This window comes from Artemia sp. Qi Xiang Cuo, chromosome 7 (genome assembly GCF_049724085.1).
Source record: "Artemia sp. Qi Xiang Cuo chromosome 7, ASM4972408v1, whole genome shotgun sequence".
Taxonomy (NCBI): Eukaryota; Metazoa; Arthropoda; class Branchiopoda; order Anostraca; family Artemiidae; genus Artemia; species Artemia sp. Qi Xiang Cuo.
In genome coordinates this window covers 78,016,098-78,160,276 of record NC_142800.1, presented here as the reverse complement: position 1 = coordinate 78,160,276, position 144,179 = coordinate 78,016,098, and the positions used below count along the sequence as shown (strand labels likewise).

Here is a 144,179-nt window from a genome sequence, read left to right as displayed (position 1 = left end):
TCATTAGTAACAGTAACTGTAGTGGTAGTATCAAAAGCATACACATAGTGCCTTCTTACTAGTTCAAAATCCCCACAACTTACTCTTAAAAGTCTAACTTAATAATATACGTTGTTCTTAAGATATTGATTTGTCACCTTTTTGAAAGTCCACATGCTTATAGTTTGTTTTTATTTAGATCAAACACTTGGAATTATTAGTTTGTGAGCTTACCTAGAAGGACCTCTTTCATGGGCGCCCATAAGCTGAATTCCAGGGGGGGGGGGCAAACTGCATCTAATTGGCATTTTTAATGCTATATAGTAGAAATCTCAGAACAAAAATATAAAAATAAGGCAGTATCATTCAGCCAGGGGGGGCGAGAGCCCCTCTCTGCCCCCCCCCCCCATATGGGCACCCATGACCTCTTTTTGGAAATACTAATTATACTATTTGGATGTATATATCCTTTCAGTATTTCAGTTTTATTCACATACTAATAGAAAGCTGATTTTCATTTGATTCTAAAAATGAAGTTTTTATTGTTTGATATTTATTCTATAAATCATAAATATTATATTTTTTTCCAATTGTTTGTCAAAACAGATACCCCTTTTTTTATTTATGCTGACAAATTATTGGCAAAACTTCACCAAGAAGACTACTCTCACATTTCATCAGGCTATAGTAAAATAAGATTGGTCCAAAAAAATCATCTCTATTTTTTTGGGATTGTCAAAGAAAAGAGGTCCTTCCCAAAAAAAGATATTTTACCCTAGTGAGAAGTTATCCTGATAAGAGAGCATATACCAGAATCTATAACCAATACTTCTCCAATAGAGTGGTAGCCTAGTGGAACTCAATGATGTCCCATTCTGTTCTCCATGGATTGGTGGACCAACTCTTGTTGATGGCAATCTTAAATGCATAAACAAAGGTGATGACTTCCAAATCACTGAGCTATTAACCCTTCATAATCACTGATGAGCAGCTCTACAAGATTAGGCTATTATTTATCTCACTAGATAACATAATTTAAGGTAATGGCTAAGACACATTTTGTAGATGAAGGATTACAGATTTCCAAGGAGTGTCCTTTCAGACCATCTATCTAGGGCTAAACTAAAGCAGTTCCTCCCCAAGTGTGGTGAAAGAAAAAAATTAAAAGAAATTAGGACTTCTAGGGAGATTGTAAAGAGGGATAATTTTGACTGGCCTAAGATGGTTTGGTGCTATAGTGCTTTGTCAGAAGTAGTAGCCTAGTAAATCAGGGGGTTAGGTGTATTGTCAGCATCTAAATCAACCATGATTTGGAAAAAGCTCAAAATATGGAAACTAAAAGTAGGCCTACTTTTATTTTATTAGTTAACTGTATTTCCCTGCAATGTGTTCAACCACAACAAATTAACCAAGATGTTTTCTTACCTTTATAAACGAAATTTTAATGTAGAATTTCACACTTACCTCACAATCCAGGGAAACAGCTTTAATAGCTAAACTTCCATTATATAGGTCAACTTCAAGCTGTTCAAGGCTAATTTTGCTCTGTAAGTAATGTCCAAGGAATTTCTGCAGTAAATATCGACATACTCTTTTCTTAAAAGTATCAGATATAAAATTGTTAACATTAAAAATATCCACAATCCCCATATTTTGAACTTTCTGCGTTGAAAACGTTTTCGTAATAAAATACAAAGTAAAGCAGTAAAGGGTGTGCACAATGCATAGGTTGGAAGTGCTCTGACATCGCTTTCGGGATTTTCAAAGGACCAAGGGGTAAATCGTTTAAAGATAAAATGCTAAATTTGAAGATTATATGTTCGATGTCTTTATTGAAATTTTATGAAGTGAGAAGAAAGTGTCGGAACAATACCGAGTAATTTTACTATAATTGCGGTAAATTAATTTTCGGTAAAGACGAAATTTTACTAAACTTTCGTGTAACAACCTCATAAGATATCTTGACAAAAATTCATGTTGAAAACAGAGACAAAATCCTTAAAGGGAAAACCTTCTCCTCTTTCTAGGTTCACGCTTATGGGCTGACTTATCATACTACATATTTGTTTTCAAAAAACTTTGTTTACAAAAAACTTTTAAAATGCATTACAAATTTGTTTACTTGCATTTTGTTTCTCTTTTATGAGTTGAAAAAAAATGTCGGGGGGGGGGAGTCAAACCCAGTAACTTCCCTCCCCAGGATGGTGTTGAAAATAACTAATCGCGAAAACTAAAAGACGCAAATGAACTTCTGACACATTTTGTTTTGAATTAGGTTTAAATCCTCACTTGTCGTCTTTTATTGAAACTATACCTTCTTTTCTTCTTTATCCAATAAACTAAATTGTCACTAAATAAAAAAAAAGATACTAGGAAAACCATTGAAATGGCAAAGAAATCTCTAAAAATGTCTCTACATGAGTCTAACTAGCAAGCTTGTGATTCTTTTTTAATTTTAGTAGGATTCAGCTACTGCTCTAGCCATGATCTTTCCCCGAGATTTATCAGGTGAGCAGATGCCTGTCTCTCTTAGTCCAACAGCGATCCTTGAAAGTTTCAATCTAATCGGGAGCGAAAATTTGGCCCTTCTTTGGGCTAAAATTTTGAAGGAAGCTCGTACCCTTAAACTAAGACCTTTATTGTGCACTAGGCTCCCTTCAGCAAGGGATTTATAATTTTAAGTTTCCAACCGTTGAGAAAAAAAAGTTTGTTAGCCGTATTGGTCCACCGTTTTCGGGAAAAACAATATTTTTTTTCAAGTTAATATTTTCTAACTGCACAGCAAGTTCCCTTTAGCCCAGAGACTTTTGGTCTTAAGTCTTAAGCCGATCAAAAATGACCCTTTTTTAGGCTTATTTTCAGGGGAGTCATTAGTTGTTTAGTATTATTCCTTCTGTGTTTGGTCCCCTTAGCCCAAACATTTGTCGATATAAATTGAGGTTCTCTTGACCCAAGAACTTTCAGTTGTAACTTTCAAGCCAACTGAAAAGAAAAAAATTCCTTCGCCCCAGTTTTCGTATTCCTGCCCCCAGCCCGGTTTTCTTTTTTACATAAGAGTTTCCTTGACTTTAGAGAGCAAACAAATTTCCACCCTTTTTCGGGGGAGCCATTAGTCTTGTATTTCCTTTTTTTGTGCATTGGGATCCTCTTGACAAAAGGACTCGATAATGTAAGCTTTGAGTTGATAAAAAAAATGCATTTAAATCGTGTTTTGGGGGTCCACTTTAAGGAGGTCAGTACCACCAATAATGTTTTGTAAATTGTTTTCACGTTGATCCGAGTGCTTTTAAGGCTGTAAGTTTCAACCTGATCAGGGACAAAAGTGTTTTGACCGATTTCTGGGCCCTCCTCTCCAACAACCCCCAAAAAAATCCGTTGACCTTTCTACCCCGAAGAACATTCCCTAAAAATTTTAATCCAATCAGACCCCCAGTTTTTCCCTTTCCGCTTTCTTTGTTAAAAAACCTATTAGTAAAAAATTAGTAACTTGCATAATTTATGGCCTTTGTCCCAGCGACTTGGGGGGTCAGGCCATCACAAGTGGTATATTTATTAGAATTTTCGACTATTATGAACAAAACTGTCGCCTCAAAATTTCGATCTAATAATCAATGAGGGGTTACAAGCAGAGGGTAAAATTTGCATCGGAAGGGGGCCAGCTGCCCTCCAATTAATTCCAAACCTTAGAAAGGGAAATACAACCTTTAATTTTCTATCGAAAGAACCCCCTTCCAAGTTTCAAAGAGTTTCTATTCTATATGATGTGGCCGGAGGAAAAAGGAAAAAGATGAATAAATAATACATTTAGGGCGTATAGCTCTTTATCTTATATTTGGCTATTTAGTTTCCATCTTTCAACAGAAGGATTCTATTATGAAAATTAGAAGCAAAGTCTTCTTTTTACTTGTCCTCGTACGAGTACTAGCAGTAAACGCTTTCCGTTTTGAGGATTATCTCTTTGCCCAATATAAACGGTCAAAACTAAGCTTCGCAGCGGCCAAGCAAAGCTTCTCATGAAGGCAATTGGCTCCAGCCCGTTTTATCTCAATGGCTCAACCCAAAAGGCATTTAGTATCATCTCTGCGTTCTACGGGCAAATCATTTTCAAGTGTGCAAACACACGGTTCCAAGACTTCTGCTTCTTCTGGTTACAAAGTCGGAAATTTTACTGAAATAAACTTCTGTTACATCCCTGAGATAAACTTTAAATCATCGCCACATTTAGTGTTGGGTGATATTTTGATTAATCGATATATCAATATTTTTACTTTCGATGTTAGATATATCGATGTCGATATTTCGGACCATTTCTTTGCTATCTCATGGATTTGCCGAAGTTCAGTAACACAAATGGTAAATAAAGGGTATTTTTTATAACCTTTTTTTTTTTCAAAATTCAAATAATATAAAATCAAACAATAAAAATAAACTTCGATTACATAAATGAATATAATAAAAACCCAGATTTGGAATTATTCGGGCTCACAAAAATTCATGTTGAAAACAGAGACAAAATCCTTAAAGGGAAAACATTCTCCTCTTTCTAGGTTCACGCTTATGGGCTGACTTATCATACTACATATTTGTTTTCAAAAAACTTTTACAAAAAACTTTTAAAATGCATTACAAATTTGTTTACTTGCATTTTGTTACTCTTTTATGAGTTGGAAAAAAATGTCGGGGGGGGGGAGTCAAACCCAGTAACTTTCCTCCCCAGGATGGTGTTGAAAATAACTAATCGCGAAAACTAAAAGACGCAAATGAACTTCTGACAAATTTTGTTTTGAATTAGGTTTAAATCCTCACTTGTCGTCTTTTATTGAAACTATACCTTCTTTTCTTCTTTATCCAATAAACTAAATTGTCACTAAATAAAAAAAAAGATACTAGGAAAACCATTGAAATGGCAAAGAAATCTCTAAAAATGTCTCTACATGAGTCTAACTAGCAAGCTCGAGATTCTTTTTTAATTTTAGTAGGAAACAGCTACTGCTCTAGCCATGATCTTTCCTCGAGATTTATCAGGTGAGCAGATGCCTGCCTCTCTTAGCCCAACAGCGATCCTTGAAAGTTTCAAGCTAATCGGGAGCGAAAATTTGGCCCTTCTTTGGGCTAAAATTTTGAAGGAAGCTCGTACCCTTAAACTAAGACCTTTATTGTGCACTAGGCTCCCTTCAGCAAGGGATTTATAATTTTAAGTTTCCAACCGTTGAGAAAAAAAATTTGTTAGCCGTATTGGTCCACCATTTTCGGGAAAAACAATATTTTTTTTTCAAGTTAATATTTTCTAACTGTACTAATATATTGTATAACTGTCCCTTTAGCCCACAGACTTTTGGTCTTAAGTCTTAAGCCGATCAAAAATGACCCTTTTTTAGGCTTATTTTCAGGGGAGTCATTAGTTGTTTAGTATTATTCCTTCTGTGTTTGGTCCCCTTAGCCCAAACATTTGTCGATATAAATTGAGGTTCTCTTGACCCAAGAACTTTCAGTTGTAACTTTCAAACCAATTGAAAAGAAAAAAATTCCTTCGCCCCAGTTTTCGTATTCCTGCCCCCAGCCCGGTTTTCTTTTTTACATAAGAGTTTCCTTGACTTTAGAGAACAAACAAATTTCCACCCTTTTTCGGGGGAGCCATTAGTCTTGTATTTCCTTTTTTTGTGCATTGGGATCCTCTTGACAAAAGGAATCGATAATGTAAGTTTTGAGTTGATCAAAAAAATGCATTTAAATCGTGTTTTGGGGGTCCACTTTAAGGAGGTCAGTACCACCAATAATGTTTTGTAAATTGTTTTCACGTTGATCCGAGTGCTTTTAAGGCTGTAAGTTTCAACCTGATCAGGGACAAAAGTGTTTTGACCGATTTCTGGGCCCTCCTCTCCAACAACCCCCAAAAAAATCCGTTGACCTTTCTATCCCAAAGAACATTCCCTAAAAATTTTAATCCAATCAGACCTCCAGTTTTTCCCTTTCCGCTTTCTTTGTTAAAAAACCTATTAGTAAAAAATTAGTAACTTGCATAATTTATGGCCTTTGTCCCAGCGACTTGGGGGGTCAGGCCATCACAAGTGGTATATTTATTGGAATTTTCGACTATTATGAACAAAACCGTCGCCTCAAAATTTCGATCTAATAATCGATGAGGGGTTACAAGGAGAGGGTAAAATTTGCATCGGAAGGGGGCCAGCTGCCCTCCAATTAATTCCAAACCTTAAAAAGGGAAATACAACCTTTAATTTTCTATCGAAAGAACCCCCTTCCAAGTTTCAAAGAGTTTCTATTCTATATGATGTGCCGGAGGAAAAAGGAAAAAGATGAATAAATAATACATTTAAGGCGTATAGCTCTTTATCTTATATTTGGCTATTTAGTTTCCATCTTTCAACACAAGGATTCTATTATGAAAATTAGAAGCAAAGTCTTCTTTTTACTTGTCCTCGTACGAGTACTAGCAGTAAACGCTTTCCGTTTTGAGGATTATCTCTTTGCCCAATATAAACGGTCAAAACTAAGCTTCGCAGCGGCCAAGCAAAGCTTCTCATGAAGGCAATTGGCTCCAGCCCGTTTTATCTCAATGGCTCAACCCAAAAGGCATTTAGTATCATCTCTGCGTTCTACGGGCAAATCATTTTCAAGTGTGCAAACACACGGTTCCAAGACTTCTGCTTCTTCTGGTTACAAAGTCGGAAATTTTACTGAAATAAACTTCTGTTACATCCCTGAGATAAACTTTAAATCATCGCCACATTTATTGTTGGGTGATATTTTGATTAATCGATATATCAATATTTTTACTTTCGATGTTAGATATATCGATGTCGATATTTCGGACCATTTTTTTGCTATCTCATGGATTTGTCGAAGCTCAGTAACGCAAATGGTAAATAAAGGGTATTTTGTATAACCTTTTTTTTCAAAATTCAAATAATATAAAATCAAACAATAAAAATAAACTTCGATTACATAAATGAATATAATAAAAACCCAGATTTGGAATTATTCGGGCAAAATATTTATTATATAAATATTTATTTATAAAATATTTATAAACTAGCCGATCAGACAGGGTGAATTTTCTCAGTCTGAAAAATTCTGTCAAGGAAAAGGAGCTATCTGTCACAGATATATATATATATATATATATATATATATATATATATATATATATATATATATATATATATATATATATATATATATATATATATATAAAAAAAAAAATATATATATATATATATATATATATATATATATATATATATATATATATATATATATATATATATATATATATATATATATATATATATATATATATATATATATATATATATATATATATATATATATATATATATATATATATATATCTGTGACAGATACCTCCTTTTCCTTGACAGAATTTTTCAGACTGAGAAAATTCACCCTGTCTGATCGGCTAGTTTAGCTTTGATCAGAGGCAACGCTATAGCGTTGCTTATAGTAAATGCCATACGGATCGAATGTTTTATTATTAATTAAAAAAAACTTTCCGAAAAATAAGTTTTTCAAAGAAAAGTAAAGGCCATTTTAAACTTAAGCTCAGTATATACAAATACCTGTTAAAACTCAAACTAAAAACTACCAGAAATTACTATTAAAGAATAAATGAAACCCAAACCGAACAGAAACTAAATAAAAAATCATAGCAAAAAACCTACAACAAGTAATAATATAAATGAATAAATAGATCTTAAAGAGAGTAATGCTTAGATTGAATATGAAAATCAAGCTTAAAACGGAAATAAATATTTTACTATTAAAGTATAAATGAAACTTAAAACGAACAGAAATTAAGTAAACAATCAATGCGAACAAACATACAATATATATTACTGTAAATGAATAAATAAATCTTAAACGAGTGAAACTTGAATTAAATATGCAAATCAAGTTTGAATCGAATAAAAATAACTACAAACAAGGGTTTGGGTATTGTCTCACTGCAGAAGCCTAAAACCTACTGCGTCATTGGCGCTTTACTGAAAACAATTTTTTGAAATATTTTCACCTTTATAACTTTAATAAATCGAAAATTAATTAAGATTTTAGGGAATAAATACAAGTATATGTATCTTAAATTGGCAATGTACATTTTTTTCAGTAAACTGATTTGAATTTTTTTTCAGTAAAATACAAATTAAATTCTGGCTTTTAGAAAGCAAAGGGGTTTTGAACCCTACTCACTTTAATTTATGCTCGCTTTGAGTTTGACTCTAATATTTATTTTAATTTTTGTTCGTCTTGGGTTTCATTTATTTATTGATACTGATTTGGGATAGTTGTATGCTTGGTAGATTATTTGAAAAAAAACTACGTTTTCTAAAGAGTTAAAGAGGCTGAGTTACAAGGTCGAACCTTAAAACGTACAGGGATTAGGGGAAACAGTTGGGGGGCTGCCACCCCCCAAACCCCCCGCTTTCACAGCCTTTAAATAAAAAAAAAAAGTTTTTTAAACTGAAAATAAAGAGGCGACATTAAATCTTAAAACGAACAGAAATTATTCCGTATATGAAAGGGGCTGTGCCCTCCTCAACGCCTCGCTCTTTACGCTAAAGTTTTTATTGTTTAAAAAAAGAGTTGTGAGAAAGTCAAACTTTAGCGTAAAGAGCGAGGCGTTGAGGAGGGCACAGCCCCTTTCATATACGGAATAATTTCTGTTCGTTTTAAGATTTAATGTCGCTCCTTACTTTCAGTTTAAAGAACTTTTTTTTATTTAAAGGCTGCGAAAGCGGGGGTTTGGGGGCGGCAGCCCCCAACTGTGCCTCCTAATCCCTGTACGTTTTAAGGTTCGACCTTGTAACTCAGCCTCTTTAACTCTTTAGAAAACGTAGTTTTTTTCAAATAATTTCTGCACGTTTTGTACAGTTTATTACTTATTATTGCTTGACTAACTGTTAGCTGATGGTGTCAGAAGTTAATGTTGGGGGGCTGCCGCCCCCCAAACCCCTCGCTCTTAAACATTCTTGTGTTAAGACTTTTAATTCCTGATTACTCAAATCACGTCGTACAGGGTGCCTCCCAATCCCTGTACGTTTTAAGGTTCGAACTTGTGACTCAGCCTCTTTAACAGCCCCCCAACTGTGCCTCCTAATCCCTATACGTTTTAAGGTTCGACCTTGTAACTCAGCCTCTTTAACTCTTTAGAAAACGTAGTTTTTTTCAAATAATTTAAAAAAGAAACTGAGTTTCTTTTTTAAAGTTTAAATTCTGTATATAAAAAATTTGCTCTGATGGGGAATCGAACCCGGGTTTTCCGCATGACAGTCTGGAGTATCAACCGCTGGACTAAAGAGACACAATTGTAGTTGTTTTTTAGTAAATGGAATCTATTTTTGACGCAAGCAAATTCCCACAAAACTTGATATTTGGTTTTTGGAAAACAGGGAAGGAGTGATCAGATTGAGCTGAAATTTCGAAAATAAGCTCCCAGGCCCCAGTAAAGCTTATCCTCTAAATTTCAGCCCGATCAGACAACGTTAAAGGGGGGTTGTGGTGGGAAAAATTAACATGGGCTATTATAGGAAAACGAGGTTTTTCGTAAATGTAAATTCGGGGGATAGTTCTTTCGGTCTGAAAATATCAAAAGGCCCTAACAGGTTAAATTCTGCTTCTAATGAGTCCTCATTCACCAGCATCAGTTGCCAACTGTGGCCTGTAGGAGTGGTTAATAAAAAAAAGAAATGAACTTTAAGTGGCTATATTTGGTTTTTGAAAACAGGGAAGGAGTGATTGGATTGAGCTGAAATTTCGAGGATAAGCTCCCGGGCCCTAGAAAAGCTTAACCTATAAATTTCAGCCCAATCGGACAACGTTAAAGGGGGGGCTGTGGTGGGAGGGTCGAAACTTCCGGCCCAGTTTACCCCATGAAGATAAAGTCGGAGGAGGATGAAATTTTGCAAGTTTCTTAGTTTGAGCTTGGGCTACAAAATGCGATTACCGCCGTCTCTCTGCGACCTCTAGGAACTGAAATCGCTTAACATTGTGGTGGGTCGCCTCTTTATAGAGGCACAAGTATGCCTGCTTGATTATATGATAGTCCGGACGCCAGGTGTTGAAAATGTGAACCATACCACGACGGAATGGGGCTGCTACGAGAATTAGCCTACCCTCCGCCCCCTAAATTGACCATGCAGATTCAAAAATACCAATGGCACTTGCTTTGGAAGTGGTGGAACACTCCGAAACTTGACATTTTATTATATTTTGGTGTTTCATGCAAGAAAAGACATGTTCCACAAAGTTTGAGGTGCAGTTTTCTGCTCAAATAGAAATGCCTAGAAGCCATAAAATGTTTTCATACCAAACTAACACGATTAGTTAAAAAAATGGCACAGTTAAAAAAAATGGCAAAACTTTATGAGTCTTGAACAGTCTTGGAAAGTATAAACAAAATCAAATTGAATATTAGATATATAATGATATTAATTGTTGAAAGATCAATCAGTTCAAGTTTTTTTTTCACTGTAATTTTTATTTTCATTTTCAATGCTGTAAGAACTGGAAAATGATAAATTTGTAATATACAAATAATTCGTTTACAGTGAAGCACCAATGACGCAGACGGCTTTAGGTTTTTACAGTTAAAAAAGGGGGCAGTATCCAAATTTAGCTTGTAGTGAAACTATATTTGTCTTGACCAATCTTGAAAAGAACTTAAAAATTAAACTGAATATTTGATGCATAATGATATTAATTGTTAAAAGCTCATCAGTTCAAAATTTTACTGTAATTTTAATATTTATTTTCAATATTAAGTACAAAAGAAAACATTTGTAATATAATTTGTTTTCAGTAAAGCGCCAATGACGCAGTAGGTTTTAGGCTTCTGCAGTGAGACGATACACAAACTCTTGTTTGTATTTATTTTTACTCGATTCTAACTTGATTTGAATATTCAATTTAAGTTTCACTCGTTTTAAGATTTATTTATTCATTTACATTAATATATATTGTATGTTTTGTTCGCATTGATTGTTTATTTAATTTCTGTTCGTTTTAAGTTTCATTTATGCTTTAATAGCAAAATATTTGTTTTCGTTTTAAGCTTGATTTTCATATTCAATCTAAGCATTATTCGCTTTAAGATCTGTTTATTCATTTATATTATTACTTATTGTATGTTTTTGCAGTAATTGTTTATTTCAGTTCCGTTCGTTTTGGGTTTCATTTATTCTTTATTAGCAATTTCTGGTTGTTTTGAGTTTGAATTTTAAAGGGTATTTGTATCTCCTGAGGTTAAGTTTAAAATGACCTTTACTTTTCTTTGAAAAACTTATTTTTCGGAAAGTTTTTTTTAATTAATAATAAATAATAAAACATTGGAGCCGTATGGCCTTTACTACAGGCAACGCTACAGCGTTGCCTCTGATTATTGTTTATTTATTTTTTTCCCAGAGGCACTTCATACGGAAGGGGTCGTCTTAGAAACTTCAAAGGGGGCTCATTCGATTGGAAATCGAGAGTTGTACTGCCCTTTTTAATAGTCGAAAATTATTGGAGGGCAACTAGCCCCCCCCCGCCCATCATTCCCCCAAACACATCCAATCAAAATTTTGTGATAGCCATTTTGTTTAGCGTAGTTGATTTCCTTTTTAATAGTCGAAAGTGATTGGAGGGCAACTAGCCCCCCCCCACGCCCATTATTCCCCCAAAAACACATCCAATCAAAATTTTGAGATAGCCATTTTGTTCAGCGTAGTTAAATTCCAGATAGAAATTATATTTTTGAGGAGGAAACTCCCCAACAAACCTCAGGGCAGGGGTTTAAAGTTATAACCTGGGGGAATATAATGATTTCATAGAAGGCGTTCTCGTAAAAACTTCAAAAAAGTCTCATTCTATTGGAAATTCAAGGCCTACTGCCCTTTTTAATAGTCAAAAGTGATTGGAGTGCAACTATCCCCCCCCCACGCCCATCCTTTCCCCAAACACATCCAATCAAAATTTTCAGATAGCAATTTTGTTCAGCGTAGTTGATTTCCAGATAGAAAATATATTTTTGAGGAGCATACTCCCCAACAACCCTCAGGGCAAGGGTTTTAAGTTATGCCCTGGGGGCATATAAAGGTTTTTATAGAAGGCGTTGTCGTAGAAACTTCAAAACAGGCTCATTCGATTGGAAATTAAAGAGCTAGAGCCCTTTTTAATAGTCGAAAGTCATTGGAGTGTAACTAGCCCCCCTCCCCCCCCCACGCCCATCATTTCCCCAAACACATCCAATCAAAATTTTCAGATAGCCATTTTTTTCAGCGTAGTTGATTTCCAGATAGAAAATATGTTTTTGAGGAGGACACTCCCCCACAACCCTCAGGGCAAGGGTTTTAAGTTATGCCCTGGGAGCATATAAGGTTTTTATAGAAGGTGTTGTCGTAGAAACTTCAAAACAGACTCATTCGATTGGAAATTAAAGGGCTAGTGCCCTCTTTGATAGTCGAAAGTGATTCGAGTGTAACTAGCCCCCCTCCCCCCCCCCACGCCCATCATTTCACCAAACACATCCAATCAAAATTTTGAGATATCCATTTTTTTCAGCTTAGTTTATTTCCATATATAAAATATATTTTTGAGGTTGAAACTCCCCCAAAACCCTCAGGGCAAGGGTTTTAAGTTATGCCCTGGGGGGATATAAGGTTTTTATAGAAGGCGTTGTCGTAGAAACTTCAAAATAGGCTCATCCAATTTGCAATTAAAGGGATATTGCCCTTTTAAATAGTCGAAAGAGATTGGAGTGCAACTAGCCCCCCCCCCCCACGCCCATCATTTCTCCAAACACATCCAATCAAAATTTTCAGATAGCAATTTTGTTCAGCATAGTTGATTTCCAGATAGAAAATGTATTTTGAGGAGAATACTCCCCAACAACCCTCAGGGCAAGGGTTTTAAGTTATGCCCTGGGGGTATATAAAGGTTTTTATAGAAGCCGTTGTCGTAGAAACTTCAAAACAGGCTCATTCGATTGGAAATTAAAGAGCTAGAACCCTTTTTAATAGTCGAAAGTGATTGGAGTGTAACTAGCCCCCCTCCCCCTCACGCCCATCATTTCCCCAAACACATCCAATCAAAATTTTCAGATAGCCATTTTTTTCAGCGTAGTTGATTTCCAAATAGAAAAAATATTTTTGAGGAGGATACTCCCCCACAACCCTCAGGGTAAGGGTTTTAAGTTATGCTCTGGGGGCATATAAGGTTTTTATAGGCGTTGTCGTAGAAACTTCAAAACAGACTCATTCGATTGGAAATTAAAGGGCTAGTGCCCTCTTTAATAGTCGAAAGTGATTGGAGTGTAACTAGCCATAATCCTTCCCCCCACGCCCATCATTTCACCAAACACATCCAATCAAAATTTTGAGATAGCCATTTTGTTCAGCGTAGTTTATTTCCATATATAAAATATATTTTTGAGGTAGACACTCCCCCACAACCCTCAGGGCAAGGGTTTTAAGTTATGCCCTGGGGCATATAAGGTTTTTATAGAAGGCGTTGTCGTAGAAACTTCAAAACTGGATCATTCGATTGGAAAATAAAGAGATAGTGCCTTTTTAATAGTCGAAAGTGATTGGAGTGTAACTAGCCCCCCTCCCCCACGCCGATAAATTCCCCAAAAAAATCCACTATAAATTTTGAGATATCCATTTTGTTCAGTGTAGTTGATTTCCAGGTAGAAAATATATTTTTGAGGAGGACACTCCCCCACAACCCTCAGGGCAAGGGTTTTAAGTTATGTCCTGGGGGCATATAAGGTTTTTATAGAAGGCGTTGTCGTAGAAACTTCAAAACAGGCTCATTCGATCGGAAATTAAAGGGCTAGTGCCTTTTTTAATAGTTGAAAATGATTGGAGGGCACCTAGTCCCCCCCTACGCCCATCATTCCCCCAAACACATCCAATCAAAATTTTGAGATAGCCATTTTGTTCAGCGTAGTTGATTTGCAGATAGAAAATAAATATTTGAGGAGGATACTCCACCACAACCCTCAGGGCAAGTGTTTTAAGTTATGCCCTGGGGGCATATAAGGTTTTAATAGAAGGCGTTTTCGTTGAAACTTCAAAACATGCTCATTCGATTGGAAATTAAAAGGGCTAGTGCCCTTTTAAATAGTCTAAAGTGAGTGAAGTAGAACTAGCCCCCTTCCCCCCCATTTCCATCCGTTCCCCCCAAGCAGCCCAACAAAATTTTCGGATAGTCATTTTGTTAAGCGTAGTTGATTTGCTCATAGAAAATATATTTTTGAGGAGGACACTCCCCCACAACCCTCGGGGCAAGGGTTTTAAGTTATGCCCTGGGGACATATAAGGTTTTTATAGAAGGGGTTGTCGCAGAAACTTCAAAACAGGCTCATTCGATTGCAAATTAAAGGGCTAGTGCCCTTTTTAAAAGTCGAAAGTGACTGGAGGGCAACTAGCCCCCCCACGCCCATCATTTCCCCAAGCACATTCAAACAAAATTTTGAGATTCCCATTTTGTTCAGCGTAGTTGATTTCCAGATAGAAAATATGTTTTTGAGGAGGACACTCCCCCAGAACCTTCAGGGCAACAGTTTTAAGATATGCCCTGGGGCATATAAGGTTTTTATAGAAGGCGTTGTCGTAGAAACTTCAAAAAAGGCTCATTCGATTGGAAATTCAAAGGGATAGTGCCCTTTTTAATAGTCGAAAGTGATTAGAAGGCAACTAGCCCCCCCTCCACGGCCATCATTCCCCCAAACACATCCAATCAAAATTTGGAGATAGCCATTTTGTTCAGCGTAGTTGATTTTCAGGTAGAAAACATGTTTTTGAGGAGGACAATCCACCACAACCCTCAGGGCAAGGTTTTTAAGTTATGCCCTGGGGGCATATAAGGTTTTTATTGAAGGCGTTGTCATAGAAACTTCAAAAAAAGGTTCATTTCATGGGAAATTCAAAGGGATAGTGCCCATTTTAATAGTCAAAAATGATTGGAGGGTAACTAGTCCCCCCTACGCACATCATTCCCCCATACACATCCAATCAAAACTTTGAGATAGCCATTTTTTTTAGCGTAGTTGATTTCCAGATTGAAAATATATTTTGAGGAGGACACTCCCCCACAACCCTCAGGGCAAGTGTTTTAAGTTATGCCCTGGGGGCATATAAGGTTTTTATAGAAGGTGTTGTGGTAGAAACTTCAAAAAAGGCTCATTCGATTGGAAATTCAAAGGAAGTTTGCCCTTTTTAATAGTTAAAATTGAATGGTTGGCAACTAGCCCCCCCCCCACACTCATCATGTCACAAAAACCCTTGCCTCCCGATTTTAAGATAGTTAGATTGTTCAGCATAGGTGAGTTCGAGGTATAAATTTTGTTTATGAAGGCGACAATGCCCCGAGATCCACAGGTCGAGAGTTGAAAGTTAGGCACTGGGGTCATATAAGGTTTTTATAGAAGGTGTTGTCGTAGAAACTCCAAAACAGGCAAATTCAATTGGAAACTCAAAGGGCTAGTGCCCTTTTTAATAGTAGAAAGTGATTGGATTGCAACTAGCCCCCTCACGCCCATCATTCCCCCAAACACATCCAATCAAAATTTTGAGATAGCCATTTTGTTCAGCGTAGTTGATTTCCAGATAGAAAATATGTTTTTGATGAGGACACTCCCCTTCAGCTCTCAGGGTAAGGGTTTTAAGTTATGCCCTGGGGGCATATAAGGTTTTTATAGAAGGCGGTGTCGTAGAAACTTCAAAAAGGCTCATTCGATTGGAAATTCCGAGGGCTAGTGCCCCCTGTAATAGTCTAAAGTGATTTGAGGGCAACTAACCCCCCTCTCACACCCACCTTTTCCCCAAACACATCATATCAAAATTTTAAGACAGCCATTTTATTAAACGTAGTTTTAAGTTCTGGAAATTAGGTCTTTGAGGATAACAACTCCCCCAAAGCCCTCAGAGCAAGGGTTGTAATTTAAGGTTTCTCTGAATCCTTCATATTATTTCTTATGGAAGGGATCCTCGTATAAACTTTAGAGAGGGCTCATTTGATTGAAAATAGAAAGTTCTTGTTCACTTTTTAAGAGTCAAAAGAGATTGAAGGGCAACTAGCCCCTCTCCCTCTTCCACGCCCTAAATGCATCAGATAAAAATTTTGAGATAGACATTTTGTTAAAATAGTTCAAAGTTATGATAACAAAAAACTCCGGTGTCGACACAGCCCACCAGGGTCCAGGGGTAGGCGTTGTAAGTAATGCCCTGAGGCATAACTTATTAAGGGGGGTTTATAACTTATGGGAAGAGGTTTCGTATGGGAAGAACACATAGGAAGTCTATTATAATTATCCAATTATAAGGTTAAAATACATACTCTGTGATAGATGCAAATTTGCTTTGGCACACAAATTCCTATTAGGGTCAATTCCAAACCGTCATGATCCCTTTGTGTCAGCAAGTGAAATGGTCTAAACCCCCTTATGGGAGCTATTTTTTCAATCCATTCATTGTTGTCAATCGCTGTCCACAAGTTATGCAAGCTGCCTATTGTTCATATATAAGGTTTTTATCAAAGAGGTAATCGTATATAATTTGAAAAAAGCCTCATTCGAATTAAACTGAAAGTTATAGATCCTTTTTTTAAATTAAAGAATAATCGCACATTAAGCACCCCCCCCCCACGCCATAAAAACTTGAGACTTTTTGCAATCAAAAACAAACAATAATTAATTAAAAAAAAACTTTCAGAAAAATAATTTTTTCAAATAAAAGTAAAGGCCATTTTAAGCTTAAGCTCAGGAGATATAAACATCTGTTAAAATTCAAACTCAAAACGACCGGAAATTACTATTAAAGAAAAAATGAAAGCCAAAACAAACAGAAACTAAATAAACAATCATACCAAAAAACATACAACAAGTAATAATATAAATGAATAAATAGATATTAAAGTGAGTAATGCTTAGATTAAATATGAAAATCAAGGTTAAAACGAAAACAAATATTTTGCTATTAAAGTATAAATGAAAGTTAAAACGAACAGAAAATAAATAACAATCAATGCGAGAAAAACATACAATATATATTAATGTAAATGAATAAATAAATCTTAAAACGAGTGAAACTTAAATTGAATATGCAAATCAAGTTTGAATCGAATAAAAATAGAGTTTGGGTATCGTCTCACTGCAGAAGCCTAATACCTACTGCGTCATTGGCGCTTTACTGAAAACGAATTATATTAGAATTTTTTTCTTTTGTACTTAATATTGAAAATAAATATTAAAATAACAGAAAAATTTTGAACTGATGATTTTTTAGCAATTAATATCATTATGCATCAAATATTCAGTTTAATTTATTAGTTCTTTTCAAGATTGGTCAAGACAAATATAGTTTCACTACAAGCACAATTGGGATACTGCCCCCTTCTTTAACTGTAAAAACCTAAAGCCTTCTGCGTCATTGGTGCTTTACTGAAAACGAATTCTCGTATATTACAAATTTATTATTTTCCAGTTATTACAGCATTGAAAATGAAAATAAAAATTACAGTGAAAAAAAATCTTGAACTGATGGATCTGTCATTTAATATCACTTAATATCTAATATTCAATTTGATTTTGTTTATACTTTCCAGGACTGTTCAAGACTCATATAGTTTTGCCATTTTTTTTTAACTCTGCCATTTTTTGTAACTAATCGTGTTAGTTAGTTATGAAAACATTCTATGGCTTCTAGGCATTTCTATTTGAGCGGAAAACTGCACCTCAAACTTTGTGGAACATGCATTTTCTTGCATGAAACATCAAAATATAATAAAATTTCAAGTTTCGGAGTGTTTCACGACTCGCAAGCAAGTGCCATTGGTATTTTTGAATCCGCATGGTCAATTTAGGGGGTGGAGGGTAGGCTAATTCTCGTAGCAGCCCCAATCCGTCGTAGTATGGTTCATATTTTCAACACCTGGCGTCCGGACTATCATATAATCTACCAAGCATACAACTACCCCAAATCAGTATCAATAAATAAATAAAACCCAAAACGAACAAAAATTAAAATAAATATTAGAGTAAAACTCAAAACGAGCATAAATTAATGTGAGTAGGGTTCAAAACCCCTATGCTTTCTAAAATCCAGAATATAATTTGTACTTTACTGAAAAAAATTCAAATTATTTTACTGAAAAAAAATGTGCATTGTCAATTTAATATACATATGCTGATATTTATTCCCTAAAATCTTAATTAATTTTTGATTTCTTAATGTTACAAAAGTGAAAATATTTCAAAGAATTGTTTTCAGTAAAGCGCCAATGACGCAGTAGGTTTTAGGCTTCTGCAGTGAGACGATACCCAAACTCTTGTTTGTAGTTATTTTTATTCGCTTCAAACTTGATTTGCATATTCAATTTAAGTTTCACTCGTTTTAAGATTTATTTATTCATTTACATTAATATATATATTGTATGTTTGTTCGCGTTGATTGTTTTTTAATTTCTGTTCGTTTTAAGTTTCATTTATGCTTTAATAGCAAAATATTTTTTTTCGTTTTAAGCTTGATCTTCCTATTCAATTTAAGAATTACTCGCTTTAAGATCTATTTATTCATTTATATTATTACTTGTTGTATGTTTTTTGCTATTACCTTTTATTTAATTTCGATTCGTTTTGGGTTTCATTTATTCTTTAATAGTAATTTCTGGTCGTTTTGAGTTTAAATTTTAACATGTATTTGTATATGCTGATCTTAAGTTTAAAATGGCCTTTACTTTGTTTGAAAAACTTATTTTTCGGAAAGTTTTTTTTAATTAATAACATTCAAAATCCAAACTTTTCATTATACATTTTTTATTGTAAACTTTTCATTCTCAGTTGGTAATACTTCACACATATTTGACTCGGGAACCGAAGTGAATTCTTGCGAAAAAGATATCAGGGTAAGATGTAAGATATGGATAAATTATATATGAAAGAATTCAAACCTACAAAGAATCTCGAAGATGTATGCTAAAAATTTGCAGAATTTTCATATGGTGGATTTTCCACGGGGAATATATGGGGTTAGAGACCCCTAAGAAATATCGGTTTCGATAATACGTTTCGATATTTGATATCGATATTTGGTCCGATATATTGATGTATAAATATCGATATCAAATATCGCCCGACACTAGTCACATTCACAAAATGTAACACATCCTCAACTCCTCAGATCTAAAAGAGCTTGTGCACGAGAAGCGATTAATAAAATCATATGACATAGCTCCTCCGTGTAATTAATTGTTGGTCGCTTGCTTGACGAATGAATTGTTCATTTGCCAAGTTTCGTCAGGGTTGCCACTGAGGTTATGTTCGTAACATTTTTGGCACGTTTTTTAACATTTAACAAATTGCACATTCTCTGAGCAATCTATTTTTCTCCGTGAAAAATTCCTTTGTTTCCGCTTTAGTTACACTGTCATAAGTATCAACATTCTTTCACATCGGGATTAGGTAATATTATCACACAATCATTCAACTATTAGAATGAAAATACTGCCGTTTTGCTCGCTCGCATAGTAAATTAAGAAAACACTCTATTTACGTGGGATTATCACTTGCAATGATGTGACAAAGCAAACAGATTTTGGACTCAATCTTGTTGACTTGAATTACGTCTTTGCACTTGACTCAATACAGGGTTCGGACTCGCCTATAAATTCCAATAAATTCCTATATTTTAATGCACTCCTATAAAATGTCTATATTTTGGCTAAAATCCTATTATTCCTATATTTTTGGCTGAAGATCACCAAGAACATTGCTCATGATTTGCAATTTTCACTACTCGTTAAGTAAGCCAAGATGTGATTTTCTTTGCTTTTGACTCTGCTTGTAGACTGTGCTCTCTTTTGGTGTAGATCGATAATTAATAACAACTGTTGAGCTGTTGGAACTTAACTAATCTTTTGTGCTGGGATTAGTAAGCTGCTTCTGCTTGGCTGTGCTGTTGTGTTGACATAGTAGCCTATGTCTTGTTTTTTGTCATGTTGGGCCTGTCTGAAATGAGCGAAGATCAGTATATAGGCTAGCAGTCTCCGCTTAATGAGACTGTGAGTTCTTGCGACTTATGCGTTTCCTGGCTGAACGCTATAAAAGACTGATGCGAATACAGCCCAGTTTCGGACATATCCACATTTTTTCTTTTTATGGCCTTTTAATCGCGGGATGCTATTTTGCAGGTGATGCTTGGTAATTAAGTATGGGGCCTACCAAGTTCAATAGTTCATGGTAGAAAGATTGGCGAATGGTGTAAGACTGGGAACGACCAGTACTCGTTCTTTTGCAAACTCTGCTTGAAAAATCTTGGTTACACAGCTGGGGTTGCTCAGCGAAACCAAGATGTGCGATCTGCAGAACACGAAGCCGCAGTTACTGCTCAACTACATCCACTACAGCTTCACCTGACCGGACAATCTCGAGTTGATGAAACAACCAAGGATAAACCATTAGTTGGTACAAGCATGTTTTGTGAGCGTGATGTCGCTTATAAAGCTGAGTTAATATGGGCATTTCAGACGGTACAGAGTTCCATGTCTGCTAACTCTTCAGACCATATTGTCGCAACCTTCCTTGCGATGCTCTCCGGTAAGATTCCCGACGGAATGTCCCTATGTGCGAAGAAACTCACGTATCTGATCATCGATGCGCTGCATACTTAGTGTAGGCAAATGCTTGTGAAGGACATTCAGTAATTTTTTGTACTAGAATATGACGAGACAACCAACAACGCTGGTATGAAGGAGTTACAGATACATGTTCGATATTGGTCCTCATACGGAAACGAAATCCAGAGCAGACATTTATGTACAAGTTTTATGGGCCACGCGACAAGTGATGACCTGTATAGGAAGATTATGTTAGCCATTGAGCAGAATCAGTTGCCACTTGAAAAACTGATCACGCTAGAAGTGACGGACCAAACGTCAACAAAAGCGTTTGGAACAAGTTCAATGCCGAAAAAAAGAAAGTGACGGGAAAGGGAATGTTGAACATTGGCACTTGCAACATCCATATAATTCCTAACGCTTTCTTGAAAGGTCTTCAGGTGTTCGGAGAACTTTGTTATTCTTGTGCATTCATTTTTGACGGCTGGCCTGCAGGTTGTGAAGACTATCGGAAGTACCAAAAGAAAGTGGGGGTGCCAGAGAATGCTTTTAAAAGTCATGTCCCAAGCCGCTGGCTGACGATCTGACGTGCCCTCGCTAGAATCATGCAGCAGTGGCCGGCAATCTTAGAGCACTTCCTGAACTTCTTGCCGAGAGAGAAAAAACTGAATAATCTTCTGTCCACTCCCAATTTTCTGAAGATTGTGGCTTATATCAAAAGTGCGACGATAAAGGCCCAACTCGAGTTTTTTCTAGCCTCAGCAGAACTGTTCATGAGTTTCACACAACTGTTCCAGAAAGAAGAGCCTCTCATTCATGTTCAGCACTCAGAGATCAAAAGACTAGTTGTGACGATTTTCGGACGGGTCTTTACTCCAGATTTCGTGACCGAGACTGAAAATTTCTCATCAGAAATGTTGAACCTTGCTGAAAAATTTGAAGAAAAGCCCATAGTTTCTAAAAATGTGGAACGAGCTTTCGGTGAGAAAGCACCACTGAGAGACAAGGCCATTTTCTATGTCAATGTGCAAAAACATTTTATCGAGGGTATTCGCCATATTTTGAACAAATGTCCTCTGGAAAAGGATGGTTTTCTAGAGGCTATACGGTGTTTGAGTCCGATCAACACGAAGGATTCAAGAAGCATTGCAGACATAGCGGTTGTGGCACGCAAGATTGGGATTGGAGTAAGCTCAGACGTCGCCCAGGCCGAGTGGCTGCTTTTGCGAACGGAAACTGGACCCCGTGAGGACATTACTCGGATCGATCATTTTTGGAGCCATTATTTTGGACTTGTGAATGAGCACGGGGACAGCAGGTACCCGGAACTTACCAAGCTTATCAAAGCGGTGCTGACGTTGTCGCATGGCAGCGCAGATGTTGAGCTTGGGTTCACGCGTTCTGGTAGGATTCTCGGCGAAGACCAGGGCTTGATGTCTGAACGCGTTCTGGATGCGAGACTGATGGTATATGACACGTTGAGGCTTTATGGAGGAAACCCAGAACGGTTTGTTATTACAAAAGAGCTGTTGAATCTTGCATGTTCCACATGGTCTTGGTATCAACAATATCTGGATGAAAAGAAAAAAAGAAGAGCTATCCGAGAAGGAAAAAGCAGCTTTCAAAGAGGACAGCAAGCGGAAGTTGCAGGAGGTCCACGAAAAAAAGAAAGTAATCGAAGACCTGTAAAGAAAAAGTAAAAAACTTAGAGAATCAGAGAAATAAAAGAGAGCGGTAGCAGATACTTTACTTCAGTAAGCAAACGACAGAATGAAGAAGGCTGACGACTCCAAGAGTTTAATATACACTGCCCTAGCTGTTTCTTTGCTCGAAGGAGCTATGAAGTCCAGAACAAGTGAAAGAGAGCAGATGGTGGGATCTGCGAGAATGGAGCAGTCTATTGCAAAGAGAAAAACTGACCTCATATCGAAATTGATGCCCAAGAAGCAGCAAGAGTGATTCCAAATATTTTACTTGTATCAGTCAATCGTGGGCACAGTATGTGTATCTGATTTTTTACTGTTTTTTAATCTTTGTACAGTTTGTATTTGATATAAAAAAAAAATAATTGAATGCAAAAACTCAGGAAATGACGAATTTATGTGACCAGGCATCCCACGTCATCTACCAAAGATCTGATCCCAAGGACTTCCGAATTCTATATTTGGCCTATATTTGGGCCCGGGAAATCCTATAAAAATAGGACAGAGCCTATAATTTGAAACGAACCGACCTGTCCGAACCCTGTCAATATGTTAGATCAGTTGAGTATTTTTCAGTTACTAGTCATACATACATTATACAGAGAAGGAATTTGAAGTCAGGAATTCACATTTATAATAAAAACACAGGTATGTAATAATATAATATATTTTAGTTATAATTTATTTTTAAGTAAAAAGATGATAAAGCAAGAAATGCATTATTCTCTGGGTAACACCCCCACCCCTTCCGAATGGTTTGGCATAATATCAGGTTATAAACAGAAACTTGCTCCTTTTATAATTTCGGAGACCACACTGCCTTTCCATGACGATAAATAAAAGTTCAAATAGGGATAAAATCCTTTTAATAGACAGTGTTTCACAGAGAATAACAGAAGTTCACAAACAATACCAGATGATTTGGTCATAATTGTTGTGATCGTCATAAGCAGTAAAACTGCATATGTGACCAAAATATCTGGTATTTTTTGTGAATTTCTATCACTATTTGTGAAACACTGTTTATTAAAAGGATTTTATCCCTATTTAGACTTTTACTTGCTCTTTTTACACGGGATTATGAATAGCTGATACGGACGAAATAGTTGAAACTATCAAAATGAGCCAAATTTCGTTTATAACCAAGGCTATTCCCAAGCATTGAGAGGGGGGCACCATTCTTAGAAGGAAAGGACCTGAGTGGTGTCAATCCTTATTTGGGTCGGGTCAATTCAACAGTAAACACTTTTTACTTGTTTCTTAAAAAAGTTTTACCTATTTTTAACAGACTAAACGTCGAATTTCAGAGTGCAGACTTAAAAATCCAGAAATTAAAGTCTAATGTTTCATCCCTTCTTCAAGAAATAGGAGTCAGTTTCATTAGCGAAAGTCAACTGAGAGCCTGAAAAACCTGCTCATTTCTCTTGGATTTTTCAGATCCTCGAAGCTTCATGAGTATAAAAGATATGCATTTCGGTGCAGAATTTCAACTATACAAGGATGACAGCATCGAAAAGGGTGTTGTCGAGGAGCGCCAAGTGCAAAAGAAACTGTTTAGTATTTTATATCAAGCTCCTAACCGAGATAAAACCTTGAACCAACTCAAAGGGCCTTTTATTGGATCTAGTTCAGTCTTTCTCCAAGCGTCGCAAATTCCAGGCAAGTAAAGTCAATTATACCTTCATTAAGATGTTTAAAGAATGCTTTCCTTATGTCAATATTAACGTGTTAAACACAGAGTGGAGACGTTTTCCTTTTATTATAAGTGAGACAGATTTAAGTTTTAATCCGTCTGTAGTTAATTTTTTGGAACTTTTTTGCCAATTTGAACAATGGAGCTGACAATCCTTCCTTACAGTTTATGCTAAATTTTATGCTGACATTGACGTGTCTACCTCATCCCAGTACTGAGCAGGGTTTCAGAATTCTAGGTCAAGAATAATAAAGACCCCAATACACAGTAGACTCAATCCAAAAACCGTTTCTGATCTAATGCATATCAGATGAGCCATTTCTGACCAAAATTCTTCGGAAATCCCGGATACTCCGTATGTCCCCATGTTTCCAAATTGATTATTTTACTTACCTGCATAAGGATCTAATATGGCGTGTCTTATAATTGTTTAAAAAATTAGTAATAAATTAATTCCAGATGGGTTATCTCTTGGAGACGTTTATCTAGAATTTACTAAATAAAAATGCAATCTTTACTTGCCTTTTCTTCAAAGTGTCCTAAATTACATCCAAATCAATGTCACTTTGAGAATAAAGTTAGGCAAACATTGGCAAAGCTAGATCAAACGCGCCCTATGTATAGGCAATTATTTGTTTCATTCCTCCACATTCTCGGGGATTTTCTTTTACAAAAGGTGACAAAAGATCAACTTCAAGGTATGCCTGTTTCTACTATTTTTATTGCGCTGAAAAAAAGTGTCATTCAAAATTACTCAAGAAAAAAGGCCAGATTACGCTTGAATCAACTCGGATTTTGTTATTGCATGACTGTTTCTACTGCAAAAGCGAAAACGGATTGCAATTGATAAAAATTTGGAAGGGAGGAAAGGGTGATTTCAAATTTTTTAGTTAAAACAAAAAAGGTATTTCTTAAAATTTAGAGCGGAGATTTTTCAATGGGATTACATAAAAATGATTTTTCTGAAATATAGAGGCAACGATTGCCCCCCTCCACGTGCCGCTCTTGATAGTGAAATAAACGCACCCTGCCTTAAAAGAGATTTTCCTTTGAAAAGTTACGAAAAAGTTAGGTCTTTATGCCTTGGAAGTTACAAAATTTTTTGGTCCCATGGCGACTTGCTCACCAAACAGCAGGGTTGCCACCGTTGGTGATTTTTTTTCCGTTTGGTGATTTTTTGGTGATCTGGTGATTTTTTGGTGATTTAACTTTAAATCTAGTGATTTCATCATAAGATTTGGTGATTTTACTATGGCTGCGCTCCAGCGTTTGTACATAGTGAGGCAAATTCTGATGAAAATGCTATTCAACAGACTTGATTGTCGGTGCATAACGAATTTATTGCATATCAAAATAGCCGATCACAGTAGATGACCATAAACCTAGCCATCTTTATTAACAAAGAAGAAAATTTAGAGAAAATATAATATAGAACAGTCACAGGATCTACGACACACGGCTCATTTTTGTGTTTGTTGTCGGTGCAGATAATATGTTATATTACTTCCTTTTTAGCCTATAGTCACATCCTAACGTCTGAGTAGGTAGGCTATAAACACATTTCTAGTCTTCAACTACTATAATAAGCAGAGATCGACTATACTTTGGATGAGGTATAATTTCAGCTGAGGGGCTTTTCACTATCTTGGAAAATAGTTGCACTAGGAGAGTCAAACTTAAAGGAATTAGCTCAGATCCTAAATTATGCCCCGGAGAGGTTTTTTCTAACTCCCATTTCAAGGTCGTTACTGTAATATTTGTCTGGAGTTCAGATGAGTGTGGTTTAAAAGAAGTTGGTTTCACAATCCTCGATGCATTCAGAAGGTCCAGACTTTCGACTGAAAATAGGAATACTTATTCCAAACCCTAACTCTAAAATTCTTGTATAACATAGAGTGGATGGGAAGTTCATTGAAGATCAGGAAATTATAAAATTACCTTGCTGCTAAATAAAGAATTAGTAAGGTTAAAAGAAAATTTTTCAAAAATCTAGTAAAGCATCCTATCCCAGTCCCGTTTATTGTTCCTACTAAAAGCGCAAAATTTCCGTGAACAGCTTGGTGAGAATTCTGCAAGTGAGGCTTTTGAAGAAATGACAGAGGTAGCTTATTCTGTGGAAAAAAAAAATCTGTAAATGAGACATTTGTTCAGACGTTTGTGACACAGGATGCTTCTGTTGTAAATAGTTCTGGTACAAACATTATATCTCTATCTATTTTGATATCAGAGGACAGTCAAGAAACCCAGGTTGTGATGTAGTTAAATCAGATACTCATGAAAATTTGGACCAGAAAGTGATTTCGACATTAATAATGTTAATTATACTAACTCTTTTGAAGAGCCAGATGGATCGTTTAAGGCTCCTCCCTGGAAGGAACTTCCACTGACTTGCAAAGCAAAATACATGGATGAGGATACCAGTTGCAGTCAAAGCTAAGAAGTAAATTAAGCCCTCTGAAAAAAAAAAGACAAACCTAGTGTTCATCTTATGGCCTTGGCAAGGACAATACAACCACAATAATAAAAATGTTATTTGAAAAGCACGTGAATAGAAGATAGTTGCAGCATTGAAAGTGATTAAGATCTCAATCATCATCGATGAATCGACAGACAGAACAATAACGATATTTCTTGTAATAATTTTTCGCTATTATTCTCCGGAAGAACAGAAACCAGTCGAACAGTTTTTTTCACTATCATATGCGACAGCTAAAGGGTCGAAAAAATTAATTGCAGATTAATTCAGTAAGAAAAGAAAAAAATTATTTTCAAATTTATCTTTCAGATAATATACCACTAGCTAATGCCCTTTACAGTGCACTTATAAGCGATGATTTAAAATTACATCAAATGAAAAAAAAAGTTTTTTTTAAGTGAAAGTAAGGAGCGATATTAAAACTTAAAAAGAACAGAAATTATTCCATACATGAAAAATGCTGTCCCCTCCTCAACGCCTCGTTTTTTACGCAAAAGATTCTTTTTTAAGTAGAATTGTGACGAAGAGTCAAACTTGAGCGTGAAGAGCAGAGTGTTCAGGATTGTGGCTTGACTCTTTGTCACAACTCTACTTAAAAAAAAAATCTTTAGCGTAAAGAGCGTGGCGTTGAGGAGGGGACAACCCCTTTCATATATGGAATAATATCTGTTCGTTTTAATTTTTAATGTCGCTACTTACTTTCAGTTAAAAAAAACTGTTTTTTTTTATTTCTGAACGTTTTTCAAGTAATGCTGGTTCGAATTTGGCTTACCGTGCATGAAACATTAAAATAAAATTTGCATATTAATTTGGCGCATTTATTCCGTATATGAATCTTTGCCCCCTCCATAATACCTTGCTCTTTACGCTAAAGTTGTTAGCACTTTTAAAAAAGCTTCCTATCCTAATTAAACGTCCCCGTGTTTCAGTAGTCGCTCTAAATAAATTGGAACAATCAGTCAAACTTTAGTGTAAAGAGCAAGATATTGAGGAGGGGGCGACCCCTCTTTTATGGAATAACTTCTGTTCGTTTTATGTTTTAAAGTACATTTTTTAGTTTTATCATGTTTAGCCCAAAATGGAAAATGAAATTTAGACAGTGCCAAATATTTCCTGAATATAGTTGAGCGCTGTCTGATTTACCCTGGCAAAACGAGATGGCTGTCAATGCAGAGTGTGGCTTAACGTCTTTTAGAGCAATATGGGACGCTTAACCTTTGTTGTCAATCTTATCTTGCAAGTAATATACCATCCAGTTACAACCAACTAATAAGCGATGATTTTAAATTACATTATGTGTTCCTTGCTTAAATTCTAACAACAGTGAACCAACTTAATGTAGAGTTTCAGAGTAAAGAGTTACAAGTTCTTTTACTTCTTTTAAGGTGAAAAGCTACTTGAAGGAAATAATGTCAAATTTAATCAAAGCAGATGTTTTGGCTCGCACTAGCCTATTTGCTATAGACGTTACAAAGTCAAATAATCCGCAAAACTTTAAAGACATGTATTTTGGAGCAAATTTCTAAACGCATACCAGTAAGATGGGAAAAAATCTTGAAAACCAAATATTTAACAATGTGCTGTTCAAATTTTTCACTTTCTATTAGAAGCTATGTTTGCAAATTAAATCACGAATCTATGCCTGTGATCCTCTTTTGAATCAGTTGAAATGTTTTAATCCGACAATTGTCATTTCTGGTACGATTCCTTCTATAGCTTTAATGTACAGTAGGTTTTCCGCAAATTTAGATATTGAAAGAGATTTACTCAACACCGAGGGGAAAATGCTTCCGCATGTTGATGATAAAATCAGAAAAAACACCAAGCTAGAATCTGCGTGGTTTTTTTGAGGGTTTGTAAGGACAGCGGGGAAAATTGTTTGTTCTTGATCCTCCCCAGGTTCATGGGAGTACTGATGTCCTTGTCTCACTCCAGTGCCTCAGCAGAGAAACATTTTTCTCTGGTGAAGCTCATTAAGAGCCCACTGTCAAACAGGCTGGACCCCAGTGCCATTTAGTCTCTCATGCATGTGCATAGGCTTGTCCCGGATGTATTCTGGGACATACCTGATGCATCTGTGTCAAAGACGAAAAAATGGAGGAAAATGGAAATTCAAGAAGATTAATAATCAAAACTGATTGAACCCAAACATTTATTTTTATATTTAAACGAAGTCATTATCTTTTGTTTACAGCTAGCTGAAAAATTGTATTTTGCTATTTTTCCTTAAAGTTCAAAAGTTAGTATAAGTTTTTTCTTTAAATTCAAGAAGAAGTTGAAAAATCTTGCTTTACTGTCAAGTTTTTAAATTCATGAAGAAGTAGGAAAGATAGAAACATAAGTCACACCCGATTTTGGGTCCACATTGAATCTTTCTTGTGCTCTTCCGTGAAAAAGAAATTACATCTAGGTTATGATTAAAGAATGTTTCCTTTAGCTCCTCATTCGTTAATTTTATTTTTTAATACAAAAATGACAAGAAAGATTTAAAGAGATTTTGTGTAGAAAGTCATAATTGTATAATTTTATTTTTGTTTTGATGTCCTTCTGTTTGCCGAAAAAGATTTTCTGGCCAAAACAAAAAATAATAAAATGTAGGAATAATTACTCTAAAAAGGTTTCATCTGAATGTTTACCAAATCTTTTTTATTTGGGAATTTTGTTCCATTTCACTTTTAAGAAGTAATACAGCTAGTTGATAGTTATTGGTAAGAAAATTAAAAGCTTACAATTGCCACCTAATACTCAATAGTAAGTGGAAAAACATGGTAAAAATTTGGACTGTAATTGATGCCAAAGGCAAAAATGTTATGAATCCCATCCATTTTTGGAGCTTTGGCACAAAATAGTCTTAAATCCACTATAGGCAGATACATTCTTTAACTACTAATTTCCTATTTGTCTTTAAAGTCTAAGAATCTGGAAAATGTGGAAATGAACACAAAAAATGGAAACTGTTATTAGTTCTGTGAACAAAATCCGTATGAAAGTAACATTACAAATCTTCTGGTACGGAAAATGTTTTTCTTTGTCCTGAAGACTACTAGAGACTGGTAGCACGTATAAATACACCTAAATATGTAAATACCAGTATTAAGCATAAATTCATCTAAAAATAGGTATAAATATGCATCGGGTATAATACAAAAAATGCTTAGGTATGAAAATTACTTAAAAGATATGGACCTATTTGGCATACGAAAATGTTTCACAGCCAATTTGCCTTTTGGTGATTTTTGGTGATTTATTCTAAGAGAAAATGGTGATTTTTTATTGCGTTCAGTGGCAACCCTGCCAGGCAGTCATTCACTAGTATCCAACGAGAGCAGTCAAAGATTTTTAGATGTTTTTCAATTGTCGTGGGTATTAGTAAGTAACTCGCCGTTGGTGTTAGGTCCTTGGTTGTTATAAATAAAAAAAAAAACAAGTTTTTTTTTAACTGAAAGTAAGAGTAGACCCCCTTATTGAATACTGATTACACTGCGTGCTGCCATCTACAATTTAGTGTAACGATCTACGAACATAATTTATGGTATCTGTCACTGAGAATGAAAAAACAGGATTTTTCTCACTTTGATATATTTTCATGGTTTATTAAAGTCTAATGGGGTCAATGACACCTCTAAAATTGTTTCGAAATCGTAAATGTTCCCTTTTCTTTCTGTCAAGTTAGAATGCTAGGGCTAACGATTCATGGTCAGTCTAGAGTCAGCAGTCAGAGTGAAAGGATTGAAAAATGAATAAATTTGAGAAAATAAATTTTTATTGTTTTAAAAAATAACGTTGTGAAAAAGAGTCTAACTTTAGCGTAAAGAGCCAGGCGCTGAGGAGGGGATAGCTCCTTTCATATATGGAATAATTTCTGTTCGTTTTAAGTATTAATGTTGCTCCTTACTTTCAGTTAAAAAAAACTTGTTTTTTTAATTTAATTTTTGAACGTTTTTGAATTAATGCAGCTTTTGATTTTGGCTCACCGTACGTGAATAATTAAAACAAAATTTGCACATTAATTTTACTTTTATTTGGTTGAATGGCTTTCACGAAAGTTGTTCAATTTTATTTACGAACGTTTTTATTAGTAATAAATATACGTAACTTACGAATTAACTTACGTAACGAACTTCTATATTAATATATTTTTAATGTGTATATTAGGGGGTTCACCCCCTAGTCAATACCTCGCTCTTTACGCTAAAGTTCGAATTTTATTCCAATTCTTTAAAAATGACCCTTTAATCACAAAGGCCGATAATTAGAATAAAAAGCTCTTATGAAAGTACTAAAAAAATTGTGGCTTAAAGAGCGAGGTACTGACTAACGGGCGAACCCAATCATATACGCAATAATTTCTGTTCGTTTTAAGTTTTGATGTCACTCCTTACTTTCAGTTGAAAAACTTTTTTTTTATTTAATTTCTGATCCTTTTTTAAATAATGCTGGGAAATCCGGCGCCCCTTCGTAGCAATGTACCTTCCCTCATAAAAACTTCCTCCATGGAAAGATCCTCCCACACAACCCCCGACCCCCCCCCCACTACCAGAAAAAATCCCCCCTGAAAACGTCTGTTTAGGCTACTTCCCAATAACCAATACTATATGTAAACATTGGGTAAAGTTCATAACTTTCAGCCCTTCCCCTGGGGCTTTGGGGGATTAATTCATCCTAAAAGACATATTTATTATATTTTCGACAAGGCTGAACAAAATGGTTATCTCAAAATTTTGATTTTTGAATTTTTGGAAAAAAGTAAGCGAGGGAGGGGGCCTAGTTTCCCTCCATTTTTTTGGTCACTTAAAAAGGGCACTAAAACTTTCACTTTCCGTTCAAATGAGCCTTCCCACTGTATTCTAGGGCCATTGGGTCGATAAGATCACCCCTGGGGAAAAAAAACAACAAAAAAACAAATAAACACGCATATGTGATCTTTCTTCTGGCAAAAAATACAAAATTCCACATTTTTGCAGATAGGAGTTTGAAACCTCTATAGTAGGGTTCTCTGATATGCTGAATCTGATGATGTGATTTTTATTAAGACTATCATTAAGACTCTATAGCTTTCAGGGGGTTTTCCCCCCTTTTTTCGAAAATCAGTCAAATTTTCTCAGGCGCCTAACTTTGATGGGTAAGACTAAACTTGATGAAACTTGTTGAAATCAGCATTAAAATCTGATTCTTTTGATGTAGCTATTGGTATCAAAATTCCGTTTTCTAGAGTTTCGGTTTCTATTGAGCCGGGTCGCTCCTTACTTACAGTTCGTTACCACGAACTGTTTGATTGAATTTTATTTATCTTATAGTTTTGGCTTTTATTGTTTATTTTTACTGGTTCGTTTTTCATGTTGACTCTCAGCGTTGTTAGATTTTCTTTGTCTTTCCATATTTGTCGTTATTTTCTCTGAAATTTTCATTTCGCATTAAAGAAGGCAGGCGGTTATCCTCCCGAAAGATTCACTTTGTTTTTCAGTATTTTCGTTGGCCTTAAAAAATCCTATTTTTAATCGTTTTTCATTTAGGATCTTTTTTTTTATTTTAGTATTTTTACCAAACACATATCTAAAAACGCATTTATGTAACGAAATTGACTCGACCAGTCAGTTTGATTAATTTTCCTGTATCTTATTTGATTTCAGAGACTACACGTCGTTTACATTTATCCAAATCCTAAATGTCTCCGTTTTTCAAATACAGAAATAGTAGCGGCTTCAAGTTTTTCATTTCAAAGTCGGTTTCGTCTTAGTTTGAAGGCCAAAACAAAAGGCTTTACTTGTAAACACGAGTGTGCGTCAGTAAAAATCGAAAAGCTGAAACTTATTTTTTAGTTTTAATCCCCCACTCTCTGTATATTGTACAAAGTTTAGTTTTTTGAATTGTCATAGCGGAAATATTAGGCTTCGTTCTACCGTCCCAAAAAATATTTGTCACCAACGATTTTACTAGCAAATGTGTTTTCGCGAGGTAACAAGAAACTATTTCAAAAAATTCTTAACTAATTTATCTAAGAAATCAAAACGCTGTTCAAGAATTGTTTGGTGGGTTTTGAACACAAAACTGAAAAATTTGAAGAGTAAATGCGTTTCCCATCGTTTCAATAGCTATTAACAACTTAATTTTATCTCAAGTAGTCGAATTGTGACCAAAATAGTTTCTACTAACAGTTCGTGCTAAAAAATAAAGATATACAACAGAATTGATAGCTTGAAAAGCAACATAAAAAGAAGGAAAAAAAACGTAAAATACAAATTTGTTCATTGTTGTTTCCGAAATTAAGAAACTTGCGTGTCTCTTCCCTTTTATTTTTCAAATTTTTCAGTTCCAAGCTAAAATTCCTTAAACAGTTTTTTTTCGGCAACGTTGCAATTTGTTGAAGGAATTCACTAAAAAAATTTACTAGCAATTATGCTAGCTCATGGAAACAAACTTGCTGGTGAAATCTTTGAAGACGATTTTTTTGAACAGCAGCAATACGCCTTAAACGTAAACATTTCTAATTTATTAACCGTTTTATATTTTACCGTTTTGTAATGCACTATCATACTTGATTTCAAAAATACTGTTTTATATCTTTGTTTAAATTTGAAGGTCTAAATTTCAATTTTGTGATTTCTTGTAATTCGTTTAATATTCCTGCGAATTGTTGACAGTAAACATTTGTCGCTTGGTATTTAAGGCTGTGCAAGTTAACTGTACATCACTAGCTACAATTTGAAAGGTAAAAATCTTGTATAATCTAAACGGAAGAGGAGCTGACATTCGCGGGCGTTGTTCACAAGATGGTTGTCAAGTAAGCTTAAGCCTACTTGACATTTTCATTTACAAGTTTCTAGAAGTCATATTCTTCTATTCCAACAACAGCAGCTAAAACAATTCGGTTATCTGTACAGCCACGGCCAACATCAGGGACATGTATTCATTCAATGTCACCAATTTCAGCACGAAAAAATTGTTTTATGAGGTTCATAACAATTTTATAAACAACAAGTAGAACAATAGGGAAATTTTTTATCTAAGACAGCGGAAGGCAACTTTAAATTAATATTTCGACCCTATATCCAAGGGCCGTCCTCAGCAAAACAAATGAATGTAAAACGAATATAAAAGAACTCACATTAAAAATTAATCTTTAAAACTAAAATATTTTCAAAACAGCCCTAGCATCATTACTTCAAGGAAGTTCAAACAGGACTGGTAAACAATTCCACCCAACCTGTTATGGATAGACCTTCTAGGATGGCTGCCAAAAGGTAAGATTAGCCTTAAGATCTTGTTTTTAAATATTTTTAGTCCATTTGAACGAATTGTCTTTTTTCACTTTCGCTTGATGTACCAGTCCCGGCTGAACTTCCTTGAAGTAATTATGCTAGGGCTGTTTTGAAAATATTTTAGTTTTAAAGATTGAATGTGAATACGAGTTCTTTTGTATTTGTTTTTCCTTCATTTGTTTTGCTAAGGATGACCCTTGGTTAAAGGGTCGAAATATTCATTTAAAGATGTGTTCCACTGTCTTGGATGAAAAAATTTCCTATTTTTCTACTTGTTGTTTATGATGGAAAGGCAGTATTGTCTTCGTCGCTATTTACGTAAAAATTTTGTTAATTGGAGCAGAAGATTTCCTTTCGCGGCCTCTCTTGTTATAAAAATTAACTTGAGTTTTTCAGCCAGAACTTGATGTGGAAACGTGGTAATTTGCAAGTCCTCTTTGAAAAGTTTTCTTTGGAATATGGTTTTCGGTAAGAACACCACTTAATTTTTAACAGAAGTATTGCCTATTTCTTCAAGCTGATCTTTGGTCTCAAAAGCAAATGGCAATTTCTGTAAGCTGTTCTTCGGTTTCAATCATTTGTTCGCTAGGCAAAAAGAAGATGCTGTGTCTGTGACGAGGCTTTCCATGAACTATTTTAACGTCTTTCCACATAGCGTAAATTTTGGGTATGGCTGGATTGCAGAATTATTTACCATTATCTGATTGCAATATTGCTGGGGCACCAACTGTTGCAAATATTGAAAGAAAGTGATGCGCTACTTCTTCCACCATCTTTGTTTCATTCATCAGAGATAAGGATTAGGTTTTAGGACATGTACTTTTCCCCTCTTTTGGACATTCGTAAGATTGGGTTTTAAGGATTGCAGTTTTTTCTCCTTTTTGGACATTCACAATTTTCGAACATTCACTGTAACAAGGATAATAGAAACGTGCACAATGTTCAAATAACTTGCTTCTTTAGTCGATATACGCGATAATTTTATCTTGTTGACATTATAAACCAGCACTGATTTCATTCATAACTCAATTTTATCGTTAAAACATAGACTGTTGCGAATACTCCCCATAGTTATTATAAATTTTTACCAGTGAAACAAAGACGAGCTTTAGTTTAATAGCAGTACCACAACGTAACACTCGTTGTATACGCGGAGACGTGGTAATCGCGTCTCCGCATGGTTTTATGCGGAGACGATATTGCTGATGTAACACACAGAACTAGTTGTTATGTTCAGTGGCTTTAACCTACAACTACAGAGAATTAAGGAAAGCAGGCCGTCCAGAATGCTTTATATTAAATACCTAACCTAACTAACTCTATTTATTAAACATCTACTTAAGATATACCTGCACAGTAATTTAACTCACTCAGGCTAAGATAATTGTCTCCGAGTGCCCACAGAGAAATTGGTTTTACAACTGATCAAGAAAAACAGTGTGGTTGCTATAATACGTAAATACCTCTGGCAAAAAAAACATCAGGATTCTTTAGAATAAATGACTGTAATGGTTGCGTTCAACTCTAACCCCACTTGAGGAGTGGCACCCCTCGAGGAAATTATAGCCTAGTAAACGATACAGCATTCGCACGGGATTCTGATCAATGGGCAATTCTTCTGGGCTTGGTATGTTTTGAAGGGCGTCTTCGGGCTGAAAAACCTCTTCCTAGCTAATTTTTCTACTATGGGCTTCCTCCCCGTAGTACCATAATGTTTGTAGGCATGAATATAAAATGAGTCGGAGATTGTTTGTGCAGGATTTCGAAGAGCATCGCCAAGTGCTGAAAACCATGTTGTGACCAAGATGGGCCCATGATTGCACAAAGCCTCCATTGATGGAGGTCCCAGGGACTTCTTGCTGTCCGGTTCTAAGCCGGCTTAACCACTTCGGTGTAGACTTGAGAAGATATGTAATCCCCGTCCTCACTGGTATCCGGGATCATTGCTTTTCCTGAGGCCAAAATAATTTCATGATTTAAAGAACATGAAAATTGGAACTTGGAATGTTACGACTTTAAAAAATGACCATCGCATAGACATTTTGACTGACAAATTCAGTCAACTAGAACTGGACTTATTAGGATTTTCTGAAACTCATATCCCAGGGGTAGGAAGCCTGAAATTAGGTGATATAGAATTTGTTTACTCAGGCAGGAAGGATGGGGTACATAGACAGGGAGTAGAGCTCATGATGAATAAGGAAGCTGCTAAGTCTTGTTTAGGCTAGGAAGGTACTAATAATAGAATGCTAATTGCTCAGTTTATGACTAAAAAGTTAATGGTATCAGTTATAGTAGTATATGCCCCTGTAGAACCGACTGATGGAGATACTAGTGACTCGGATGAATTTTACTTACAGTTACAGGAGTAAATTGACAGGGTCCCAGGTACAAATATGATGTTTTTACTAGAATATTAACGCCCAGATCGGTAGAAGTGGGGATAGATGGTATCCTAGCCTAGGTAAATTAGGTGTAGGAAAAGAAAACAGTAATTGATACAGACCTTTGCAATTCTGTAGGTATAACAATCTAGTCATAACCAATACGGTGTTTGGTGATAAAATGGATTATAAGCTAACATGGTATTCACGTGATGGTAAGACAGCAAACCTTATTGATTATGCTATAATAAACCAAAGACTGGTAGGATCAATACAGGAGACTAAGGTATATAGGAGTGCTGTTATTGATGTTAAAAGTAAAGATCACCATTTGGTGGTGTCAAGGGTTAATTTAAAGCTCAAATTTTGGAAGGGTAACTACCTCCCGAGAAGTTATGATGTTGGTAGACTTCAGGATGAGAACTTGAGAGAAACTGTCCCGGAACAGTTGAATACTAAACTTCAGAGTTTAAAATTTGATAATGTGGCAGATAGTTGGAATAGTTTTCGTAAAATAATTTGTGAAGTTGCTAAAGGTGTCTTAGGGAAGAAATATAGCTAAGACTGCAGCTAAGAATATTAGTGAAAAAGCTTTATCAGAGGCAACGCTATAGTGTTGCCTATAGTAAAGGCCATACGGGTCCAATGTTTTATTATTATTGTTTTCCAGAGGCACTTCATAAGGAAGGGGTCCTCGTATAAACTTCAAAGGGGGCTCATTCGATTGGAAATCGAGAGTTCTAGTGCCCTTTTTAAGGGTCAAAAGTGATTGGAAGGCAAGTAATACCCCTTCCACACCCAGCATTTCCCTAACACATCCGATCAAAATTTTGAGATAGCCATTTTGATCTACGTAGTTGATTTCCAAAATGAAAACCGTATTTTTGAGGAGGACAATCCCCCATAGCCCTCAGGGTAAGGGTTGTAAGTTATGCCCTGGGGACATATAAGCTTTTTATAGAAAGCTTTGTCCTAGAAACTTCAAAAAAAGCTCACTCGATTGGAAATTAAAAAGGGCTAGTGCCCTTTTTAAAAGTCAAAAGTGATTGGAGGGCAACTAACCCCCCTCTCCTTTTCCCCAAACACATCCAATCAAAATTTTGAGATATCTATTTCGTTCAACGTAGTTGAAAGTTCTGGAAACTAGGTCTTTGAGGATGACAATCCCCCCTTCCCGCCCCAACCCTCAGGGCAAGGGTTGTAAGTTATGCCCTGGGGGCATATAAAGTTTTTTTTATAGAAAGTGTTGTCGTAGAAACTTCAAAAAGGGCTCATTTGATTGGAAATCTAAATGGATTGTGCCCTTTTTCACAGTCAAAAGTGATTGGACACCCTTTCCATGCCCACCGTTTCCTCAAACATATGTCATCAAATTGCTGTGACAGTAGTTGAGTTCAACACAACAGAAAATTCTGCAACTAATACGTTAGAGCTGAACACTCCCCCAACCGGTTTTCTACTACGGGGTTTAGATTTCGCCCTGGGGGCACGTAAGGTTTCTATGAAAGGAATGTACGTGTAGACTTCAGAGTGGGATCGTTTGATTGGAAATTGAAAATTCTAGTTCACTTTTTAACGTTAAAAGATATCGGAAGGTAGCCCCCACCCACGCCTTTTTTTTCCCAAATGCATCCGATAAAAAATTTTAGAAGCTATTTTGTTAAAAATCGTTCCAAGATTATATAACAAAAACTCCGATGTCGACATAACCCCCAGGGCCCGGGAACAGGCGTTGTAAGTTATGCCCTGGGGACATTTAAGGTTCTTATGGAATGGATGCTCGTATAAACTTCAAAGAGGGCTCATTTGATTGGAAATTGAAAGTTCTAGTTAACCTATTAAGAGTCAAAAGAGACTGGAGGCCACCTAGCACCCCCCCCCCACTCTCTTTTTTCTCAAACCCATCTGATAAGAACTTGGAGATAGCCATCATAGGCAGAGCGCTAGCGCTGCCTAAGTAAATAACGATGTGGGCACAATGTATTTTTTTTTCTCCATACCTGGACACTTCGTATCGAAGGAGATGTCGTAGAAACTTCGAAAAGGGTTCATTCGATTGGAAATTGGAGTGGCTGGTGCCCTTTTTAATAGTCGAAAGTGATTGGAGGGCAACTAACCCCCCATGCCTATCACTCCCCCAAACACATCCAATTAAAATTGTGAGATAGCCATTTTGTTCAGCGTAGTTGATTTCCATTGAAGGTTTTTATTGAAGGCGTTGTCGTAGAAACTTCAAAACAGGCTCATTCGATTGGAAATTCAAAGGGCTAGTGCCCTTTTTAATAGTCGAAACAGATTGGAGGGCAACTAGCCCCCCTCCCTCACGCCCATCGTTCCCCCAAACACATCCAATCAAAATTTTGAGATAGCCATTTTTTTCAGCGTAGTTGATTTCAAGATAGAAAATTTGTTTTTGAGGTGGAGACTCCCCCACAACCCTCAGAGCAAGGGTTTTAAGTTATGCCCTGGGGGCATATAGGGTTTTTATAGAAGGCGTTGTCGCAAAAACTTCAAAACAGCCTCATTCGATTGGAAATTCAAAGGGCTAGTGCCCTTTTTAATAGTCGAAAGTGATTGGAGGGTCCCTAGCTCCCCCCCCCCCACGCCCATCTTTCCCCCAAACACATCCAATCAAAATTGTGAGATAGCCATTTTGTTTAACATAGTTGATTTCCAGATAGAAATTAGGTTTCTGAGGAGGAAACTCCCCCACAACCCTCAAAGCAAGTGTTTTGTGTTACGCCCAGGGGGAATATAAGGTTTTTATAGAAGGCGTTGTCATAGAAACTTCAAAAAAGGCTTAATCGATTGGAAATTCAAAAGGCTAGCGACCTTTTTAAAAGTCGAAATTGATCGGAGGGCAACTAGCCCCCCCCCCATACCCCTCACTCCCCCAATCACATCCAATCCAAATTTAGAGATAGCCATTTTGTCAGCGTAGCTGATTTCCAGATAGAAAATATCTTTTTGAGGAGGACACTCCCCGATAACCCTCAGGGCAAGGGTTTTAAGTTATGCCCTGGGGCCATATAAGGTTTTTATAGAAGGTGTTGTCGTAGAAACTTCAAAACAAGCTCATTTGATTGGAAATTCAAAGGGATAGTGCCCTTTTTAATAGTCGAAAGTGATTGGAGGGCAACTAGACCCCCCACCCACGCCCATCATTAACCCAAACACATCCAATCAAAATTGTGAGATAGAAGGCGATGTCATAGAAACTTCAAAACAGGCTCATTCGATTGGAAATTCGAAGGGCTAGTGCTCTTTTTAATAGTCGAAAGTTATTGGAGGGCAACTAGCCCCCCCCACGCCCGTCATTCCCCCAAACATATCCAATAAAAATTTTGAGATAGCCATTTTGTTCAGCGTAGTTGATTTCCAGATAGAAAATGTGGTTTGAGAAGGATACTCCTCGACAACCCTCAGGGCAAGGGTTTTAAGTTATGCCATGGGGGCATATAAGGTTTTTATAGAAGGCGTTGTCGTAGAAACTTCAAAACAGGCTCATGCGATAGGATATTAAAAGGGCTAGTACCTTTTTTAATAGTCGAAAGTGTTTGGAGGGCAACAAGCCCCCCCCCCCCGTCCATTATTCCCCCAAACACATCCAATGAGAATTTTGAGTTAGCCATTTTGTTCAGCGTAGTTGATTCTCCGATAGAAAATATTTTTTGAGAAGGCAACTAGCCTCCCACGCCCATTATTCCCCCAAACACATCCAATCAAAATTTTGAGATAGCCATTGTGTTCAGCGTAGTTGATTTCCAGATAGAAATTATGTTTTTGAGAAGGACACTCCCCGACAACCCTTAGGGCAAGGGTTTTAACTTAAGCCCTGGGGGCATATAAGGTTTTATAGAACGCGTTGTCGTAGAAACTTCAAAGCAGACTCATTCAATTTGGAATTCAAAGGGCTAGTGCCCTTTTTAATAGTTGAAAGTGATTGGAGGGCAACTAGCCCCCCAAGCCCATTATTCCCCCAAACAAATCCAATCAAAATTTTGAGATAGCCATTTTGTTCAGCGTAGTTGATTTTCCGATAGAAAATATGTTTTTGAGGAGGACACTCCCCCATAACCCTCAGGGCAATCCAAACAGAATTTTGAGATAGCCATTCTGTTCAGCGTAGGCTAGTTGATTTCCAGATAGAAAATATGTTTTTTAGGAGGACACTCCCCACAACCCTCAGAGCATGGGTTTTAAGTTATGCCCTGGGGGCATATAAGGTTATTATAAGAAGGCATTGTTGTAGAAACTTCAAAACATGCTAATTCGATTGGAAATTCAAAGGGCTAGTTCCCTTCTTAATAATCGAAAGTTATTGGAGGGGAACTAGCCCCTCCCCCACGCCCATCATCCCCCAAACACATCCAATCAAAATTTTGAGATATCCATTTTTTTCAGCGTAGTTGATTTTCAAATAGAAAATATTTTTTTGAGGAGGACACTCCCAAACAACCCTCAGGGCAAGGGTTTTAAGTTATGTCCTGGGGTATATAAAGTTGTTATAGAAGGCGATGTCATAGAAACTTCAAAACGGGCGTATTTGATTTGAAATTCAAAGGGCTAGTGTCCTTTATAATAGTCGAAAGTGATTGGAGGGCAACTAGCCCCCCCCCCAGGTCCATCATTCACCCAAACACATCCAATCAAAATTTTGAGATAGCCATATTGATTTCCAGATAGAAAAAACAAAATTTGCACTTTACTGAAAAAATACAAATGAATTTGCATTGTCAGTTTAATATACATATACTGATATTTATTAATCAAAATGTTAAAATTATTTGATTTATTAAAGTTATAAAAATAAAAACATTAATATTTTTTTCAGTAAAGTGCAAATTTTGTTCTGGCCTTGGGAAGGTATAGGGGTTTTGCGCCCAACTTATGTTAATTTCTGCTCGTTTTGAGTTTGACTCGGTTTTTTGTTGTAATTTCTGATCGTTTTGGGTTTCATTTATTTATCGATGCCGATTTGTGATAGTTTCGAGCTTGGTAGATTATTTGATTTTATTTTTGCTCATTTTTTGTTTAATGGAGTTCTTTACATTTCTTTGAAAAACTTATTTTGTGGAAAAAGTATTTTTAATTAATTTCTTAAAAAATAGTTCAAAGACCATATAACGAAAACTCCGGGGTTAGGCGTTGTAAGTTATGCCCTGGGGGAATATGTGGTTCTTGTTGAAGGGATGCTCATTTTAAACTTCAGAGAGGACTCATTTAATTCGAAATTGAAAGTTCTAGTTCAGTTTTGAGGGTCAAAAGAGATTGGAGGGTAACTAGCCGCCCCCTAACCCCCATGCCCCTTTTTCCCGAATGCATCTAATAAAAATACTAAGATAACTATTAAGTTAAAAATTGTTCAAAAGTCAGATAACAAAAACTCAGATAACTAAAAAAAAAATTCAAAGGTCAGATAAGGAAAACTCTGGTGTCAATACAATCCCCAGGGCCCAGAGGAAGGCGTTCTAAGTTATGCCCTAAAGGCGTGTATGGTCCATTTCTTCAAAATGAAAGGGATGCTCGTAGAAACTTCATAGAGGGCTCATTTGATTGGAAATTGAAAGTTCTAGTTCTGACACAAACCCATTTTTACAATTTGACAATGTTACTTTGATACCAGTTTTGATACTTTGATGAACATTTGAATTTTTTTTAAAGTTTGATTCTGAAATAAGAAATTTTTAAAAACTTAAAACTTTTTGCAATCAAAAACGAACCAAAATTAATTTTAAAAAAAATTTCCGAAAAATAAGTTTTTCAAAGAAAAGTAAAGGTCATTTTAAACTTAAGCTCAGCAGATACAAATACCTGTTAAAATTTAAATTCAAAACGACCAGAAATTACTGTTAAAGAATAAATGAAACCAAAAGCGAACAGAAATTAAATAAACAATCATAGTAAAAAACATACAACAAGTAATAATATAAATGAATAAATAGATCTTAAAGTGAGTAATGTTTGATTGAATATGAAAATCAAGCTAAAAACGAAAAAAAGTATTTTGCTATTGAAGTATAAATGAAACTTAAAACGAACAGAAATTAAATAAACAATCAATGCAAACAAACATACAATATATATTAATGTAAATCAATAAATAAATCTTAAAAAGAGTGAAACTTAAATTGAATATGCAAAGCAAGCTTGAAACGAACAAAAATCACTACAGACAAGAGTTTGGGTATCGCCTCCTTCTCTCACTGTAAAAGTCTAAAACCTACTGCGTCATTGGCGCTTTACTGAAAACTATATGCGTCTTGAACAGTCTTGGAAAGTTTAAACAACATCAAATTGATTTCCAGATAGAAAACATGTTTTTGAGGAGGACACTCCCCCACAACCCTAAGGGCAAGGGTTTTAAGTTATGCCCTGGGGGCATATAAGGTTTTTATAAAAGGTGTTGTCGCAGAAACTTCAAAAAAGGCTCATTCGATTGGAAATTCAAAGGGCTAGTGCCCTTTTTAATAGTCGAAAGTGATTGGAGGGCAACTAGCCCCCCCCCCTACGCCCATCATTTCCCAAATCATATCCAATCAAAATTTTGAGATAGCTATTTTGTTCAGTGTAGTTGAATTCCAGATAGAAAATATGTTTTTGAGGAGGACACTCTCCCACAGCCTTCAGGGCAAGGGTTTTAAGTTATGCCCGGGGGCATATAAGGTTTTTAAAGAAGGTGTAGTCGTAGAAACTTCAAATAAATCTCATTCGATTGGAAATTCAAAGGGCTAGTGCCTTTTTTAATAGTCGAAAGTGATTGGAGGGCAACTAGACCCCCCCCCCACGCCCCTCATTCCCCCAAACACATCCAATAAAAATTTTGAGATAACCATTTTGTTCAGCGTAGTTGATTTCCAGATAGAAAATATGTTTTTGAGGAGGACACCCCCCCACAACCCTGAGGGCAAGGATTATAAGTTATGGCCTGGGGCCATTTAAGGTTTTTACTGAAATCTTTGTCGTAGAAACTTGAAAAAGGGCTCATTCGATTTGAATTTCAAAGGAATAGTGCCCTTTTTAATAGTCCAAAGTGATTTGAGGGCAATTAACCCCCCTCTCACGCCCACCTTTTCCCCAAACACATCCAATCAAAATTTTCAGATAGCCATTTTATTCAACGTAGTTGAAAGTTTTGGAAGTTAGGTCTTTAAGCATGACAATCCCTCCCCCCACAGCCCTCGGGGCAAGGGTTGTAAGTTATGCACTGGGGCATATAAAGTTTTTATTGAAAGCGTTGTCTTAGAAACTTCAAAAGGGCTCATTCAATTGGAAATTGAAAGGGCTAGTGCCTTTTTTAATAGTTGAAAGTGATTGGATAGCGACTAACGCCCCTCCCACACCCACCATTTTCCAAAACGCATCCAATCAAAATGTTGAGATATCCATTTTGTTCAACGTAATTGAACGTTCTGGAAATCAGGTCTTTTAGGATGATAACCGCCTCAGAGCCCTCAGTGCAAGGGTTGTAAGTTATGCCCTGGGGGCATATAAGGTTTATATAGAAAGTTGTTGTATAGATCATAGGCAGCGGGATTGTGCTGCCTAAGTAAAAAACGGGGACAATCGAGAACGAGACAAGAAACGGTAACTAAGTAAAGAGGAGGACAGTCCCCCACAACCCTCAGGGCAAGGGTTTTAAGTTATGCCCTGGGGGCATATAAGAACGATGTTGGCACAATGTATTATTTATTAATTTTAACCTTTAGAGCACGGCACTTCGTATCGAAGAAGTTGTCGTAAAAGCTTCGAAAAGCGCTCATTCAATTGGAAATTGGAGTGGCTTGTTCCCTTTTTAATAGTCGAAAGTGATTGGAAGGTGACTAACACCCCTTCCACGCCCACTATTTCCCTAAACACATCCAATCAAAATTTTGAGATAGCCATTTTGTGAGATAGCAAATTTTGAGATAGCACATTGATTTCCAGACAGAAAATATGTTTTTGAGGACAGTCCCCCAGTCCCCTTAGGGCAAGGATTGTAAGTTATGCCCTGGGGGCATATAAGGTTTTTTATAGAAGGTGTTGTCGTAGAAACTTTAAAAAAGGCTCATTCGATTGGAAATTCTAAGGGCTAGTGCCCTTTTTAATAGTCGAAAGTGATTAGAGGGCAACTAACCCGCCTCTCACGCCCACCTTTTCCCCAAACACATCTAATCAAAACTTTGAGATAGCTATTTTATTCAACGTAGTTTTATGTTCTGGAAATTAAGTCTTTGAGGATAACAACCCCCCCAAAGGGTTGTAAATTATGCCCAGGGGGCATATAAGGTTTTTATATAATACCTTGTCGTAGAAACTTCAAAAAGGGCTCATTCGATTGGAAATTGAAATGGCTAGTGCCCTTTTAAATAGTCGAAAGTAATTGCAAAGTAACTAACACCCCTTCCACGCCCATCATTTCCCCAAACACATCCAATAAAGATCTTGAGATAGCCATTTTATCCCACGCAGTTCAAAGTTCAGGAAATTGTACCTTTGAGCAGGACACTCCCCAACAGTCTTCAGGGCAAGGGTTATAAGTTATGCCCTGGGGGCATATAAGGTTTAAGGTGTGAGGTTATTGAAATCTTTGCCGTAGAAACTAGAAAAAGGGCTCATTTGATTGGAAATTCAAAGGGATGGTGCTCTTTTTAATAGTCAAAAGTGATTTGAAGGCAACCAACCCCCTCTCAGGCCCATCTTTTCTCCAAACACATCCAATCAATATTTTAGATAGTCATTTTATTCAACGTAGTTGAACGTTTTGGAAATTGGGTCTTTAAGGATGACAACCCCTCCCCTCCACAGCCCCAGGGCATAACTTACAACCCTTGCCAAGCCTTTCGTATAAGGTTCTTATTGAAAGCGTAGAAACTTCAAAAGGGCTCATTCAATTGGAAATTGAAAGGGCTAGTGCCTTTTTTAATAGTTGAAAGGGATTGGAGAGCGACCAACGCCCCTCTTACGCCCACCATTTTCCCAAACACATCCTATCAAAATTTTGAGATATTCATTTGTTCAACGTAGTTGAAAGTTTTTGAAATTAGGTTTTTTAGGATGATAACCCCCTCAGAGCTCTCCGTGCAAGGGTTGTAAGTTGTGCCCTTGGGGCATATAAAGTTTATATAGAAAGTTTTTGTAGAAATTTCAAAAAGAGCTGATTTGATTGGAAATTGAAATTGCCCCTTTTAATGGTCAAAAGTGAATGGAGAGTAATCAAACCCCCTCTTACGCCCACCATTTCCCCAAATATATTCAATCAAAGTTTAGAGATAGCCATTTTGTTTAACGTAGTAGAAAGTTCTGGAAATTTGGTCTTTGAGAATGACATCCCCCCCCCCAGCACTCCGGGCACGGGTTGTATGTTATTCCCTGGGGGGCATCTAAGATTTTTATTGAACGTATTTTCTTTAACACTTCAAAAGGGTCCATTTGACAACAAAATGAACGGGCTAGAGCCATTTTTGATAGCTGAAAATGGTTGAAGAGCGAATAACGCCCATGTCCCGCCTACCATTTCCCCAAACACATCAAATCAGAATTTTGAGATTGCCATGCTGTTTAACATAGTTTAAAGTTCTGGAAATTCGGTCTTAGATGATGACAACCACCCTAACAGACCTTAGGGTAAGGGTTGTAATGTATGCCCCGGGGGCATATAAGATGCTTATAGAAAGCGCTGTCGTTTCCAAAATGACTTATTCGATTGGAAATCGAAAGGCCTAGTGCCCTTTTTAATAGTCGAAAGTGATTGGAAGGCTTGACATTTTTATAGTAAAGATCGAAGTTGGTATAATGTATTATTTTTGTTGCTGTTGTTTAGACCAGGGCACTTCGTATCGAAGGAGTTGTCGTGGGAACTTCGAAAAGGGCTCATTCGATTGAAAATAGAAAGGGCTGATGCCCTTTTTAATAGTCGAAAGTGATTTGAGGGCAAGGCAACTAATCCCACTTCCACTCCCACCCTCCCCCGCCCACCCTCCCACGCCAACCCTCCCATTTCTGCTCTTAAAATTTAACCAAATCAAAATAACATAAGTGTATCCAAGCTTTCAAAGAAAGTAAACAGATTTTTTTGCGAATGATATCAAGTTTTCCATTTCAGGTCAACTAGAGGAGGTATGAAACTAAATTAAACAGTACTATTTGTGTCCAGATTTTTAAAAGGGTGTATATTGTTAAAAGATGCCGAAAAATTTTTTCAGGCGTACAATTAGCAGGCCAAGCTACAAAGTCTTAAAAAACGAAAAGATTTAAAGTATTATTTTCTTTTTCCCATAAAAAACTATGTCAATATAAAGCGAACTGAAATTAATTTAAAAAAACTTTCCACAAAATAAGTTTTTCAAAGAAAAGTAAAGAACTCCATTAAGCAAAAAAGGAGCATAAATAAAATCAAATAATCTACCAAGCGTGAAACTACCACAAATCCGCATCGATAAATAAATGAAACCCAAAACGAACAGAAATTAAAATAATTAGCCAAGTATAACTCAAAACGAGCAGAAATTAACATAAGTTGGGCGCAAAACCCCTATGCCTTCCCAAGGCCAGAACAAAATTTGCACTTTACTGAAAAATAACAAATGAATGTGCATTGTCAGTTTAATATACATATACTGATATTTAGTAGTCAAAATGTTAATATTATTTGATTTTTTAAAGTTATAAAAGTAAAAACATTTATATTATCCTTTTTCGCCAAATTCAGCACCACTTAAAAAAAAAAAAAAAAAAAAAAAAAAAAAAAAAAAATACCCTCTTGTGAACATCCAAAAGCCAATTGACCAATCTGATCTCCGCTGTTTGAAGAAGCAGTTAGTCTGTTACAGTGTCAATAGCCCCAAAACGCAGTTTTGAGACAAGCTTCTGGCCGTTTGGTATTCATCGACACTCAATTATATAAAGCAGGTGAACTATTCTTGAATTAAACTACAAAGGTTCAAACCAGTTATCATAACCCCCCAACAAATTTAATTTTCCTTAGTTAATTTTCCCCCCTTCGACCTAAAATCCCTCACTCTTTTCAACAAAAATCTCTTCTGCCGTATATCTTTTTCCTGTAAATAGTCGATATGTTAAACAAATAAATCTCCTCTTCCTCTTAGTTTTTATCACTTATTGTGTAATCTTTTTCTCTTTCAAATTTGCAGTTTCTATTTTATATTATTTTATAGTGTTGACTTTTTTTTGTCTGACCAACCTCATTAATTTTTTTTTTTTTTTTTTTTTTTGTATGTTTGTCTGTGTGTGTTTTTTTTATGTGCGTCTGTGTGTGTGCCATGGATAAAATTGCCGAGGATCTGGAAGATTCATCTAGACGGCATAATAGTAAAACATTGCACTGGAATGTTAATAAATTGAGAGGGAGGTGTCAATCTGGACTTGGCCCAATTAAAGATAGGGATGGGGCCACAATTAGCGATAAGGAAAGAATTAAAGAGAGATGGGCAGAACATTTTGAGAATTTACTAAACCAAGATAGAGTTGCAGGAAAAGATATAGAGGAAAATGAAAAAGTTTTTGATAACTTGGATGTGAATGAAGATTTGTTTTGTGAGGAAGGATTAGCGACAGGTCTAAATCAGGGTTGTTAAATGAGGAGTTAATCAGGGTTGTGTTCTATCCCCCTTTATATGGATTATTTTGATGGACTTTGTCTTAAGGAGCACAGGAAAGGCAATGGGAGACCACGGAATCAACTGGGGAGGAAAAAGTCTCCTGGACTTAGATTATGCTGATGATTTAAGCATTCTAGAGGAAAGTGTGAGCAAAATGAATGAACTTTAAGAGGTTTTGCGAGTTCAGGGTTCTAGAATAGGTTTGAAAATTAATGTTTAGAAGACTAAGTCACTAAGGCTAGGAATAAGTGAAGATGAAAAGGTAGCGTTGGGTAATGAAAATATTGATCAGGTGGACAGCTTCACTTACCTTGGTAGTATTATTAGTAAAGATGGTGGGAGCAGTGAAGATGTTAAAAGTAGAATAGCCAAGGCTCATGGTGTTTTTTCACAGTTAAAAAAAGTTTGGATGAATAGGAAGATAAGTCTGCAAACCAAGAATAGAATATTAGAAGCTACAGTGATGACAGTAGTCAAATATGGCTCTGAAGCATGGGCACTTCGAAAAGCGGATGAAGATTTGTTAGATGTTTTCCAGAGAAATTGCTTAAGGATTATCCTGGGTACCCGGCTTATTGACCGTATTTGAAACAATAGGCTGTACGAAAAATGTGGTTCAATACCGCTCTCTAGGGCTATAATGAAAGAAAGGTTGAGATGGCTAGGGCACGTTGTGTGGATGAAGGATGACATATTACCGAAGATTGTTCTTTTCGGCCAACCGTCTAGGGCTAAACGGAAAGCAGGTTGTTCTCGTTTGGGCTGGGAGGATGTCATAAAGAAAGATTTAAAAGGAAATGGAACTTCCTGGGAGGGTATAAAGAGGGAGGCTTGAATAGATTGGGATGGAGGTGGAGTGTGCATAGCTGTGCTGGTCTCAGGCGGATTGGTGCTGCGGTGAGTTGTTAGTAGTAGTATTAGTATGCTTCCTTGGTGGGCGGGGATAAACAGTTGGTTAGGATGCAAATTTATCAATATTGGTCAGGACTTATCCTTATTCGTTTTTTACAGATTTTTTTTTTCACAGGAAAAAGAATTTACTAGGGGGCCTACCCATCATTGTCTTTCTACGTAAGTACATAGGCAAAACACAGCTTTCTGCGATTCAATACCAACGAAAACACAGACCCAAGCTCGTCAGCCAACAATGCATCCCATGCAAAATTCGGCCTACACAAATTGACCCCTACACAACCATATACTCTTCTGTCGGCTCTGGGACAAATATTAGCTCTACCGCGTCAAAGCCGTTGCACATGACCGTGCCTCAAGGAAGATCTCTGTTAGCAAAATGATGGATGCCAGGTGGGGAGGAGCGGCTTCCAGTTCCCGTCAAAAGAACAGTAATATAATCTTTTCTACTCTATTGAGTAGAAATGCGTTCAACAGGAAAAGCTAAAATATGTCATGCTGTTTTGCTTTTTAATCTTGCTAAAATAAGGTACTATAAAAGTGAAACTCTGCAAAAAATAAATAAATAAAGAATTAGAAACGATCTTGCGTTCGCAAGTTTTACTTTAAATCGTGATTCTGCATGGTTCCAAACGATTTACTTTTATAATGCTGAATTGCGCTTAAACTGCTTAGATAAGAAATCAGTAAATTTTTAGTTTTATTTAAAGGGGTAGAAATAATTTCAGATTAGTCTAGTAGCCAGTGGGGCAACCAATATAATAGAATATGATTAGTTACTTATCTATGGCAGTTATTTTCACATCTAGCGTCTTGGGTTTGCCATTCGAAGACGAAAGCATGTCGAAGAATCGGAATAACGGGGGGAACTTAGTAGGGAAGCCCCAGAAAAGACCATCATACTTATATGTAGACAGTGAAAGCTCCAATCAAGAATCTGAGCAAATAGAGGAACGAGGATATAACACATATATATCTGACGCAAAAGCCCCCACTGTTGAAAAAGAGGCTGAAGGAAAAGAGCTATTATCCTTATTGAAGGAAAACACTGATCTTGAGCCCTCCCCATTGGATCCTAGGGAATCATTTAGACCGGAGATTGTCAATATAAAAAATATTGAAGTTGAACCTCGATTGGAACCACGCCTTGATACAAAGATGGATGTTGTCAGCGAAGAGCCGGAGTTGACTGGGGACGATCATCTACAGTCTAGCGATTGGAAACAAATTATTCCAGGAGCTCCTAAGGCCACAGTAGGAATATCTGAGAGCGAAGATACACCCCTTAGCTCCAAAGATTCACCTTGGAAAGACTTTATCAACATCGATCTTGCAGGAGAGTCAGCTAAAATCGAGCAGCCTGGAGAGCAAAAGGTATGGTTAATGACCCTTTTTAATATAACACCACATCTGAAACTCCATAAATGATTTTTTAGGTGATAATTCCTAAAGTTTTCAGGAAAGAGGGAGGAGGGGCTCATTGAAAAATATTTATCCTTGAGGGCTTCCTCTATCCCCTTCATCTTTGTGAAGATATACAGATGATAGTAACGAAGCGAGTGAAAATCTCTTTCCATGTTGATCTGAAGAAAGTTTCCAGAATAATTGAAAATTTGCCCTTTTTGAAGCTTCTGACCCCCCCCCCCTTCAAAAACATACATTAGCTTTTATAGTCACCCGAAATGAGGAGCATATATTTAGTTCTTGTCAAAATACTTCCCCATTATGATTTACCTTTATAACTCTTAGCTAAAAATTGTTGAAAGGTTCTCGATGTTTCATTCTTCTAGGTCGTGAGTAAAGTAGGAAAACTAGCAAATTCTTCCTTCTCTATTTTTTCTATTCTTACTAAACTAATTGTTTCATCGTGAAAACTGTAAATAGTTATTTCTTTAATAGTTGTATTATTTATTGCAAAAAGCTGTTTTGTTTATTTTGTTAATGCTCGACATATGCCGTAGTAATCACGCCCACCGCTCTTTACTCTTCCTCATAACCTCATTTGTAAAATTCAACACATACGTAACGGGTTAAATTTCTAATTAAGACAGTATAAAAACGACCTTGGAAAAAAGGTATGACAGTCTTGGGAATTTTTTATTTTATTTTTCACCGTCTTGATTAACAATTTTAACCGCTGTTTATATATTTTACTTAATTGGTAAGGCTTTTCGAAAGCTTTATCAAGTTCGTGGTATGTTATAGTGCTCCGTACTCAAACGGCATTTTATAGTTCAAGATTTTTACAAAGTTCTCAGTATTCGGTATTTTACAGTATTTTGTATCAAAAACTTCTCTAGGAAGTTCATTGTACCGAATTGCAAGTAAAGAGCGATCTCTGACAATAGCAGCCGAAACTGTAAAAACTAGCAGTTCGGAAATAATCCATAAGCTACATCAAAACAATAGCATATAGTGCTGATTTTGAATATTTAAAACTTATGAAGTTTAAGTGATCGGATGTTTATCAAAGTTGCAACAAAAAGTTTGGAACGCCCAATATACCCATGATTGAATTTTCAAGTCCCTTGACAACAAACATACGAAATTTCATGTCAAGGTTGCATGCCTTGTGTACTTATTCTTTTTTTTATCTTTTTACGAGGGAAGATCATTCGGAACCAGAGCCACAAAAATTCAGGAGGCAAAAAAACAAAATTTACGCTTTACTGAAAACAAAATCCGTTTTAAATGTTTTCATTTTTTTACTACCATAGATAAAAAAAAATTTCAGTAAAGCACAAATTATGTTCTGGTCTTGAGAAGGCATTGGGATTATCGGCCCTACGCATGTTGATTCTTGCTCGTTTTGAGTTTGACTCGACTATTTATTGTAATTTCTGTTCGTTTTGAGTTTCATTTATTTATTGATAGTGATTTGTGGTAATTTTGCGCTTGGAAGATTATTTGACTTTATTTCTAATTATTTTTGGCTTAATGGAGCTCTTTTCTTTCTTTTGAAAAACTTGTTTTGTGGAAAAAGTTTTTTTTAATTAATTTCTGTTCGTTTTTATTGACATAGTCTTATCATGGAAAAAATAATAATTTTTATATCTTTTCAGTTTTTTTCTATAAGAATCCATACTTTGGGCTGCTATTTGTATATTCGAAAAACTTTTTCAACATTTTTAAATCCTGACACAAACAGTATTTTTTAATTTAATTTTATAACTGACCTGAAGTTGACCTGAAAAACAAAACTTTATATCATTCGCAAAAGATTCTATCTATGCTCTTTGACAACCTGGATACACTTACACTCTTTTTATTTATTTAAACTGCAAGAGCAGAAGTAGTAATAATAGTAGCCCTAAAAGTTTCAAATACCCCCAGTTGTTTTCGATATATTGCTGAGGTGTCTTATTAGCAACCAAAAATACAATGCCTTTTGATTTAGTTTAAAGCAACATTTAGTTTTAAAGCATAATGGGGTAATTGCATAATTTTGGGGTGTTGTCAGGACCAATATCCCTAAAGACATAGTTGCTGGACCGTTCCATTATGCTGAACAAAAGTACTGTCTCAAAATTTTGACTGGATGCATTTGGAAAATGAATGTACTTGAGAGAAGGGCAGCTTACAATGCAATTTATTTTTACTCTTAAAAAGGGCACCTGAACTTTTAATTTTGAATCTAATTAGCTGCTTTAAAAGTTTCAATGATATTTCTAAATATTATAGAGTGGTGCTGTCTATGATATTATTTACATGCCCTTTTGAAAACCTGTATGCATACAGTTTTATCGTTTAATTGAAACTCCTCCTAAATCTTACCTAAAAGTTTCACCTTGATACCCTTAGCGTCATTAGTTAGAGTAACTGTAGTGGTAGTATTAAAACTATACAAATAACGTCTTTTGGCTAGTTCAAAATCACTCCACAACTTACCCTTAAAGGTCTAACTTAATAACGTAAGTTGTTCTTCAGATATTGCTTTGTCACTTTTTTGAAAATCCACATGCTCACAGTTTGTTTTAATTTTGTTCACCATACTTCTAAATATCATAGGCAGCGCAATCGCGCTGCCTAAGTAAAAAAGGATGATGGCACAATGTATTATTATTGGGTTTTTTTTTCAATACCTGGGCACTTCGTATCGAAGGAGTTGTCGTAGAAATTTCAAAAAAGGCTCATTCGATTAGTGTGGCTAGTGCCCTTTTAATAGTAAAAAGTGATTGGAGGGCAACTAGCCCCCCCACGCCCACCATTCCCCCAAATATATCCAATCAACATTTTGAGATAGCCATTTTGTTCAGCGTAGTTGATTTCCAGATAGAAAATATATTTTTGAAGAGGACACTCCCCCAAAACCCTCAGGGCAAGGGTTTTAAGTTATGCCCTGGGGGCATATAAGAACGGTGTTGGCACAATGTATTATTTATTATTCTTTTTCCTTTAGAGTCAAGCGATATATTTCATGAAAGTAGACTTTCACTTCACAAGAAGACCGCTTTGCCAACTGAAAGATATCCTAATTCCTTCATGTGGTAGAAATGAAAAAAAAAAGTTTTTTTTAACTGAAGATAAGCAGAACGTTAAAACTTAAAACGAACAGAAATTATTACGTATATGAGGGGTGTTGCCCCCTCCTCAACACTTCGCTCTTTACGCTACAGTTTTTTAGTACTTTTAAAAAAGCTTCGTATTGTACTAATTAAACGACTCTCGTGTTTCAGGAGCCGTTCTTAAAAAATTGGGGAAAACTTCAAACTGTCACGTCACGCTAAAGTTTTTTAGTACTTTTAAAAAAGCATCTTATTGTTCTAATTAAATGACCCTTGTGTTTCAAGAGTCTTTCATAAATAATTGGGGAAAACTTCTAACTTTAGCGTAAAGAGTGATGTATTGAAAAGGGACAACCCCTTGTTAACGTAATAGTTTCTGTTCGTTTTAAGTTTTAATGTTGCTCCTTACTTTCAGTTAAAAAAACTTGTTTTTTTAAACTTAATTTATGATCGTCTTTTAAATAATGCCGGGAAACCAGTTTCCCTCTCCACGGAAAGATCCTCTAGACAATTCAATCCAGGTGAAAATTTACCCCGGACAGTTACCCTTAACGTCTTCACATGTAAAATTGAGTCGGCAAGGAGAAAGTGAGACAAATAAAAAGAATTTCATATAAGAGTACTAGAAAATTCTCCCAGTGTAAAATTTTCCCTGAAAAGTTCACTCCTGGAAGCTTCCCCTCCGTGGAAAATTCCCACACAAGAAAGATTCATCCCTCTCCCAACCGAAAAATTTATGCATACTTATCAATAACAAACATTATACGTAAACAATAGAAAAATTCCATAGCTTAAAGACCTGTCCCCAAGGGTTGTCAGGGGTCATTTTTTTTCCAAAGGCATAGTTATTTGACCTTTCAACTATGCTGAACAAAATGGCTATCTCAAAATTTTGATCAAATAACTTTGAGGGAAAAGGGGGCGTATGAAGGGGCTAGCTACCCTCCAATCTTTTTGTTCACTTACAAAGTGCACTAGAACTGTTAATTTCCGTTCGAATGAGCTCTCTCTTGATATTCTACGATCACTGTTCCGATACGATCACCCCTGGGGAAAAAACAAACAAATAAATAAACGCGAAACATGATCTTTCTTTTAGAAAAAAAAAATACAAAATTCCACATTTTTGCAGAAGGGAGCTTAAACCCCCTACAGTAGGGTTCTCCGTTGCGTTGAATATATTGGTGTGGTTTTCATTAAGATTCCTTGACTTTTAGGGGGTCTTTCCCCCATTTTTGGAAATCATTGAAATCTTCTCAGGCTCGTAGCTTTTGATTGTATTACTAAACTCAATGAATCTTATATATTTGGAATCAGCATAAAATGTCAATTCTTCTGATATAATTATTGATATCAAAATTTTATTTTTAATATTATTGCTTACTATTGAGCTGCGTCGCTCCTTACTTACAGAAGGCAATGCACTGTTGACAAACCAAGCGGACGATGCACAAGCCATGCCGCGTAACGTAGCAGTCACGCCGGATTTGATCGGGCTGAAAATCAACAAATATAAAATCAAATTCTGACGAACTCCAGAGACACTGGTAAATGACATTCCTCCAAATCAGACTCGTTTAGAAGTCGTCGGTCAATTCAAATATTTAGGATCGCTAATACATATAGCGGGTAGTTTCAGCAGAAAAGTTTAGAAGAGAACGCATTCCGCACGTGTAGTCTTTGTGCAATCGAGGAGGAACCTTCGAGGGCAAAGATATCTCCTCTTAAGGACAGAAATTCAAATTAATGAGGCAATCGACCGCTTAGTACTTTAGTACAATTGCATCATATGGCCCCTAAAAGCGAGTTGACATCAAAGCTTAGAATGTGTTCAATCACTCCTGCCTCATGCAAATTCTCGACTTCTTACCCTTGGATAAACTCAGTAACGCCGAAATTCAAATACACTGCCTCCAAAAATATGGCATTTGTGCAATGATAAAAAAAAAGAGACCACCTAACCTGGCCGCGTATTTCATAACCTGGCCTCAACACAGCACAAACTGATGACTGAACAGTACGGAATTCAACCGTCTGCTATACAATAGTGCTAGAATAAACTGAAAATCTTGTGTCCTAAGACAAGTACAAGTAAAGTCTGTTTTACCACGGCTCTTTGAGGCAAACTCAGCCAAGTAAAAATAGGTTTTCGTTCACTTCAAAAAAGTTTGAATGCACCTGATTTGCTTTTTGAGTCTTTAAAAGCACTGGCAGAAATTGAAGCTGCCAGAAAAAAGTAACAAAGCATGGACGAAATCACTTGAAAAACCATAATGAACACTTGACCTAAGCAAGCAAGAATTATGTCTTTTTAAATGCTATCTGTATATTTTGAAGCTCAGAGAAATACTAGAGATCTTTAAAGAAGTCTCTTTAAAATACCAAATTGGTTTCTGCTCTAATAATAAAAGCTCAATGATGGGTTGTAACAACTCCATAGAAAATGATAAGCAGCAATTATCCATGGTTAGTAATTGCCAAATTGAGTCGTCACTCCATTCCCCTTTGTACCTTGCATGCTGGTAAAAATATGACAAAAATTGAGAGGCCTTGTGCCGCTTCTTCAAAATTAGCTAGATAGCTGCATTTTACATTTCCAAGTTTAAAACCAAAATTTCGTCTCGTTTACAGGGTTGCCACCTGTGGCACGAATGTGCCATTTTAGCACTATTACAGTCATTTTTCTGACTGTAGCACCGAAAATCGCTCTGTAGCAGGCAAACTTTGGCAATTGTAGCACTTTAGGAACTGACTGTGGTGTCAACACTGCTCGTTTACCAAAATCCCGACGTATTCACTGAACACATAACATAATTTTGACTGTTTAAGACAAGAGCTAAATTTTCATGGAAACTTCTCCTTCCTCCATGCATTCAGCCCTGTCCCAAACAATATCTTATGATTATTCCAGGATTTTGGCAAAACTTGTCAGAAAGCTAATGAAATGTTAGGTCTACCTTATTCCTTCTAATTAAAAAGTTTTCGACACTGCTCCCTAAAAATATCTATATTTTCTTAGTCTCAATTTTTCACCAAAGCTCCATTTGATCTCCCTGAAAATCCAGTCCTTTTCCCCTAATTTTTTAAACGTCAAACGTTTACGTGACCAAACCCTAACCCTCCCCGCTCCAAAAAAGTCAATGTTGCTACATACTTACATGTTTAGATATAAGAATTTAAGCGTGAAATAAATCAACTCGAATAACCGAAGTCCGATAATGGATTTGAAAACAAAACTTCAGCACAAATAGCGGGGGCCTCAAAAAGGGAGAGGGAAAGGGAGAAAAGAGAGGCCTCCTCCTTTTCCATTGAAAAGGAGGAGGGCCACGGGTTTGAATATCTAGTATGTTAATAACAAAAAGAAACTAAATTTAAAAATACTTCTTTTTCAAAAGAAAATAAAGAGCAGAGTTAGAACTTACAACAAAAAGAAATAATCCAACATATGACAGGGTCAGCGTAGTCTCAACGCCCTGCTTTTCCCAATAAAATTCAACTTGTGCTTCCCAAAAATATTTTAGAATACAACTAATATAGCTAGTGGGTAGTTGCAATGCTTTACTTGCCGATTCAAACGTTAAGATTTGTCGGGAAAATTGGAGGGGAGCGGAAATCCCTCCAATTTCTCACAAGTGATTATTTTCACTTGAAAAACTTGTTGTTGATATTGTTATTCTTTTTGTTTGACTTTTCGATTGTTATTGCTTTTCAGGCTAGATCAGAAAAATTTACTTCTTCTCTTACGCGATGAAAAGACAGGATCAAATTTCTGACAATGTACCTATTTTTCCCCATTTCTAAACATAAAAAGTAAACATGTTTTTGTTTTTTTAGGCCAGATCAGACAATGCGGAAACTATATTAAATTCTAGAGGAGATGAAACAAATTTTGAGGACTTAATCAAGGAGATTGGAGAGGAGCGATTATCTGAAAGTGACGACGAGGAAGAGGCTCCATTTAGCTCGTATGCTTCTTCTGATGAGCTGAGGTCTATTATGACCCAGCTTTTGGCAATTACGAAAAAATCTTAAATATTCCATTTTATTAAGTTAATACAATATTTTATTTCACGTGTGGATTTTACTTTAAGTGAGAAATAAATTTTGGAAAAGATTCAAATATTTTAAGCCTAAAAGTATGTAGCATATTCAGTTATGAATGTGGCAAAATCCAGAAAGCAAGAGGCAGAGAAGACAAACTAAAGAAACAAGATGAATTAGCTTAACCTATGATTTCATCTGTACAGTCACAATAGGATTGCACAGCTATTCCTAAGCCAAGGTCTATAGTCCCAGGTCTTGGCAATTACAAAACAATGTGTATAGTTCCATTTTCTTGGTTTCTTACACAAGTATGGAGCTCTTGTTTCAAGAAACAATTCAAATCTTCAATGGTTGATGTTCTTCTTAGAACATGCAATTTTGCAGCAAGCCTACGCCTATAACTGGCACTGGAAGGAAAATACACTTATACCTTTAGACTTACTAGGTTCAGATAAATACACACAATGAGCCAGAATTACGATTTTACTTCGACTTATTCTTAGAGAATGATCTAAGTTGAAAAAGAAAATGAGAATTTTTCTTTCTATTTTCAAATGTTTTGCAATCTTTTTAAGGTATTGTTCAATCTAAAAGAAAAGAAAAAACAAATGTTAAATACTCAATTCGGTAGACGGACAAAGCTGAATTCTAGCTATCAAATGCTGGCAAAAATATTATCTCATGTTAAAAAATCAAAAAGGTAGGACGGCAGAAAAATAACATTCGAACTTGCACATAAAACATAAACCTAGAAATACCAAGAACAGCAAAATGAAAAAATTGTTCCCCCTCCCCCTCTTGGAACCATTTTATATCTATTCACGCCTAAAAAACGCGAGTTTCTAAAATTTATCTATAATTGTTTCAAAATAATATTTGTTGGAAGAAGGAGGACAATAGGAGGCCCTGAAAAAGGCCATAAAACTTTGTTCCAAAGGACTTGAAACTACTGCTTCAAGTCTCCCGGCCAAGGAGAACCTGAGTGCACGACAAAAAGTTGAAAAGAAGCATATTTGTTTGGCTGAAAATTGGCACGAAAAGGATAAAAAAAAGATTTTTTTTACAGTTTGAAAATTAAACTAATTGTTCCTGAACCCTGGAACAGACAAACATTAGTTTAGTTTGGGGGTATATGCACCCTAACAATGGCGAAATAAGTTCCATTTGGCTTGAAATTTGTGTCCTTAAGTCCTTCGGTCCTAATGCACAAATAAAAATTACAAGAAAATTTGGTTCCTCTGAGAATGGTGCCCCAAAAAAGGTCTTTTTTTGGTTGGTTTGAGCACTAGCCCCCATAATATACGACTAAAAAGGGTCCGTTTCACCTGACATTTTTACCTCACGACGGTTGACGGTTTCAGGTGAAAGCGGTCCGTTTCATCTGACGTTTTCACCTCGCGACGGTTGACGGTTTCAGGTGAAAACGGTACGTTTTCACCTGACTGGCATAAAAATTTCAAGAATTGTTGCCTTGGCAAGGGGACCTCAAGTCCCTAGGCCAAGAAGAGCCTAATAAAAGAAATCTAGTTCGAAGACATAGACTTCCAAAAAATAAGGCCTGAAAAGGGCCAAAAACTTATTCTGTCTGATCAGCTGAAACTCATAGTAGCTCACGATCAAATTTAAGACTTTTAATATGTGACTCATGGCCAATAGGCTAAACTTATCGTACCAAAAAGACGTATCTTGTTCTTCAGAATTTTATAAAAGAGCAAATATAGGTTTTACGATTTTACTGCAAGGAAAGTTTCGATCAAAGATTTAAATAAGAAATCCTTGCATACAATCTTTTTATTTTTATTTATTAATTGCAAGCTTTCTAAAATATACACTTAAGAAGATTTCCCTTGAATTATTATTTTTCAATCTTCTAAGACATAAAAAACTTTTTTCTAATGCGCCCGTCCAAAACTAAGTAAGCTCCCCCCAGTGTTTAAGCAAAAGTAAAAAACTAAAGTCTGAAGATGTTTGTCACGAGAGTTTTACTTCTTTAAGAATTTATTTTTGAATGGTTCAATTTTGTATTTTGTGAAATGTGCGATTTTTTCATTACTATGGAATTTGTATAATACCATGAATTTACCAAATCCTAGAACCTTTTAAGTTCTGATACGACCCTCTACATAGATATATTTAAATTTCAAGCTCTGATAGTGGATTTTAACTGTACTAAAAAATATGCTGGATATGGTGGATTTATTTAGCGAGATAAAGTATGTATTTTTATATGATTTTTAGATGAACAAGTTTACTAAAAGAATGAATTAAAGTAACACCCCCTTGATTACTGTCTCATTTTCTGTCACTTTTTTTCTGTCTCATGAGAAATACAATACTATCTTCTAAGACGACCAAAGTAACAGCTTCTTGCAGCTTTTAACAAAAGTAGGTTTGTTAACAATAACAGGAATAATTTCTTTAAGCATAAAAAAATCATAAAAGTTGTAGCCTGCGAATCTGTGGAGCAAAAGTATCATTAAAAATACAAGGCACCGTGCTTTTCTTGGACCCATCGTAAAAATACACCTACACTTTTTTTACACGTAGAGGAGGCAATGCGCTAAAAATTTGGGATCAAAAAGTTGGAAAATTTAGACTTTATAGTAGAAATTATTAAAATTTGTAAGTTTCAACTAAAATTCTCCATGTTTAGTCTCAGGCAGGCACATACGCGGAGGGGGAATGTAAGGGAATCAAGTATTCTATCTCGTATATTTCAGCAGATAGTAATCAGAGGCAACGCTGTAGCGTTGCCTATATAGTAAAGGCCATACGGCTCCAATGTTTTATTATTATTTTATTTTTTTTTCCCAGAGGCACTTTATATGGAAGGGGTCGTCGTAGAAGCTTCAAAGGGGCCTCATTCGATTGGAAATCGAGAGTTCTAGTGCCCTTTTTAATAGTCAAAAGTGATTGGAGTGCAACTAGCCCCCCCCCCCCCGCCCCGCAGGCCCCCACCCACATCCCAACAAAAATTTGAGATGGCCATTTTGTTCAGCGTAGTTGATTCCCGGACAGGAAATATATTTTGAGGAGGTCACTTCTCCCCCAATATTAGAGCGAAGACTGCCATTAATCTCCTAGGGGCATATCAGGTTTTCAAAGAAGGCGTTGTAATAGAAACTTAAAAAGAGTCCCTATCAATAGGAAATGAATAGGCTAGTTCCCTTTTTAATAGTCTAGCGTGATTGGAGTGTAACTAGCCCCCCCACACCCCTCATTTCCCTGAAACCATTCAATCAGAATTTTGAGATAGACATTTTGTTCAGCGTAGTTGATTTCCTGATAGAAAATGTGTTTTTGAGGAGGTTACTCCCCCACAATCCTCAGGGTAAGGGTTTTAAGTTATGCCCTGGAGGCATATAAGGTTTTTATAGAAGGCGTTCTCGTAGAAACTTCAAAACAGGATCATTCGATTGGAAATTAAAGGACTAGTGCCATTTTTTATAGTCGGAAGTGATTGGAGTGTAACTAGCCCCCCTCCCCCCCCCCCACGCCGATCATTTCCCCAAACACATCCAATCAAAATTTTGAGATAGCCATTTTGTTCAGCGTAGTTGATTTCCAGATAGAAAATATATTTTTGAGGAGGACACTCCCCACAGCCCTCAGGGCAAGGGTATTAAGTTATGCCTTGGGGGCATATAAGGTTTTTATAGAAGGTGTTGTCGTAGAAACTTCAAACAAGTCTCATTCGTTTGGACATTAAAGGGCTAGTACACTTTTTAATAGTCGAAAATGATTGGAGTGAAACTAGCCCCCCCCCCCGACGCGCATAATTTCCCCAAACACATCCAATCCAAATTTTGAGATAGCCATTTTGTTCAGCGTAGTTCATTTCCAGATAGAAAATATGTTTTTGAGGAGGACACTCCCCTACAACCTTCAGGGCAAGGGTTTTAAGATGTGACCTGGGGGCATATAAGGTTTTTATAGAAGGCGTTGTCGTAGAAACTTCAAAAAAGGCTCATTCGATTGGAAATTCAAAGGGATAGTGCCCTTTTTAATAGTCGAAAGTGATTGGAGGGAAACTAGCCCCCCCACACCCATCATTCCCCCAAACACATACGATCAAAATTTTGAGATAGCTATTTCGTTCAGCATAGTTGATTTCCAGATAGAAAATATATTTTTGAGGAGGACAATCCCCCACAACCCTCAGGGCAAGGGTTTTAAGTTATGCCCTGGGGGCATATAAGGTTTTTATAGAAGGCGGTGTCGTAGAAACTTCAAAACAATTGGACGTGCAACTAACCCACCTCTCACGCCCACCTTTCCCCAAACACATCCAATCAAAATTTTTAGACAGCCATTTTATTAAACGTAGTTTTAAGTTCTGGAAATTAGGTCTTTGAGGATGAAAACTCCCCCACAGCCCTCAGGGTAAGAGTTGTAATTTAAGGATTCTCCGAATCCTTCCCATTATTTCTTATGGAAGGGATGCTCGTATAAACTTTGGAGAGGTCTCATTTGACTGAAAATTGAAAGTTCTTATTCACTGTTTAAGAGTCAAAAGCGATTATGGGATAACTATCCCCCCCTCTTCCACACCCTAGATGCATCAGATAAAATTTTGAGATACACATTTTGTTAAAATAGTTCAAGTTCTGATAACAAAAAAAACTCCGGTGTCAACACAGCCCACCAGGGCCCGGGGGTAGGCGTTGTAAGCCCTGGGGCATAACTTATTAAAGGGGGTTTATAACTTATAAGAAGGGGTTTTGTATGGGAAGAACACATAGGAAATCTATTATAATTATCCAATTATAAGGTTAAAATACATACTCTGACATGGATGTAAAATTGCTTTGGCACACAAAATCCTATTAAGGTCAATTCCAAACAGTCGTGATCCCTTTGTGTCAGCAAGTGAAATGGTCTAAACCCCCTTACTGGAGCTATTTTTTCAATCCATTCATTGTTGTCAATCGCTGTCCACAAGTTTATGCAAGCTGTCTATTGTTCATATATAAGGTTTTATCAAAGAGGTAATCGTATAGACTTTGAAAAAAGCCTCATTCTATTTAAATTGAAAGTTCTAGATCCGTTTTTTAAAGTCGAGAATAATCGGACAGTAAGTACCCCCCCCCCCAAGCCATAAAAACTTGAAACTGTTTGCAATCAAAAACGAACAAAAATTAATTGAAAGAAAAAACTTTCCGAAAAATAAGTTTTTCAAAGAAAAGTAAATGCCATTTTAAACTTAAGCTCAGCAGATACAAATACCTTTTAAAATTCTAACTCAGAACGACCAAAAATAACTATTAAAGAATAAATGAAACACAAAACGAACAGAAATTAAATAAACAATCATAGCAAAAAACATACAACAAGTAACAATATAAATGAATAAATAGATCTTAAAGCGATTAAGGCTTCGATTGAATATGAAAATCAAGCTTAAAACGAAAACAAGTATTTTGCTATTAAATTATAAATGAAACTTAAAACGAACAGAAATTAAATAACAATTAATGCAAACAAACATACAATATATATTAATTTAAATGAATAAATAAATCTTAAAACGAGTGAGACTTAAATTGAATACGAAAATAAAGTTTGAATAGAATAAAAATAACTACAAACAAGAATTTGGGTATCGCCTCACTGCAGAAGCCTAAAAACTACTGCGTCATTTGCGCTTTACTGAAAGAGAATTATATTACAAATGTTTTTTTTGTACTTAATATTGAAAATAAATATTAAAATTACAGTAAAATTTTGAACTGATGAGCTTTTAGCAATTAATATCATTATGCATCAAATATTCAGTTTAATTTATTCGTTCTTTTCAAGATTAGTCAAGACAAATATAGTTTCACTACAACCAAATTTGGATACTCCCCCCTTCTTTAACTTTAAAAACCTAAAGCCTTCTGCGTCATTGGTGCTTCACTGAAAACGAATTACTAGTATATTACAAATTTATTGTTTTCCAGTTATTGAAGCATTTAAAATGAAAACAAAATTACAGTGAAAAAAAAAAACTTGAACTCATGGATCTTTCAAAAATTAATATCATTATATATCTAATATTGAATTCGATTTTGTTTTTACTTTCTATAACTCTTCAAGACTCGTATAGTTTTGCCATTTTTTTTAACTCTGCCATTTTTTCTAACTAATCGTGTTGGTTTGTTATATTCTATGGCTTCTAGGCATTTCTGTTTGAGCGGAAAACTGCACCTCAAACTTTGTGGAACATGCATTTTCTTGCATGAAACACCAAAATATAATCAAATGTCAAGTTTCGGAGTGTTCCACTCGCAAGCAAGTGCCATTGGTATTTTTGAATCCGCGAGGTCAATTTAGGGGGTGGAGGGTAGGCTAATTCTCGTAGCAGCCCCATTCCGTCATGGTATGATTCACACTTTCAACACCTGGCTTCCGGACTATCATATAATCTACCAAGCATACAACTACCCCAAATCGGTATCAATAAATAAATGAAACCCAAAACGAACAAAAATTAAAATAAATGTTAGAGTCAAACTCAAAACGAGCATAAATTAATAAGAGTACGGTTCAAAACCCCTATGCTTTTTAAAAGCCGGAATATAATTTGTACTTTACTGAAAAAAATTCAAATGAGTTTACTGAAAAAAAATGTGCATTGTCAATTTAATATACATATGCTGATATTTATTCCCTAAAATCTTAATTAATGAATGAATTGTTTTCAGTAAAGCGCCAATGACGCAGTAGGTTTTAGGCTTCTGCAGTGATGCGATACCTAAACTCTTGTTTGTAGTTATTTTTATTCGATTTAAACTTGATTTGCATATTCAATTTAAGTTTCACTCGTTTTAAGATTTATTTATTCATTTACATTGTATGTTTTTACATATTGTATGTTTGTTCGCATTGATTGTTATTTAATTTCTGTTCGTTTTAAGTTTCATTTATACTTTAATAGCAAAATATTTGTTTTCGTTTTAAGCGTGATTTTCATATTCAATCTAAGCATTACTCGCTTTAAGATCTATTTATTCATTTATATTATTACTTGTTGTATGTTTTTTGCTATGATTGTTTATTTGATTTCTGTTCGTTTTGGGTTTCATTTATTCTTTGATAGTAATTTCTAGTCGTTTTGATTTTGAATTTTATCAAGTATTTGTATCTCCTGAGCTTAATTTTAAAATGGCCTTTACTTTTCTTTGAAAAACTTATTTTTCGGAAAGTTTTTTTTAATTAATTTTTTCTTCTAAGAAAGACTGACACAAAATAGAGTCTCCCTGAATTTTTGTTTCCCCATCTTCTAAGAAATACACAAATATCTTCTAATACGTTCTTGCAAACGGAATATCAAAGTGAAAGCTCACTTTAATTTCTAAGAAGCAGTAGACTTGATAACAATAGAGGAAAGGATTTCTTTAAGCTTCAGATGAAGTTCTTCGATTTCATTTGGCAGTGGAGCAATTAAAGATGTTTTGTATTGCTGAAAAAAAGAACAATACTCAATCAGAAGTATAAAAGAAAAAGGCCAAAAAATAAGTAATACAGACACATTACAATAAAGCTCAAATAATCCTTAAATAATAATCGATAATAGAAATTGACGCTTTTACCAATTAGCCTGTTCAGGAAGGCAACTAAAATCAAGAACCACACACAAAAGTCACCCTTGATAGAGACACTGGAGAAATTTATCCAAGCCCCATTTTTAATGAACTTATTAATTCTGATACTTCAGTTAATACTTTTTTTCGCAAATTTCTATTTTACAGCCTATATCTGATAATACCATATACGGTAAGCAATTAGCGTCCCAAAAAGCTATAAAAAAATGATTTGCTATGTTTGAATAGTCATTCAATAGTCTGATGTTTTTGTTCAGTTGCACTTTTGCCATTGCTTGCAGAGGACCTGTTTTATTTTGGTGCATCTTTTTTAAGGTTTGTCTTGTTTTCATTTTGTCATGGGGACTTTTATCTGTGTTTTTTACTGATTATTCACTTTTTCCACTGAGGATTGTTAAGCAAAGCTATCGATCGAAATATTTGCATACTATTCTTCTTTTTTCACTGGTTTGGATTATCCTCAGTTTTTTCTTCGTTAGTTTTTTTCATTCTGTTAGGCCTGTTCCAGTTCAATTTAGTATCTCGCCGGTGCCAAAAACCTATATTATATCAAAACCGTCGCAGAAAGGAAATTACTTAAATTTAAGGACCAAACTTTTAAATGTGACAGAACCCAATTGAATTTTCATATTTCTTTGTCACATAGTTGACAATTTTGCCCAGCGATAAAATCCCAATAGTCCAGTTTCTGTAGAAGCTCATTAACATGTAACTCACATTATATGTAATGTTACTACTATACGAATATCTAAGGCGGAAAAATGTCTGTTCCTGCTGCAAGAATAAGAAGAACTATTTAATATGTACTAAGCATGTACATACGCAGGGTGGAGGGGGGCCCAGGGCCTGACCTCTCGGGAACACCAAATCTCTTTTAGTTTATAGACCCTTCTCATTCAGAGCATGAATATATTTTTTTTATTTTTGCCCTCCCTCCCTCCACCAGAAAAAAATCATACGCACATGCATAGTACTATAGTATTGTGAAATATATACTATATGCATGTAATGACGTGCACTGGAGTTATTAAGAAGAACTATTAGAGAGTAACATTATATTAAGAACATAATATGTATAATATTTAACTATTATTAAGAAAGTTATTATTACACATTATAGTTATGACAGTATACTAAATAATAATATAGTGTAACAACATAATAATATTGTAAATCATAATATTACTGCTACTACTAAAAACAACTCACTGCAGCATCAAGCCACCTAGGAGCAACACAACTACGCACACTCCTCTTTCATTCCAATCAATTCAAAGCTTCTCTCTTTACACCCTCCCAAGAAGTTTCCATTCCCTTTGGATCTTTCCTTATGACATCCTCCCATACCGTTCGGGGTCAACCTGCTTTTTTTGGCCCTATCAGGGATGTCCAGCCTGCGGCCCGTGGGCCACACTGTTGCCCACTTGAGATTTTTTTTTTTGCAGCCCACTATTCATTGTCACTCAAATTGTCATTGAAATTTAATAGGTTCTGCAACCCATTGGATTATTTCAAGTGACAATGCGGCCCAGTATAATGAGAGATTGGATACCCATGCCCTAGACGGTTGCCCGACAAAGATGGTCTTAGGCAATCTATCATCCTTTATCCACAGAAAGTGTTCTAGCCAGTGGCGAATCCAGGGGGACGAGCGGGACACGCCCCCTAAAATACTCTAAAGTAGTGTAATTTACTTAACTAACGCAAATTTGCGTTAATTAAACTTGCTTCTAACGCAAGTTTATCGGATCAACCTATTTTTTGCCCCCCCCCAAAAAAAAAATCTTGAATCCGCCCCTGGTTCTAGCCATCTCAACCTTTCTCTCATTATAGCTCTAGAAAGCAGGATTGACCCACAGATTTCGAAGAGCTTACGGTTGAGATACGGTCAGGCAGTTGGGTACCCAGGAGAATCCGTACGCAATTTCTCTCGAAAACGTCAACATAATCCTCCTCCGTTTTTCCTAGGTGCATAAACGTATCTCCCTATTCTTCCCAACTTTTTTCAACTATGGAGAAACACCTGGACCTTGTCTATTCTACTTTTGACATATGTACTGCACCCACCGTCTTTACAACTAATGCTACCAAGGCAAGTAAAGCTGTCCAATTGATCAAGTTCTCGTTAATCAACATCATTTCTTCGCCTTCGCTTATTCCCAGTCTTATCAACCTAGTTTTCTTAACCTTAATTTTCAAACCTATTTTTGTACTGAACTCGCAAAACCTCTAAAATTCATTCATTTTGCAAATACTTTCATCGACGATGCTTAAATTATCAGAATAGCCTAAGTCTAAAAGAGCTTTACTTCCGTAATTGATTCCGCGTTCTCCCAATGCCGTTGCTGTGCTCCTTAGAACTAAGTCCATCAATATACATAAAAATGGGTATAGGATGCAACCCTGCTTAACTCATGATTTAATTCGAAACCAGCTGCTAACCTCATTTCCAGCCAGCAATGTTATTCACGTACATAGCACTAATAACTTTATTGTGTTTATCTGATATACTATACAAGGATAAGACCTTTGATAAAGTTCTCCTATCAGCTGAATCATACGCTTGCTCATAATATATAAAACTGAGGAATAAAGGGGTTTGATGACTGGGACTTTTAAATTATTATTCCAAGAATGAAAAATTTGGTTGATGCATCCTCTTCCCTTCTTAGAACCACACTGCAAACTTCTATCTACAACATCTCTATTCTCTAAGTCTAATAAGTATCATCATACTAAGCAATTCTTTTCCTACAGAAGCCAATCTAATGCCTCTATAATTATCACACTCAGTTTTTCCCCATTCTTATCGTTTTTTTAAGTTTTCACACAAATTTTAAAAGTACATTTTAAGAAACAAAATATATTTTCAAAGTTTTCACTTCATTGACTTTATTAAATAAAGATTATTAAAACTTTAAGGAATACATATCAGTATATGTATATTAAACTGACAATACATGGTCATTTGTTTTGTTTCAGTAAGTGCAAATTATGTTCTAGTCTTGAGATGGCATGAGGGTTGTCAGCCCTACTCATGTTAATTATTAAACAGAAAAACATTCATTTCATTCATCAAAAAGAGAAACAAAATTTGGAGCAAAATAAATTAAATGTAAAATTTGTTTTCATTGAACGTCATCCTTGCTCCAATCTGGTATTTAAATATTTTCGTTTTGTTTTATTCTATTATTTTGTAGCCTAATGATTTACAAGTCCAGTTGCAGTGAGTGCAGGGGCGTAGATCGGGTGAAGGGGTGCCTTTGCTCCTAGATTTTTTACTACGTCCTCTCTCCCCCCATTGATTAAAAAAACTTTTTTTTTACTCTCTTTGAAAAATTCCCTTTTTAAAATAGAAGCTCGTTTTGAGTTCGACTTGGTTATTTAATGTAATTTATGTTCATTTTGGGTTTCATTTATTTATTGATGGCAATTTGTGGTATTTTTACGCTTGGAAGATTATTTGACTTGAAGCTAAAATGAAGCTCTACTTTTCTATGAAAAACTTGTTTATAGTAAAAAAAATTTTAAAATATTTTCTGTTTGGCTTTTATTGACATGTTTTTTTACATGAAAAAAAAAATATAATTTTAATTTTTTTTTTTTTTTTTGTAAGAATCCATAGTTCGGCTTGCTATTTGTATGTTGGAGAAACCTTTTCAACAATTTTTAATCCTGAAACAAATAGTATTGTTAATTTAATTTTGCACCTCCTCAAGTTGACCTGAAAAATTAAACTTCATATCATTCTCAAAAAATCATTTTTATGCTTTTTGACAAATTGTAAGAGCACAAGTAGTAATAGTAGTACCCCAAAAATTTTCAATTTATTACCCCCAGTCGTTCTCAATATATTGCTGAGGTGTCTTATTGGCAACCATAAACACAGTGCCTTTTCATTTAGCTTTGAAGCACAATGGGCCAATTGCATAATTGTGGGGGTTTGACATTCTTAATATCCATAGAGATATAGTTACTGGACTGTTCTACTATCCTAAACAAAATGGCTGTCTCAAAATTTTGACTGGATGTGTTTGGAAAATGAAAGAGTTTGGGAGGAGGACTTCTTGCCCTCCTATCTCTTTTGACTCTTAAAAAGGGACTCTTAAAAAGGGCACTGGAATCTTTAATTTCCAATCTAATATAATTCTTTAAAAAGGGCACTAGAATCTTTAATTTCCAATCTAATATAATTCTTTAAAAGTTTCAATAATATTTCTAAATATTATAGAGCAGTGGTGCCTATGATATTGCTTATATTCCCTTTTGAAAACCTGCATGCATATTGTTTTTTTTTTTTTGTTCAATTGAAACTCCCCCTAAACATTTCCTAAAAGGTTCACCTTAATACCCTTAGCGTAATCAAACAGTTCGTGGTAACGAACTGTAAGTAAGGAGCGACCCGGCTCAATGGTAACCAAAACTGTAGAAAACGGAATTTTGATACCAATAGATACATCAAAAGAATAAAATTTTAATGCTGATTTCAAATATAGAAGTTTCATCAAGTTTAGTCCTACCTATCAGAAGTTACGCGCATGAGAAAATTTGGCTGATTTTCGAAAAAAGGGGGAAAGACCCCCTGAAGTTATAGAACCTTAATGAAAATCACACCATCATATTCAGCGTATCAGAGAACCATACTGCGGAGGTTTCAAGCTCCTATCTACAAAAATGTGGAATTTTGTATTTTTTGCCAGAAGAAAGATCACGGATGCGTGTTTATTTGTTTGTTTGTTTGTTTTTTTTTTTTTTTTCCAGGGGTGATCGTATCGACCCACTGGTCCTAGAACATCGTGGGAGGGCTCATTCGAACGGAAATTAAAAGTTCTATTGCCCTTTTTAAGTGACCAAAATAAAGAGGGAAACTAGGCCCCCTCCCACGCTCATGTTTTTCCCAAAGTCACCCGATCAAAATTTTGAGATAGCCATTTTGTTCAGCATGGTCGAAAATATGATAACTATGTCTTTTAGGATGACTTAATCCCTCGAAGTCTCCGGGGGGAGGTCTGAAAGTTATTAACTTTGCCCAATGTTTACACATAGTATTGGTTATTGGGAAGTATACAGACGTTTTCAGGGGGGATTTTTTTCTGGTAGTGAAGGGTGGAGTGGGTCGGGTGTTATGTGGGACGATCTTTCCACGGAGGAAGTTTTCATGGTCACAAAGACATTGTTTTGAAGAGGGCGCCAGGTTTCCCAGCATTATTTAAAAAAAAGATTAGACATTAAATTAAAAAAAACCAAGTTTTTCAACTGAAATTAAGGAGCAACATCAAAACTTAAAACGACAGAAAACATTACATATATGATCGGGTTCACCTCCTAGTCAATACCTCGCTCTTTAAGCCAAAGATTAATTAGTACTTTCATAATAGCTATTTATTTTAATTAACGGCATTTGTGATTAAGGGGTCATTTTTAAAGAATTGGAACAAAATTCGAACTTTAGCTTAAAGAGCAAGGTATTGACTAGGGGGCGAACCCTCTAATATAGGTATTAAAAATGTTCGTTACGTAAGTTAATTCGTAAGTTACGTATAGTTATTACTAATAAAAACGTTCGTAAATAAAATTAAACAGGTTTCGAGAAAGCCATTTAACCAATTAAAAGTAAAATTAATATTCAAATTTTGTTGTAAATATTCATGTACGGTGAGCCAAAATCAAAACCTGCATTAATTCAAAAACGTCCAAAAATTAAATAAAAAAAAACAAGTTTTTTTTAACTGAAAGTAAGGAACGACGTTAAAACTTAAAACAAACAGAAATTATTCCGTATATGAAAGAGGCTGTCCCCTCCTCAATGCCTCGCTCTTTACGCTAAATTTTGACTTTCTCACAACTCTATTTTTTTTAACAATAAAAAACTTTAGCGTGAAGATCGAGGCGTTGAGGAGGGGACAGCCCCTTTCATATACGGAATAATTTCTGTTCGTTTTAAGTTTTAACGTCGTTCCTTACTTTCAGTTAAAAGAAACTTTATTTTTTTTATTTAATTAGTTACAGGAACGCTGGTGGTAGTATTAAAGTATAGACATAGTGCCTTCTGGCAAGTTCAAAATCCAGCGGAGCTTACCCTTAAAGGTCTAACTTAATAATGTGCCGTTTCTGAGATATTGCTTTGTCACCTTTTTGGAAATCTACATGCTTATCAAACAGTTCGTGGTAACGAACTGTAAGTAAGGAGCGACCTGGCTCAATAGTAACCAAAACTCTAAAAAACTGAATTTTGATACCAGTAGATACATCAAAAGAATCAGATTTTTATGCTGATTTCAAATAAATGAGTTTCATCAAATTTAGTCTAACTCATAAAAAGTTAAGAGCCTGGAAAAATTTGCCTTATTTTCGAAAAAAGGGGTAAACATCCCCTATAAGTCGTAGAATCTTAAACCATCAGATTCAGCGTAACAGACAACCCTACTGTAGATGTTTCAAGCTCCTATCTGCAAAAATGGGGAAATTCGTATTTTTTGCTAAAAGAAAGATCACGGATACATGTTTATTATTTATTTTTTTTCCCAGGGGTCATCGTATCGATCCAGTAGTCCTAGAATATCGTGAGAGGGCTCATTTGAACGGAAATTAAAAGTTCTAATGTCCTTTTTAAGCGACCAAAAAATTGGGGGGCAACTTGGCCCCCTCCCACGCTTATTTTTTCCCAAAGTAACCCAATCAAAATTTTGAGATAGCCATTTTATTAAGCCTAGTCGAAAATCTAATAAGTATGTCTTTGAGGATGACTTAGTCTCACACAGTTCCCGGGGGAAGGGCTGCAAGTTATGAACTTTGCTCATTGTTTACATATAGTATTGGTTATTGGGAAGTATACATACGTTTTCAGGAGGGTTTTTTTCTGGGGAGGGGGTCGGAGGAGGAGATTACATGGGAGGATCTTTCTGTAGAGGATGTTTCCTATGGAGAAAGGACATTTAAATGAAGGGGATGCCGGATTTCCCAGCATTATTTAGAAAACGATCAGAAATTAAATAAAAAAAACAAGTTTTTTCAACTGAAAGTAAGGGGCAACATTAAAATTTAAAACGAACAGGAATTATTCTTCGCCCCCTTGTCAATACATCGCTCTTTACGCTAAAGTTTTTTTTTTTTTTTTTAAAAAGAGCTATCTATTATAATTAACCGGCCGTTGGGATTAAGGGATTTGTGATTCAAACAAAGTTCAAACTTAAGCGTAAAGAGCGAGGCATTGACAAGGGGGCGAACCCCCTCCTATACGTAATAAGTTCTGTTCGTTTTAAGTTTTAATGTTGCTCCTTATTTTCAGTTGGAAAAACTTGTTTTTTTTATTTAATAGTTCGTTTAGATTTAGTTCAATATCCGCCTAAATATCATGGTTACAGCGGCAGCTGCAACCTATTAAAGAGCGAACCACAGCCCATAGTAATCAAAAGTTGAAAAACGTGTTTCAAAAAAACTGTCTAGTGAGAAAAATTTTTCATCTGACACTGAATCAGGAATGGTAACTATTGTTTCGGTTAATCTTAGAAGTAAAAGTTTATTGCAAAAAGAAATTTATGGTGATTTCAAAAAAGAGCCTGAACCCCCTTGAAAATGGCGTCAAATCGAAATAAAAAGTGCTTCATTGGAATCAGCATGGTCCAAAACTTTTTGTAGGATAATTACAGTCCCCCACCTTGAACACCAAGGAAAAAGACTTTTTGCATGGGGTTATGATGCTCTGGGGTGGCCAGAGCATCATAGAAAGGTGTGTAATAGCTCATTCATAAGAATTAAATTTTTAAGAACCCTATTTAAGTGAACAGAAAGAGTGGAGGGCAAATAGCTCCCCCCTCCCTACAGGCCCCCTCCCCCCAAACTAGTCCTATAAAAATTTTGAGAGCCATTTTGCTTAACATAGTTCAAAGGTCCAATATATATGGTTTTGATGATGATATGGCCCTCCATAGTCTCTGGGGAAGGGCTGTATGTTGTATCGAGCGTATCGATATCGCGCGTATCGATATCGCACACAGCCGTATTGTGTATATTGGTATCGCTCATATTATATTAGGGCTGCCAACACCGATATTCACTGTTGTTTTTTTTCAATAATTTTCTAAACTCATTTTTTAAAGCATGTCTCTGCAAAATAGCTGGATTGCCACAATACCTGCAGCCTAGCTAAGAGCGAACCACTACCCATAGTAACCAAAAGTTAAAAACGCGTTTTGAAAAAAAAAGTTTATTGCGAAAAGAAATTTATGGTGATTTCGAAAAAATTGTTTGTAATGTTTATCAACAACAAAATTGGAATTTCGATAGCTGAAATTAAATATTGGAGACCATTTTGGAATTCCATGGTCATTATGGAATTTCCAATTTGTTGAGAAACAAAAATGTTGAATTCCCATACCCGAATTGAATTTTCAATTTGTTGACAAAACAACATGTTGGATTTTAAGATCCTTATTGGATTTCCATCTTGTTTGCTCGATTTCCCGTTCTCTTATTGGTTTATTGGATTTACATCACTAGCGTTGTTCAATTTCCTAGGTCTACAGTCTAATATCTAGTTCTCAGGATTCAGTTTCCCTTTCTTTTTTCTGAAGCATCATTAGATACCAAAAAAAATAATATCATTTATTTTACAAGAACAGAAAATTACAACAATTAAAATTATCTTAAAAACATAAGCGTAAAACTAAATATTTTTTAATAACCGCGAAGTAATTGAACAGCCTACAGAAATATTGGATTGATTTATCAAGCAGCATTTGGCTCTCACCAGGTACATTCGCACCGGTGAATAATATATAGTCGGAGCTTTTAAGGGAAGGCCGTCATTATTCCCTGAAAAGGAGTTCGAATAAGGTATAACATGAGCTCCAAAAATCTGAACATTCCCCTCTATACAAGAATAAACCTTCGACTACGATACTTTTTCTAAGTCTAGTCTGCGTTCACGATTCTATCAAGATGGCTTTACTTTGGGCTTGTGTACAAACTAATCATAACATATCCATTTAAGAACCAAAACGAGAGCCAGACATTGAACTGAGCCAAGTGATACCAAATTAAACGTAAAAAAAGAAGAAAATCCTAAAATGGATTGTTGCTTTATCTTAAAAGAGATTGATCCTAAAAGGGATTGATGATATTTTTAGTCTGTAAAAAGTTTCCTTAATTGGTTTGCTTTTACTGTACAAAAACTCCTGTATTATTTTGGGTTTTCAGTAAAGCGCTAGTTTTGTATATTCCTAAAAGCATAGGGAAACATAATTATTTGTTTTTATTTGTACTAGTTAGATTAATATATATTAAAAAGGCTGTGAAGTAACAATTTTTGTCCGTTTTAAGTTTCAACTTCACTCTTTATTTCCCTTCGAAAAAACTTTGTTTTTTTTTTAATTAATCTTTGTTCGTTTTTGTTTAAAATTTAATGTAGAAGCAACACTGCCATGATCTTTTTTTTCTATTTATACGGAATAATGTATGTTCGTTTAAGTTTTAATGTCACTTCTTAGTTTCAGTTGAAAACTTATTTTTAATATAATTTCTAATTATCACCGATCTAGGGGAGATAAAGACACCTCTAAGAAATTCTGCAACCTTGACAGCTAAGAAAAACTTTCAGTCTATAACATAAAGTTCATTATCCATACTTCACAAAACAATATATGTTTTTCAGGAACATTTGTTTTTCGTTGAGCAAAGCTATTTCTACTTGGCTGACTTCGCCTGAAAAAGCCATAATGAAGACAGGGCTTTATAAATCACCTACTGACTAGCAGAATCTAGAAGGCTACTTTAACAAAAAAAGCTGTTTTATGGCTCATTTAAAAACTTATATTTATAATTAATCGCTTTTTATAAATTAGAGTTGATAGCGCATTCCCACAAAATGCACTTTCGGTTGTTTCCCCAAGTTTTTTAAATGGAACAAGTGCTTTTTCCAATGAAATGACCAAAAAAAGGTGTTTTCAAAGTCTAGACAAGAGCAAAAACCAAGGGGACGAGGACGTCCCTTCCCTTCAATTATTGCCGTTAGAACTGGCACACAAACTGCATCGCTGAGTGAAGTTTGAAAGTTCAATTGATAATTTTTGACCAGTCAAGCTTGATTTTTGGCAGATGTTTAGTTGAATAGTTTTTAATTTTAGTTAATTTGTTTTCGCAATAATCTTTTACTTTTAATATGACTAGTTGATTTATGAAACTTACTAAGAGTGTCTGGAGGGGAAGTATAAGGGAGGGGATCTTATAAACCTCAAGCTAAGGGCTTTGGACCATAATTATTGCAATGGTACCGTTTTATGCTTCCCAACTCTTCTACTTAAGAAGTGGTACCAAAAGTGTCGTTTTTAGTACTATATGCCACTTTTGGAGGGTAAAATTGATAAAAAACACGTAGATATGAGTAATAGGTTTAAAATCTACCTTCCCGGGATATGCCTTAAAAAATGAGTGCATGATGCTTACAGAAATAGTGGATTATCTGAAAAGTAATCATAAGAAGAAACAAACCATGATTGTAAAAAAAATTCCAGTTGGAAATGAACACACGTCAATCTAATTTCAAGTCCTGCGATCCGCTAAAAGAACCACACATTTAATAAAATCAATTAATATGTTCGTGTTACTAGGACTTCAATCTTTAAGAATATTAAGGAGGACTTGAGGAGGAAATTGCAGGAAGTGTTCTTGCAAACCTTCAGTTAAGGGCTTCGGACCATAATTATTATAGTGATACCGTTTTATACCTTCAAGATTTTTTACTTAAGAAGTGGCACTACTAGTATTGTTGTTATCGTTATATCTCGCATATGGTTGGTAGAATTCGTAAAACACACGTTGGAATGAGTCAAAGTTTTCAAATCAGCCCTTACATGGCACTTAAGATACTCAGATAGCCCACTACCCCTTGCTTTTTAATTTGAGATATTACACTTAAAATTCCAATTGTAATGCTATTTGAAACTTGCAGATGGTGGTATTTATAGGAAGAACGTAAATATGAGCAATATTTTGTATATGATGTTCTGGTAGCCCGCTAGCCCCACCCCTCGAGAAACGGCATACAAAGTGTCTTTTTTCGTCCCATATGGCACTTGCACACGGCGAAATTTATATAAACCACGTACATATGAGAAATTGCTTTTGAATGATTTCTTAAGCATCTCTCTATGATGTTAAATTAAGCCGCTAAGCCTGTAAATAATAAGAAAACCCGACCGTTTTAATATTGTGTAACTTTTAGTTACTATGCGCTGTGGTTTACTCTTTACTATGTTGCAGCTAATGCTTCAACCATGACAAAGAGTTCATTGCAAATTCTCCTCAGAAACTAGTTAACATTAAAATCTGTGAAATCTAATAGATGGTGGAATTTTTTAAAACCTATTAAATATAAGCAATAGCTTATAATTGAGCCATTAATTTGCCCTCCACTCTTTTGGTCACTTAAAAAGGGTGCTTAAAAATTTAATTCTTATGAATGAGCTATTACACACCTTTCTATGATGCTCTGGCCACCCCAGAGCATCATAACCCCATGCAAAAAGTCTTTTTCATTGGTGTTCAAGGCGGGGAACTGTAATTATCCTTCAAAAGGTTTTCGACCAAGCTGATTCCAACGAAGCACCTTTTATTTCGATTTGACGCCATTTTCAAGGGGAATCAGGCTCTTTTTCGAAATCACCATAAATTTCTTTTTGCAATAAAGTTTTACTTCTAAGATCAACCGAAACAATAGTTACCATTCCTGATTCAGTGTCAAATGAAAATTTTTTCTCTCCAGACAGTTTTTTTAAAACACGTTTTTCAACTTTTGATTACTATGGGCTGTGGTTCGCTCTTTAATAGGTTGCAGCTACCGCTGCAACCATGATATTTAGGCGGATATTGAACTAAATCTAAACGAACCAACTGAAAATAAGGAGCAACATTAAAACTTATAACGAACAGAACTTATTACGTATAGGAGGGGGTTCGCCCCCTAGTCAATGCATCGCTCTTTACGCTAAAGTTTGAACTTTGTTCGAATCACAAATCCCTGAATCACAACGGCCGGTTAATTATAATATATAGCTCTTTTGAAAAAAAAAAAAAAAAACTTTAGCGTAAAGAGCGATGTATTGACAAGGGGGCGAAGAATAATTCCTGTTCGTTTTAAATTTTAATGTTGCCCCTTACTTTCAGTTGAAAAAAACTTGTTTTTTTATTTAATTTCTGATCGTTTTTTAAATAATGCTGGGAAATCCGGCATCCCCTTCATTTAAATGTCCTTTCTCCATAGGAAACATCCTCTACAGAAAGATCCTCCCATGTAATCCCCTCCTCCGACCCCCTCCCCAGAAAAAATCCCTCCTGAAAACGTCTGTATACTTCCCAATAACCAATACTATATGTAAAAAACGAGCAAAGTTCATAACTAGCAGCCCTTCCCCCGGGAACTGTGTGGGACTAAGTCATCCTCAAAGACATACTTATTAGATTTTCGACTATGCTTAATAAAATGGCTATCTCAAAATTTTGATTGGGTTACTTTGGGAAAAAATGAGCGTGGGAGGGGGCCAAGTTGCCCCCCAATTTTTTGGTCGCTTAAAAAGGACATTAGAACTTTTAATTTTCGTTCGAATGAGCCCTCTCACGATATTCTAGGACTACTGGATCGATACGATCACCCCTGGAAAAAAAAATAATAAACACGCATCCGTGATCTTTCTTCTGGCAAAAAATACAAAATTCCATTTTTGCAGATAGGAGCTTGAAACATCTACAGTAGGGTTGTCTGTTACGCTGAATCTGATGGTTTAAGATTCTATGACTTTTAGGGGGTGTTTCCCCCTTTTTTCGAAGATAAGGAAAAATTTTTCAGGCTCGTAACTTTTAATGAGTTAGACTAAATTTGATGAAACTTATATATTTGAAATCAGCATAAAAATCTGATTCTTTTGATGTAACTACTGATACCAAAATTCCGTTTTGTAAAGTTTTGGTTACTATTGAGCCAGGTCGCTCCTTACTTACAGTTCGTTACCACGAACTGTTTGATAAGCATGTAGATTTCCAAAAAGGTGACAAAGCAATATCTCAGAAACGGCACATTATTAAGTTAGACCTTTAAGGGTAAGCTCCGCTGGATTTTGAACTTGCCAGAAGGCACTATGTCTATACTTTAATACTACCACCAGCGTTCCTGTAACTAATTAAATAAAAAAAATTAAGTTTTTTTAACTGAAAGTAAGGAACGACGTTAAAACTTAAAACGAACAGAAATTATTCCGTATATGAAAGGGGCTGTCCCCTCCTCAACGCCTCGCTCTTTACGCTAAAGTTTTTCATTGTTTAAAAAAATAGAGTTGTGAGAAAGTCAAATTTCAGAGTAAAGAGCGAGGCGTTGAGGAGGGGACAGCCTCTTTCATATACGGAATAATTTCTGTTTGTTTTAAGTTTTAACGTCGTTCCTTACTTTAAGTTAAAAAAAACTTGTTTTTTTTTATTTAATTTTTGGACGTTTTTGAATTAATGCAGGTTTTGATTTTGGCTCACCGTACATGAATAATTGCAACAAAATTTGAATATTAATTTTACTTTTAATTGGTTAAATGGCTTTCTCGAAACCTGTTTAATTTTATTTACGAACGTTTTTATTAGTAATAACTATACGTAACTTACGAATTAACTTACGTAACGAACATTTTTAATACCTATATTAGAGGGTTCGCCCCCTAGTCAATACCTTGCTCTTTAAGCTAAAGTTCGAATTTTGTTTCAATCTTTAAAAATGACCCCTTAATCACAAATGCCGTTAATTAGAATAAATAGCTCTTATGAAAGTACTAAATAATCTTTGGCTTAAAGAGCGAGGTATTGACTATGGGGTGAATCCAATCCTATACGTAATGTTTTTTGCCGTTTTAAGTTTTGATGTTGCTCCTTACTTTCAGTTGAAAAACTTGTATTTTTATATATATAATTTCTGATCTTTTTTTTAAACAATGCTGGGAAATCCGGAGCCCCATTCGTAGCAATGTCCCTTCCCCATAAAAACTTCCTTTATGGAAAGATCCTCGCACATAACCCCCGACCCACTCCCCCCCTTCACTACCAGAAAAAATCCCCCCTGAAAACGTCTGTATACTTCCCAATAACCAATACTATATGCAAACATTGGGTAAAGTTAATAACTTTCAGCCCTCCCCCCGGAGACTTTGGGGGATTAAGTCATCCTAAAAAACATAGTTATCATACTTTCGACCATGCTGAATAAAATGGCTACCTTAAAATTTTCATCGGGTGACTTTGGGAAAAACATGAGCGTGGGAGGGGGCCTAGTTTCCCTCTTTATTTTGGTCACTTAAAAAGGGCACTAGAACTTTTAATTTCCGTTCGAATGAGCCCTCCCACGATGTTCTAGGACCAGTGGGTCGATACGATCACCCCTGGAAAAAAAAAACAAAAAAAAAACACAACATTATGTTTGCGGTCAACATTGATCGCGCCGGTGGCGCGCCGCTGACATCTCACCGGTGGCGGTACGCCGCCGCTGCTATTTTTAGCCCCGCCGCCGCCAGTCTTCCCTCATAGGCGTGGCGCCGGGGTCTAGATACAACACTTGTAGTTTCATTAATCACAATACGCATTGATCTTCCACGCAAATAGGATCGAAACCATTGAAGACAATCATCCTGGATACCTTAAGCCTAAGCACTATTAATTCAAAATCAACAATGTCAAAGGCCCTATCGAAGTCAATAAACATTGTTAACGGAATCGTTCAACTTTCAAACACCCCATCGATATTGTCTACCAAATAATGCATGACTGGTTGAGTGGCATTTTCTAAATCCAATCTGAGATTTGCATATTAGGCATAATCTCAAGGTATCCACATAGTTGCTTATGCATAAATTTCTAAAAAAAAAAAAAAAATTGAAAATAATGGCAAGATTGATATTGGTCTCTGATTAGCTATCTCTGGCATATGTCCACCGTTATGCAATGGTACGTCTTTTGCCTGCTTTAGAGTCTCTGGAAATTGGCCCTTCTTTGTTGAAAGATTAACCAAAATAAAACACGCGGTAATAAATAGCATGTTGCAGCTTTAAAAGCTCTAAAATTAGGTCATTTATCCCAGCAGAGTTAGACTTAATTCTCTTAATAATATTTTCGGGTTCCAACATAGTACAAGACTCCCTAACCACTGATTTTCCAGGCTGTCTTTCATCAATGAATCCTTCCCTCATATTCACTTAACCAAACTGAACTTTGTCTTTTTTAATAAAAGTCCCAATGTTTGAAAAATAGTTTTTAAACTCACCAGCAATATAATTTGGATCATCCGCTCGTTTACCATTAACTAAAATTGCATTGATTTTACAATTTTTCTGTTCACCTTTCAATATATCATTTAATAATTTGTCAGGTACCTTTTATGTGACCAGAATTCCGCATGGACGTAGCTCGCTGGGGGCATGGATGGGCAATGCCCACCCTATACAATCTTGTTGAAGTTGCAATAAAAGTAGTAGTTGAAGTAGTAGTAGTAAATGTAGAAGTGATAGTAGTATTAGCAGTAGCATGTACATATTGCCTTTTGGTCAAATGATCTTCCTCTTTAAGCATTCTATGAAAGTTCCAGCTTAATACCCAAATTAATTCTTAAGATACGCTCTTTTTTTACCATATACATGCACATAGCGTGTTTTTGTTTAGTTGAAATTTCCCCTAAATATTGTAAATGTGAGTAGTGGGGTAGTAGTAGTTTTGTTAGCAGTAGTAGAAGCATGCAAATTTAGCCTTTTTGATCATCTCCCTTATCATTTATTAAAAGTTCCAAATTAATATACTCAGTCATTCCTAATTACGTCCTTTTAATAATCCGTATCAAACTTCGTCTTTCGTCCTTCTGGAATGTAAAACTCAAACATGCATTCCTTTCTCAATAACACATACTATAAGTAAAACAATGAGCTAACTTACAGCCTTAGCCCAGAGGACTGTGGGGAGGTTAAAATTCCCAAAGGCCCTAAAAATTTCGACTTCTAATCAAATGAGCCCCAACCAAAGTTTATACTATCACTCGTTCCATAAAAACCTTTAATGCCCCGAGGCATAGCTCACATACCTTGCCACTGGTCTCTGTTCTTTTTTTACCCTAGGGGCAATTTTATATGTTCTTTGGACTATTGTGAACCATAATAGCTATCTCACAATTTCGATTGGATGCATTTGGGAAAAAGAGGGTGTCAGGGAGAGGGCTAGTTGCCCTCCAATTACTTTGGCTCTTAAAATGGCAATAGAACTTCTGATGTCTAATCCAATGAGCCCTCCGAAGTTCATACGACCATCCTTGCCAAAAAAAAAAATACATTTCCCCAGCGAAAAGGGGGTGGGGGTTGTCATATTCATAGGCATAATTACTGAATCGCTGAACAAGTTGGCTATCTCAAAATTTTAATTGGAGGTGTTTGGGGAAATGATGATAGCCTTTCGACTATTAAAAGTGGCACTAGAACTTACAAAGGTACCTGCATCGCTCTTTACTTAGGCCGTGTCTATGATAATGTTATACAAATGAGATTGCTCAAACACATATCAGCAGTAGTACACACACTGTCATGCTGAGTACCCCTTGCAACCCTACATTCATAGCATAAAATATACTAAGCCCAGGTAAAAAAAAAAATAATAAATAAATAAATAAAAATAAAAACCTCCAAACCTCGTGAAATTAGAGTTATTAATGGAGTTTATTTTTAGTACAGGCATTTTCTAAGGTAGGCAAAGATTGTATAGGGTGGGCATTGCCCATCCATGCCCCCAGCGAGCTACGTCCATGCGGAATTCTGGTCACATAAAAGGTACCTGACAAATTATTAATGATATATTGAAAGGTGAACAGAAAAATTGTAAAATCAATGCAATTTTAGTTAATGGTAAACGAGCGGATGATCCAAATTATATTGCTGGTGAGTTTAAAAACTATTTTTCAAACATTGGGACTTTTATTAAAAAAGACAAAGTTCAGTTTGGTTAAGTGAATATGAGGGAAGGATTCATTGATGAAAGACAGCCTGGAAAATCAGTGGTTATTGAGTCTTGTACTATGTTGGAACCCGAAAATATTATCAAGAGAATTAAGTCTAACTCTGCTGGGATAAATGACCTAATTTTAGAGCTTTTAAAGCTGCAACATGCTATTTATTACCGCATGTTTTATTTTGGTTAATCTTTCAACAAAGAAGGGCCAATTTCCAGATACTCTAAAGCAGGCAAAAGACGTACCATTGCATAACGGTGGACATATGCCAGAGATAGCTAATCAGAGACCAATATCAATCTTGCCATTATGTTCAATTTTTTTTTTAGAAATTTATGCATAAGCAACTATGTGGATACCTTGAGATTATGCCTAATATGCAAATCTCAGCTTGGATTTAGAAAATGCCACTCAACAAGTCATGCAGTGCATTATTTTGTAGACAATATCGATGGGGTGTTTGAAAGTTGAACGATTCCGTTAACAATGTTTATTGACTTCGATAGGGCCTTTGACATTGTTGATTTTGAATTAATAGTGCTTAGGCTTAAGGTATCCAGGATGATTGTCTTCAATGGTTTCGATCCTATTTGCGTGGAAGATCAATGCGGATTGTGATTAATGAAACTACAAGTGTAGTATCTAGACCCCGGTGCCACGCCTATGAGGGAAGACTGGCGGCGGCGGGGCTAAAAATAGCAGCGGCGGCGTACCGCCACCGGTGAGATGTCAGCGGCGCGCCACCGGCGCGATCAATGTTGACCGCAAACATTAATGTGTTCATCAGTCATTCTCAAATCCCAGCTTGAATTTACAAGATTCGGGCCTATTCATGAGTTAAAAACTTCGCAGGTCGCTGATGGACGCTGGTCTTCTTCGTTATTCATCAAGAGAAGTAGAAATCTGGTGGGAAAGAAATGGCTGTGGCATTTCAGAACCCTTGCATAATAGTTGAAATAATAGATAATAGATTCGCCGTGGCATTCAATAAGATACAAGGAATCTCATTAAAAAGAAGCACACACAAAAGCCAAATTAGCCCAGTAGCCTATGAGAAATCAAAAAATACCCAAGACAATGAAAAAGTCCCGATGAGGGGCCCTGGGTCTATCAAAATATTTCTATGGTTTCCCAGGGAATTTGATATCATTTTCTTCCGTCTCCACTTTAAATGGAAAAAAAACTTAGCTTTTTTGCATCCCTGCTTTCAAAAAAAAAAAAATGAGGCATTATCATTTAAAAATGATAACCTCCTACCCCCTCCCCTCCTATAGGCAATTAAATAAAAAAAAACAAGTTTTTCAAACTAAAAGTAAGGAGCGACAAAAAAACATAAAACGAACAGAAATTATTACATATATTAGGGGGGTTCGCCACCTCGTCATTACCTCGCTCTTTACGCTCAAGTTCGAATTTTGTTCGAATCACAAATTCTTGAATCACAAAGGCCGTTTAATTAGAATAGATAGCTCTTTGGAAAGTACTAAATAAACTTTATCTTAAATGGTAAGATACTGAGGAGGGGGTGAAACCCCTCATATACCTAATTATTTCTGTTCATTTTAAGTTTTCATGCTGCTTCTTACTTTAAGTTAAAAAAACTTATTTTTTTATTTAATTTATGATCGTTTTTTAAATAATGCTGGGATATCCGGCGCCCCCTTCATAGAAATGTCCCTTCCCTCAAGGAAACATCCTCTATGGAAAGATCCTCCCACGTAATCCCCTCCTCCGACCCCCTCCCCAGAAAAAATCCCTCCTGAAAACGTATGTATACTTCCCAATAACCAATACTATATATAAACAATGGGCAAAGTTCATAACTTGCAGCTCTTCCCGTGGGAACGGTGGGGGACTAAGTCATCCTCAAAGACATTTTTATTAGATTTTCGACTATGCTGAACAAAATGGCTATCTCAAAATTTCGATTGGGTCACTTTGAGAAAAAATGAGCGTGGGAGGGGGCCAAGTTGCCTTCCAGTTTTTTTGGTCACTTAAAAAGGCCACTAGGACTTTTAATTTCCGTTCAGATGAGCCCTCTAACGATATTCTAGGACTACTGGATCGATACGATTACCCCTGGAAAAAAAAACATCTTTCTTCTGGCAAAAAAATACAAAATTCCACATTTTTGCAGATAAGAACTTTAGACACCTACAATAGTAACTTCTAATACGCAGAATTTTGTGGTTGGATTTTCGACAGGATGTTATCACATGTAGGGGGTGTTTTCTCACTTTTCCGAAAATAAGGCACATTTTTTCATGTTCGTCACTTGTAATTGGCGCGATTGAACTTGATGAACCTTATATATTTGAAATTAGCATGAAAATCAAATTCTTTTGATGCATCTACTGGTATCAAAATTCAGTTTTTAAGAGTTTATGTTACTATTAAGGCGGGTCGCTCCTTACTTACAGTTCGTTACCACGAACTGTTTGATAACATACAATTTGTTTATAAATAGTATTTTCGGGGTCATTTCCGTTTCAATCAACCAATTCCCCAACCTTCTACATAGTCTATAGCTAAATTTTGTCTCAATAGAAGGTTGTTTTTTTTTTGGGGGGGGGGAATTTTCAGAAAGAAGATTGTATTTTATTTAATCTATCAGGCGTTCAATAATTGTGCATTAAATATTAAGAAAATGTATCTAAAAATAGCAAAAGAAAACGAAATTCTGTAAACTTACGATTCAGCTGAAGCAATAATCTGTTGGCTATCAATTTCAGAATCCAACTGAACCTGTATAGTGTATACGTTCCGTTCAACTTAAAAACAAAATTCTTGACTACGGGGGAGGAGGTATTTTTCCGTGGAGGAGTAGCCAGATTTCCTGGCATTATTTAAAAAGGATCAGAAATTAAATAAAAAAACAAGTTTTTTCAACTGAAAGTAAGGAGCAACATTAAAACTTAAAATGAAATGAAATTATTAAGTATGTGAGGGGGCTTCTCTTGCGAAACACATTACTCTTTATGTAAAAGATTGAATCCTTTCCCAGTTTTTTAAGAATTACGCTTAAAAAAAAATTTTTGCTTAGTCAGAACAATAAAAAGCTTTTCTTTTAAGTACTAAAAAACTATGGCATAAAGAGCGAGGTGTTTTGGAGGAGTAACCCCCCCCCCCCCCCCCATATACGTGTAATAGTTTTAATGTTGTTAATGTTTTAAGTTTTAATGTTGCTACCTTTCTTTCAGTTGAAAAAACTCGTTTTTTTATTTAATCAACTCCCACTTACAAATCCCAAGTACTTCGTTTCAAAAACTTGATTTGTATAGTAGTACCATTAACATTACTTGAAGAATATATCAACACACTATTACGGCTAAAAATTATGTAATTAGTTTTGCTCACATTAACACCTAGAAAACTAAGACCAATAGATGTAATCTAGTACAGTTGGACATAATTTATGCGAGTCATAGGATCTTGAAGGTTCGCCTGTGCGATTGTTCTTGCCGTGTCGTCTGCAAATGTTGTAAAACTTGCACTAGGAAGATAAAATCTCAATGTATCAACATACACTAGAAATAAAAATAGCCCCCAAAACAATTTTTTACGGCAGTCCACAGTTTACTTGGGATACAACTAGACTCCGGCGCATCGACCGAACGCCGTAAACGAGAGGCCCAGTTGACCACTGCCGAAGCGTCGACGCGTGCCGCCACCGGCAGAGGCGGCGGCGTTCGGCTGACTTTGAATTAATTTTGCTCTAAAAAATTCAATCCTGGTCAAAATTTACACCAAACAATTACTCTTAACATCTCCACGCGTAAAATTGAGACGGATAAGAGAAAGTAAGACATAAGAAGAATTTCGTATAGGAATTCTGACAAATTCCCCCAATGTAAAATTTCCCCTAAAATTCACCCCCTGGAACGTCCCACCAGCAGAAAATACCCCCCCATCCCAAAAATGTATGCATACTTCCCAATAGCCAATACTGTACGTAAACCACAGTTCATATAATTATCCAGTAAGCTTATCGCATATCATTTCTGGTCTTCACTCTCGGTGCGAACAAAAAGCTCCTCCCACTTCTTGTTTCGCGTAAAGTGCATTATTCGTAATAGCGGGTTTCCACTTGTTTCCGATTGTTTCGCGTCTGACTTGTCTACCCGTGAAAAGATCTGACGCCGCTTATGTTTCTACGTTCTCTGAAGCACTCGCACCAGTCGCACCCCGGTCCGGGTTTTTATAATGGGTGAGATAGGGAATGATCATACTGGATAATTATATGAACTGTGACGTAAACAATAGGAAAATTTTGTAACTTAAAGACTTTTCTCCAGGGGCTGTGGGAGGGTCGCGATATCCCAAAAGGCATAGATATTCGGCCTTTTAACTATGCTGAACAAAATGGCTATCTCAAAATTTTGATTGGACAATTTTGAGAAAAAAAGGGACATGGGAGGGATTTTGAGAAAAAGGGCGATTTTGTATAAAATATATAATCTTATATATTTGGAATCAGCATAAAAGCCAATCCTTTTGATGTATCTATTGATGTAAAATTCAGTTTTTAGAGTTTCGGTTACTATTAAGTGGAGTTGCTCCTTACTTGCAGTTCATTACCACGAACTGTTTGACGATTTTGATTGATTAGTAGGAGATAGAGAATAAAACGGGTTTTAACCCGAAATGAAGTTAATAACGCCAATGTTTTTGGTCACTTAAAAGGGCACTAGAGTTTTTAATTTCTGTTTGAATAAGCCCTCTCACGATATTCTAGGACCACTGGGTCGATACGATCACCCCTGAAAAGAAAAAAATAAATGAATAAACACGCGTCCCTGATCTTTCTTCTGGCAGAAAATACAAAATCTGAGATTATTTCAGATAGGCGCTTGAAACTTCTACAGTAGGGTTATCTGATACGCTGAATTTGGTGGTGTGATCTTCATTAGGATTCTATTGCTTTTAGGGGTTGTTTATCCCTAAAATTAAAATTATATTATAAAATTAATTAAGAGTATTTAAGAGCTACAAAATTGTAGAGTATGATAATGTAAGCACATTTTGTTACTGTTTCATAATAAACACCGTCGACATTATCCACATGTCAACATAATACCAACATAGTAATCACCATAATACCCATAAGACATTAGTCTACGCTTATTCTTGTACGGACATTTCCGGCTGGGGAAATGTTAATATTGACTTAACTTTCTTGGGTTAAATCCCATTCATCCTCCAAGGTTGTTCGGAACCTTCTCTTTCACCTGAATCTCGCTAAACGTATGGAGAAATACAACCAAAAGATTTCAAGACTATGCTCGGATCCGACTTCTTCAACTCTGGTTAAGTTGTCATAGTTGTACAGTGATATTTTGCTTCTCTTTTTTTGTAGTGCTCCGTCATTTTATTTATTTTTTACGAAGACCGAGTTATCAATAAATAATAATAATAATATGAGAAAGGGAACTCTAGTCTGAGTTTGCCCCTGGGGACAAATCCCTTGAAAATCGAAAACTGATCACCTGACGATGCCCTTCAACCCCCTCCTCTATAATACGTCTTCTAATCTCCTCCTGGAATTCAGAACTGTGTGCACCTGTGCCTCTTATTAGATAGATATATACTTGTTCGAATTCTTATATATACCTATTAGATATACTTGTTAGATAGATATATACGCTAATGCTTTTAAGTACTTAAAAAAAAGCTTCTTATTGTTCTAGTTAAACGAAAATAGTGTTTCAGGAGTCGTACTTAAAGGATTAGGACAGGATTTAAACTTTAGCATAAAGAGCAAGGTATTGTGCAGGAGTAACCCCCTCATATAGGTAATAATTTCTGTTCGTTTTAAGTTTTAATGTTGATCCTTACTCTCAGTTGAAAAAACTCGTTTGTTCAATTTAAATTCTGGTCGTTTTTTAAATAATGCCAGGAAATCTGGCTACTCCTCCACGGAAAAATCTCTCCTCCCTAAGGATTTATTCTCTAGAAAATTCAATCCTGGTGAAAATTTACCCCGGACTATTACCCTTAACATCTCCACGCGTAAAATTAAGACGGATATGAGAAAGTAAGACAAAAGAAGAATTTCGTACAGGAATTCTGACAAATTCCCCCAGTGTAAAATTCCCCATCTGGAAACTTCCCTTCCCATGGAAAATCCCACCATCGTTCCCTCCCATCCGAAAACTATGCGCATACTTCCCAATAACAAATACTATACGTAAACAATAGGCAAATTTTGTAACTTAAAGAACTTTCTCCAGGGGCTGTGGGAGGGTCATGATGTGCCCAAAGGCATAGCTGTTCGGCCTTTAATATATGATGAACAAAATCAATGCCAAAGAATGTTGATCGGACCAACTCGAGAGACAAGGGGTCGTTGAGGTGGACAATACACCTTCCGTTTTTTTTGGTCACTTGAAAAGGGCGCCAGGACTTTTCATGACAGTTTGAATGAGCCCTCTCATGATATTCTAGGACTACGGGGTCGATATGATCACCACTGGAAAAAAATAAAATAAACCCGCATCTGTGATCTTTCTTCTGGCAGAAAATACAGAATTCACGTTTTTTCATAAAGGCGCTTGAAACTTCCATGGTAGGGTTACCTGATACGCTGAATCTGATGGTGTGATTTTCATTAAGATTCTATGACTTTTAGGGGTTGTTTCGTAACTCCGATTCTTTTGATATATCTATTGGTATCAAAATTCCGATTTTTTTTTAGAGTTTCGGTTACAAGTGACCCGGGTCGCTCCTTACTTACAGTTCGTTACCACGAACTGTTTGATTATAATTTGAATTGGAAAAAGCACAGTGATATTACATAGCATAAGGCAGCAAGAGACCTAGGTCTGCTTCGACGTTTTCGTATTTTTTTTTTCTGGTTGGTGTATTAAAGATCATTTATAAGGATATGATATAGGATAAAGATCCTCCTGAGCCATTGCTGGCGCATAGGGCGTCGATTTGACGTTTCAGTTGTTGTTTCTTTTTTATAGGGACAAGAAGCAAGCTTGTCGCCCAACCTTGCTGCGGCGAGGAAGGATATTTATGGTTACGTTTATTTATCCTTATATTGTACTTGGGTGCCCCCTTTGGGCAGATACTTTTCATGTTAATTAGAGAAGAATCAAAATAATTCAAAACAATGCAATCGCGACTATTGGGAAAATTTATTAATTTTAGTGATACACTCACTTGTTATAACCATTTTAGAATTTTGAATGTAGATCAGTTGTGGGATCACCAGTTACTAACAATGGTATACAAATGTTTGAGTGATGCTGAACCAGCAGATTTGGTCGATATTTTTTCTTCTAATTCTATTGATCATTCGTATCAAACAGTTCGTGGTAACGAACTGTAAGTAAGGAGCGACCCGGCTCAATAGCAACCGAAACTCTAAAAAACGGAATTTTGATACCATTAGATACATCAAAAGAATCAGATTTTAATGATGATTTCAAATATATAAGTTTCATCAAGTTTAGTCCTGCCCATCAAAAGTTACGTGAGAATATTTGCTTGGTTTTCGAAAAAAGTAGAGGTTTCAAGCTCCTATCTGCAAAAATGTGGAATTTTGTATTTTTCGCCAGAAGAAAGGTCACGGATGCGCGTTTATTTGTTTTGTTTTTTTGTTGTTGTTTTTTTACATGGGTGATCGTATCGACCCAGTGATCCTAGAATATCGTGGGAGGGCTCATTTGAACGGAAATTAAAAGTTCTAGTGCCCTTTTTAAGTGACAAAGAAAATGGAGGGCAACTAGGCCCCCTCCCACACACATTTTTTCTCAAAGTCACCCGATCCAAATTTTTAGATAGCCATTTTGTCGAGCATGGTCGAAAATATATCAAGTATTTCTTTTAGGATGACTTAATCCCTCAAAGTCCCCGGCGAGATGGCTGAAGGTTATGAAGTTTACCCAATGTTTACATATAGTATTGGTTATTCGGAAGTATAAAGACGTTCTCAAGGAGGATTTTTTCTGGTAGTGGGGGGGGGGGTTATGTGGGAGGATCTTTCCAATGAGGAAGTTTTCATGGGGGAAGGGACATTGCTATGAAGAGGGTGCTGGATTTCCCAGGATTATTTAAAAAAACGATCAGATATAAAATAAAAAACAAATACAAGCTTTTCAACTGAAAGTAAGCAGCAACATCAAAACTTCAAACAAACAGAAATTATTAAGTATATGATTGGGATTACCACCTATTCAAAACCTCACACTTTAAGCTAGAGTTTTCTAAATACTTTCTCAAGAGCTATATATTCTTATTAAAATTCTCTGTGATTCAGAGGTCATCTTTAAAGAAATGGAACGATATTCGAACTTAAGCGTCAAGAGTGAGGTATTGACTAGGGGGCACTCCCCCTAGTATACGTATTAAACATATATGAATATAGAAGTTCGTTAGGTGAGTTAATCCGTAAGTTACGTATATTTATTAATAATAAAAACGTTCGTAAATAAAATTAAACAACTTTCGAGAAAGCCATTTAACCAAATAAAAGTAAAATTAATTTGCAAATTTTGTTTTAATTATTCATGTACGGTGAGCCAAAATCAAAACCTGCATTAATTCAAAAACGTTCAAAAATTAAATAAACTATTTTTTTCTAACGGAACGTCGTTAAAATTTAAAACGAACAGAAATTATTCCGTATATGAAAAGGACTTTTAGCGTACTTTACACAATTAGAACTGCAGACGAGCGTTGAAGAGGGGACAGCCCCTTTCATATACGGAATAATTTTTGTTCGTTTTAAGTTTTAATGTCGCTCCTTACTTTCAGTTAAAAAAAGTTTTTTTTTTATTTAATCATACTAGGAATGCCGATAAGCTAGTAAATGAAAAGAGAAATACAGTGAGGTCAGCCCGCGTGCCACATCACACAAGTGTACCCCTCTGGAATAGCCTCCCGGACAGCATTAGGGACTCTGAACCGGTTTCGTCATTTAAATCCCAGGTCAAAGGGCTTCTCTTCAGTCGAGATGGAGGGTGAGAGCAGGTTTCTTGCGAGCATTATGTATGTGACTGGTCTTTTTTTTGTCTTTTCATTGTGCGATTTAATTAATTAAGTGAGCCACTATGCACAGGTCATTTGGCCTTCTAGTAGTGGCTAGGTTTATCTTATTGTCTTATTACTTTTATGAATTTTTGAAAATAAAGGTATCAATCAGTCAATCCTTAAGGGAGCGGTTTTATTTTGATTGGCTCCAAATTTTATTTTATTGTGCATTAAGTTATTTTATTTAAGTTTGGTTTGTTTTAAATTGCTTCACAGACAATTTATTTGATTCCTAAGTCATTACTAATTCAAATTGTTTCGTCAAATAACACGGAATGATTGAGAAAATAATCATTATTTATTTACATTTATTCAGCTACGAGGGCTATTCAGAAAGTAGGGAACGTTTTGTTATAAAACAAAAACTAAGTACAAGAAAAATATTTTATTATATACATCTGAAAGAGTGACTAAAATGCTACTTTTCTACATAGTCACCAAACAAATTAAGGCACTTATCGTAGTGGTGAACAGGCTTCGAAATTTCTTCATCATAGAAATCCGCCGCCTGCGATTTCAGCCACTCAGTGACGCACGCTCGGAGCTCGTCGTCGTCATCAAAACGCTGTGTCGCTAGCCAGTTCTTCATCTTCGGGAAAAAGTGAAAATCATTCGGTGCTAGGTCGGGACTGTAGGGTGGATGTGGGAAAATCTCCCATTTGAATGAATCCCACGAATCCTCTCATTAACTTTGGCGAAAAGATCGTCTGTCACAATGCTCGGGCGTCCACTCCTCTCTTCATCATGCACGTTGGTTCGGCCATTTTTAAACCGGATTCACCATTTCCGCACTGAACCTTCATTCATTACTTCGTTGCCATACATTTCGCACATTTGCCGATGAATTTCTATCGTTTTTTTGCTAACAAAAACAGTATTACGGACCGCACTTCACAACTGGCGGGATTTGCAATTGCAGCACACATTTTAAATTGGAATATTGGGGAAACGGGCAGTGAAAAGATGTTCTCGTTCTCACGGCTGGATGCCGACTAAAGCTACGAGCACGCGCATATCAAAACATATGTGATTGCCGCGTGTCTAGTGGCGTCAGACGGAAACGTTCCCTAGTTTCTGAATAGCCCTCGTATCTAGCTAAATATTTCAAAAATTCAGCAATTTTGTCCACGGGGTCCATTATACAGCTCTTTAATTAACATTTTAATGTTTTCTCCGCTTTCTTTATAGTCCTCTTATTTTCATATGATCTTACTACGGAGCGGATAACCTAAATCATGTCACAGCACCGGAACAGCTCCAACCTTCTATACCCAGCCTATCCTTGTCAGGGAATTCATTTGGGTAGTTAGACAACGATCGGATAAGGTCTAATATCACATTTTGCTATGCCTGAGAAACCTTCAAGGCGGAAGTTACCAACCGCTGTGATGACTGTCCAGAATTACCCAATTCACAGGTTAAGGCCATAGGATCGGACCCCAGAACTAGCAGCTACGGTGTACAAGTTGTGTACTATATAGAATAATACCCAGTCCACCTCTGGCATATCCAAATTTGTCCTCTTGATGTGGTCACAGATAGCCTTAGCAGTGTCCCTAACATGCAAAATATTACCCTGATAACGCCTGTTTTTCCCAAAATTCCCAACAATCTACGTGTTCTAATAGAAGTGAAGCCACAAGAATGTTAGAAACAGATATATAATCGAACTTCCACAAGAATGTAAGCATATATTACACAGTAGAAGCATTTAAAACATTCCTTCACAGTGATAGAATATCCCCTAATCTAAAGTTTCAAATAGTAAAATCTGTGTTACTACGACAGGGCCCCAAAACTATGCATAAACTCTTCTCGCTGGGACCTAGATCCCCTATTGCTAAGTGATCCATGGCAGTATGCCAATCCACCTCTTCCAGATCTGCTCCCTTAGATACTGCATAGCCCACAGGACCACCGAACCCAGCCCAAGCCCAATGAATGTCCCCTTCTTTTATGCTCCATAAATTCAATAACACTAGATATTCGTTCTTAGCCCTAGCTGGCAAGACTGGAAACTTGTTGGCCATATCTAAACAAAGCCGATCTGTAGATGGTTTAGCATCCTAAGCGCTAGGGTATACAATCGTATTCTTCATGACTAAATCCCTAAGGTTTAGCGGAATATCAATCCAAAGATGGGAAAAATTAGAGCTATCGTCATAGCCTCCCAATCCACAGGTTCTCTCCTTACTCATAGACTAACCATAAAATCCCTTAGTTTACGCAAAACTCTCGGGAGACTAATGCTTAGACTAAAAAATTCTCCGTAAAACCTACACTCGTACTGCTAGAAAATTCTCTAACACGATTAACTCGATTAATCAGAACACAAAAAATGTACTTTAACAAATCATCATAATATAAAAAATAATCATATGACACACCATTAGAATGAGAAAAAAAGCTGTGCTTGAAGTCTTGAAACATCCACTCGGCTACGTCTGATCAGTATCGTCTCCTTCCTCTAAACCTAACATTAAACTCATCCGGCGTAAAGCGTTCGCAGAAATCTCATCAAGATTGTAGAAATTTGCTTGGGGCATTTGTGGGACACGCATCGCAACCCAAGACCACCACTTTCCTAATTCCTGACCGGCCTGTATACGCAAAGCGCGATTCACGTCTGGTGGTACTATCTGTATAGACAAATGACGACGAGTAGCGCACTCGAGGGGGGTGATCCATGTGGTACTGGAATAAGCGCCAGATTTTATGATGGGAATGTCAGGTAAATCACCGGCGCTCCAAAAAGCCAGTGTAGGAAGAAGTCCAGCAGGAAGCGCGCCGGCCACAGCCCCTGTACCCACTGCTACTGGTAATAGCTGGAAATTAGGCATGGTACATAGAGCAACCCTCGAATTCCAGTACTCATCATCGGTAAAACTGGGCCAGTCTTCAAGATGAAGAAGCTGTCTAAACGCCACAGAGGGACGAGTGAAAGGACCGGCATTGTTTGGCTGGGCACAAACGACCCAGTTCGCTTCAGATATTCCACTGACACCCTCCCCCGCTCGTCCTTCAACATACGGAGTAAAACGACGACATAATTGCAGGGCATATATCGTGGAATACGCATCTGGATACATCTGAGGGGTCAATACGTTGAAGCGTTGCATGTACAAAGTATCACAAACAGCTGAAGTCCAGTCTCGAGGAAAACGTCGAAAATCACTTAACTGCATGTTTGAGTCTCCTTTTGCCAAAGAACAACCAAAAGAGTTTCGTAGAAACCTAGCAGGCAACCTAGCAGGGGGTGGAATAGGGCAACCAAAAAAGGAATTGAAGGAAGGAAAGAAATCAAAAAATTCCCTTCCCTGGCCATTCGCAGCTATACTGGCTAGAGTATCGCACCCACATCCTGTGGCAGCGTATACCATCTGCCAGGATAAAGTCAAATAACGGAAGGCCAACAGAGAACCGCTTAAGAGATGGTTTGAATTGAAAATCCCTAAGTCTTCTGAGCTACGGGAAATTTTTGCCATTCCACTCATACAACAGGACATTACAAAAGGATCTGTACGAGGGATTGTCCCATGATCAGGACGAGGTTGGAGGTCTTGGCTCCAATCGTAATTATCACCTAGATGAGGTACTCGATCACACGACCAAGTCCAAGTTTGAACAAATCTTTCTGGTATTCCAGCAATACTGCCACCAAAACTGCTCTGTTGATCTACATAGGCAGCGTTGAAGGGAGCATCAGGATCTCGAGCAAATAGTGTACCCTTTCTGGTGGCAAAGACGGCTGCTGCCTCGGCTGCCATGTTCATATGGTTGGGAGATAATACCCCATATTTGAGGAGGTATTTGCTAAGATTCCGAACGTCTGTTGGAGTAAAGTGGTCTACCCAAGACATTAAGTATTCAACCAATGTGGGCTGGACAGCCGCAGGTGCAGCGCCATTATCACCGATAACTGCCAAAGGTGTATCAGCAGCGATAGCACCTACAGCAGTAGGACCAGTTCTAGGCACGAAAAGACTTATAGCACTAGCAGGAATAGCTGGAGCTGCACTTTGAGTTACAGTTGTCTTTGCTTCACGTCGTGGGAGCAATATTTCAATGTTTAATTCGCCCGGTAGACTGACTAAACTCCCCATCCAAGTGTAACAACACGCCATCGCTGTATTTCCAGGGTCCAAAGGATTTCGGCAATTAAAGCATATCCCAAAATGACACATAGGCCAGGGTGCTATCAAACATATCCATAAAGCAAACATTATTTGGGCATTAGGCTCCCTGTTCCACCAAGAAGGTAGGATGACAGTATGAGTCAAATCCATATTTTGTAAACTGATATGACATGATATTGTCCCTGGTTTTGGTACACCTACGCCCTGGAATGGGAAACCATTTGGCGTTTGTAACCCGGCGGCATTAGTTCCTCCACAATTCTCGACAGCACGAGGAGATACATTGTAATATCGGGTAAGACCGGGATTCGAGTCAGTCACCATCCATCGGTTGAGCTCGCGTTCTTGACCCCGGAGAGGTATGTAACGAAGCCCTCGTGAGGGGGTCCAGTCAGTCCATGTGCGTAAAAGTCCCAGTTTAATAGCCCATTCGTCACCACTCACGAAATGTATGATTTCATGATCATGAAGTGCTAAACCAATAGTGAGAATGTCAGCCGTGCGCAGCATCCAGTCTGCAGTTAATCTGTATTTAAGTGCTGAAGCTAAATCATCTTCTAGTTCATCTTCTGATTCTGATTCACTCGTCAGATAAAATTTATAAGTTCTAAACTTCAGAACTAAGTTTTTTAATCCATCGTCAACAGTAAAAGGCACTCCTGAGTCTTTGGAAATCCAATAATTACCGAAGAACAATACCCCCAATGAGCCACGACGAGCCACTCTCGCACCACGAATGCTCATGTAGTGGTCGGGAATGATAGTGGTCTCCGATACAGGTAAAGGTACAGAATGAATCCTAGACCTATCACGAGCCTCGACAGACCAACACTGATGTAGGGCTAGTTCAGGCCTTTCTCCCTTCAGATTACGGGTTATGGCCACATCGATTATAGGTAAAGCGTCTAAAAGGTCAGAGCTGCCATAGTCCACAGACGTTTTATGGGACCTAACGTCGTTCATTGTGAAATTGACGGGACCAGGATTGGATTCTACGTCTCCGTCATCTACCAGACTACGTCTCCATCCATTAGGCTAAAATTATTGTTCTACATTAATTTGTTTAATTATTATATGTTAAGAAAATTTAATTATTAAAATAAGAATATTAAGAATATTAATGCAAGTCTGTTTATTGAATGTTCAATAATCTGATCACCCATGACTGTCAAAACTCAAAAACATTTCTAATTGTAGTCCCTTGAATGAATTTTTGTAAGACCTTGTTAAAATATATATAAATATTCTTGCAATTACCAGATTTTTGCTCTTTACGCAATTTAACGTCTTTTCATACTGAAATCTGTTCAAAGATATTTGATTATTGAAGCTTCCCGATTGCTATAATACTAAGCTTCAAACTTTTGGTTTTCTTATAACTTTTAAGGTTTTTGAATTGTTTTAGTCAAAATAGAGAATCATCACCTGTAATTGTTGCAAATTTTCGTTTTTTGGATGATATCGAATCATCATTTGTAATAATTGTAAATTTTTGTTTTTTTTGGGCCTTCCTACTGACATTATGTAACTAGCTGCATTCAAACCTATAAGCTTAATCACGTAGCGAGTTGATTTTATCTAACGAAAAACCAAACTTGTTTTAAAAATTTCAGGTATTTTCTACTTATAATTAAAACATTAAGATTGTTACTCATGGCCTCTAAATATTTTTAAAGTTTGTGCAATATACTCATCTATCCCCGCTTAAACTCCAAAATTTTTTCAACTTTTTTTCATGTTTAAGAAGACATAGCTAATGCTTATAAGAAAAGAAATTTGGTAATGATGTTTTTCTAACAATGACTTCTACTAAGATTCAAACTTTTGGTTTTCTTTTTTAAGGTTTTTGAATTGTTGTAATCCCTTGTTAAATACACAAATATTTTTGCAATTACCAGTTTTTTGCTTTTTACGCAATTTACTGTCATTTCATACTGCTGACTTTTCAAAAATATTTGATTATTGAAGCTAGTCCGATTTCTAACAACGATATGTACTAAGCTTGAAACTTGGGTTTTCTTTTTTAAGATTTTTGAATTGTTGTAATCCCTTGTCAAAATATCGAATCATCATTTGTAATACTTGAAAATTTTCGTTTTTTGGCCTTCCTACTGACATTATACAACTGGTTGCGTTCAAACCTATAAGTTTATTTACGTAGCGAGTGGATTTTATCGAACAATTAAATAAACTAATTTTAAAATTTTCTGGTATTTTTCTAGTTTGAACTAAAACATTAAAATTATTGCTCAGGCATCTGTAAATGTTTATACAGTTTGCACAATAACTTAGCGCTCAAACTCGATCATACTAAGCTTCAAACTTTTTGTTTTCTTTTTTAAGGTTTTTGAATTGTTGTAATCCCTTGTCAAAATATATACGAATAATTTTGCAATTGCCAGTTTTTTGGTCTTTAAGCAATTTAATATAAACTTCTCCTTATTAGAATATCTTCAATTTTTCCACATAAGTGTGACATCTGTAACAACGTCATTGCCATACTGATGTATATAAAAATGACGTCATTCACATAATTTTTTTCACCTAAAATTAAGGCTTTTAAAGAATTTACTCAAACTTCTGACGTATCTAGACCGTTTTTTTAGGCCAGAACGTCCCAGGATGCTAATGTTTCCGAAAGAATATGGAGCGGTTTATGAGAAGAAATGCACACATACATCCATACATGCACAATTATTGCTCGTTTATAAAGATAGTACTACTACTACTACTACTACTAAGAACTCACCGCAGCAACAAGCTGCAACAAGAGGCCAACACAGCTACGCACGCTTCTCCTCCATCCCAATCTATTCAAAGCCTCCCTTTTTACACCCTCCCACGAAGTTCCCATTTCCTTTAAATCTTTCTTTATGACGTCATCCAACCCCAGACGAGGACGACCTGCTTTCCGTTTAGCCCTAGACGATTGGCCGAAAAGAATAATCTTCGACAATCTGTCATCCTTCATCCGCAGAACGTGCCCTAGCTACCTCAACCTTTCTTTCATTATAGCCCTAGAGAGCGGTATTGAACTACATTTTTTGTAAAGCCTATTGTTTGAAATATGGTCAGTCAGCCGGGTACCCAGAACAATCCTTAAGCAATTTCTCTGGAAAACATCAAGCAAATCTTCATCCGCTATTCGGAGCACCCATGCCTCAGAGTCATATATGACCACTGTCATCACTGTAGCTTCTAATATTCTAATCTTGGTTTGCAGACTTATCTTCCTATTCTTCCAAACCTTTTTTAATTGTGAAAAAACACCCTAAGCCTTGGCTATTCTACTTTTAACATCTTCACTGCTCCCACCATCTTTACTAATAATACTACCAAGGTAAGTGAAGCTGCCCACTTGATCAATCTTTTCATTACCCAACGTAATCTTTTCATCTTCACTTATTCGTAGCCTTAGTGACTTAGTCTTCTTAACATTAATTTTCAAACCTATTCTAGCACCCTGAACTCGCAAAACCTCTAAAAGTTCATTCATTTTTCTCAAATTTTCCTCTAGGATTATTATATCATCAGCATAATGTAAGTCCAGGAAACCTTTTCCTCCCCATTTGATTCCGTGGTCTCCCATTGCCTTTCCTGTGCTCTTTAAGACAAAGTCCATCAAAATAATCCATATAAAGGGGGATAGAACACAACCCTGCTTAACTCCTGATTTAATACAAAACCAGCAGCTAACCTCATTTCCTACCTTAACCTTAGCAGTGTTATTCTCGTACATTACACTAATCACTTCAATGTATTTGTCTGGTATACCATACAAGTGTAAAACCTTTACTAAAGCTGTTCTATCAACAGAATCGAACGCTTGCTCATAATCTATAAAACTGAGGACCAAAGGTGTTTGAAAACTCTGGCACTTCTCAATTATTAACCTAAGAGAGAAAATTTGGTCGACACATCCTTTACCTTTTCTAAAACAGCACTGTTCTTATCTTAAAACTTTGTCTATGGCATCTCTCAGTCTAAAAAGTATCATATTACTAAGAAATTTGCTACCTACAGAGACCAGACTAATGCCTCGATATTTACGACACTCACTTTTATCACCTTTCTAATAAAGTGGCTTAATTAAGGTTTTCCTAAAATCGTTAGGTACTTTCCCTTTTTAAAAATCATATTCATAAGCTTCAGTAACTTATTTCTAATCTCAGAATGTCTACATTTAAGAAACTGAAATACCACACTATCAGCAACTAGGGCCTCATTACTTTTTAATCCGTTTAGTGCAGTCACTAATTCTTCCTCACAAAACAAATCTTTCTTCACATTCAAGGTATCACGAACGTTTTCATTTTCCTCTATACCTTTCCTGCAGCTCTATCTCGCTTTAGCAAATTCTCAAAATGTTCTGCCCATCTCTCTTTAATTCTTTCCGTATCGCAAATTGTAGCCTCATTCCTATCTTCAACTGGTACAAGTCCAGATTGACTACTCCCTCTAAATTTATTGACATGCCAGTACAATATTTAAAGATAGTATATATATATATATATATATATATATATATATATATATATATATATATATATATATATATATATATATATATATATATATATATATATATATATATATATATATATATATATATATATATATATATATATATATATATATATATATATATATATATATATATATATATATATATATATATATATATATATTCTTAACAAAAGCGCAGACTAGGTGCGTTTCAATAATATAAATCTATGGCATGATTTACCAAACGCATATTTCTAATCTAAAGTATCAGATAAAGTAGCAGCCAGGCCATATGGACTTGTGAATAGTTCACAGTACCCAAAACTAAAAGGGCACGCATCAAATAAGAAAGATTTGTAAACATTACAGGGTTCAGTTCTTATGATATGATAGAAGAGCTTTAGCGAAGGTCTTATCCTTGAATGGAAACCAGATATGTACGAGAATAAAACTGCTGTAGTTAAAGTAGGAAATGAGGTTAGTAGCTAAGATTAAAAATAAATAAAGATGAAAAGGTGACGGTGGGTAACGAAAAGATCGATCATGTAAAGAGCATCACTAACCTTGGTAGTATCTTATACTTTATTCATTGTATCAACGTTCCATTATGATTTCCAATTTTCCAAATATTAGATGGCTATGTTACCACTTTTACTGGTAACCCTTTGATTCTGCCTTCTGTCACATTATCTCCCGTATCATAGGCAGCGCAATTGCGCTGCCTAAGTAAAGAACGATGTAGGCACAATGTATTATTTGTTTTTCATACCAGGGCACTTCGTATCGAAGGAGTTGTCTTAGAAACTTCGAAAAGGGCTCATTCGATTGGAAATTGGAATGGCTAGTGCCCTTTTTAATAGTCGAAAGTGGTTGTAAGACAACTAACACCCTTTCCATGCCTACCATTTCCCCAAACACATCCAATCAAAATTTTTAGATAGCCGTTTTGTTCGGCGTAGTGGATTTCCATATATAAATTATGTTTTTGAGGATGATACTTCCCCCACAGCCCTCAGGGCAAGGGTTGTAAGTTATACCCTGGGGGCACATAAGGTTTTTATAGAAAACTTTGTCATAGAAACTTCAAAGAGAGCTCATTCGATCGTGAATTCAAAGGGCTAGTCCCCTTTTTAATAGTCGAAAGTGATTGGAGGGCAACACACCTCCCTCTCGCGCCCACCATTTCCCCAAACACATTCTATAAAAATTTTTAGATAACAAATTTCTTCAAAGTAGTTGAAAGTTCCGGAAATTAGGTCTTTGAGGATGACACCCCCCCCCCACAGCCCTCAAGGCAAATGTTACAAGTTAGGCCCTGGGGGGCATATAAGGTTTCTATAGAAAGCGTTGTCCTAGAAACTTCAAAAAGGGCTCATTCAATTGGAAGTTGAAATGGCTAGTGCCCTTTTTAAGAGTTGAAAGTGATTGGAAGGCAACTAACACATCTTCCACGCCCACCATTTATTCACACATAACCAATTAAAATTTTGAGATAGCCATTTTGTTCAAAGTAGTTGAAAGGTCCGGAAATTATATCTTTCAGGAGGACACTCCCCCCACAGCCCTCAGGGCAAGGGTTGTAAGTTATGCCCTGAGGGCATATAAGGTTTTTATTGAAAGCTTTGTCACAGAATCTTGAAAAAGGGCTCATTTGATTGGAAATTCAAAGGGCTAGTGCTCTTTTCAATAATCAAGTGATTGGAGGGCAACTAACCCCCCTCTCACGCCCACCATTTCCCCAAATGCATCCAATTAAAATTTTGTGATAGGCATTTTCTTCAACGTATAGTTGAAAGTTCTGGAAATTAGGATTTTGAGGATGACAAACCCCCCAAACGCCTCAGGGCAAGGGTTGTAAGTTATGCCCAGGGGACATATAAGGTTTTTATAGAAAGCGTTTTCGTAGAGACTTCAAAAAGAACTTTTATAGAAAGCGTTTTCGAAGAGACTTTCGTAGAGAATTCGACTGGGAATTGAAAGGGCTATTGCCCTTTTCATTAGTCGAAAGTGATTGGAGGGCAACTAACCCCCCTCTCACGCCCACCATTTCCCCAAATGCATTCAACTAAAACTTTGTGATAGGCATTTTCTTCAACGTATAGTTGAAAGTTGATTCAACTTCAACGTATAGTCGAAAGTGATTGGAGGGCAACTAACCCCCCTCTCATACCCACCTTTTCCCCAAACATCCAATCAAAATTTTGAGATAGCCAATTTTGTTCAACGTAGATGAAAGTTCTGAAAATTAGGTTTTTGAGGATGACAACTCCCCTCCCCCAGAGCCTTCTAGGCATTGGTTTTATGGTATGCCCTGGGGCATGTGAGGCTTCTTACAGGAAGTTTCGTCGTAGAAACTTCAATAAAGGCTCATTCAATTGGAAATTGAAAGGGCTAGTGCCCTTTCTAATACGCTAGTCGAGACTGATGAAGGGCAACTAACACCCCTCTCACCCCCACCATTTCCCCAAACACATCCAATTAAAATTTTGAGATAGCCTTTTTTTTCAACGTAGTTGAAAGTTCTGGATATTATATTTTTGAGGATGATATCACCCCCCACACGCCTCTCAGGGCAAGGGATGTAAGGTATGCTCTGTGGGCATATGAGGTTTTTATAGAGAGCGGTGTAATAGATACTTCGAAGGGCTAGCGCCCTTTTTAATAGTCAAAAGGGATTGAAGGAAAACTAACACCCATCCCACGCACACCATTTCCGCATAAAAATCCAATAAAAATTTTGAAACAACCATTTTGTTCAACGTAGTTGAAAAGTCCGGAAATTAAATCTTTGAGGATAACACTCCCCCCACAACCCTCAGCGCAAGGGTTGTAAGTTATGCCCTGGGGGCATATAAGCTTTTATAGAAAGCGTTGTCGTAAAAACTTCAAGAAGTGCTCGTTCGATTGGAAATTGAAAGGGATAGTGCCTTTTTTAAAGTCGAAAGTGATTGGAGGACAACTAACGCCCCTCTCACGCCCACCATTTCCAAAAACACATCCAATCAAAATTTTGAGATAGACATTTTTTTCAACGTAGTTTAAAGTTCTGGAAATTAGGTCTTTGCCAGCGTTGCCATAGAAACTTCAAAAAGAACTCATTCAATTGTGAATTGAGAGGGTTAGTGCCCTTATTAACAGTCAAAAGTGATCGGAGGGTGAATTCCCCCCATGCCCAAAATTTCCCCAAACATTTCCGATCAACATTTTAATATAGCCATTTTTTTAAAGTAGTTGAGCAGTCCAGAAATTATGTGTTTGAGTATGACAACCCTTCACAGCCCTCAGGGCTAAGGTTGTAAGTTATGCCCTGGGGGCATATAATGTTTTTATAGAAAGTTTTGTCGCAGAAGATTCAAAAAGGGCTCATTCGATTAGAAATTGAGCTGCCTTTTTTATTAGTAGAAAGTGATAAGCGGGCGAATTTCTCCCTCCACGCTTATCCTTTCCCCAAACACTTCGAGTCAAAATGTTTATGTTTCCATTTTGTTAAACCTGTCAAAAAAGTCCGGAAGTTATGCCCTTGAGGAAAAAAAATCCTCTCAATCCTCAGGGCAATGGTTGTAGTTGTAAGTTGTACCCTGGTGATATATAGGGTTTTTTATAGAAAGTGTGGTCATATAAACCTCGAGAGGGGCTCATTGGATTGGTAATCAGACGCTCTAGTGCTCTTTTTAAGATTCAAAGTGATCAGAGGGCAGCTATCCTCTCCCCTCTACACACACGTCGTTTTGTCCTAAAATGCATTTAATAGAAATTTTGAGATAGCCATTATATTCAAAATAGTCTAAAAATCATAAAACACGGCTTTTGGGGTTGAAACAAACCCCAGAGATGGGGGCAAGGGTTGTAAGTTATGGACAGGGGGTATTTAAGGTTTTCATGGAAGGGATGGTTGTTTAACTTCAGAAGAGGCTCAGTTTTTCTCCCTGAAAAAGACTATGTCAATATAAAACGAACAGAAATTAATCAAAAAAAACTTTTTGCACAAAAAGTTTTTCAAAAAAAAAGTAAAGAACTCCATTAAACCAAAAATTAACAAAAATAGAATCAAATAATCTACCAAGCACACAAACCACCACAAATCATTATCAATAAATAAATAAAACTCAAAACAAACAGAAATTAAAATAAGTCAAACTCAAAACGAGCAGTTATTAATCTGAGTAGGGTTCTAAACCCTATGCTTTCTAAAAGCCAAAATATAATTTGTACTTTACTGAAAAAATGTGCATCGTCAGTTTAATATGCATATGCTGATATTTATTCCTTAAAATCTTAATTAATTTTTGATTTTTTAAAGTTATAAAAGTGAAAACATTTAAAAGAATTTTTAAGAGAGAAGTCTACGAACGAAAATAAGAATATTGAAAGCTAGTGATGACAGTAATTAAATATTGTTCTGAAGCATGGGCGCTCCCAAAACGGAGAAAGATTTGTTAGATGTTTTCCAGAGAGATTGTCTACGGATAGTTTTGGGTGCTCGAATGACTGACCGTATTTCAAACAGTAGTGTGTGCGAAAAGTGCGGTTCAATACCACTTTCTAGGGCTATAATGAGAGAAAGGTTGAGATGGCTAGGGCAGGTTCTACGGGTGAACTATGACAGATTGCCAAAGATTGTCTTTTCCAGCCAATCGTCTTTGGCTAAACGGAAAGCAGGTCGTCCTCAGTTGGGGTGGAAGGATATCGTAAAAATAATTTAAAAGAAATGGGAACCTCCTGGGAGGGTGTAAAGAGGGAGGTTTTGAACATATTGTGATGGAGGAGTAGCCTGTGTTGGACTTAGACGGCTTGGTGCTGTGGGATGTTGTTTGTAGTAGTAGTCGCTGTATAATATAGTTTCATAGTGGCATGGCACATGAAATTAAGCTCTGTATTATTAGAACTAGAGAGATTTATGTACAGTATGCATGTGCGATATATACATACTAACAGTATTACCTCTAATTTAGAATCCGTTGACTTTAGCGCTAGCTTAGCTGTTCCTAGTATCTGGGAGATTCGAGCTTTTATGTCAAAACACTCTGCCAAATCCAGGTGAACTGAAACGAAGAGATAAATATCCCGAATGATAAAAATAAAAATTCAATTATTTATATCATTTTTACCATTTTATATCAATTGAAGCATTTAGACCTTGGTATACTTCATGATTAAAAGTCAAATTAAATTGAAAGAAAAATTAAAGAAAGAGAAATACTGAGAAGACCAACATTAAAGGAGACTCCGTATAAAAAAATAGAACTTTCTTAACTTGTTTTAGTTGTACTTTGAATCTGGTCTTCTCAGCTATAAATGCTACTGATTCCAGTATCATTATGTATCTGCCCTTTTTATATCAACTTAAGTACTGAAAAACACTGTTATTCTTAATGATGGATAAATAGGGTGATTGACAGTGAATCTAGCTTAAAATTTGGAAATGTACTCTAATAGAATTAGATTAAAAAAAATTCGAAACAAAAGTTTTTGCAGATAAGTAAAGAGAAATGTTAAAAGCCTAAAGGGGTAGAAATAAAGTGTTAATAGAAGTAAAACGTAAAAGGAACAGAAGATACTATCAACGAATTAACAAAACCTATAACGAACAGAACTTAAAATGAACAAACAAAGCCAAATTTAAAACGAATATAAATTAACACAAATAAAAATAGCACCACTACCCCTCAAGCCCCCTAAAGACTAGAGTGGCATTTACACTATGATGAAAAAGATACTCATTTCAAAGAATTTGTTTTTACTTTCCACACCATCAACAACAACAATAAATAAAAGTGTTAATGAAGTTTGCAACAGAGAAAAAAATAAATTCTTATGGTAGCATCAAGGTATTAATTTCGTATGGTATCAATGATTATCGCTTACGGTAAAATACAAAAGTCATTTGCGACTTTCAGTTCACTTTCGCTATTTTAATAGGAGATTTTTACGTCAATACTTTTCCTTTTAATTCCGTTGCGTTGAAAAATGAGAAAATTCGATACCTTAATAGAACTTGAAAAATTTACTGTATCTTTGGAGGCAATTTGTTTAATTTTCTGAAGCAATTTTTGAGTCAGTTACTCAAAAATTCACGATTATCTAAATATAATGATTTGTAACAAAGAAATGAAATTCCTAGAAGTTTGAGCAGCTTTAAATTTTGCAATGAAAATGAAAAGAGATCAACTGTTTAAATACAGTTATTTTATTTGTTAAATTTCAATCTTATATAAGTAAATCAAATTGGAAACCAATATATATTTTTATTTTACTCTCCAAACTTTATCTCTTTTGTACTTACCCTGTCCTAAAATGATTGAAATTTCCAACACCTCCTTTAAAGACTTCGAATTCCGTTCCCAATTAATCTCTTGGATAGAGTATCTATTTGCTTTCTGAATAAGTTGTGCAGCTTTTTCAAGGTCATCCAAATTTTTGGCTGACCCAGCAAGCACTAGCTTACAATATAGCAACCACAGTTGACCGTTCGTTGGTACCTACAAAAACAACCAGAAACTACTTCACATTCAAATGATATAAAAAGGCTTTTGCAGAGACAAACGCAGCTTAAATACACAAAATTTATTCGGTATACACACAATTTGGAAAAATTTATTTATCCAAATTTGGAAGAACAAGAAGATATCCTTTACAATCGGGTTAAGGGTATTAAAAGTAATGGTAAAGACACTTGTCAAGTATGGTCCAGAACCGTGTATGCTTCAAAGAGTCGAAGAAGATACAAGATTTTTAACAGGGTAACTGCTAAGGATAGTTTAGTTACTCGTTCGAACGACTGAACAATAAGCACAGGGTAGTATCCAGGTTTTTTTTCGGGGGGGGGGGGACAAACTTTTTAAACTCATCAAAAAAAAATTTATGTTCATTTTTGTTACGTCTTTACGAGTCGGACAAACATTTTGGGAGGGGTTCTAACCCCTAACCGCCCCCCCCCTGGACACAGCCTTGATTGAGCAATAGGCTATACAGAAAATGGAAATCGCCGTCATTGTCTAAGAATATAATGAAAGAATGGTTAAGATGGCTAAGTAAAGTTTTAGGGATGAAAAGATAGGGGGGGTAATTAAAAAACGTATCAAAACTTTGTTCATTTTCGTTACGCTTTTACGAGTCTGACAAACATTTCGGGAGGGGTTCAAACCCCCTAGCCCCTCCTGGATACGACCTTGATTAAGCCATAGGTTATACAGAAATTGAAATTAGCTGCCATTGTCTAAGAATATAATGAAAGAAAGGTTAAGATGGCTAGGTCAAGTCTTAGGTATGAAAAGATGATAAATTGCAAAAGATTTCACTTTTTTGGCAAATCTGGCTGGGGCTAAGCAGGAGTTAGGAAGTCCATGAGTGGCGTGGGAAGAGATTTAGAGAAACAGATTTAAAGAAAACAAGAAAATAGGATGGAGCGAAGAGTTAAGCTCTGAAAAGAGTGGGGTAGAGGAAGAGCATATTTAGCTGTGCTATCATGAGCTCGTGATATTAAGAGCTGAAACAGTAGCTATGTAGGAAGTTGCTTGCCAGCATGGACTCAGAGTTGTCATTTTCTTTTCTCCTTTTAAGCAAGAACTCATCATGTTCAGTTTAATCAGGCTTCCGAATACATCTAGTGAATATTAATAAGTTATATAGAGCCTCTACAAGCTTTTCGTGTGGGACCCCTGCCCCCAAGAAGTATTTCGAGTGTGTGTTTGGTTGCCATGCCCCTTTTTTGAAAACACTAATTCCCAGATTAAACATAAAATTATTTCTACCTAATCGTTTGTCAAGTACATAACCTGGCAATCAAACTAAAACATAATTCAATGCACACTCCATTTAAGTAGCACTAGTTATTCAGTATAGACATATTTAATGTAATATGACGCAACTGTCAGGAAACTACTTATGTACTTGTTTTAAAGAAGAGGTGGGGACAAACTTGGCTACTACCGCAATTTTCTGCATAAGCCTGGAATAATTTATATTGTATTTCTTGTTATTTTTAGGTGAGTATTTATCAATTGCTTCTTTTTCTCTGTTTTACTTCGATTACCGTTATTTTTGCCACAAACAAGAGCACATCGTTTTTGATAGTTTAAATTAAACAATATATATACAATATACAATCCTCCTATATATATATATATATATATATATATATATATATATATATATATATATTTATACATATATATATATATATATATATATATATATATATATATATATATATATATATTATTGTATATATATATACTGTGGTATATATAGCGACACGGACTGTTGGAAGGACCGTAGGTCTACTTTAGTCCTCCAGCAAGACAGATTAAAAATGCTTGCGCAATTCTGTGTGCTTCTTAATAATACTATTTGAAAATATTTGCATGATTTAGGTTCAGACAAGATGCAGTATGGCAAGTCTTTTACTGGAAGTTTGTCGGAGGGAGAACCAATTCTCTCATCTTTATATCTATCGCTCATTTTATATCAATAAAATTAAATGTATTTAATTTTGTACTAGTTTCCCCTTAAAATAAATTCCTTGGCACCTTCCTATCCTGCTTCCAGAAACGCGTTACGGTCAGTTATATGCTTCTCGTAGTACTTATTCAGTTTTTTTAATCATTAAGTTTTACTGGGTTAAAATTAATCAGGAAAAAGCGGGGATGGGTGGGAGATTCCTCTTTTAAACTCTAAGGCATTTAGGCATTGCATAAGCACCATCATTCAGTTTATACTATCGTGTTGCGGAAGTAACAGTTTGATTTTTCCCTACTTTTCTTTCCGTTTTCTTCTGTCTCTGATTTTGGTTGATTAGAAAACAGATGAAAAGCCTATAAACTCCAAGGTTTTTGCAGAAAGTGTGGCCTTTGGCCGGACTGATGGATTTGACCTTACATTTTGGAAAGCTGTGCATGATTCTTGCCTGAGCAAAAAATTATACTTTCCATGGGCGCCCATAAGGGGGCAGCCCCCCCGCTGGCTGAATGATGCTGCCTTAGTTTTATATTTTTGTTCCGAGATTTCTATTATATAGCATTAGAAGTGCCAATTAGACCCGATTTGCCCTCCCCCCTGGACTTCAGCTTATGGGCGCCCATGATACTTTCCACTTCTTCTTAAGCAAGAGCCTACAGCATTAGAACTAAAGTGGAATTTTACAGTCTACGTAATAAAAACTATAAGGTATTGATCCATCAGGCATCCGTCTTTTTGCTTCTGAGTGAAAAGCTTCGCTTGAGAAGGTACGCTATCAAATAACAGTTCAGAATTGAAGTTACACTAAAATATAAAAGAACCTAAGGTGGATGACGATTCCCTGGCCCCAACGTCAGAATAATTTCTTAGGATTTGGAACAGAAAATATCTACTACTAATAGCAACTCACCACAGCACCAAGCCGCCTGAGGCAAACACAGCTACGCAAACAAAGTTTTAATAACTGTAACTTTGAAATAAAAGTTAAATGACTAATACTAATCGTCATTAGCAGATTCAAATTCTAAGCTTTTAATCTAAGTGTACATTTTTGTTCACTCATTCAATGATACGTATGCCGTATTCAACTTTTTCAAATGGCTGTGAAGCTTTGAAATTACTATTACCACTGTTACTATTAAATTACTATTTACCGCATTTACTTTATTACTATATTACTATTAAATTACTATCAGTGTATTCTATCATGAGGATGTATAGTATTAAGGAAAATGTTCCAACAGTAAATCTATTATTCGCAAGTTCCTTGATTTGTTTTGGGGTTGGCGTTGCGGCGATTTTTGAGGTTTTTGAGGTATGACAGTTTCTAACAAGTAAACTGTATAAACAGTGAATAATACTAAATAGATACCCAAAGCCCCTATGAAGAGGCACAGGTTATGATAGTCCCTTAATTTTAATATTAATCAACACTTGATTAAATAAACTTTCAAGAGATCATTCAGGTATCTTTTTGAGAAAAAGTAGACACAAACCAGATAATGATTTTAGTCAATGATTCAATGATTGAATAGTCATTGAAATTGACTATTGATTTGATGGAAATTGACTATTCAATGATTGCATGTCATTCATCAATGACTATTTAAAGAGACTAGCTACTGAAGGACTGAAATTGGCTATTCAATGAATAGTCAATTTCAATGATTTAGTCAATGATTTTAGTCAATTTTTGAATTAATGTTAAATTTTAAATTTCAGACCAGCAATGGCAGTCTCAATTGGACTAATGAAACATAAACTATATTTAATTTTTATTATATTTTATTATGTTTTAACAATATTATACTTTATTATATATTAAACTATATTTTATTATATTTATAATTATTTTTTCGTTTATGCAGAAGTTGTTTTATAATCCAAAAATAGTTTTAAAGATTTTCCAGAAGCAAACTTTGCTAGGTTGTCCTACTGGAGTAATTATTGTCCAGAGGAATAAATAGCAATGCGATCAATTTACAGCATTCAGATCGTTTTAGATTCTAAAGTTGAAATGTGAAGGTTATAAAAAAAAAACAGTTTTTTTCTGAATTAACGCGATATTTAATGCTGTTAAGGAGCTTAAACTGTAAAATTGCCGACTTTGTGCGGCTAAATCCTTAAAAAAAGAAGTAAAACCTGACAAAAAGATATGAGTGAAATAGAAACAAATTATGACATTATAAATTTAAAAAAGTCATAGATTTATAAAAAGGACTCAAACGGGCCTTGGGTCTACAGGACCTCGCGGCACATACTTTAAGACACCTAGAGATCAGAAAATTTATCAACAATTAAATGACGAAGAATAAATTAAATGTTAATAACTAAAATATTGTTAAAATAAACTAAAAGAGTTAAAATAAAATCGCTAAAATGCTGTTTACCTGAGCTGTAAGATGCCCAAAGAGTTTGAGGGCTTGACTTTTGTATTTTATCGAAGGATTCCCACTATTGTCCTCTAAATTCTCGTCAATAGCCTGAACTAATACATTAAGTATTTCAATATCAACGTGCTTTCCTCGAAGATCAAGAACTCGATTGTACGCAAATATGACCTATATACATATAAATATATATAATAAAAGCAAAAACAACGATAAAGTGATTTAATGTTTAATATATATATATATATATATATATATATATATATATATATATATATATATATATATATATATATATATATATATATATATATATATATAAATATATATATATACAAGGCCGTATCCGGGGGGATTAGGGGGTTTGAATCCCTCCCCCTCCCCCGATATGTTTGTCCGACTCGCGAAAACGTAACAAAAATGAATATAAACAATTTTTTTGCGTTATTAAGTCTTTCTTTTTACCCCACCCCCTAAAAAATTCCTCTTGTAAATTTTCGTCTTACTTTGACCTATTACAACTACAGAACTGCAGAAACATAGCATACACGAAGCTTGGACAGGGAACATAAACCTTACGGTAAGTTTCAATTAGAATCGGTGTAGGCACAAGAGTTGTAAGACGCTCGTCAACATAACCCAGGGACTGCTTTCCATCCATCTTGGTAAGTCTTGGTATGTCTCAGCAGATAAGCTGTAGCAGAACACCGTAGTAACGTACAGTAATTAAAAGAGTTTCAAGTCTGATTTTCAAGGTGTTCAGAGATCAGCAGTATTGAAGTGGATTGGCTTGAAGGGCAGAAGTCTAGCGAGAAATAACCGCCCTTGAGGATGATAAAAATAAAGCTGAGCCATATGTGGTGATGAATATACCTGACTATATCGCTGAATTATACAGATTATACAGCAGCCCAATAGCATGTATGAGGTGAAATTCTCAGCTGACCTTAATTATCATCATTATACAATCTCTTCTTTACCACTTCTGGCCTTTAGTAAGCACAAATCAAACGTAAAAAGAGGTAAAAATACAAAAAGTTAATAAAAGGAAATTCACTTTTTTTACAATTCTTGCATTTTTCTTTCTTGAAAATTTCCAACTTTCTTGAAAAATTACAAACAACTTCCATGGCGTCTTTTGCCTACAACAGGCATTTACATGAACAAAACTGCCAAACGAGACTCCTAATTTAGAAACAAAATTTGAAGAATCAACACCTAGGAAATTTAATTTAAGAGATACAAACTATTGAATTAGAAAAAAAATAAAAAGGAAATTTAAAGAATTGCGCCAGTAAATGGCAGCCTAATGAAATTGACAACAATTAATTGTTAGAAATGGTGGAAACAAAATGACACCTAAACAGGGAAACGATAAGTTACCCTACTTACCAATGCAAGAATTACATTTCAGACCATAGACAATTATCTAGTATCTTGTATAACAAGGTCTTGTAGCCTATTATAATACTAGATTTTTGGGGGGAAATACCGATCACAAGAACATACCCAAATATCTTAGCATTTCAGACAGTAGGATAGCATAATGTTAAATGTATACTTTGAAATCTCTACAAATAAGGTCATTAAATAATGCCTTTTTTCCTCCTGAACTATAAGCCGATTTAGGACCTTGTAACTGAAAAAGTGTTAAGCAAAGATTATATTGATAAAGATGTATATAAGCCAAACTGTCAAAATCGTTACCAGCGAAAAAATATTCTTAAGAAATTTACCATTTAAACTTTGTTTAGTGTAAGCGTATTTTTGGTGTTGCCATTATAAGCGGTAGCAGGTCACAGGAAGTACCAAATGGCAAGATACCACACCAAGCATCTTTATGGAAAAAGATTGCAGTTTTATTCAGGGCACTTCTATTTTAGCTCATAGAATTAAAACAAAGGTCTAAACCAGGTCTTAACAAGCAATTCACAAAGGTTGACATAAACATACAGAAAATCATTTTCTCTTCTTCTTTCTTACCTCGTCAAAAGCCCCAAGGTCGGTAGTGACAGCCATATAATTGTCCCAAACTTTCCAATTTTCGTAATTTAATCGGGTGGCCTCCTGAAAGGCTTTGCAGGCTCGAGCCTTCTGGCCAAGCTTTACGTAGCACTTGGCCAGATTGTTCCATGCCTAAAACGTATCAAATTTAAAACACTTATAGGAGAAAATAACAGCTTCAGTGAAACAGTTTTTTGGACATAAACTTGAAAGTTTAAGGGTTTATCATCATAATTGGTTTAAAAAATAAGCCTACTGACGATAATTAGTGACTAAAATAAAGTGACTAAAGCTATTTACACACGGCAAGAGTACTCGGTATGCATTAACAAAGAATTAACCCGGAATATAGAAGGAATTTATGAATCACTTTTCCTGGAAATATGTTAACCTTCACGGAAGAAATTACAGTTGGAGAAGTATACCGCCCACCGGCAGGATCTGTTTCTTCATTCTTGGAATACTTAAGCCAAATATCGGATCATCTAGAGCAACAAGGGAATGAAGCTATCTTAATGGGGGACTTCAACATCAATCTTACTCTTCCTCTATCTTCCGGTGCGACAGATCTGCTTAGTATAATGTCTGCTTCGAATATATACCCCTCGACGACGACGGTAACAAGACCAGATAACGTTGCAAATATACTGAGAACATTTTTTGCAGAAGTGGGCAGAGAATCCGCAGATTCTGTTGGGAATTCTACAAAGAGTTTTAAAGATTACATTGATCCGGCATGAACTAAGGCCAAGGCAATGACACCTGTCTCTCCATCTGGAATTATGCAAATTGTACTGAATTTAAGAGGCAATTCGGCTTCTGGGTTCAACCGAGTACATACTAAAGTGCTAAAACCAGTTGCCGCTTCAATCATAGAGCCCCTTACTTACCTCATAAATTTTTCTCTGCATAAGGTCACTTTCCCAGAAGTAAAGAAAACTAGAATAATTCCACGGCATAAATGGGACTCCCGAGTTGACCTAGATAATTACAAATCTATTTCTATCCTCTCAGTTTTTTGAAAAGTAATTGAAAAAACTATGTAACAAAAGATACTACAGTTTCTGGGGAAGACAGAATTTCTTAATAATCACCAGTTAGGGTTAAGACCAGGGCACTCCACACAGGATGCACTAACGGCGTTAGGTTTATGGATAAACAAAGCTTTGGATTCTGGTCTACTACCTGCAGCGGTTCTGCTTGATACCAGGAAAGAATTTGATAGCATTTACCATTTAATTCTCCTCGGGAAACTGGAACATATAGGAATAAAAGGTGAAGCTCTGGATTGGTTCAGGTCATATCTGAGGGACCGCAGCATTTATTTGGGAGAAGATCCTGGAAACGATGTGCTCATTAACTGCGTTGTTCCCCAGGGCTCAATAATAGGACCATTACTTTTCGTGATCCATTTAAACGATCTGAGTCCAGTGCTGAACCCGGCGGAAACAAATATTCGCTGCTGTTACCTGTGCCAGGATGAAAACTCCTTCCAGTCCAAAGGTGAAGATGATGAGCTCGTGGCCTTTGCCGATGACACCACGCTTGGTTGCTGTGAAACGGATAAGACAACGCTTATGTCTAAACTGAGGGAGGTTCTGGAGGGAACGTATCTCTGGATGGATGCTAACCGACTTGTTATTAATGTTGAGAAGTTTTGCGTTCTATTTTTTTCCCGGGTTGGAAGTGTCCATCCGGAGATATGTGGTATCCAGACATCCAGAGGTGTGATTAGTCGGCCAGAAAAGCATTTTGCAATATACCTAGGAATTCTCCTCGATGAGAACCTATAATTCGTGCATCATATTCAAGCAGTAAAGTTGAAGCTATCCCGGAATTTGGGAATAATAAAAAAACTGAAAAGCGCTTTGCCGCAGAAAACGCTGGTCCTCCTGTACAACGCTCTTATAAAACCCCATTTACAGTATTGTGCAAAGATCTGGCAATCAAATCTTAAATTTCACATGCGAAAACTGAATTCAATTCATCAACGATGCCTGATATTAATTGGAAATAATGAAGAGTACTTGTCATTAGGGTCCCCGCATCAATTATCATGCTTGACCTTTGTGTTCAAGTTTTTAGCTGGAGAGCTGCCATCTGCGTTTAAAAGATTATTTCGACCTATTTGAGACCAGCATAATTTGCATACCTGATCATCATCAAACCTGCAATTACCCCTCACCCCGACCGTGCGATCAGATTTCGCTCCTAACGTATCTTGTGCAAAGATATGGAACCTGATCCCAGAAGAGCTGAGAGGTAAGAGCTCCCTCGCATCATTTAAAAAAAAGAGTAAAAAATCATTGAATAGCATTAAAAATGAATAGTTAATAATAATAATAATAAAAAAAAAAATAGAATTAAATGTAAGTAGTAAATTTAAATTACAAATGTATGATTTTTAAATATGACGGGGTGGTTTCCCCTGAGGGTAAGGAACGGGAAGGTAATAATTTTAGTTATTTGGTAAATGAGGGGTATGGTTGTGTCTGGGATTAGGAGCGGTGACCATTCTGCGTATTATGTTAAATTGTAATGATTTTGGTTCTCGGCGTCCAGGAATGGACTGAGTATTTTGATTATGTGTGATTTATTCTTTTCATTTGTTAATAAACCCATTGAACATTGAACATATATCTCAACTGTTCTGGTCCCTAAGGTAGAAGATACTTATCCACTTTTCAAGTTTCAGAAAAGCTGTCCTTCTCCTTCCTTATTCTGTCAAGTTCAATTTAAACATTTTATAGATTATTTTATATGAAATACTAAGGAAATACATATGTATATTTGTGAAATAATATATATGAAAAATTTTATTTCCATAAATTTAAATTCACCTCCACTCACAGCAATGATTGGGTGCTTCCTACGCGTTAAAACTGTTGTTGGTTGTAAGTATGTAAGTAATGTATTTCGTGTCGACTACAAAATTTAAATAATATTACACGGCATCGCTTACTCTGTTTATTCTTCATTTTTTTTGTGCATTTTTAGTCAAAAAAGTATCACCATGCTAAGCTGGTTGCTTCCTACAGAAATCTGGCTCATGACTATGCAATTATTACATCCACTTTTATCACCTTTCTTATAAAGGGTCTAATAAAAGTTTTCCTAAAATAACTAAGTATTTCCTTTTTCTCAAAAATTATATCCATAACTATTAGTAATTTATCTCTCATTTACGACGCTATCAGCACCACAGGCCTTAATATTTTTCAATCCTTTTAATACTGTCTCTAACCTCTCCTCGCAAGGCAAATCGTCCTTCACTTCCAAAGCGTCGAAATTTAATTAAATTCTTCTCTATATAGTTTCCTACGAATTTATCACGGTTTTACGCATTCTCAAAGTGTTCTCTCTATCTATCTTCGATATTTTCTTTATCGCTGATTGAGGTCCTGTTCCCATCTTTAAATGAGACAAGCCCAAACCGGCTACTTCGTCTCAATTTCTTAACATACCAATACAATGCTACCTTTCAGATCCCTGGGAACTTTAAACGTAGCCCCAATTTCACCTATCCTTAATTCACATTTTATTGCCTTCTCTACTTCCCTTACTTTCCTCTTATTTTCGTACGGTCTATCACTTAGGAACTTGTCCCTTCTCTCTTCTGTCAAGCTTAAATACGTTTTTCACTTTTATCCATAGCTGAGTTAATTACTTTCCTCCGCAAGACATCTTCTGCTACTTGGGAAACACATTTCGTAGAATTATTTTCTCCATCCTTTACACTGTCAAATTTCAAACACTACAGTTTCATATTCAACTGTTCATAGATAGTTCCTGTCAAATTCTCATTCTGGAGCCTCTCAACGTCGTAACTATCCGAAAGATAGTTAAGCCTCCTAAATTTCAGCTCCAAATTAACTCATAAGACTACTAGATGCTGATCTTGACTTTAACATCAATGACAGTGCTCCTCCTACATGCCCTATGGTAACGTATGAAACCAGCTAGTCTTCGATTTACTGTAACAGAATTAATTAGGATGGTCGTCTTACCACGACCTGAGTATCATGTTAACTAATGAGGCATTTTACGACTTAAGTCGTATTGGTTATATCTAGATTACCGTGTCTACACAACTGTAGCAGTCTTCTGCTCTTGCTGTTTTCCTTCGCTACACCAAATTTACCTAAGCTAGGATAATATATATATCCCTATTTGTAGCAACCTGGCGATTAAAATCTTCCTAATAGAAATACTATATTTCTACCAGGGATCACGTCTATTTGTTTCTGTAACCGTATTAAAAATTTGTCCGAGTCGCTACTATCTCGGTCAGTCAATTTTACGGGGCATATATCACTATGACTGATACCTTTGGTATCAGTCATAGTGATTTTTGCCCTTTTTGGTAATAAAATATGCAGCTTTTCATGTCACAATTTTAATATTATTTAAATTCTTGAAATTCTTACGGCCTCAAGAAAGGCAATGGATCCCAACAATGCAGATCAAAGGCTAATAACTTCTTCTCAAGTCTACTCAAAGCGCTTAAGCTGGCTTTGAGCCACACAGCAAGAACTCCCGGTTGAATGAATGGTTGCCTGAATAAATGTTTTGTGCCTGTCTTGGTTAGACTTCAACCCTTTGAATATTTATTTGTGTTTTAGCATTTTCAATCAATACATGAACCTTCAAATCAGACCTATTTAAACGCTCTAAAAATGCAAGGTTGACCTATTTTAAGTATAAATGTTCTTTTGCGTCTTTGAGGTTCTTTGACAATATCTCCTACAAAGAAGTAACTTTTATAAAGATATTACCTTTATTAAACAGTAAATTTCAAAGATTTAGGACATCAAGTCATATTTGTTCACGTGGAATGTTTTTGATCTATTTCTTTCCTTCCACCCAACCCTCCATCTCAAAAATCATCTCCCCTCTACCTCTTAACGGTCAAAATAGGGCACCTTGCAAACAGTAAATTACTTGATTCAGCAAAACTTCAAGGAACGTCAAACCATCAACAAAATTATTCTTTAAAGCTTAATTTTCCATGTAAAAATAGGTTTTCCTACAGGTTTTTCTAACCGGCCCTTATGAAGAATGTTTTCTTTAGAGCCTATTAATGCTCAACACATTAGCATACGATATAAAAGATTGCCACCTCAAAATTGTCTGAGTCAATGAGACAGTAATGACGGTAGGCGGCAGCCGATTCTTCCCAAGACTCAAGTTCCAGAGTGATATATGCAAGTCTTAGCCACACTGGCCCTTGTAAACTGTTAACTTCTAGCGATAACTTGAAATGAGCTATGGCTTCTTCAAACTAAAACAAAACAAAAAAAAAACAATTAAGATTAAATTTTGATACTGCAGCAATTGATAGCTAAATGACATGTCATTTACGTCACAAAAGAATTAGGAATTGTACAATGGGCAAGCACAACTGACGAATTTTTTTACAATATGTGAATATAATAAAAAAAAAACTATACATGCAAAAAACGCATAATTTATATGTGAAAAAATATACTTACACCTGCACACAGAGGGATTTATTTTTTTTCCTGGAATTGGTCCGAACTTCTCTTCTTCTCGATCACAGCAATTACAAAGTATCACTCAACGCCCCTGCTAGTGTATACAAGTACTAAACAGTTGCATGGGGCGTCCCGGCTTAGAAAAGTGGGTTCAAATTTAGTGTCAGCCCTAGTTTTACTATGAAGGAGTGAATCAAAACATTTTTGGTATTTTACAACAGAAAATGTTTTTTCTGCTTTTTCTTTTTCCAAACGCTTTTTCTTTCTTAAATATACAAATCGCTTTTTCAAGTATGTTAAAAGTAAGCTTTTTAAAAACATGATCTTTCAATTCTTAAAATAAGGGACTACATTAAAGACGTCGCAACACTCTGTCTTTGGGGGGGGGGAGGAGAAACAAATTCAATGAGATGCGAAGAATACACAAATTACCAAGAAAAAGATTGGGAAACTCAAAGAAATCTGGTTGTTTCGTCGGGCAGGATTGTTCCAAAGCCCTTACCCTGCTAGGTGCCTCAACTTTAGATCAGACGAATGACAGCCTGAATTTTATGTTGTTAAAATTGTATCATACTTTTATTTTTGTTTCGTTTCATCTAGTTGATGAAACTAAACTAAAATATAAAAAGGGTATATGTTCTTTTTTACTACACCGATGTTTTTGAACGCACAGAAAAATATCTATATATCTAAAAGAAAAATAATTAGGGACAATCACGTGAGTTTCCAAGGAGTGAGGTATAAAGAGGGTCCCAAGTTTAAGGCCTAAATATTCAGATTTTTAAACGTTTTCCAAGCTGGGTGCCATCGTGACCCTACTACCCCTAAGTGCATGTGCAAAAACGATTAATCCTATTAATGCTTCGCAATAAATAAAGCTTACCTTTTTTGGGAGTACAAAAGCATTCCCCAGTTCCTTTGGGCTCGAGAACTCTTTCGACCCGATAATTCCCAGGCCTTTTCAAAACAGGACTCATCGTCTGTGCACTCTCCTAGAAGACACCATAGGTGTGGAGTTTCGCCTTTGTCAATCTGCTGTCGAACCACTTCTTCACCCTGAAAAAGATAGGACTTGTTAGATAAAGATTACCAAGTCCCTTCTTAATAAAGATGAACATAATTTTAAAAACTAAATTGAACAGTCAAATATTAAAGTGGATAAAGTAGAAAAAAAGGAACTTTAAGGATATAACCTCTCAAGTGTAACGCCCAGGACATACGTTGTTTGATAAAAAAAAAATATCACTCTTTCAGTGCTTTTTTTTCAACTTTCGAAAAAAAGCGAAAAAAAATTAAAAATGCGTGCGAAACATGCATTTAATGGTTTTCCAGCTTGGTGACAACAAACAACCAGGTTAGAAATACAGCATATACGTCCATAATCCAAACAGATTGAGTTCATGTTTTGCAGTCACATGTCTCCCAATGTTGAAATCAGAATTATCCAATCATCTGCACGATTGAAATGACCTAATGAAGGTCTTCAATAAGTTGTAGAGTTAAAGGAGCTAAGGGCGAGTATTTTAAAAGATATAAGGTTTAAAGGTAAATCTTTGACAAACTCAAGCTGAAACACAAAACCCTAAAACACAATCCAAACACCCAAAACACTGCTGCGTGTGTACAAAACACCGCTTGTACAAAACCCAAAAACACTGCTTGGTTTGAGCTCTTAAAGCTAACTTTTAAGACACTGAAAAAGGTAGGTTTCTAAGCAAAATCAAATTTTTTTATTACATTTTGGATCGGGTAAAAGCTGCAGAATACTCAGTGAGAGAACTGTGATTTTACAAAGAAGTAGACTTTAGCGATACGTCTTTTCAAGGGACATTGCTATAACGTTTAGAAACAAGGGAAAAACAGTTAGAATAGTCTGACTATTCTATACAGTTAGAATACTGACTATTCTATAATGGTTAGAACAGTCTGAGTCTCATACCTCTCATATGAGAGGTATGCGAACTACCTGGTTAATGCTGAATACTCAGCAGAGAAACTCAGCAGAAGCTCTGAAGAAGAAACTCAGCAGAGTCTGGTTCACTACTGTTACAGGGTGAAATCAGATATGTTAGAGCATTTTAGCAATTACGGACATATCTTTGGCACCTCATAGTCGAACTTAAATTTTATATATCGTAAATGGTATTGACAATGAGATTCACCTGAGCCATTGATGGCGCAGAGGCATCAAATCAAGGTTTCAGTTGCAGTTCTTTTTTGTTTGTTTGTTTTTTTTACCGGGACAAACAGCAAGCCTGTCGTCCAGCGTTGCTGCAGCGGGGAACGATCGCTGGGTGCTGTATTGCCAAGCAGATCATCAATCGACTGTCCGCTGGGTAAGAGGTATTCAGATAATTTTGTTTTGCCCACATAAAAAAAAATGCAAAAAAATAGGTAGAGCAAGGAAAAAGAAAAGGAAGGAAAAGAAATACAAGAAAAAAAAAATTCTAGACTATACAAAATTAACCCAAACAGCATTCACGAATTATACTAAGTGTCAGAAAATGAAATAAACAATTTAATTTCATATTAAATACATCGCATTCTATCTGATTCACGACACGTGAAGGATCAGGAACAGTATATTTTTCCAAAAGGATTATTGCAAACAACGGGATACTTATCAAAATTTCAAATAACAACAAAACCCCGAACGAACGTTCAACTGCTCAGTTTTAAACAGCAAATCCCAAAGTAGGAAATTATATCACGAGTCGGGCAGAGTAGGAAACAATACAACCAAACTTGAAAAATGAACTGGATCCTTTTAAAGTACTGTTTACTCTCAACTGGTAAATGTAAACAATGGCAAAATTCGAAATTACGTCATTTTTTTTTATTTGTGACCTCCCCCCCCCCCCAATTCCGTAGTTTCTAAATGTTATAAGTGGCCAAAACGATTTTTTGACTAGAAGTACCTTTCTTCGCTCAACCAACTGCGCAATATTAGTCGACTTAAGGTTTCAAGTTTTTCTCCAGTACAATAGTTAAAAATGATAGGAAAAGCCGTGGAAATAATTTGATAGTATTTTATTTTACTATTTACCTTGCTGATAAAGTTTTGTGTGACATTAGTCGTTAAGCTAGGATTCACATCCAATCGTCTATTTTTCCAAACTGAGACACAATACTAACTCTAATATTATTCTGTTATCTAGTCCATATGTGAGCAGAAATACTCTCCCGCACACGATTTAATATACCCCCTCCCCTGTACATGACTAGAAGTTACCCTGCAGAAAGTCCCAGTGCAGATGGGGAGAAAGTCTCACCCAATACCTCTCCATGTTCAGTATTGATCTCCACGAAGCAGCTTCACCGCTTGCACGGTGGAGGGACGTCTTTATGTTGGAGCAACATAAAGAACAATATTTGAAAGGTAAGGTTAGGTCCCTCGAATTCAGCATACTTAAAATAAGATCGATATGACACAAACACTTAACCTCATATTAATTTGTTGAATTCATCGTTATTTCATTTTGAAACGCTTAAAACTTTCTGTTTTTCTGAAATTGTTATGGCTTGCAAAAATAGTTTTAAAATTCATCTTTTGATATTATAATTGTTCCCTCCATTGTCTCTATTTCCCATTGGATGCCTAGAAAACCTTCATTGTGCAATCATATGATTACTAATGAGAGTCAAACAACCCGAAACAAATTTCTCACTTTTGACTTAACCCCTTTTGAATTGTTACACCTGCATTAATCAATGTCACTTATTAGGCAGACGGTAACCGCAACAAAATGGACCTTTGACACTAAATTCCATGCTAAGTCAAATTTCCATGCATTCCAACAAACAAATCAATAATAGCAACAAAACAGAGAATCGATGGGTGAATAAAGTCTGTTGATATTTAAAGTAAAAGAAGGGAGGTGAAAATGAAAGGAGTGTTCAACAATCAAACAAATCAATAATAGCAAATAAATCAATAATAATATCCAACTAACAAATCAATATTCCAACAAACAAATCAATAATAGCAACAAAACAGAGAATCGATGGGTGAATAAAGTCTGTTTATATTCAAAGTAAAAGAAGGGAGGTGAAAATGAAAGGTGGTGAAAATAAAATAAGTGTGGATTATTTGGTTTTGAACTGTTCATTTCGGGGCGTAGGCACGGAAAATGGGGTTCGGGTCCATGCCCCCCTCCGTAAAAAAAACCTTGCGAGGTTTTTGGACTGGTTCTATAATTTTTTATTTTCTATATAGTTCACTTACTTTTACAGGTTCTTTTTTCGAAGTTGTGCACCCCCCCCCCCAAAAAAAAAAAAAATCCAACAAATATTCCTGAGCCTTAATAATTCCGCTTAAAAAAATGAACCTGCCTAAAAAGTAGCTATTCTCAAATGAATGGCTGGAACCTGTCCCCAGTTTCGTTTTTTTTTATCAGGGTGATTTTCTTCTAGGAAAAAACATGGAAAAGTGTAGATTTTGGTTTTCTTTTTTCTATCTGTAGCAGGATATTTTCTAAAAATTCTAAGAGGAATTATTCAGTGCAGCTTCAGAAAATAAATTCGTCGCCAATGTCTTGTTTGGGAGAAATGTTGAAATTGAGGAAGCACTTTTATTGTATTGGATTCAATTTCAATAAACCCTATGGTTTTCTTTTTCACAGAATGTAAGTCGGCCCAAAAAACTCTACCACGTGGATAAGACTATATTAGCAATTAAAATGAAAAATATTTAACGTACCTTGTGTCTTAACTCAAGGCCTTTATAACAGCTCACAACATCTTCCCACATTTCAAGCCTTTGATATATCTCAAGGGCACTATTGAGACAGCCTAACTCAGCTAAGAGATTTGCTAGCTGTCTTTCCAATTCCCATCTTGGTGGTACTGGAGTGCAAAAAAAGAGAGGAGTCTTTTCAACTTCGTCAGAGGCAGATACACATTTCACAAGCTCTTCAAGCTGCATCATTGATCTTTCAACAGTTCTAGTCTTATGGCTTTCTACATTAGATCTAAGCATAAGAGCACACAACTGAATACAAAAATTTTGAGGTTGCTCCAAGACAACATCCAGAACAGTTAGCAGTTCTTCGTTCAAAATATCATCCTTGAAATGGAGATGCTCTAGTTTGGCATAAAGCCCAAGCAAAACAGCTTGATCTAAAGGATTTAGTCTGGGTAATTCACCATGTTTCTCATCCAGCAGTTTCTTCTTTTCCATACGCGTATCGTCGTTCAGCATCACATTAACAGGTAGCTTACAATGGCTTACATATTCTGATTTAGTGGAACTTTTGTGATGTTTCAATTCAGATACGCACATTGTCAGTTGAGTAACGTCTGACTGCTGAAAGTACGTTCTTTTGCCAAGTCGACCAGTAAAACTCGACAACAATCCGCACTCAGCTTCAGCTCTTTCAAAGCAAGCCTTTTCTTTAACGTATTCAAAGTATATTTTATGTATGTAACCAATTAGTAGTAAGACCTCGACTCTCTCATTTTGTTCCAAGCTTTCAATATTCTTCATCAAGAAGTCTATATTCGTGACTGCTAGATTATGAAGAATAACAGACTTCTCGTCTAGCATCTGTTGATGAACACGAACATATTGAAGAGTCAGGACTGCCTTCTCCTATAACACAAAACCAAACTTAAAATGTTTCATGGTTAATCTAATTATCTAAGCAAATATTAGTTTCCAAAAATCAAATCTCAAAGCAAAAAACATGTTTAAGCAGCTGAAGTTCAAAGCTACATGGTCATATGCAAAATATAATTAACAAAAGGAAATATTTTCAAAATTCAGTAGCTAAAGAAAGATTATCTGGAGAGAAAAGCACTACCCCTAGCATCAAATCTTGAAACAAAATACCAAAGCTTGTCCCCATATAAACTAGCAGCTCAAATATCTTTGCACAATCTTGTCTACGGCAAATACAGTAAAGAATGACTTAAAATTTGACTAGAATCCACAAAGAGCGGCATTGAGATTGGCAGCATGAACCAAAATCCTGCAGACTCATCAACAGCTAAAGATTTACCCACCTAGCTTGTGAGACCAATCGCCGCAGCAATCGATCCTTCTAGGCAAATCCTATAAACCCATGGTATTATACTTGACACGGGGTTGCACTGTATCAAAAATTGCACACCCTTTCCCGAAACTACTAGCAAATACAATGGAAGTTACTACATCATCATGAAGAAATTCCTGGATGGAATTCCATGCGTTTTTTTTTTTTTTTTTTTTTTTTTTTTTTTTTTTTAATCAAACAAAGAAGAAAAATGATATATTTCTCGGACAACCTCAGCCCCCAAAAATCGTAGACCACAAAATATAAAGATAAAGTCCTTGAGCTGCAGGAGACAAATGGCCAAAAAAGCTGAAATAATTGATTATCTGCTAGACACTGCCTTTCAAATTGTCACGAGAGGAAGCTTCAACCCATGTTCAACACAGAAGAAGCCAAAGTTACAACCCTAAGCCTGGAAAGAAGAAATAACAAATGGGCTCGTTCCTGATGGCATTTGATATGCAAGATGAAGAACCAGAAGCACAAAAAGAAAAACTATTACCAAAGCCTTGCCAGACTCATTATTTGATCGATTATGAGTCAACGTAGTAAGTACACAAATAACTAGGTCAACAAACAGACGGACAACCCTGGTCCCCCACAAATTAAATCTAAGGTTTATTAAACGTTCGATTTTTTGTGGGTGAAGGAGAGGGGGAGGGGTTGGTTAAGAACTGTAGCCAAAAAGCCCAAAATGTTGAGGCATGTTTTCAATATATATTTTTGTTTATCCTCAGAGAAATTACCAACTATCCTGACACAAAAAAAAGACTAGGATCAAACACAAATAATCTTTAGAAGAGATAATAATGAACATAAATTTATTAAAAGTAATAAAGTGCATATATAACCCAGTAAAATACGTACAACATTTTTATACTCAAATGAGCATACAAAGAGCGTAATTTAAAACATATTTTGGAAAATGTTTTTAAAAATTTGGAGATTTAAGTTGTGCAAATCAGAGTTTCAAATCAGTTTATTTTTACTACCTGAAACTTAAATCTCTTTCCAGCAAAGTCCTTTAATACCCCCATCTCGTTCCTATACAAATTTGACAGAGCTCAGCAATGAGCTGAGTACACTAATCATGTAATCAGTATATAGACTCCCGATATTTTACTCATCAAAATCCACGTAAATCAATATTTTTTTACTACCTTAACCATAGACCATCTTCTAGGATAGTCTTCAAATAACCCCCCCCCCCTTCTCCTACTTCCTATAAAAGTTTGGCTAAGTGCAACAACGAGCATATTCATGAAATAGTATTTATAGACCCAATATTTTAGCTATAACCTACAAACCAAATTTTCAAATCATTTTATTTTTACTAACAGACTCTTAGACCACTTACCAGGAAGTCCTTTAATACCTCCCTCCCATTCTCTAAAGGTTTGGCCGAGTTCCCCAATGAGTATAGTCATGTAAGCAGCATACAGACTCTGAATAATTTAGTTTTATAAATTGAAAGTTCCAAATCACTTTATTATTACTACCTGACCCCTAAACCACCTTCCATGAAGGTCCTCTAATGCCACTCCCCCTCCTCTTCTAAAATTTTGGCTGATTTCATCCCTGGGTGTAGTCATGTAAACAGCATTTAGGCTACCACCATAAATTTACTGTGTTATGTAGGATTAAATTATTAACATAAAGCTTTAAAAAAAAAAAGTAAGTAAATAACAAAGAAGAGCAGGTTATTCTGTCATTTACACCTTTTCAGAGGGAGGATGAAAGCCAAGACCATCATCTGGGTACAGCTCAGGAGAAACATCTCATAACATTCATGTTCTACTTACAAGAGCACTGCTAGTGCTTGATCATCATGTTTTGTCAAAGCAGTTACACTAGAAGTTGTTTATCTAATGGTCTGTTTGCTTTATTTTTGTCTTCTGTATAGGTAGCTTTCTGTTTTATAATCTTTTCTTTCCTTACTTTTGTTTTCTGTTGAAAAATAATTTCAAATGGGCATTTGAAACATTGGTCATATACTTTCAAACATTGGTTCAAATTATTTCAAATGCTTTAATTTCTTGTCTTCCTTTTTTTAGGGAAGATATAGTGTTATCTAACTTATTATTTAATATTCATTCCAATATCCCCCCTTCCCAGAAAATTTGGTAATGCATGCCTAAAAATGCCCCCCCCCATAGAAAAAAAGACAACAACAAGCTGGCTGTGTGAATAAAAGACATCTATTTCTATGCAGTATGCACTTCGGGTGGGGGTAAGCTGATGCACCTAAAAGAACTTGCATTTTATTAAAAGTTGTCTTGATCACAAAATGTCGGAATAGCCACGAGCTGAAGTGACTTATACAATTAGTTTATTATCTAATGAACAATCTCACTATTCTCAATAGACAATTTTTTATAAATAGTAAATAAAATCTAACAAGCTTAAAATTTTAAGTTTTCTTTATAAACTGTAGAATAAAACAAATACTCTAAAAATTTAACAAAACTACAGAGTAGAGATACATGTGTAGGACTTGTAGTATTGTAATGTATCTTCTACTGTAAATTAAATAAAAAACATTTTTTTTTAACTGAAAGTAAGGAGCGACATTAAAACTTAAAACGAACAAAACTTACTCCGCATGTGAAAGGGGCTGTCCCCTCCTTAACACCTTGCTCTTTACGCTAAAGTTATTTTATTGTTTTAAAAAATAGAGTTGTGAAAAGAGTCAAACTTTAGCGTCAAGACCGAGGCGTTGAGGATGGGACAGCCCTTTTCATATATGGAATAATTTCTGTTCGTTTTAAGTTTTAACGTCACTCCTTACTTTCAGTTAGAAAAAACTTTTCTTTTTTATTTAATTTCTGAACGTTTTTGAAATAAGACAGCTTTGATTTTGGCTCACCGTACATAAATAATTAAAACGAAATTTGCATATTAGTTTTACCTTTTTTTTTGGCTAAATGGCTTTCTCGGAATTTTGCTCTGACGTAACTTACGATTTAACTTACGTAACGAAATTCTATATTCGTATATTTATATTACGTATATTAGGGGGTTGACCCCTATTCCATGCCTCGCTCTTTACGCTAAAAATCAAATTTTTTTCCAATTCTTTAAGAATGACCCCTTAATCATAAAGGTGGTTATTACGCTAATCATAAAGGTGGTTATTACGCTCTTTACGCTAAAGTTTAGCGTAAAGAGCGGGGTTATGACCAGGGGGCAACCCAATCATATACATAATAATTTCTGTTCGTTTTAAGTTTTGATCTTGCTCCTTACTTTCAGCTGAAAAAATTGTTTCATTTTTTTGTATTTAATTTCTGATCGGTTTTTTAAATAATGCTGAAAAATCCGGTGCCCCCTTTATAGCAATGTCCCTTCCCTCATGAAAACTTCTTCCATGGAAAGATCCTCCCACGCAACCTCCGATCCACCCCCCCCCCCCCCAACTACTAGAAAAAATACTCCCTAAAAACTTCTGTATACTTCCCAATAACCAATACTATATGTAAACATAGGGCAAAGTTCATAACTTGCAAACCTTCCCCTGGGGACTATGAGGGATTACGTCATCCTCAAAGACATAGTTATTGTATTTTTTTACCATGCTGAACAAAATGGCTATCCCGAAATTTTGATGGGGTGACTTTGGGAAAAAAAGAGCATGGGAGGGGGCTTAGTTGCCCTCCATTTTTTTTGTCACCTAAAAAGGGCACTAGAACTTTTAATTTCCGTTCAAATGAGCCCTCCCACGATATTATAGGACCACTTTGTCAATACGATCACCCCTGAAAAAAAAATAAATAAATAAAATAAACATACATCCGCGATCTTTCTTCTGGCAAAAAATACAAAATTATAGTAGGGTTCTCTGATACGCTTAACCTGATAGTGTGATTTTCATTAAAGTTCTATAGCTTTTAGGGGTATTTCCCCCTTTTTCCAAAAATAAGAAAAATTTTCTCAGGCGCGTAACTTTTGATAGGTAAAACCAAACTTAATGAAACTTATGTATTTAAAATCAGCATAAAGATCTGATTCTTTTGATGTATCTATTGGTATCAAAGTTCCGTTTTTTAGAGTTTCAGTTACTATTGAGCTGGGTTGCTCCTTACTTACAGTTTGTTACCACAAACTGTTTGATTGTGTTGTAAAAAAAAATAATAGAGAGGCTTTAGTTATCAGCCAAACCAAATAATCAAATCGACCCATGACCTACTTACAATACAGTTTTGGAGATTGCACGAATTTTCTGCAAGAACTTCATACACGATTTTTAAAGTTTTCAAATCTGCAGCTGACGGATACAACCTCTCACCATCCAGAGTCAACAAGGTTACTACTGATGGCTCAACAATTCCATCCTTTGATGGCTCAAAATAGTTTTTCCTTACAAATGAAAGCAGCAGTGAACGAACTTGCCGAATTACTTCTTCTTCTCTGAAAAAAAAAAAAATAGTTTTCTTCAAAATAAATACAGGCCTAATTTGAGGAAAAATTTCTAGTGCATCATTCAAGGTAGATAAAGCAATTAAATACAAAACTCACAAAAAGTTTCCTTTAAAAAGAATAGTTTAGTTAATATATACATATATATATATATATATATATATATATATATATATATATATATATATATATATATATATATATATATATATATATATATATATATATATATATATATATATATATATATATATATATATATATATATATATATATATATATATATATATATATATATATATATATATATATATATATATATATATATATATATATATATATATATATATATATATATATATATATATATATATATATATATAAAAAAAAAAAAAAAAAAAAAAAAAAATATATATGGTATTTTCCAATACCACAGCCTCATAGACCATGGTTTACATGTAGAAGAACAAAACGTAATCAAAACAGATACAAAAATATGCACTCCATAGTATTTTACACTTATTTTTTAAAATTTTCTCCTTTACTATCCTTCCAATCCCCCCCCCCTTCTTCGAAAAGTTAACTCTGTGGTGCATTACCAAATGACGTATTTCCACATATTTTGAATAACAATTTGGCAACTATTCTTCAACTGTTTCACCATCTAATCTTAACTCAAATCCTTCACCTCCTTACAATTACGCATAAACTGTTTTAAATCATTATTATTGTCATCCATTAGACAAAGATATAGGCTGCTCTGTTGCCTAAGCCTCCCCAAGTACTTCCATATTTCTCAAAGTGCAGTAAAATTAATCCTTAACCATCTTATTATATCCTTACCCTGGAGCCCAGTGTTAAGGTAACATTCCTCTTCCCATGTCTGATTGACCCTAATATAAACACCAAGGAAGGCTGCCATGGTCTGGCCTATCTGCCATAGCTGTGTCTCTTGCTCCTGCAGCACTAGCTGTATATTCCTAACCACCAAGCCTACTTCTCCAGTGCCTATCTTTGATTCCAAACTCTTGGCATGCCAAAACTATTTGATATTTTACATATTTGTTTTGGCCAAACATTTTTGTCATTTATGATTTCTCTACATGCTATCATAACCAATCTATGCCCAGAAATGATTGAATCCTCTCGAAAAACTTAGCCATTTTCACCAGTCCTTAATTCCTTAGAGAATCTATGCCTAAGTTTGGCCATGAGTCTGGGAAGATTTTGGTTCAACAAATTCTCAAGTAGTATCTGAATTTCAGAATCCAGGTGATGCAGAAAACGCCTGGTCCTGCTGCAAGACCAAGAGAATCTAAGCCTAATCTCCTTGTATTATTAGACTTGAAAACCTATGGTTTAGGCTTAACAACCTCTTAAAACAGTCTTAGCCCCAGTCTTTTCTCACTCCCTTGCAGTTTTAAACTAGTGAGAACAGACAAAATTAACTTTCCATAAGAGATCTTCTCCATCTCAATATCCCTTAGACCTAGCTCTTTAATAATACTTTTGAGTATTCCCTTTAATTAGCATTTTCTCTATATTCCTTTTCTATTATCCCTCTAACCTCATCACTAAATAATCAAATTCTTCTATTATTTTTATTTATTTTCTTTTATACCTAAATCTTAATTTCACTATTTGCCCAATAGTCCTAAATACTACAACTACTGACTTCCCCATATTCAAAATAATCTGCATCTAGGTGTTTTTGAAGGTTTTCTGTACTGGTGGCTAGTGTGTTATGTCATCAGCAAATAGTAATAGAATAAGATTTATTGTTGGCACCTTGATATTTGTTGTCCTTTCTTCCTTAAATTTCCACTATGAAAGTGCACCCTTGTTTCACGGCTAGTCTGCTTTGTAATATCCTTAATACACATATATCAGCCCTCACAACTACCCTCATAGCCACACATATCTTAACTATAATCATTGCAAAGCCCTAGGCAGGCCTATATCTAAAAAAAATTGAATTCCTGTCACTCTATCAGTAATTCCCTATTAAACCCTTTTATTTTCATTGTACATCTGCACTGCCTAAGTAAAGAATGATGTGGGCACAATGTGTTGATTTTTGTTTTTTCTCCATACCCGGGCCCTTTGTATCGAAGGAGTCGTCGCAGAAACTTTGAAAAGGGCCTATTGGATTGGAAATTGGAGTGGCTAGTACCCTTTTTAATAGTCAAATGGGGTTAGAGGGCACCTAGGGCCCCCCCCCCACCCCACAGTCCCCCAAACCCATACCAGCAAAATTTGGAGATAACCATTTTGTTCAGCATAGTTGATTTCCAGATAGAAAGCATGTTTTTGAGGAGGAAAATCCCCCACAACCCTCAAGGTAAGGGTTTTAAGTTATGCCCTGGGGGCCTATAAGGTTTTTATAGAAGGTGTTGTCGTAGAAACTTCAAAACAGGCTCATTCGATTAGAAATTCAAAGGGCTAGTACCCTTTGTAATAGTCGAAAGGGATTTGAGGGGAACTAGCCCCCCCCCCCCCCGACGCCCATTATTTCCCCAAACAAATCCAATTCCAATTATAATATAGATATTTTATTCGAAAAAGTTCTAAATTCTGTAAATAAGGTCTTTGAGGATGACAACCCCCCACAGACCTCAGGACAAGAGTTTTAAGTTATGCCCTGGAGCATATAAGGTTTTTATAGAACGCGTTGTTGTAGAAACTTCAAAAAGGGTTCATTCAATTGGAAATTGAAATTGCTAGTGCCATTTTTAATAGTCAAAAGTGATTGGAAGGCAACTAACACCCCTTCCATGCCCACCATTTCCCCATCCAATAAAAATTTTGAGATGCCATTTTGTTCCATGCAGTCCAAAGTTCAGGAAATTATACCTTTGAGCAGGACACTCCCCCCACAGTCTTCAGGGCAAGGATTATAAGTTATGCCCTGGGGAGGGGGAATAAGGTTTTTATTGAAATCTTTGTTGTGAAAACTTGAAAAAGGGCTCATCTAATTGTAAATTCAAAGGGCTAGTGACCTATTTAATAGTCAAAAGTGATTTGAGGGCAACTAACCCCCCTATCACGCCCACCTTTTCCCCAAACACATCCAATCAAAATTTTTAGATAGCAATTTTATTCAACATAGTTGAAAGTTTTGGAAATTAGGTCTTTAAGGATGACAACCCCTCCCCACCACAGCCCACATGGCAAGGGTTGCAAGTTATGCCCTGGAGGCATATTAGGTTTTATTGAAAGCATTGTCATAGAAACTTCAAAAGGGCTCATTCAATTGGAAATTGAAAGGGCTAGTGCCTTTTTTCATAGTTGAAATTGATTGTATAGCAACCAATGCCCCTCTCATGCCCCCACAGCCCTCAGGGCAAGGGTTGTAAATTATGCCCTAAGGGCATATAAGGTATTTATAGAACGCATTGTTGTAGAAACTTCAAAAAGGGCTCATTCAATTGGAAACCGAAATTGCTAGTGCCCTTTTTAATAGTCAAAAGTGATTGAAAGGCAACTAGTACCCCTTCCACACCCACCATTTCCCCAAACACATCCAATAAAAATTTTGAGATAGCCATTTTGTTCCATGCAGTTCAAAGTGAAGGAAATTATATCTTTGAGCAGGACACTCCCCCCACAGTCTTCAGGGCAATGATTATAAGTTATGCCCGGGGGGCAAATAAGGTTTTTATTGAAATCTTTGCAGTGAAAACTTGAAAAAGGGCTGTTTCAATTAGAAATTCAAAGGGCTAGTGCCCTTTTTAATAGTCAAGTGATTTGAGGGCAACTAACCCCCCTCTCATGACCACCTTTTCCCCAAACACATCCAATCAAAATTAAAGATAGCAATTTTATTTAACAAGGTTGAAAGTTTTGGAAATTAGGTCTTTAAGGGTGACAACCCCCTTATTGAAAGCATTGTCATAGAAACTTCAAAAGGGCTCATTTAATTGGAAATTAAAAGGGCTAGTGTCTTTTTTAATAGTTGAAATTGATTGGATAGCAGCCAATGCCCCTCTCATGCCCACCATTTTCCTATTTGTCTTTGAGGAGGATACTCCCCCACAGCCCACAGGGCAAGGGTTGTAAGTTATGCCCTGGGAGCATTTAAGGTTTATATAGAAAGTGCTGTTGTAGAAACTTCAAAAAGGGCTCATTTGGTTAGAAATTGAAAGTGCGAGTGCCCTTTTTAATGGTTGAAAGTGATTGGAGGGCAACTAATATCCCTCTCATGCCAACCATTTCCCTAAACATGTCTAATCTAAATTTTTTAGATAGGCCTAGCCATTTTGTTCAACATAGTTTAAAGTTTATGAAACTATATCTTAGAGGATAACAACCCCCAGAGCAAGGGTTGTAAGTTATGCTCTGGGGGCATATAAGGTTTTACAGAAAGTTTTCTTGAAAAAACTTCAAAAAGAGCTCATTCAATTGGAAATTGAAAGTGCTAGTGCCATTTTTAATAGTCAAAAGTGATTAGAGGGCAACCAACCCCCCTGTCACACCCACCATTTCCCCAAACATATCCAATCAAAATTTTGTGATATCCATTTTGTTCAATGTAGTTGAAAGTTCTGGAAATTAGGTCTTTTAGGATTATAGTCCCCTCAAAGCCCTCAGTACAAGGGTTGTAAGTTATGCGCCGGGGACATATAAGGTTTATAAGAAAATTGTTGTAGAAATTTCTAAAAGGGCTCATTTGATTGGAAATTGCCCTTTTTAATAGTTGAAAGTGAATGGAAAGTAATTAACCCCCCTCTCATGTCCACCATTTCCCCAAAAACATTCAATCAAAGTTTAGAGATAGCCATTTTGTTGAATGTAGTATAAAGTTCTGGAAATTATGTATTTATGGATGACAAACCCCCCAGAGCCCCCAGGGCAAAGGTTGTAAGTTATGCCCTGGGAGCATATAAGGTTTTTCTAGATAGAGTTGTTGTAAAACTTCAAAAGGGGCTCATTTAATTGGAAATTGAGAGGACTAGTGCCCTTTTTAATAATCAAAAGTGATTGGAGGGTAACTAACCCCCCTCTCATGCCCACCATTCCTCCAAACACATCCAATCAAAATTTTCAGATAGTCATTTTGTTCAACACAGTAGAAATTTCTGGAAATTAGATCTTTGAGAATGACCCCCCCATCCCTCAAAGAGAGGGATGTAAGTTATGCCCTGGGTGCACATAAGGTTTTTATTGAAAGTGTTGTTGTAGAAACTTCAAAAGGGCTCATTTGATTGGAAATTGAAAGGGCTAGTGCCATTTTTAATAGTTGAAAGTGATTGGAGAGAAACTAACACTCCTATCATGCCCACCATTTCTCCAAACACATCCAATCAAAATTTTGAGATAGCCATTTTGTTTAACATAGTTGAAAGTTAAGGAAATTAGGTCTTAGAGGACAACAACCACCCTAACTGCCCTTAGGGTAAGAGTTGTAATTTATGACCTTGGGGCATATAAAGTGTTTATAGAAAGTGTTGTTGTTTCAAAAAGGGCTCATTAGATTGGAAATTGAAAGGCCTAGTGCCTTTTTTATAGTCAAAAGTGATTAGAAGGCTTGACATTTTTATGATAAAGATCAATATGGGTATAATGTATTATTTTTGTTGTTGTTGTTGTTTAGATCAGGGGACTTTGTATCAAAGGAGTTGTCATGGGAACTTTGAAAAGGGCTCAATTGATTGAAAATAGAAAGGGCTGATGCCCTATTTAATAGTTGAAAGTGATTGTGGGGCAACTAATCCCTCTCCCATGCCAACCCTCTTATTTGTCCATTATTTTTAAAAACTAAATGTTGCCTTAAGATTAAATCAAAATGCATTGTCTGAATGTTAATTCCCAATAAGGCATCTCAGCAGTATCCCAAGAACAACTGAGGGTATTATGTTCAAACTTTTGGGGCTATTTTTGCTCTTAAAATTTAAACAAATCAAAATAGTGTAAATGTATCCAAGCTATCAAAGAAAGTAAACAGATTTTTTTCCAAATGGTATCAAGTTTTCCATTTCAGGTCAACTAGAGGAGGTATGAAACTAAATTAAGCAATACTATTTGTGTCCAGATTTTTAAAAGGGTGTATGTTGTTAAAAATTGCTGAAAATTTTTCTCCAGCATACAAATAGCAGGCAAAACAATAAAGTCTTAAAAAAACGAAAAGATTTAAAGTATTTTCTTTTTCCATGAAAAGACTGTGTCCATATAAAACAAACAGAAAGTAAATAAAAAAACTTTTTCAACAAAATAAGTAAACAAAAAATGAGCAAAAATAAAATCAAATAGCCTACCAAGCATGAAACTACCACAAATCAGCATCAATAAATAAATGAAACCCAAAACAAACAGAAATTACAATAAATAACCAAGTCAAACTGAAAACAAGCAAAAATTAACATAAGTTGAGCTCGAAACCCCTATGCCTTCCCAAGGCCAGAACAAAATTTGTACTTTACTGAAAAAATACAAATGAATGTGCATTGTCAGTTTAATATACATATACTGATATTTAGTAATCAAAATGTTAATATTATTTGATTTATTAAAGTTCTAAAAGTAAAAACATTTATATTTTTTTCAGTAGAATGCAAATTTTGTTCTGCCCTTGGGAAGGCATAGGGGTTTTGAGCCCAACATAGGTTAATTTCTGCTTGTTTTGAGTTCGACTTGGTTATTTACTGTAATTTCTGTTTGTTTTGGGTTTCATTTATTTATCAGTGCTGATTTGTGGTAGTTTCATGCTTGGCAGATTATTTGATTTTATTTTTGCTCATTTTTTGTTGAATGGAGTTCTTTACTTTTCTTTGAAAAACTTATTTTGTTGAAATTTTTTTTTAATTAATGCTTATTAATAAAGATTTCATAGCTATGATAGAACTTGCTGGCAATTTAAGGTTTTGTGAGCTGCCAATATATCTTCAGCCTCCCACCCTTCATCACAGAATTGCCTGCCCCTACCCAGATAAGAAGATATGTACACCCATGCTTGATTATATGCTTTTTCTGAATGTAATAATCTATTTACTTGTAAATTAACCCTCTCTCCCCTCTGATGGCCCTATATATAGCCCAAAGAATACTTAAAAAGTAAAAGAAAACAATAAAATTCTTACTGTACTTTATACAGTAGCCTATATAATGTTTCTACTGATCAGATTATCATGTTCCCTTCTATTACTATACACTTTTCAAAATCATTCCAAATAATAATATTTAGGCTATTTCAAATAATAAATATAGAGACAAATTGTAAACTGAGAAGATAACCCATTTAATAGGCTTATATGATCTAGAAGGTCTGACTGCATTAATGTAGGCTAATGAGGAAAAACATTATTAGGGCTATATATTTGACCATCAGGTGGGGAAAGGGATGCATTTGCAAGCAAATAGGATAGGCCTAGTAGGTTATAGACCTATAAAAAAGAACATACAAAAGGAATTGAGTAGCCTAACATATTCGTCTTGTCCCTATTTCAATTAAAAAATCTTGTATATGTTGACTGCAATGCTTTGGTTGGTGTATTTACTGAAGTTTATTGAGTGGTGTATTTACTATTCTGCTAGCCTAGCAAATGAGTCAAAAGTTTGAAAATTTTACTGATCCTAGCTTATTGTAACAGGATCGTGGAAAAAAAATTACAATTAGGAATACAAATATTTATTCAATTTAGCCTTTAACAACAGAAAATCTAATCTAAATGAGTTTAAAGTAAACAGTTTACTTAAGATCTTTAAAAGAATCCATTCAACTCAGTCACGTTATGATCTTTTTGAAAATTAAATTGCCTTGCAATTTATTAACGCCGGTCGTTTCGGTGGTGACCACAGACAAAATCTTTGTGATATATCATATGCTATTTGTCTGTGGTGGTGACAGCCAAGCAAGGCTTCCAAAGGGACAGTTTTAGTGCTAATTTGTCACTTTGTCACCATGTGTGATACGTTGGGGTCTGAAAAGATCACTTTTTGAAAAAAAGACACTTTTGGCATTTTCTTCAAATCAATATTGTTTTAAGTAAAAAGCTACGACTGATGTTCTTTTTTTACTGGGACTAAAAGCTGCTCTGCATGGCCTGGCATCCATAATTCCAGCAACAGAAGTGTTCCATGAGGGACGATCATATACAACGGCTTTGATGTGATAAAACCAATCTCTGGCCCAGAACTAACCGAAGAGATAAAAGCATCCAAATGGATACTTTTAGTTTTAGAACCATGGAAATATATTTAGCCTGTAAAAATCTCAAAAATCAAGCTAAAGGAAAAAAAAATACTAGAATTTGGATTTAGTATTGAAGCACTTTATTAAGAATTGCCTTAGTTTTCTATAAGGTTATTCTCTGAAAATAAGGATTAATACCAGATCAACTTTTATGATCTCATACATCATTATTTTTTTTTTGGTACTTGTAACTGCTTCAGCCTTGATATTTATAAAATCGAGTAAATGTGAGTGTACTTTCAAAATAAGCTAAATTAATCAAAACTATGAATACAAAAATTTAAACAAAATGGTTTCTGAGCCATCAGCAGGTAATCAAGCCATAAAAATCCATAAAATATTAAACAAAAAAGAGAAAGAAAGAAGAACACAAATTTGACTTATTGTTGAACCCTTTGATTAACGCTTAACTTTGTGGTTTTGTCAAAATGCTCACTGAGAAAAAGGATTAAAAACGAAGCCTAGGGTTTGAATATTGAATAGTTTTTTAACCTATTTAGAATAATGAGAACTAGCAAATTATATGGTAGTGCCGGCATAGCTTCATAAGTTTTCGTTACTTGCCGTTTTTTTAAGAGTTAGTTTTCGTATATCTTTTAATTGAACCTCTCTTAAATGAATAATTCGCCTTGTGAAAGCCAAAATGTCGTAACTAACACCCCTAGTCAAAATTGAGTTACGGGCCCTACCAGAGTTATTTTTTACGAGCTTTCTAATGATGTAGTTCGTTTGGTTGTACAATGCCTCCCGGCTGAGTAAATCAAAAATTCAACGATATCGTAAATGCATGTTTTTCACTTTTGTGAAAGCGGAAATTGTCGTAACTAACCGGAGGATTAACCTCCGGTCAGTTACGACATCAAATGAACGAAGCTTCTTCATCAAATGAACAAAATGCTGGATTTTCAGCTGGCCTCCGAGATCTATAAATACGCTAAGTGATCCAATTTCCAAAGTTAAACAATTTCAGTTTAAACAAGGCTACTCAAAAAGAGTCGGTTACAAACTGTCATTTTCTCATGAATCAGTCTGTGAAATAAACATTGCTATGTAGGGTAAACTTAAAGCAAGGAAAGACACTTCTTCCACAAAAGTTGTTAAATTTCTTGTTGTCGCAAAGCTGTTGGATTTCAAACCTGTTATTCCTATTGAAAAAATCAAAAACGTCTAATCAGCCTACAGGTTTCTGTCTCCTCTAAATGTGGAGTACTACCAGTATGTTTTTTAAGCATGAATCAAGACAACAGCCACCCACCCACTACAGTATAGAGAGCAATCCCAGAAGAAGAAGCTGCACCCCCCCCCATTAAAAAACCTGAGAAAGGGGTAAGGCAGTCAGTAAAGATCCAATAAGTTACCTTGCTTTTTTTACCAAGTTGTCGAAATTTCTGAAGTTGTATTATAATCACTTCGTATTAAATTCAGTTTAAACGACCAAAGTAGTACAAAAAGATAGAAACGCCACGTCTGAGCCTTAAGATAAGCCTTGGCTATTCCTGAGAAAATACTGAAGAAGAGTTGTTGTAACAAAATGGCAAAGGAACCTAAGCACTCTCTGCGCTTTTTTCGCAACTACTTTAGCAGCAAAAAAGGGCAGGCTAAAATGTCGTATACGTTTTTTGTTCAGCATTTTGACCTAGTAAATATCATCCAACAGGACCAAAATTCTACCAAGAGGTTTCCCTTACTAGCGGCTTTAAATTGACGTCTTATCCGTTTTTCTATCTATCATATATCCACCTCCACAAAACTGATTTTTTCAATTGATCTTTTTTCGGAATTTTAAAAAGTACGGTTACGACATTTTTGTTTTCAAAAGGCGAATTCACGACATTCTTTGAAGCAGTCTACGAGACATTTTTCTAGCACTGAGTTTCGGGGCCCAGCTTGACTTCAATATTGCAAGTTTACTTACTCAATTACTTTAGACAAGACAAAGACTGTTCAGCCCAACTCGACCTAAAAAGGCTCTTAGATCAGATGCTAATGTTAAGTTCTGTATTTTGATGAAGTCAAATAAATTCCAACTACGCCATTTTACACAAGCGACCAAGACAATGGAAACCCTCAAGCGCTTCAATATTTTTTCTGACTACGTTAATCCAGAATTTCAATTTACCACCTGGTTTTTCTTCCATGAAGAATCGGAGGTGTAGAGGGGATGCGCTTCTAAAAGTACCAGGCATGTCATCGTCTTTAGCCACTTAAGACGTCTTTTCTTAGTCATGGCGGGGTAATTTGTTAAATGCCGATCTTTTTCTTTCTTTATTATTTTCTTCTTTTTCGCCAAGTCTGTAGAGATCTGCATCCCCGGATTTCAGTTGTGGGTTTTTTCATATTAGAATGAACTCTCTTTCTTTATGTATATTCTTCTTCTTTTTTTCTCCTTATTTTTGTGAGTAGATGTTTTTGAACTTTACGTGCTTAAATGATTAACATTTTATTTGAAAGTTGAGTTTCGTGATCCCCCTCTTTTACGGGTCGTGGAACCTCTGTGGGGATTGTGTTATTGAGTTGTTTTTGTATTTTTTTTCGTTGAATTATATCTATCTTATTTAACTGACCCATAGTCATTTCAGGTCATGAGTGTGCGTACGCATGCTGAGGAGATCTGGAGTTTCGTCACGAAGTTTATTCCATCATTTTTTTTGCAGGAGCTATCCAGAGACAGACCAAGCTTTCCTAATCCTCTTTTGGTTCTCATCAGAAACTCCACCTTTACCATCTGCCAGTAACCCTGGGTATCTGAACTCTTCCATATGCTCAATAGGCTCTCCATTGAGGTATGGTCGAAGCAATCTCTTTGTTTGAAAGTTACTTCTCCTTGTAGATGCTTATCACAAGTCCTGACTCACTAGTCACGTTCACTACTCCTTCTATTATATTTTGCACTTTCTGGGTGGACTCTGAAAGCTCTTATCAGTATATTAAATGTCAGCAATGCTGCGATCGAAAATGAATCAACTATTCTCTTGAGTCAATTGTAAATCCTTAGGCCTACCCAGGTCTTTGTTTTAGGAAATGCCATTGAAATACTCACTTACGCTCTTTAAAAGGAAGAAAGGTTTCCTCTTTCATAAATGCACTAGTCTTTTGCTTAGCACATGAAATCTCTTTACTACATAACCTAAGTGAAACCTAAACAGTAAATTCAGTACCAGAGAATTACAACTTCGAGGGTTTGCGACTCATTTTGGCATAAGAGAATGATTTGTGTGAAGTCATTATATCCAAGGCTGTCGGCTCCGAATTCAAAATACTTTAAGAAAAAAAAACCTCTTTAATTATATTATCTTTCCCTTTGAGACCTTCCCAGCTTCGCCTTTCGCCATCAAAATAAATTTTTAGTGATGGCTAATGATGCCAGCCATGGGTACCGGCAAGGAGGGGGGGCAGGGGGCCCTCCCTAGAAATTTGGGACTATAAAGTAATCATAAGGGAAAAAACGGAAAGAGAGCAGACTAGGGAAAAACCATGGAAATAACGCGTGTTGGCCCATTGTTGGCTGCCTGCCAATAGATTTTGACCCTTAACATGGAAAATATAAGTTCTAATTTGTGACTGAGTGACCCCTTTCCAGTTTTCCACAAACATCCTACTAAGTGATTTGGTTGGAATAACAAATCAAGTTCTCCATGGTAATAAATGGTAAGTAAATAACTATCCTTGTCAATAACGAAAGTAGAAGAGCCTAACTATTGGTAACATTCAATCAAATAATCACCTTTTTATGGGGATCCTAAATATATAATTTGTTCATTAGTATTTAGTGAAATTATTAGTAAACAAGAAAGTTCGTATAATTATAGCAAACACAAGGAAAACAACTTAATAAGGGGCAATTTCGGTAAAAAAAACAAAAAAAAAATATGCTGTCAACTTTTGCTTGCATTGCAAGAGTACCAATGAGCTGATATATGAAGCCACTATAATCCGAAATGTTTCTTAAGAAAAAGTACCCGTAAAACCAACCCCAGGAAATTCTAGTATTCAACAAACTGAGTCACCAGCAATAAAACGAAAAATTTCAGAGCTTCCACCATCCCCAACTGTCTCAAATATTGTATCAATTAAAAAGAAAAACGGAACACCTTTTGTAACAGATGATCATGTATTAATCAGAAAAGCAATTTTTAAAGTAGCCAGAGTTAACTTTGAGCTTAGTTTCCAAAAATCAGGCACAGCAGAACTTTATTTCCAAGATGCTGTAGGAGCTGATAAAGTAATTCAAAACTATAGTTTAATTCAGCTTACTAACTCTAGAACTGAAGTCACAAAACTCATCAGGAAGAACTCTTACCATCACAAATATGACTAGGCTTAACAAAAGAAATGGAGAAAGCTTGACGCCAAGTAAATCAATCTTGGTTACAATGAAAACTGAGCTCAAGCATGATGTGTATCTGTACGGGCAAAAAATCCCTTTCAAGCCCTACAAGGCCAAGCCCTTATACTGTATCAAATGTCATGTACATGGCCACACTAAAAACAATTGCCAGCAAACAAATCCTTCCTGCTCCAAATGTGGAAAAGACAACCATAACTAAACATCCTGTCCTGCTCCTGAGCCATACTGCAAAACTGTAAGACCATAGGGCACAGTTCATTTCAAAAAGATCTATGCCCCACCCGTCATCAACGAGGAGATATTCTGAGAACCTCAACTGAGCAAAACATTCCTTTCTCAATTGTTGCAGCAAAAATACCTAAGACTCCGAAGCCAAGTGCTGTCCCCATCCAAATCAAGGAGGTGCAGATAACCCCCGACATCCAAGCTTATCATTATGCAAGCACTTCTTCTTCAAACGCCCTCAAGGGTAAAAACAATTGCGCAGATGTTCCAGGAATAACCCTGTTAGCCAAAGGTAAGACCCGGCGACATCAAAACACAGCTCCAATACTTGAAGCTACTGATCAGATGAACACTTCCGAATTCCAAAAGCTGGGCACATTTTTGACTCTAAATCACCTCATCTCAGCAATCAGAGCATGTTAAAGCTATTCTAAGAAGGAAAGCAATTACTACACTTTTAGGCCAAGAAGTTTGGAGACAGGCTAACACTGAATTTGAGAAACTTAGGAATGAAGTGGCCTTTCCTCCTGGTTCTCAAGAAGTAGTAAAACAAGTCCAGACAGGACAAAGAACCAAGTTATCATTCTTCCGGTCTTAAGGACATCAAAAAAGACAAACAAACTACGGAAGGACAATGCTCTCTCAGTGACAAGTGATGATAACTCAGAATTTATGTCTTCAGAAGAAAACATGGAGGATATATTTACCAGCCATGAATAGTTTCGAGATTTTGCAATAGAACATCGTGTCTCTAAATAGATTAAAACTAAATGAACTAATCGAATACATAATTAGCCATAATATTCATCTTGTTTCCCTCCAGAAAATAAATTTACACAGTCTCAGGCAAGTAGTTATACCTGGATTCCACCTTTATAGAAACGATAGATCAACCAGAAGAACAGAAGGGGAGTGGCAATCCTCATAAAAAAGGATATACCGCATTCGGCAATAGCCCCAAGAGAGTAATGGAGTGAGATTGATGTGGTCAGCGTGAATTTAAATCTCCAAGATAGACATCCCTTAAAAGTCTCATGCTTTTACAATCCTAATGGCAGCAATGATATTATAACCGTGCTTGAAGAAGAAACAAGAGATAGAAACACTGTAATTTTAGGTGATATGGGAAAATTGCGTACACTCCAACATTGCGGGTAAGAATATAGAAGAATTTATCCTCACCTCTAACAATTTTATAGTTCTAATTCCGCTTGGCCTCCCCACCCACTACAATATCAGGAATAATACTTCATCAACAATTGATTTGCAGATTGGTCTAACATGGCTTGAGTCTCAAATCCAGATTTCTCTTGTCCCAGATCTTCAGACCGACCATACTGCAACCCTTATCAAAATTCATGCAGCAAAATACACTCCTGTTCCGGCAACAAAGAGATTTAATCTAAAGACAGCAAACTGGACCCTCTTCAAAAAAATATTAGATAGCACTGAGTTCTCTACCATCAGGCTAGAGGAAGATATTGAAATTAAAGCCAAAAAACTAAGTGACACTCTTTTAACAGCAGCAGGAAACTCAATCAATAAATTCTCTGACCAAATGCCTATTTCTTCGTTAAAGAAGTCTAACAAAATCTTGTGGAGTCAAGACTGCAGAAGTGCAGTTCTAAGTAAAAAGAAAGCAAGAAACATTTTCCAGATGCATCCAAGCCAAGAAACTTTTGTTGCCCTTAGGAAGGCTGAAGCTTTAGTGAAGAAAACAGTTTTGAAGGCCAAGCGCTCAGCTTTGAATGACTTTTAGTCTGAAATTGACCGTAATGTTCCTTCAAGTAAAATTCATTCGTTCATAAATCGAATGGCTGGCAATAATAAAACTTACAATTCAAAGATCCCCTGTCTTACAACAACGGAAACCACTTTAAAGACTGACAAATACATTACTGAAGCATTTGCTATGCATTTCAACAAAGAGGTCCTCACAGTGCATAGAGGAAGGCCTAGAGTGTGCAAGTTGCATGAGAGGACAAATTTCAAGAAGGTCGTCTAATCCCTTATCAGCACCAGGAGAAGACGAAATAAGTATCCAATGGATCATAAATGCAGGAGAAATTTTTCATGATGCCTTACGTCATGTATATAAATACGCATGGGCTACAAAAATATTCCCAAGGATATGGAAACAGGCCCATAATCCCAATTAGAAAACAAGGCAAACCTCCAGATTTAATCAATTCCTACAGGCCTATCTCACTACTATGACTGCTTGAAAAACTTTTTGAAAAGATGCTACATAGGAGGTTAGAATGGTTTGTGGAACTTAATAGAATTCTACCTAATTCCCAGGCTGGCTTTCGTAAGGGTGTAATAATGTAGACAATGTAATCCAGCTTGAAGCAGCTGCAAGAAATGCCATAGATCGCGGTGAGATCATGATAGCAGTCTCAGTTGACTTTAAATCAGCTTTTGACCACGTTTGTAAGTATCTCATTTGTCAAATTCTAAAAGGGATGAATTTCCCGGATGGAGAGATTAAGTTCCTCTTCAATTATCTATCCGATAGAAGCTACAAAGTCCGCGTGCAAAATGAGCTATCCAGTATGTCAGCACTACATGTTGGACTCCCTCAGAGGTCCATACTCAGCCCCCTTCTTTTCTTATTAGTTTTAAGTGAGCTTCAGTTCAGCAGTGATTCAAAATCCAAGCTTGAATTTGCAGATGTCTTAGTTCTTTGGTCAGCAATAAACATTATTTCCAATAGTATTAACTTAGCATAAGATGAGGTAGCAACTTTTTCTGCTGCATTTTCCCTACCTATTGCCAAGTCTAAGACAAATGCAATCATATTACAACAAAAAGTCTGTCATACCACCAAAATTATTCGTCAATAATGTGGAAATAGAATATGTCGTAGCCCCTAAATTCTTAGGAGTATACCTTGATCCAAGACTGACTTGGCAAAATCAAATCAACTGCGTAAAAAATTCATCTATGCAAAGGTTACTCATCCTTAAGCGTCTGGCGGGGTCAAGTGGGATAATTACCAAAAAAATACTCTTTGATTTTTACAAGAGGTTTATTCGTTCAAAGATTGAGTATGCCATTGAAGCATATGGAGAATGTAGTAAGACTAATCTTGCCAAATTAGAAACAATCCAAAATATGGCTAGCAAAATTGCCCTAGAGCTTCATGCTCAGAGACCCTCTA

At 35.9% G+C, this 144,179-nt stretch overlaps 3 protein-coding genes across 5 annotated transcripts in view; 1 reads left to right on the top strand and 2 right to left on the bottom strand.

The window, feature by feature from the left end:
* The window catches only part of Atg2 (Autophagy-related 2), a 167,777-nt gene extending 166,133 nt beyond the window's left edge, over positions 1-1,644 (bottom strand). Inside the window, exon 1 of the mRNA XM_089092600.1 lies at positions 1,444-1,644. Coding sequence (XP_088948726.1) covers positions 1,444-1,629 — 186 coding nt within the window. The 5' untranslated portion in view covers positions 1,630-1,644. The remainder of the gene's footprint in view (positions 1-1,443) is intronic.
* A 47,726-nt stretch (positions 1,645-49,370) lies between these two features.
* LOC148950719 (uncharacterized) lies at positions 49,371-57,262 on the top strand. The gene is made up of 2 exons (XM_089091720.1): positions 49,371-50,011; positions 56,977-57,262. Exons 1-2 carry the CDS (start codon positions 49,406-49,408, stop codon positions 57,172-57,174), a joined length of 804 nt encoding a protein of 267 aa, XP_088947846.1. The 5' UTR covers positions 49,371-49,405; the 3' UTR covers positions 57,175-57,262.
* Positions 57,263-64,497: 7,235 nt separating this feature from the next.
* LOC148950718 (tetratricopeptide repeat protein 27) lies at positions 64,498-135,994 on the bottom strand. Of its 3 annotated transcripts, none has more exons than XM_089092599.1 (10): positions 135,944-135,994; positions 128,030-128,246; positions 122,507-123,397; positions 118,692-118,863; positions 117,432-117,595; positions 112,292-112,444; positions 110,309-110,479; positions 105,745-105,940; positions 104,403-104,503; positions 64,498-64,630 (listed from the first exon to the last, which is right to left on the bottom strand). In XM_089092599.1, exons 1-10 carry the CDS (start codon positions 135,964-135,966, stop codon positions 64,523-64,525), a joined length of 2,196 nt encoding a protein of 731 aa, XP_088948725.1. In that variant the 5' UTR covers positions 135,967-135,994; the 3' UTR covers positions 64,498-64,522. The 3 variants fall into 3 exon arrangements, with proteins under 3 accessions (XP_088948725.1, XP_088948724.1, XP_088948723.1); XM_089092597.1 differs by lacking the exon at positions 64,498-64,630 and adding an exon at positions 93,177-95,990; XM_089092598.1 differs by lacking the exons at positions 64,498-64,630; positions 110,309-110,479 and adding an exon at positions 93,172-95,990.
* Between the last annotated feature and the right edge of the window lie 8,185 nt (positions 135,995-144,179).

What these genes read in the sequence shown, in the direction of transcription:
- LOC148950719 (XM_089091720.1), top strand. Translation starts at nt 49,406, where the DNA reads ATGATTAGTTACTTATCTATGGCAGTTATTTTCACATCTAGCGTCTTG. An exon ending in AGCAGCCTGGAGAGCAAAAG is followed by an intron (nt 50,012 to 56,976) that starts GTATGGTTAATG and finishes TTGTTTTTTTAG; the next exon opens with GCCAGATCAGACAATGCGGA.
- LOC148950718 (XM_089092597.1), bottom strand. Translation starts at nt 135,966, where the DNA reads ATGGATTCTTTTAAAGATCTTAA. An exon ending in GCCTTGAGTTAAGACACAAG is followed by an intron (nt 118,864 to 122,506) that starts GTACGTTAAATA and finishes TATCTTTTTCAG; the next exon opens with GGTGAAGAAGTGGTTCGACA. An exon ending in TTGACTCAGACAATTTTGAG is followed by an intron (nt 112,445 to 117,431) that starts GTGGCAATCTTT and finishes GATACGTTTTAG; the next exon opens with GCATGGAACAATCTGGCCAA.